Source organism: Scyliorhinus torazame, chromosome 5, assembly GCF_047496885.1.
Source record: "Scyliorhinus torazame isolate Kashiwa2021f chromosome 5, sScyTor2.1, whole genome shotgun sequence".
Classification (NCBI taxonomy): domain Eukaryota; kingdom Metazoa; phylum Chordata; class Chondrichthyes; order Carcharhiniformes; family Scyliorhinidae; genus Scyliorhinus; species Scyliorhinus torazame.
Genome location: NC_092711.1, coordinates 86,505,740 through 86,627,635, shown reverse-complemented (window position 1 = coordinate 86,627,635; position 121,896 = coordinate 86,505,740). Strand labels below are relative to the sequence as shown.

At 46.6% G+C, this 121,896-nt stretch overlaps 3 protein-coding genes, 3 long non-coding RNA genes and 1 pseudogene across 8 annotated transcripts; 3 read left to right on the top strand and 4 right to left on the bottom strand.

The window, feature by feature from the left end:
- Positions 1-708: 708 nt before the first annotated feature.
- LOC140421356 (uncharacterized) lies at positions 709-55,506 on the top strand. Its single transcript, XM_072506024.1, has 4 exons — positions 709-813; positions 1,349-1,406; positions 8,487-9,802; positions 53,013-55,506. The coding sequence occupies exons 3-4, from the start codon at positions 9,071-9,073 to the stop codon at positions 53,823-53,825; spliced, it is 1,545 nt and encodes a 514-aa protein (XP_072362125.1). The 5' UTR covers positions 709-813; positions 1,349-1,406; positions 8,487-9,070; the 3' UTR covers positions 53,826-55,506.
- On the bottom strand, positions 28,061-31,128 carry LOC140418794 (uncharacterized). 2 transcript variants are annotated; one of them, XR_011945340.1, is made up of 3 exons: positions 31,009-31,128; positions 29,439-29,563; positions 28,061-29,048 (listed from the first exon to the last, which is right to left on the bottom strand). It is a non-coding gene; the product is annotated as an uncharacterized lncRNA (long non-coding RNA). The 2 variants fall into 2 exon arrangements; XR_011945339.1 differs by having other exon boundaries at positions 29,439-31,122.
- Positions 55,507-63,886: 8,380 nt separating the features above from the next.
- LOC140418775 (uncharacterized) lies at positions 63,887-70,158 on the top strand. Its single transcript, XM_072502393.1, has 2 exons — positions 63,887-63,939; positions 66,601-70,158. Exon 2 carries the CDS (start codon positions 66,701-66,703, stop codon positions 67,736-67,738), a length of 1,038 nt encoding a protein of 345 aa, XP_072358494.1. The 5' UTR covers positions 63,887-63,939; positions 66,601-66,700; the 3' UTR covers positions 67,739-70,158.
- Positions 70,159-72,917: 2,759 nt separating this feature from the next.
- On the bottom strand, positions 72,918-75,280 carry LOC140417766 (uncharacterized; annotated as a pseudogene).
- Positions 75,281-77,598: 2,318 nt separating this feature from the next.
- On the top strand, positions 77,599-81,205 carry LOC140418795 (uncharacterized). Its single transcript, XR_011945341.1, has 2 exons — positions 77,599-77,753; positions 80,877-81,205. It is a non-coding gene; the product is annotated as an uncharacterized lncRNA (long non-coding RNA).
- Positions 81,206-85,959: 4,754 nt separating this feature from the next.
- Positions 85,960-91,025, bottom strand: LOC140418784 (ER membrane protein complex subunit 4-like). 2 transcript variants are annotated; one of them, XM_072502404.1, is made up of 5 exons: positions 90,808-91,025; positions 90,146-90,236; positions 89,774-89,927; positions 88,258-88,418; positions 85,960-87,786 (listed from the first exon to the last, which is right to left on the bottom strand). In XM_072502404.1, exons 1-5 carry the CDS (start codon positions 90,939-90,941, stop codon positions 87,751-87,753), a joined length of 576 nt encoding a protein of 191 aa, XP_072358505.1. In that variant the 5' UTR covers positions 90,942-91,025; the 3' UTR covers positions 85,960-87,750. The 2 variants fall into 2 exon arrangements, with proteins under 2 accessions (XP_072358505.1, XP_072358504.1); XM_072502403.1 differs by lacking the exon at positions 90,808-91,025 and having other exon boundaries at positions 90,146-90,602.
- A 17,615-nt stretch (positions 91,026-108,640) lies between these two features.
- Positions 108,641-114,829, bottom strand: LOC140418798 (uncharacterized). Its single transcript, XR_011945343.1, has 2 exons — positions 114,796-114,829; positions 108,641-109,169 (listed from the first exon to the last, which is right to left on the bottom strand). It is a non-coding gene; the product is annotated as an uncharacterized lncRNA (long non-coding RNA).
- Between the last annotated feature and the right edge of the window lie 7,067 nt (positions 114,830-121,896).

The window sequence follows — 121,896 nt, the reverse complement described above, 5'->3', positions numbered from 1 at the left end:
TCGAATATCCTGTAAAAGGAGTTTACAAAAGTCATCACTGTCAGTGCAGGATAGAAATTCTGAACAGACAATTCTCGTTTCTCTGGAACAATTTTCCCTCTCTTGTTCCCCCAAAGCTGTAAATCCCCGTCCCACACACTCTCCCTCCTCCCTGGGCTGAAATCCAATCCCATCTCACCATTTCTTTCCTCCACTCCCAGTTTTCTCCCTCCCTCTCCTCTGCCTGGGTTCAGTTCTCCAGCTCCTGTCTGCAGACTGACAATAAAACCAATGGGTCTTATTGGGGGTTTGGGGCCTCCACTCACCTGCCTGAGTCCATCTTCATGTCCGCACTGCGCATGCTCCAGCTCACACTGGCTGGGGGGTGATTGACGGTGGCTGTTGACCAATAGGAGGAGAGCAATCCGGGTGTGGATTTTCACTGAATTTACCGGCCGCCATCTTGGGTAAGAGAGTCAGGTCTTTTGTTCTTGGAGCGGATCGCTTGGACGGCCATCTTTGTATGGGAAGAGGGAGTGGGCGGGGTTTCCTCCTCACTGGGAGGCTCCGGGGAAACCGGCGATCGCCGCCATCTTGGGAGTGGAAAGCGGGTCTTTTGTTCTTGGAGCAGAGCGCTGGGGCGGCCATCTTGGTTAGGGAAGAGGGCGTGGGCGGGACTTCCTGCCCGGTGACAACTCCCGGGTCACCCGGCGGCTGCCGCCATCTTGTGGCGGGGATTCTCTATCCGGGTCTTTAGTGAAGGACAATGAGCTGGAGATGAGGTTGAAAAGTGTTCAGAGGAAGGTCTGAAATCAGATTTACAGCCAGATATCTGTAAGACCCACAAAGTTCACATTCAGTATGTTTGGCAAATGAAATCACAATGCTGCAAACACTCAGTTCTGAAGAAGAATCAGATTGGTTTGGAAATGTTAACTCTCTTTCTCTCTCTTCACAGAAGCTGCCAAACCTGCTGAGGATTTCCACAACTTTCTGTTTTCACTTCACATTTCCAGCTTCCGCAGAGTTTTACTCAAATTATTATGTTTTTGAAATACTGTTACATAACCAGTTAAGAGTAAAGCAATTGTCACCATTTAAATGTCCAAATCAGTGATATTTATTTGTTTAACTGAGACTGGGCTGTTCAGGAGCAATGTCAGAAATCACTTCACAGAAAATATAGTGAAATCTGGAATTCTGTTCAGATTCTGTCAATAGAAACTATAAAAACTGATAGAAGTTTATGAGATGAGAGTATTAATGGTTATAGAATCAAGGGAGATGGATGGATTTAACAAACAGATAAGACATCTGCAAACTGGAGCTTAATGTCTGAGGTTGAACTGATTCTGGTTTTGTTTTGAAGGTGGTGTCGGTTTCCTGTCCTGTTGATTATCTCCACACCCGCTGGTAATTTTCCGGAGGTGAGATCATAATTTTTATTTGTGTCATGAGTAGGCTTACATTAACACTGCAGTGATTAACTGTGATTAACACATTGATTTCACTTGATTTTTATTCAGAATTTAATTTCTTATAACAAGGTTGGAGTTTATGAACACCATAATAACAATCTTTATTATTGTCACAAGTAGGCTTATATTAACACTGCAATGAAGTTACTGTGAAAATCCCCTAGTTGCCACACTCCGGCGCCTGTTTGGGTAAATTGGGGGAAAATTCAGAATGTCCAGTTCAACTTACAAATCACCTCACATCTTTCGGGACTTATGGGAGACCCACGCAGACACTGGGAGAACATGCAGACTCTGCACAGTGACCTAAGTGGGAATCAAACCCAGGTCCCTGGTGCTGTGAAGCAACAGGGCTAACAACTGTTACCGTGAAGGGGAAGAGGGTTCATGCAGTGACACAGCCCTGTCTGATCCCAGTCTTCGCTGAGATAGTGTCTGGGGTGTTTCCATTGATGAGGATCATGGATTGTGTGTCATCATTGTGCAGGCGGAGGATGGTGGCCAATTTCTGAGGACAGCCAAATTTGAAGAACATACTGAAAAAAACATCACTTTGATGGCGTAAAGCATTTTTGCGAGGTCAGAAAAGACAAAGAACTGCGATTGCTGCTGTTCCGTATATTTTTCTTGTGTTTGTCAAATAGTGTCGATCATGTCTTTGGTGCCTCGTGAAGGGAGATAACCTAACTGTGACTCTGGAAGGAGCTCTTTGGCCACGAAGAGGAGATCATTGAGGAGGATCCTGGCAATGATCTTCTCTGTGGCAGACAGCAGGGAGTCGCTTGTGCAGTTACCACAATCAGACTTGTCCCTCTTGAATATAGTCACAGTGTCACTGAGATCCCCGGCATGCATCCTTCTTCCCAGGTGAAGAATATGAGATTGTGTAGCTATGCCAGGAGTGTAACCCCGCCATGCTTCAGAATTTCAGCAGGAATTCATTCTGCCCCAGAGGCCGTGGTGTTTTTCAGCTGTTGAATGGCTTTTTCACTCCGCTCCAGATCGGGGTACCACGGGGACTGGGCCAGATCGGATACTGAGGAATGGACTTGAGGACGTTAAAGCCAAAGACAGAGTCTCGGTCGAGGGGTTCTTCAGAATGTTCCCTCCAGTGAGCACTGACTGACACTCTGTCCTTGATGAGTTCCCCTCCACACTTTGCTCTCAGTGGGGTGGGGCCATTGACTGCTTAGGTCATCAATTGTATTGGCAGTGCTGATGAAACCGTGCATGCCATTGCTTTCCATGAGCTGTTGGCTATCCCTCACTCTTTCTACCCTCAAACGGCTTCAGAAACTTGGAAAGCCTAGAGCAGGCACCTCAAAAGCACTGGAGCAGTACTACCAGCAGTGCCTTCACAAGATGCTCCATATTCAAGGGCAAGGAGGGCGTTCCAACAGAGGGGAGGGAAAGAGAAAACTGGGAGTGGGGGAAAGAAAGTCTGGGGCAGAGGTGAGTGTAGTGGCCATCACTAAGTAGAAGGTGCTGGGGAAGCTGAAAGGTCTGAAGATGGATACATCACCCAGACCGGATGGACTACACTCCAGGGTACCGAAGGAGATAACTGCGGAGGTTGTGGAGCCATTGGTGGTGATCTTTCAAGATTCACTGGAGTCAAGGGGCTCCCAGGGGACAGGGAAGTGACTAATGTAACACCCCAGTTTAAGAAAGGAAAGAGGTAGAAGATGGGAAATTATCAGCCGGTTAGTCTGACTTTGGTTGTTGATAAGATTTTAGAGTCCATTATTACGGAGTTCTTGGAAGTGCATTGTGAAATAGGACTGAGTCAGCACGGCTTCATCAAGGGGAGGTCATGTCTGACAAATCTGTTAGAATTCTTTGAGGAGGTAAAAAGGAAGTTAGGCAAAGGAGAGCCAGTGGATATGATCCATTTGGGTTTCCAGAAGGCCTTTGACAAGGTGCCGTACAACAGGCTGCTAAATAAGATAAGAGCCCATGGTGTTCGGGGCAAGGTACTGGAATGGTTAGAGGATTAGTTGACAGGCGGAGATAAAGGGGTCTATTTCAGGATGGCAGCCTGGTGACTATTGGTGTTCCACAGGGGTCAGTGTTGGGACCACAACTATTCAATACATTAACGATCTGGAAGAAGGTACAGAGGGCACTGTTGCTAAGCTTGCAGATGATAGAAAGATGTGTAGAGGGACAGGTAGTGTTGAGGAAGCGGGGAGGCTGCAGAAGGACTTGGACAGGTTAGGAGAGTGAGCAAAGATGTGGCAGATGTATTAGAATATGGAAAAGTGTGAGGTTATGCACTTTGGAAGGAATAATCGAGGCAAACTATTTTCTAAATGGGGAACGGCTTCTTGTTAGGTGAATTGGACATTCTGAATTCTCCCTCTGTGTCCCCGAACAGGCTCCGGAGTGTGGTGACGAGATTTTCACAGGAACTTCATTGCAGGGTTAATGTAAGCCTACTTGTTACACTAATAAAGATTATCATTATTATTATTAGCTAGTGTACTGTGTGCAGTTCTGGTCGCCACATTACAGGAAGGATGTGATTGCACTGGAGGGGGTGAAGAGGCGATTCACGAGGATGTTGCCTGGGATGGAACATTTAAGTTATGAAGCGAGGTTGGATAGTGTAGAAGCCAGGTATTTCGAATACAACTAGTATAGGTAAAAGATAGCTGTTTAAGCATAAATGTTGAGCCCCAGTTTTAAATACCTATTTATACAGCATAATTCACTTTTACTGAGGTCCGTTTTTCTGGCAAATACATATTTTCAAAGACAGTGTGACATTAAAACAGCACAGTTGCAAGATAATTTGACACTGCTTGTGCTAATTGTCAAGGACAGGGACTGAATACACAGCAACATTGTTCACAATGCAGATAACAGCTGGGTCAGAAAAGCTGATGTTGCACATTGAAGATGGACGGCTTGCCATCAAATCAAATGTGTTTGAGTCTAACCCAAACCAATTAGGATTATATTGGGGTGTAATTAGACGACTTAAGACAGATATGAAAGTGTATAACTAAAAAGTTTCTCCCCGCCACTTTAGGTTGTTTTTAGTTTTTAGGTTTTATTGTCTTTGAAAGTGTGTTGTGTGTTGTCTTTGGGAGTATTGTCTTTGGGGGTGTGTTGTGCTGTGTTGTCTTTGATTCTGTCAGTTTGTCTTTCTGTTAGTTTAGTCAGTTTTGTCCTTTATAGTCTCCATTTTTTATTGTCTTTGGGGGTTCTGTCAGTCTAACAGTCTGTGTCAGTGATGTTAGTCCACTTTTGAGTTTGAGTTTAGCTGAAGATTAGCTTTTGACGAATGTGATATAAAATAGTTACTTTAGAGATATTAGTTAATGTAATGTAGAAATAAGCCACTTTGATTCTGGCAAGTAGAGACAAAGGATTTTAGACCGCATGGAAAAAGCAGGAAGAGGTGTGTCTATGAGAGTGATGCTGAATTGATAGGGGCCGGAGAAAGGGATTGGAAGTGAGCCAATCAGAATAGATCAAACAAGTCAGGAGGGACATAGGATGACCTATGGGTGTCGAGTATGTGAAACTTGATGCCATTTGAATGTATCAGTACTGATCTCTTTGTCTGGGACGTTCACTTAGTTCCCCGGTTCTGCAGAGAGCAACATGTTATCTGTATCACTGTGGACTAGGTAGCTTGCAAGCTGAATAAAATAACTAATGTTATACCTGCAAATCCATCTCGACTTTTATTGAGGCCAGACTGACGGATAAAGAAATTTGGGATTCAACACTTTCTCTCTCTCTTCATGTTTCATTGCCAGACTTTGACCTTTTAAAAGTTACTTTCGAGCTGTCTGCCTAAGCAAAGAAAGATAATGTCTGTAATTCTCTGAAAGCTTCGAATTGTCTACGAATTGCCTTTTAAATGACTTTCAAATTGTAATCAAGCGACTACAAATAAAACAATTCTTTTTGGCACCTGAGAAGTTTTAACTGCAAATCTCTGCTGAGTTCCAATATTTGCAAAGTGCTACTGATAACCGAATAGCAGGGATGATATAAATTCCTTCAACTATACACAGTCGAATAATACAAGGAATCGAACAACTTAACACAGTCGACAAATAGTACAAATCTTACAACTTGTCGTATTGCGCCAGGACTTGATTCATCAACTAAGCTTCCCCCAAACTTGGCGTGGTTCGACAGGTTAAGATTCCTATAAATTAAAGATTCCTTCAGATAGGCGTGGGTTATTTTCATTGGAGCAGAGAAGACTGAAAGGCGACCAGATCGAGGTGGACAAGATTATGATGACCATGGACAGGGTGGGTAGGGAGCAGCTGTTCCCCTCAGTTGAAGGGTCAGTCACAAGTGGACACAAGTTCATGGTGAGGGGCAGGGGGTTTTGAGGAAAAACCTTTTCACCCAGAGGGTGGTGACAATCTGGAATGCACTGCCTGGGAGGGTGGTAGAGGCGGGTTGCCTCACATCCTTTAAAAAGTACCTGGATGAAGACTGGCACGTCATAACATTCAAGGCTATGGATCAACTGCTGGCAAATGGGGTTAGGTAGGTGGGTCAGGTGTTTTTCGTGTGTCAGTGTTGGATTTGGATTTTGTTTATTGTCACGTGTACCGAGATACAGTGAAAAGTATTTTTCTGCGAGCAGCTCAACAGATCATTAAGTACATGAAAAGAAAAGGGAATAAAAGAAAATACATAATAGGGCAACACAAGGTACACAATGTAACTACATAAACACCGGCATCGGGTGAAGCATACAGGGGTGTAGTTAATCAGGTCAGTCCACAAGAGGGTCATTTAGGAGTCTGGCAACAGCGGGGAAGAAGCTGCTTTTGAGTCTGTTCGTGCGTGTTCTCAGACCTTTGTATCTCCTGCCCGATGGAAGAAGTTGGAAGATTGAGTAAGCCGGGTGGCAGATTATGCTGCCCACTTTCCCCAGGCAGCGGGAGGTGTAGATGGAGTCAATGGATGGGAGGCAGCTTTGTGTGATGGACTGGGCTGTGTTCACGACTCTCTGAAGTTTCTTATGGTCTTGGGCCGAAAAGTTGCCATACCAGGCTGAAATGCAGCCAGATAGTTTCCTTAGTTTCTTGAGGAAATATAGGCGCTGCTGTGCTTTCTTGGTGGTAGCGTCGATGTGGGTGGACCAGGTGATTTTAGGAGATGTGTACCCCAAGGAATTTGAAACTGCTAACCATCTCCACCTCGGCCCCGTTGATACTGACAGGGGTGTGTACAGTACATTGCTTCCTGAAGTCAATTACCAGCTCTTTAGTTTTGCTGGCATTGAGGGATTGATAGTTGTCGCTGCACCACTCCACTAGGTTCTCAATCTCCCTCCTGGATTCTGACTCATGCAGACTTGATGGGCGAAAGGCCTCTTCACTGTTGCTGTTGATACAATGTTAGGTGGCATTGCAGACAGTCCAGACGATGGCATAAAATTGCACGGAGATATTGACAGACCAGGTGAATGGGCAAAATTGTGGCAGATGGAGTCCAATGTAATCAAGTGCGAGGTTATCCGTTTTGATCCAAAAAATAATAAAACAGAGGACTTTCTAAATGGAAAGAGATTGAGTACAGTGGATGTCAAAGGTGCACAGATCCTTAAAATGCCATGGATAAGTGCAGAAAATAATCAAAAAGGAACGCTAGCATTTATATCTAGAGGATTGGAGTATAAAGTCACAGAGGTTATGCTGCAGTTATACAAAACCCTGGTAAGACCCCACTTGGAGAACTGTGAGCCATTCTGAGCACCACACCTTCGGGAAGATGGCCTTGAGGGAGTGCAATATAGGTTTACTAAAACGATACGCCACGATACCTGGACTACAGGGGTTAGGTTACGATGAGAGATTATTGATTGATTTATTTTATTTATTGTCACATGTACCGGGGTACAGTGAAAAATATTGTTCTGTGTACAGTCCATAAAGATCATTCCAAATGTGAAAAAAAACATAGGACCTACATAAATGCACAGGCAAGGGGTGAGCATACAGAGTGCATTACTACTCAGTAGAGAAGATGTGTGAAGAGATCAGTTCAGTCCATAAGAGGATCATTCAGGAGTCTGGTAACAACGGGGAAGAAACTGTTGTTGACCCTGTCACCGTGTGTTCTCAGACTTTTCTCTGGTGGGAGAAGTTGGAAGAGAGAATAACCCGGATGGGAGGTGTCTTTGATTATACTGCCCGCTTTCCTTAGGCAGCGGGAGGTGTAGACAGAGTCAGTGGATGGGAGGCAGGTTCGTGTGATGGTCTGGGCTGTGTTCACGATTCTCTGTAGGTTCTTACAATCTTGGACCAAGCAGTTGCCATACCAGGCTGTGATGCAGCCAGATAGGATGCTTTCTATGGTGCATCTGTAAAAGTTGGTAAGAGTTAATTTGGACATGCTGAATTTCCTTAGTTTCCTGAGAAAGTATAGACACTGTTGTGCTTTCCTGATCGTAGAGTCGACGTGGGTGAACCAGGACAGATTTTTGGTGATGTGCACACCTAGGAATTTGAAGCTGTCAACCATCTCCACCTCGCACCATTGATGCAGACAGGGGTGTGTACGATACTTTGCTTCCTGAAGTCAATGATCAGCTCTTTAGTTTTGCTGACATTTAGGGAGAGATTGTTGTTGCTACGCCACTCCACTTGGTTCTCTATGTCCCTCCTGTAGATATTGAAGATGTCGAGGGATATGATGGATAGTGTGGGAAAACGGTGCTGTGGTAGATCAGCCAATGATCCCATTGAATAGTTCAGCAGGCTCGATGGGCCGAATGGCCAACTGCAGCTCATATTTGTTGTGGTCTCCTGGTCAGGAAGCTGTGAGCTTGGATTTGTCAATCAGCTTGAATCAGCACCTTCAGGAGAATAGGGAGGGTGAATATTAGATACAGCAGAGTGAGAATGGAGGGAGATTGTGTGGGATGGAGATTTACAGCTTTCGGGGAATAAGAGAGAGGAAAAATGTGACGTAGAAACTAGAATTGTCTGTTCTGAGTTTCTATCCTATACTGACAGTGATGAGTTTTGTAAATTGTTTTTACAGGATATTAGATGAGAAGGAATTACAGACAGAAATCTCAATAGTCAAGCTTCGATCTGATAGTCACTCCCTTCCCTGGAACCTCACTATCTCCCGCCTTTGAACCTAGAAGGAGAAATGTTTTCCCGAACTGTCAGCTAAAGATTTCAAACATCAGCGTGACAGGAAAAGCACCGAGACCCACACAACACACACCCGAGTGAGAGTGTTCCAGTGAACTGACCGTGGAAACATCAGCGTGATTGGAAAAGCACCGAGACCCACACAACACACACCCGAGTGAGAGTGTTCCAGTGAACTGACCGTGGAAACATCAGTGTGACTGGAAAAGGACCGAGACCCACACAACACACACCCGAGTGAGAGTTTTCCAGTAAACTGACCGTGGAAACATCAGTGTGACTGGAAAAGGACCGAGACCCACACAACACACACCCGAGTGAGAGTGTTCCAGTGAACTGACTGTGGAAAGAGCTTTAACTAGTTACACAGCCTGAAAAAACATCACACCATTCACAGCGAGGAGAGACCCTACCCGTATTCTGAACTGATTGTCGAACCTGGAGAGACAGGAGGAGACCCAAAACATGGAGAAACGGTGGAAATGTGGGGACTGTGGGAAGGGATTCAGAGTCCCATCGAAGCTGGAGATTCATCGACGCATTCACACTGGGGAGAGGCCGTTCACCTGCACTCAGTGTGAGAACGGATTTACTCGGTTATCCACCCTGCAGAGACACCAGCTAATTCACACTGGGGAGAGGCCATTCACCTGCTCTCAGTGTGGGGTGGGATTCAGTAATTTATCCAACCTGAGGTCACACCAGCGTGTTCACACTGGGGAGAGGCCATTCACCTGCTCTCAGTGTGGGGTGGGATTCAGTAATTTATCCAACCTGAAGAGACACCAGCGAGTTCACACTGGGGAGAGGCCATTCACCTGCTCTCAGTGTGGGAAAGGATTCATTGATTCATCCACCCTGCAGTCACATCAGCGAATTCACACTAGCGAGAAGCCATTCACCTGCTCCCAGTGTGGGAAGGGATTCACTCAGTTATCCACCCTGCGGAGACACCAGCGAGTTCACACTGGGGAGAGGCCATTCATCTGTTCTCAGTGTGGGAAAGGATTTCCTCATTTATCCAACCTGCAGCGACACCAGCGCGTTCACACTGGGGAGAGGCCATTCACCTGCTCTCAGTGTGGGAAAGGATTTACTCAGTTACCCAACCTGCAGAGACACCAGCGAGTTCACACTGGGGAGACGCCGTCCACCTCTCACTGTGAGACGGGATTGCATGTTTCATCGCATCTGCTGTGACACCAACAATTTCACAATCGATTCCAGAGGTTGGATTCTGCTGTTATTGTTTCTGCTCTACATCCAGGACTGCATTTTGTTCATTCTGACAGGTGGTCAGTGGGGATGGTCGGAGGGTTTCTTTCTGCTGGACTGGCCGGTCTCACCATTTTGCCTCCAGTGGGCAGATGCTCTTTGAGCCTTGTTGCTAATCCCTGGCTTCAAATTGCACAAGGATCACAGAGTGAAAGGGTGTTTGGAAGTTTGAAGATATTTATTTCCCACTTCACCTTGGAACAGCCCCACCCCCCACCCAAAACGTGCCACGTTGCCATGGAAATGGGTCCTGGTGGTTACATTTGTTTTGTTTAATTGATCTGGATATACCCAGCGATCCAGGTCACTGTCCGTGTGGAGTTTGTACATTCTCCCCGTGTCTGAGTGGGTCTCGCCCCCGAAACCCGGGGTAGGTGAATTGGCCACGGTAAATTGCTTCTTAATTGGAAAAAAAGAATTGGGTATTCTAAACTTAAAAAACAAAATCTCCGGGTGTTACTCACTTTTCTGGGTGTTACTGACACAAGAAAACTATCCGGGTTTGAAGGGCAAGTTGTCTGAGATGGACTGGGAAACTGATGGGAGACAGGGAATAGCAAATATTTGAGGAATTATTACATGTTTACCAGGGGGTCGGTTAGCTCAGTTGGCTGGACGGCTGGTTCGTGACACAGAACGAGGCTAACAGCGCGGTTCGACTCCCACACCGGTTGAGGTTAGCCATGAAGGCCCGGCCTTATCAGCATTACCCCCCGCCTGAGGTGTGGTGACCCTCAGGTTAAATCACCGCCAGTCAGCTCGCTCGCGCTCTCTCACTTTCTCTCTCAAAGGAGAAAAACAGCCTGTGGTCCTCTGGGTATTTTGTGATTTTTATTTCACAAAAATACACCAAATCTAGATTTTATTAAGGAACAAAATTCCAACAGGAAAAGTGATTCAAACATGGCAAACAAGAAAAGTAAAATGCTTGATTGATTTGATTTATTGTCGCATGTACGGAAGTACAGTGAAAAGTATTTTTCTGCGGCCGAGGGAACGTACACAGTACGTACATAGTAGGCACAAAGAATAATCGACAGAAAACATTGACAATTGGTACATCGATAAACAGTGATTGGTTACAGTGCGGAACAAGGGGCCAAACAAAGCAAATACATGAGCAAGAGCAGCATAGGACGTCGTGAACAGCGTTTTTGAAGGAAACAGATCAGACCGAGGGGGAGTTGTTGAGGAGTCTAAAAGCTGTGGGGAAGACGCTGTTCCTATGTCTGGATGTGTGGGTCTTCAGACGTCTGTACCTTCTGCCTGATGGAAGGGTCTGGAAGAAGGCAATGCCTGGGTGGGCGGGGTCTCTGATAATACTGTCTGCCTTCCTGAGGCAGCGGGAGGTGTATACAGAATCAATGTGGTGGTGGTAAGCGTGTGTGATTCGTTGGGCTGAGTTCACCACACTCTGCAGTTTCTTGCGATCTTGGACCGAGCAGTTGCCATACCAAGCTGTGATGCAGCTGGATAGGATGCTCTCTATCGCACATCTGTAGAAGTTTGTGAGAGTCGATGCAGACATGCCAATTTTCTTTAGCTCCCGTAGGAAGTAGAGACATTGTTGGGCTTACTTGACTGTTGCATCAACGTGAGTGGATCAGGACAGACTGTTGATCACGGTGACCCCCAGGAACTTAAAGCTATCGACCATCTCCACTTCTGAGCCATTGATGCAACCGGGAGTGTGTGTCGTGCTACGCTTCCTGAAATCGATGATCAATCACTTGGAAATGGAAATATTCCATTAGATCAAAGGGGCTGGTTTAGCACACAGGGGTGGTTTAGCACAGTGGGCTAAGACGGCTGGCTTGTAATACAGAACAAGACCAGCAGCGCAGGTTCAATTCCCGTTCCAGCCTCCTCGAACAGGCGCCGGAATGTGGCGACTAGGGGCTTTTCACAGTAACTTCATTTGAAGACTATTTGTGACAAGTGATTATTATTATTAAGGATGGAACTCATAAAGTGGTCAAAATAGTAGCAATGAATGAATCAGTAGTTATAGTCAAGGATTGAGTTTTATTTGCTGTAAAATTGTAAAAGCTTAATTGCTGTGTGTGGGCAATGAGGATAAATGTACCGGCAAGCGAGACCTTCCAGCCCTGATTAGCCTCAACATTCGAAACTGTATGAATAAAGAATTGTGCAGAATCAGGTAAAGGGATAGTATGAAACAGTTTGATTGTATTCCTGTCAAAGTTAATGAGAGAAGGTGGTATCAGTAATTGGAGATCAAATTAAATTATACTGGTACCCAATTGACCAATGGTCATGTTACCACAGGCCCAACTCTGACATGAGGTAATGAAATGAAAATGAAAATCACTTATTGTCACAAGTAGGCTTCAATGAAGTTACTGTGAAAAGCCCCTAGTCGCCACATTCCGGCACCTGTTCGGGGAGGCTGGTATGAGAATTGAACCGTGCTGCTGGCCTGCTTGGTCTGCTTTAAAAGCCAGCGATTTAGCCCAGTGTGCTAAACCAGCCCCTGTTTGGCCACTTTGGGGATAAAGGTCGACGTTCCAAAGGACTTCCTTGCTGGCCAAGTACTGAAGACTCTCGAGGCCGAGTTCCAAGGAAATTACTGTCAAAGAAGGAGCCAGGGAGGGTTACGCTTCCACAGACTGATCACCTGCATGAAGTTGTAAACGTCAATGTCTTCAAGTCGTTCAGTAAACCTTTTTCTTTTAATAAACATTTTAAATTTACAATACAGAGAATTCTGCCTTTTCTTTAATTGGTTAAAAACGTGACTGGAACAGTGAAACAAAGTGAATTTATTCAATGGTATGTTGGGGGTGGCTGAGATCAATTAAGTTATAGATAAGAAGATCAGATAACATCAATCTTCGATTTTAAAACTTGCATTTCTGTAGCGCCTTTCACAATCACAGGACATCCCAAAGTGCTTTACAGCCAATCGTGTACTTTTGAAGGGTAGTAACTGGTGTGTTGTAGGAAAAACAGCAGCAAATGTATACACAGCAAGATCCCACAAATAGCAATGTGATAATGAGCAGATGATCTGATTTTAGTGATGTTGATTGAGGGATAAATATTTGCCAGGACACCGGGGATCACCCCCCCCCCCCGCAACTCCTCTTCACAATAGTGGACACGGGAACTTTTACAGGACCTGAGAGGGGCAGACAGGGTTTCAGTTGAACATCTTATTTGCAAGAAGGAACCTCCAACAGTGCAGCATTCCCTCAGTGCTGGCACAAGGAATATTGGATGTCATTTTTGTCCTCGGGGCTCCTGGACTGGGATTTAATCCCACAACCTTCTGATTCAGGGTGAGAGGGCTACCCACTGAGCCATGGTTGACACAATAGACAATACAAAGTTAGAAAGGGAAAGTTACCCTTTAAAACCCCCCAACTTTTGCCTAAATCTAATAATAAAGACCCCAGTCTAGATAACATGGATTTAACTACAACAAATGTGAGAGCATTGGTTTAGAGCCACAGTTTTCGACTGAGACTCGCGCACCTTTTTGTCTCTATTGCTCGTGTCAATGACAACCAGGCGACGGAGCTGAGGGCTGCATTTGGAGGAGAATAACAGGGCCTGCACCCCAGTTGGGAAACTGCCATGGGCATCGCACTAATAGAGAGACAGGAAGGTGCTGGAGGACTGAGTGGGAAATGGGCCTCCAACCGGTTACATCAGTCACTCAGAGCGAACGAGAAACACTTCTCTTACAATACATATACAGGGAAGAGGCTGCAATGAAATCTGTCCCTTTTAACCTGCATAAAGGCAGGAGGCTCAGATGCACACGCTGAAGGAGGAGTCTGTTTGGCCCATCATTCCTCCTGCTTTCTCTTTGAAAAGACAAATTCATCTAACTGCTCTGCTCTTCCCCACAGCCCTGCAAATTATTCCCTTTCAAGTATTTATGTTTGGAAAGATACCATTGAATCTGCTTTCAGGCAGATCAGAACAACTCGCTTCAAAATATTAAAATAAAATCTCCCTCATGGATAAGGCTGGCAGGGCTGAAAGGCAGAGGTAGGTAGATTTAATGTTGGAGATGGATCGGCAGTAATCCACGGCCCCTAAGGCAGAGTTTTTGGCAGAGAGAAAGATGTACAAATGATGTTTGAGTTTGAATCGACGGGGAATGCGGTGAGCCAGCTTTACAGTTTGCGAGGAGCATTTTATGAGTATGGGGATAAAGCCAGTTGATTATTGGCTCACCAATTGAGACGGCAGGCAGCCACACAGGGAACAGCTCAGGTTAAAGATGAGGGGGGGAGAGCTGGTTACTGCCCCGGATAAGATTAATGGAGCTTTTGAGGTTATTCATTGAGGGCTATACAAGTTTGAACCACTGGAGGATGGCTCGGAGACGGGACAATGTTTAGATGGATTGGACTTCCCAGTGGTAGATAGAGTGATGAGCAATGGGGTTGGAGGAAGTTATTGACTGTATTCGTTCCTAGCAATCGGGGAAAGCCCTGGGGCCAGATGGTTTTCCGGTGGAATTTTACAAACAGTTTGTGGCCTTGTTGGTGCTGTACTTACTGGGAATGTTCAATGACTCTCTGCTGAGGGGGATGCTGCCGGCCACACAGAAGTTGGGCCTGATTTCTCTCATCCCTGGTGAATCAATACTGATGTGAAAACACCAGCTAAGATTCTGGCAAAATGTTTGGAGGAGTGCACACCAGAAGTGATCTCTGAGGACCAGACAGGGTTTGTCAGGGGCCACAGTTATCGTCCAACATCAGGAGGCTTTTGAATGTGGTCATGTCGCCCCCTATGGAGCAGGTGCCGGAGGTAACCATCTCCATGGATGTGGAGAAGGCCGTTGACCGTGTGGAGGGCAGCTCTTCTTCGAGGTCTGGGTGATTTGGGTTTGGGCGTACTTTTATTTCCTGGGTGAAACTGCGATATAATTCCTATGGCTAGTGTCCGGACCAATGCTGTGAGCTCAGGATATTTCTGACTACACGGGTACGAGACAGGGATGCCTGCTGTCTCCACTATTGTTTGCGCGAGCGATTGAACGGTTGGCCATTGCGCTTGGATCGTCAGTGAAATGGAAAGGATTGAGAGGGGAGAGGGGGAGGAACATAGAGTGCCCCTTTATGCAGACGATTAGTTGTACGTTTCTGATCCTCTCTCAGGTATGGGAAATATAATGTAACTGTTGAAAAGAATTGGACATTAAACTGTGGGTAATAATAGATTCTGTGACCAATATTTAGTTAAACACGGATCTGAATAAGGAAACGTTGCAACCACATGTGAAGTTTAAATGTCTCGTTGTGTCAGGATGAACCAGCATTTGAGGAATATGAAATCTCTGGAGTGTTGGTCTCCAAGTGCCGTATTGAACACTGGAGAATGAGCTCGAATTGGGACAGAGATAAGCGTGAGTGAGCATCGTAAACTGCTATTGTATCGGGGTGTTCTGGGTCTGAGAGTTTTAACCCTGCAGTTAATTGTCAGGGATGCAGTACAATAAACTCTGAACAAATGTGTGTGTGAGAAGTATCTGAAGCACCAGGAACCAGCTGAAACAGCAGAGCTGAATGTCTCCCAGTGCAGCCACAGTACTGAACTTAATCCAGCTTCCAAGTCCACCTGAGAACCAACCTCCTGGCTATTCATCTACAAGAAGCTTCAGAGCCTCATGAGAATTATTTGTTTCTAAAAACCCTTCACTCCAACTAAATGATCAGCTGAACAAGAAGACAACAGGCCTGCAGCGATATAAAGATTAGTCTACATTCCATTTTCATCATTCCAGCTTCAACTTGATCTGTACCTAATTTCTGTGTATGTGCCAGTGAGTGTGAAAGAGACGAGAGACTGAGATGTTCAAACATCCAGGGAAATAGTGTGATAATAAATAACCTTTCTTTTAAAAATCACCAGTAAGCCTGCTGCTGAAATGTATTTTAAATAAAGAAAGATCACCCAGAGGGTAAGAAAATATCACACAAACATTCTGATAATGGACTGGAAAGGACCACGAATTGTAATCAAACGCTGTCTCACCCTCTTCAGGTAGCTATACAGAGGCTGCAGCCTCTCACACTGAATGTCTACGTAATCCAGAGACGCCTCCAGTCCACAAACATCAGCTTCAGCCCAGGCGTGGGTGAAACTTTTTAAAAACCAGTTGCAATGCATTTGTTTGACCGGCACTAGGACCCGGCTGGGATCAGAAACCTTCAGGCCCCGCCTACTAGCTGTGGTATCACCAAGACGCCAGCGCATGCGCTCTGCCTCCCCACGATGGCGGCTGTGAACCAGGGCCTGGTCCCGGGAGAGAGCTGACCGGCGGTGATGTGACCTGAGGATCACCGCACCTCAGGCAAGGGGCCAGGTTGGGAAGGCGGTGCCTTCAGGAATAACTGGGAAGGTGATGTTTGGGCAGTTGCTGCAGTCTGTGTAGTGAAGGTGCTGTCACAGTGGTGTGAGGTGAGGAAGTACAGGATTATCACCCAGCAATGATCAATTAAGGGGAATGTAAATCCAGCTCAGGCTGCTTTCAGATTGGAAAGGGAGCTAAGGTGTGTCCTCAGAGCTGGTGAGTGTTGTGGCTTTGGCAGTTTCTCTGTAAAGTCCTTCTCATTCCCTCCCTCCCTCTCCCACCTCTAACTTTAGAGTCAGAGAGTTTTACAGCACGGAAAGAGACCCTTCGGCCCATTCATAATAATCTTTATTATTGTCACAAGGAGGCTTACATAAACACTGCCAGTTATTGTGAAAATCCCGTAGTCGCCACACTCCGGCACCTGTTCGGGTACACAGAGGGAGAATTCAGAATGTCCAATTAACGTAACAAGCTCGTCTTTCGGGACTTGTGGGAGGAAACCGTCGCACCCGGAGGAAACCCAGGCAGACACGGGGAGAACGTGCAGACTCCGCACAGACAGTGACCTAAGCTGGGAATCGAACCCAGGTCCTTGCTGCTGTGAAGCAGCAGTGCTAACCACTGTGCTACCATGCCGCCCATAAGATTATTAGATTACTAGATCTGGATGAATTGTTTCCCAGGATGCTGTGGGAGGCGAGGGAGAGAATGCAGCGGCTCTGACCCAAAGTTTTAATTCCTCTCTGGCCACGAGGGGAATTGCCAGGGGATTCGAGAACAGCTAATGTGGTCCCACTGTTTAAAAAGGTTGTAGAGATAAGCCAGGGAACTGCAGACCAGTGAGTTTCACATCAGTGGTAGGGAAACTATTGGAGAAAATTCTGATGGACTCTATCTCCACTTGGAGAGGTTTGATTAGGATAGTCAGCATGACTTTGTCAGAGGGAGGTCATGCCTAACAAATTTGATTGAATTTTTTGAGCATGTGACCAGGTGTGCAGATGGGGGTAGTGCAGTTGATGTAGTTTACATGGATTTCAGCAAAGCCTTTGACAAGATCCCACATGAGAGACTTGAAATTGAGCAGGTGGATTCAAAATTGACTTAAATGTAGGAGACAGAGGGTGACGACTGCTTTAGTGACTGGAAGCCAGTGACCAGTGGCATCCCACAGGGATCTGTGCTGGGTCCCCTATTATTCAGCATTGATACAAACAACATGGACGGCTATGTGGGGGGTCGGATCAGTGCTTTGTGGTGACACAAAGATTGGCCGGGTGGTTAACAGTGAGGTCGAGTGTCTTGGGTTACAGGAAGATACTGACCGGTTGGTCAAATGGGCGGATAAGTGGCAAATGAAACTTAACCCTAAAAAGTGTGAGGTGACACATTTTGGAAGGGGTAATGTGACAACAAAGTATTCAATGAACAGCGTGACACTGGGATGTTCTGAGGAACAAAGGGACCTTGATTTGTTTGTCCAAAGATCTGTGAACGTGGAAGGGCAGGTTAATAGGGTGGTGAAAATGACATATGAGACATTACTGTGAGCAGTTCTGGTCACCACATTAGAGGAAGGATATGATTGAACTGGTGGTGCAGAGGAGATTCACCAGGATGTTGCCTGGGATGGAACATTTGAGTTATGAAGAGATGTTGGATAGAACAAACAAAGAACAAATAAATGTACAGCACAGGAACAGGCCCTTCTAACTTCCCACGCCTGTGCTGGCCATGCTGCCCATCTAACATAAAACCTTCCACTCTTCCGTGGTCCATATTACGTTATTCCCATCCTATTCATGTATTTATCAAGATGCCCCTTAAACGTCACTATTGTACCTGCTTCCACCACCACCTCCAGCAGTGAGTTCCAGGCACCCAGTACCCTCTGTGTCAAAAGGTTCCCCTTGCACATCTCCTCTAAACTTTGCCCCTCGCAGCTTAAACCTCTGCTTCCTAGCAATTGACTCTTCCACCCCTGGGAAAAAGCTTCTGACTATCCACTCTATGCCCCTCATAATTTTGTAGATATCTATCAGGTTGCCCCTCAACCTCTGTCGTTCCAGTGAGAACAAACCGAGTTTATCCAACCCCTCCTCATAGTTAATGCCCTCCATAATAGGCAACATCCTGGTAAACCTCTTCTGTACCCTCTCCAAAGCCTCCACATCCTTCTGGAAGTATGTGTGGCGACCAGAATTGAACACTATATTCCAAGTGTGGCCTAACTAAGGTTCTATGCAGCTGCTACATGACTTGCCAATTTTTAGACTCAATGACCCGGCCGATGAAGGCAAGCATGCCGTATGGCTTCTTGACTACCTTCTCCACCTGCGTTGTCACTTTCAATGACCTGTGGACCTGTACACCCAGATCTCTCTGCCTGTCAATACTCAAAAGGGTTCTGCCATTTGTTGTATATTTCCACCTGTATTAGACCTTCCAAAATGCATTACCTCACATTGTCTGGTTTAAACTCAATCTGCCATCTCTCCACCCAAGTCTCCAACCGATCTATATCCTGCTGTATCCTCTGACAGTCCTCATCGCTATCTGCAATTCCATCAACAATTGTGTGATCTGCAAACTTACTAATCAGACCGGTTCCATTTTGCTCCAAATAATTTATATATGCTACAAACAGCAAAGGTCCCAGCACTGATCCCTGCAAAACACCACAAATTACAACCATCCATTCAGAAAAGCACCCTTCCACTGCTACCCTCTGTCTTCTATGACCGAGCCAGTCCTGTATCCATCTTGCCATCTCTGATCCTGTACAACTTCACCTTCTCTCCCAGTCTGCCATGATGGACCTTGTCAAAGGCCTCACTGAAGTCCATGTAGACAACATCCACTGCCCGATCTTCATCAATCTTCTTCGTCACTTCCTCGAAAAACCCGATCAAGTTAGTGACACACGACCTCCCCTTCACAAACCATTCTGCCTCTCGCTAATACATCCACTTGCTTCCAAATGGGAGCAAATCCTGTCTCGAAGAATTCTCTCCAATAATTTCCCTACCACTGACGTAAGGCTCACTGGCTTGTAATTTTCTGGATTATCCTTTAGGCTTGGGTTGTTTCCATTGGAGCTGAGAAGATTGGGGGTGGGGGGAGGGAAATCTGATGGAGGTGTGCAAGATTATTAGGGCTGTACAAAATTATTAGGGGCTTGGACAGGGTGGATAGGGAGCAGCTGTTCCCCTCTGTTGAAGGTCAGTCAGAAGGGGAGATGAGCTCATGGTGAAGGGCAGAAGGTTTCGGGGGGTTCGGAGTTAAAAGCCTTTTTACCCAGAGGGTGGTGATGATTTGGAATGCACTGCCTGAGAGGATGGTAGAAGCGGGGTGCCTCACATTTTTAAAACAGTACCTGGATGAACACCTGGCACATCAAAACATTCAAGTTCGGTGGCATCGCAGACAGCCTAGATGATGGCATAGAATTGCAAGAAGATATTGACAGACTCGGTGAATGGGCAAATTTGTGGCAAATGGAATTCAATGTAAGCAAGTGTGAGGTTATACATTTTGGACCAAAAGCGAATGGAACAGAGCACTTTCTAAGTGGAAAGAGGTTTGGTACAGTGGATGTCGAAGAGACTGAGGGGTGAAGGTGCATAGATATGTTGTGGGAAAAATAACCCGCAGAAACTAGACTGTAGACTATTCAGTGAGAGAAATGCTTTATTAAATGACAGAGCTCTGGGAGAAGCCCTATACCCTCAGACAGGGAGTTGCCGACTTCTCCTCGATTGTGTTTGGGACTTAGCCTTTATACACATGAGTAAACAAAGTTGACAGTTGATCATGAGTCAGTTCGTTAGGCAGATGCATTAGTCATTTTGCAAGAAATCGAGGCCAACTTCTGCTAATTTACTTAGCAGATACTATGACAGACACTGCGTTGCAACATCAGGTACGGGCAGTTGCCTTTTTACTGAACATCTGCCTTCATCGCGGTTTGTGGTTGGAACTCTTTGTATGATAGCAGTTGAACAACGGAGAAGTATGATAATAACTTATAACTCAAAGGTCAGTTTGTTGTGCAAATGTCTTTTGCGTAAGTCAGCACATTTAATGTCTTTAAACAGAGTGCATTTTATATCAGGCGACATCCATTTTGTATTTTCTGAAGTCTGTTCGGAATTCTACCTCTTCAGATCCTTAAAATGCCACAAACAAGTGCAGAAATTAATAAAAAAGGCTAATGAAATGCTGGCATTTATATCTGGAGGATTGGAGATTGGACAAGTTATGCTGCAGTTGGACAAAACCCTGGGAAGACCCCACTTGGGGGCTGTAAACAGTTCTGGGCACAACACCGTTGGAAGGATATTTTGCACTTGGAGGGAATGCAACACAGGTTCAATCAAACAATACCCCACAATATCTGGATTACAGGGGTTAAATTACCAGGAGAGATGACACAAATTAGGCCTGTTTTCGCAAGAATTTAGAAGGTTAAATATCTCTTAAGATATTAACAGGGAAAGACAGGGTCGATGAAGATAAACTATTTCCACTGGTTGGAGATTCTAAAGCTGGGGATCATTGTCTAAAAATCAGGGCTGGACCGTTCAGGAGAGATGTTCGGAAGAACTTCACGCACAGGATGGGAGAGGTTTGGAACTCTCTCCCACAAACAGCAGGTGAAGCTGGATCAGTTGTTAACATAGATACATAGAAGATAGGAGGAGGCCTTTTGGTATTCGAGCCTGCTCCACCATTCATCACGATCATGGCTGATCATCCAACATAAGTTTAAATCTGAGGTAGAGTTTTGTTGAGCAAAGATATTCAGGGATATGGAGTTAGGTCACAGATCAGCCTGATCTCACTAAATGGCAGGACAGACTCGAGGGGCTGAATGGCCTACTCCTGTCCCTATGGGTATTCCTGTGATTCTGAAATTCCGACAACACCATGACAGGGAAAGAGTCCGGATTAGAACCTGAGTTAGTCCGAACTGCAAACCATCCCTCCAGATCCTTGCCCTTCATGGATTTAATGAAGGTCAAGGCAATAATTGGATTATTGAAAGACTTGACGGAGTTGTTGGATATCATTTTTCGGGAGCAGGATAAAGCCTGACGGAATTCACTCCCCACAGCCTTGAGCTGCCTTTGAACTTCATCGACGTCGCAACGCTTCGTTTGTGTTGCTGCCGAAAAGTCCCGAATCCTCACTCCCTCCTGGAGCCGGACGCCACCTCACCGTAACCGTCTCCAGGACCTTCTGCCGATCTTTCAAGTTGTGGAAGTGAATGACAACAGGCCTGGGATGAAAACTATCCCTCAGTCTCAGAGACAGGATATGATGCACCCTTTCTAATTTGGAACACTCAGGCTTCACATCCAGCTGAGAAAACGTGGCAGTCGGTCCCCGAAGAACCTAACGGGAGCCTTACCCTCCACACCTTCTGACAGGCTGACGACTCGAATGTTCTTTCTCCGACCCTCGATCCTCCAGGACCTCTGCCAGCCACTCGGCTGGTTTTCAACGGGTTGAATTCTTGCCTCCGTCGAGGAGGCATCTTGCTGAACGTTCAGGATTCTCTCCTCCGGATCATCGAGCCTCTTCATGGTGTTTTGCAACTGGGCCTCATGAGCTCACAGATATTGAGTCAGCACACTCAGCCTCTGGTCAGTAACACGGACAATGTCAGCAGTTATCATTTTCGCCGCCTGCCAGAGCCCCGGAGAGCGCGGAGTCGAGACACCTCCTGAGGATCAGGCCACCATGTTGAAAAGGTGGCTCCACCCCGCTGAATCCACCTGCGCTGTTTTATCACTGATTTCATCACTTTTTCCAGCATAATCCTACCAGACCAAACTCTGAAGTCTTCCAGGGACATGATGACAAATATGAATTCAAGGAATAGGGAGACGAGTGGCGGGCTCTCCGGATAATCGACAGATTATAGGTGAGTGGCACCAGAACCTGTGGAAAACCAGCTACTCCCGCACCTGTATCACATTCTCCCCCCCCCCAGATTGATAGGTTTCCAGACATTGAAGATGTTGGGGGATATGGGGATAGTGTGGGAAAATGATGCTGAGGTAGATCGGCCAATCATCCCATTGAATGGTTCAGGTTCGATGGGCCGAATGGCCGACTGCAGCTCATATTTGTTGTGATCTGGACAGGAAGCAGTGAGCTTGGATCTGTAAATCAACATGAATCAGCACCTTCAGGAGAATTAGGACGGTGAATATTAGATACAGCAGAGTGAGAATGGAGGGAGAGTGTGTGGGATGGAGATTTACAGCTTTCGGGGAATAAGAGAGGAAAACATGTTCCATCGGAACTAGAATTATCTGTTCTGAATTTCTAACCTGTACTGACAGTGATGAATTTTGTAAATTGTTTTTACAGGATATTAGACGAGGAGGAATTACAGACCGAAATCTCAAACGTCACGTCTCGATCTGACAGTCACTTCCTTCCTTGGAACCTGAATGTTATCGGGCTTTCAATTTAGAAGGAGAAATCTTTACCCAAACTGTCAGCTAAACATTTCAACCATCAGTCTGACTGGAAAAGCACCGAGACCCACACAACACACGCCCGAGTGAGAGTGTTCCAGTGAACTAACTGTGGAAAGAGCTTTAACCAGTTACTCAGCCTCAAAAACATAACGGCATTCAGAGCGGGGAGAGACCGTACCCTTGTTGTGGACAAGGCCCAGCCTGGAGAGACGTGGGAGACCCAAAACATGGAGAAACCGTGGGAATGTGGGGCCTGTGGGAAGGGATTTAGAGTCCCATCTCAGCTGGAGATTCATCGACGCAGTCACACCGGGGAGAGGCCATTCACCTGCTCAAAGTGTGGGAAGGGATTTACTCAGTTCTCCAGCCTGCAGGCACACCAGCGAGTTCACACTGGGGAGAAGCCACTCACCTGCTCTCGGTGTGGGAAAGGATTTACTCGGTTATCTACGCTGCAGACACACCAGCGAGTTCACACTGGGGAGAGATCATTCACCTGCTCCCAGTGTGGGAAGGGATTTACTCAGTTATCCAATCTGCAGAGACACCAGCGAGTTCACACTGAGGAGAGGCCATTTACCTGCTCTCAGTGTGGGAAAGGATTTACTCAATTATCTCACCTGCAGAGACACCAGCGAGTTCACACTGGGGAGAGGCCATTCACCTGCTCTCTGTGTGGGAAAGGATTTACTCGAGTATCCAACCTGCATTCACACCAGCGAGTTCACACTGGAGAGAGGCCGTTCACCTGCTCTCTGTGTGGGAAAGGATTTGCTGAAGTATCCACCCTGCGGAGACACCAGCGAGTTCACACTGGGGAGAGGCCATTCACCTGCTCTCAGTGTGGGAAGGGATTCACTCAGTTATCTCACCTGCGGACACACCAGCGAGGCCACACTGGGGAGACGCCGTCCACCTCTCAATGTGAGACGGGATTGCATGTTTCATCGGACCTGCTGTGACGCCAACAATTTCACAATCGATTACAGGGGTTGGATTCTGCTGTTATTGTTTCCGCTCTACACCCAGGACTGCATTTTGTTCATTCTGACAGGTGGTCAGTGGGGATGGTCATTTGTTTCTTTCTGCTGGACTGCCCGGTCTCACCACTTTGCCTCCAGTGGGCTGATGATCTTTGAGCCTTGTTGCTAATACCTGGCTTCAAATTGCACAAGGATCACAGAGTGAAAGGGTGTTTGGAAGTTTGAAGATATTTAGTTGCCATTTCTGTTTGGAACCCCGCAAAGCATGCCACGTTACCATGGAGATGGGCCCTGGTGGTTACATGGTTCTTTTGTTTAAGTTATCTGTACGTTCCTCACAGAAGAAAACTATCCGGGTACGAGGGGCAAGTTGTCTGAGGTGGACTGGGAAACTGATTGGTACAGGGAATACCTAATATTTAAGGAATTATTACATATTTATCAGAGGGTCGGTTAGCTCAGTTGGCTGGACGGCTGGTTTGTGATGCAGAGCAAAGCCAATAGTGAAGATTCAACTCCCGTTCTGGCTGAGTTTATTCATGAAGGCCCCGCCTTCTCAACCAGGCCCCTCGCCTGGTTGAGGACAGTGCGGAAGGATGTTTCGGAGCCATGAGGTCATGTTGCAGCTGTACAAAAGTATTGTGTGCAATTCTGGTCGCCGCATTATAGGAAGGATGTGGAAGCATTGGAAAGGGTGCAGAGGAGATTTACCAGAATGTTGCCTGGTATGGAGGGAAGATCTTATGAGTAAAGGCTGGGCACCAAACCTCAGGAAAGATATATTGGATTGGATTGGATAGGGTGGACAGCGAGAGCCTTTTTCCTCGGATGGTGATGTCTCGCACGAGGGGACATAGCTTTAAATTGAGGGGAGATAGATATAAGTCAGATGTCAGAGGTAGATTCTTTACTCAGAGAGTAGCAAGGGCGTGGAATGCCCTGCCTGCAACAGTTGTGGACTCGCCAACACTAAGGGCATTCAAATGGTCATTGGATAGACATATGGGCGATAAGGGAATAGTGTAGATGGGCTTTAGAGTGGTTTCACAGGTCGGCGCAACATCGAGGGCCGAAGAGCCTGTACTGCGCTGAAATGTTCTATGTTCTATGAGGTGTGCTGACCCTCAGGTTAAATCACCTCCAGTCGGCTCTCTCTCTGTCAAAGGGGAGAGCAGCCTATGGTCCTCTGGGATTTTGTGACTTTTATTTCACATATATACAACAAATATAGATTCCTTTAAGGAACAAAAATCCAACAGGAAAAGTGATGTAACCGTGGCTAACAAGAAAAGTTAAAGATTCCATGAGATCCATTAGAATTCAGCAAAGGAGGACCAAGAAACTGATGAGAGCAAACTGGCCAGAAACATAAAAACTGACTGGAAAAGCTTCTCCAGAAATGTGAAAAGGAAAAGATTAGCAAAGACCAATGTGGGTCCATTCCAGGCAGAGACAGGAGAGTTTATAATGGGGAGCAAGGAAATGGCAGATAAACTAAACAATGTGTGTCTGTCTTCACAGAGGAAGATGCAGAAATTGTCCCCAAAACACCAGAGAACCAAGGGACTGGCAGAGATTAGTATTGGTGAAAAAGTAGCACTGGAGAAATTAATGGGGTTGAAAGTGAATAAATCCCCAAAAGCTGATGATCCACATCCCAGAGAGTTGAACGAGGTGGCTGTAGAAATCTCTATTCCTCATTCTAAATTCTCCTGACTCTATCTGGAACGGACAAACCTTTTGTCTGAGCAAAATGTTTCCTTTTTACGTAGCCACAGAAGCTTTGACAGTCCATTTTTATGTATTTTGCCAGTTCACATTCTATTCTCCCTTTTTTCCCTCAGTGTCTTGGTCGAAGAACGGAAGTAAATCCTCGGGAATGAATGATCACTTTGGACAGGTCCTGAGACAATTAAGTTTCAACTTCCAGGACAGAGTAACTATAATCTTGGAGTGTGATTGTAGGTTATGTAAAAGGGCAAAGTTCTAATTTAAAGTTTAATGTGTAGGTTTCTGAGTTTAAGTAGCTTCTAGTTTGTTTGTTTGTTTGTTGTATTAAAAGTCACGTCATGTGATCCTTTAATTTGTTGACTGGGAATTTGATTTTTTCCAAGAAGTTGCTGACCTTTACGAAGATCCGAATCCACAGGTTTTGTATTCCTATTTGAGCCTCGGGCACCTTTCAGTCTCTATTGCTCGTGTCAATGACAGCCAGGTGATGGAGCTGAGGGCAGAATTTAGCTGAGAATAACGGGGCTTGTTCCCCAGGTGGGAAACTGCCATGGGCGTCGCTAATAGGGGCTGATTTAGCACCGGGCTAAAGAGCTGGCTTTTAAAGCAAACCAGGGCAGGCCAGCAGCACGGTTCAATTCCCGTACCAGCCTCCCCGAACAGGCGTCGGAATGTGGCGACTAGGGGCTTTTCACAGTAACTTCATTTGAAGCTACTGCTATTATGTGACAATAAACGATTTTCATTTCATTTTTCATAATAGAGACAGGAAGGTGCTGGAAGACTGACTGAGAACTGCACCTCCAACCAATCAGGGTTCAGGGGAGGGTGACCGGGGCTGACGGTGATGCGACCCCCAGGGTCCAGTGCCCCGTGTCCAAAGCAGGGAGTCACGAGAACAGGGTACAGAGAAGCCGAAGGGGAACCATTTGGGACCCAGAACATTGTGAACATCCTGTTACTCTGGTTGTCTTTGATCCTCAAGTAATTTTCTGTTTTTTTTTTTTAAACCATGTTTCTGTTTCATCAATAAACTTATAACAGGAAAATATTTGAATTTGTTGGACTTTTCCTGAATAAATTTATTCACTTTTGGGAAAGTGGGTGAGAGAGGTTGACAAGCTCTTTAACAGAAAGTGAGTCCCTCTAAGGTAATTGGCAAAGGAGCCAGAGGGGTAGAGGAGATTTGAATTTTCTTTGACAGTGTTTGAAAATGGAGTTCAGGAAGTCAATCGTGACTGACTAATTTATCAAGGTTCTCTGAGGAAGTAACAAGGGATGTCAATAAAGGGGAACCTGTAGATGTACTTTATCTGGATTTCCAGAAGGTATTTCCCAAGGTGCCACATCAAAGGTTATTACACAAAATAAAAGCAGCAAATGAGCTGGTGTGGGGATGGACACAGGTGACGTTGTGGAGATTCAAATATCTGGTATTAGTGATGGTGTGGATATGGGGTCAGAAACTCAACTTGGGGTCAAATCTTGGGGTCACGGTGGCACAGTGGGTTAGCACTGCGGCCTCACGGCGACGAGGTCCCAGGTTCGATCCCGGTTCTGGGTCACTGTCCGTGTGGAGTTTGCATATTCTCCCCGTGTTTGTGTGGGTTTAGGGTCTGGTTTAGCTCAGGACTAAATCGCTGGCTTTGAACGCAGACCAAGGCAGGCCAGCAGCACGGTTCAATTCCCGTACCAGCCTCCCCGAACAGACTAGGGGCTTTTCACAGTAACGTCATTCGAAGCTTACTTGTGACAATAAGCAATTTCATTTTTCATTTCAATCTGATATGGAGATTGTGCAGAGTGTGGTTCAGCCTCAGACAGTTCCCAGGGAGAGGGATGGACTCGGGAGTTAGGGAATGGAATTTCTAATGGTGACTGAAGACAACGGCTTTGGTCTTCCTGATTTTTAATTGGAGGAAAACCTTTCATCTAGTATTGGATGTGGGATAAGCAGTTTGATAATTTAGTCACAGTGGAGGAATGGAGAGGGATGGTGGTGAGGCAGAGCTGGGTGTTGTCAGTTTACATGTGAAAACTAACACGGTGCTTTTGGATGATGTCACCTAGTGGCAGCTTGTAGATGGGAAATAGGAGGGACTGAGGGTAGATCCTTGGGGGAAACCGAGTACAAGGACTGGAGAGGAAAGGGAGTTTGGAGATGGAGAAGTAGTTTGTAAAGATGGGAGGAACAAGTGTTTTTTTAGGATGGGTGATGACAGTGGATTCAATGCTGAGAGAGACAGTACCAGCAGAGAGTGAGAGCTGTTCACAATATCAGCTCACATGGAGAAGTTGGGATGTCAGCAGTTTATGGGAATTATCAATCGAGCAGAACGGGGGTCTCATGGACAAGGTGAATTCTGACGGGAGAGAAAATGGAGAAAGATGGAAGTTCAGAACTTGGACAAAAATGGGCTTTAGAGACAGTTTCGTCCGGTAGGTTAGTGGAGGAAAGCAGCAGAGGCAGCTGATCGGATTGTCTTAACCTTAGTGACAAAGAAGCTGTGAGAGCGCCTCACACTTGTTATTGGAGGTGAGGATGGAGGAGATGGGGAGAAGGAGACCTTCAAAAGGAACTAACTTGTGTTAGCGATATTAAAAAGATACAACACACTTTGTTTAACTCAAATTGATTTGACTTGATTTTTATTCAGAATTTAATTCCTTGTAACTGGATTAGAGTTTATGAACATCAGCAGGAACTGACCCCAATGAACATGTTCCAGTCCAGGATGTGATTAACAGCGAGCTCCAATCACTGAAGTTACTTGTGAACTTGCTGGTGCATCAGCAGGTTGGATAACTGAGTGAATCCCCTCCCACACTCAGAGCAGGTGAACGGTTTCTCTCCAGTGTGAACTCGCTAGTGTACAGTGAGGTCAGATGATCGCCTGAACGGCCTCTCATCAGTGTGAACACGGTGATGAGATATCAGTTCCCCAGAACTTTTATAACACTTCTCACAGTCTGGACATTTAAATGGTCTCTCCCCAGTGCGAACTCGCTGATGTACAGAGAGGTCAGATGATCGCCTGTACCCAGTCCCACAGTGAAAACACCTGAACGGCCTCCTCGGTGTGAACACGTTGATGGGACATCAGTTCCCAAGAACTCTTATAACACTTCTCACAGTCTGGACATTTAAATGGTCTCTCCCCAGTGTGAATTCGCTGGTGTCTCAGCAGATTGGAGGAATGAGCAAATCCTTTCCCACACTGCGAACAGGTGAATGGCCTCTCCCCAGCATGAATGTGTTGGTGTGTCTGCAAGTGGTATGTGTGTATGAATCCCTTCCCGCACTCGAAGCAGGTGAACGGTCTCTCCCCAGTGTGAATGCGCTGATGGATTTTCAACTTGGATGGATAATCAAATCCCTTCCCACAATCCCAGGTTTTTCCCCGGTGTGACTGCATTTATGTTTCGAAAGGCCAGATGATCGACTGAAGCCTTGTCCACACACAGAACACGTGTACGGTTTCTCCCCACTGTGAACGGTGCATCTTCTTTCCATCTTCAAACTCCCATGATGTTTATGTTACAAATGTTTTGGTGAGTGTAGATCTTGATGTGATGTTCAGTTTGAATTTCCTAACTGAAGTTCCTTCACTTCTAATACTCTGCGAAATTGATTCAAAACAGAAAATAGGGCGTGAGAGAGAACCCACCAAAACACAAAGACAGGTTGTGAAATTGAGCTGAATGAATCTGGACATTTGTGGGGCTGGCACTGGGAAAAGGTGACCACGAAAACTGCTGGGTTGTCATAAAAAACAACTGGTTCACCTCTTTGGGAGGAGAGAGGGAGAGTGTGTGTGAGAGAGGGGGTGTGTGTGAGAGAGGGGGAGTTGGGCGAGAAGGGGAGTATGTGAGGGTGCGAGCGAGAGAGGGTGCGGGAGAGAGTGACAGTGTGTGTGGGACGGAGAGCATTTGGGAGAGAGGCAGAGACAGAGAGAGGGTGTGTGTGTGTGTGTGAGAGAGAGTGTGTAAACACAGCGAATGGTAATGACCTGAAATGCAAACACTTGCGTTCAAAGGACGATAATGTTCACTTCCTGATGAATCAAGTGAAGCTGTCACATTGTGATGTAAGAGTTTGCTCAAGGTTCCTGTCTGTAAATTCTCTTCTAATACCCTGAAAATGAAATTTACAAAAGGTCAACCCTAAATGTCAATCCAAAAATGGAATTCAGAAAATAAATTTGTGGTTTGGGTTTGTCGTGCGTAAATTCTCCCTTTCTAACTTCCTGTAAAAGAAGTTTCCCAAATCCATCATTGTGTGGGACGGCACGGTGGCACAGCGATTAACACTGCTGCCTCACAGCACCAGGAACCTGGATTCAATTCCGGCCTTTTGGGTCACAGTCTGTGTGGGTCACTGTCTGCCCCTGTTTGTGTTGATTTCTTCGGGCTGCTCCAATTTCCTCCCACAGTCCAAAGGTAGATTGGCCGTGTTAAATTGCCCCTTATGTCCAAAGATATGTTTGTCAGGTGGGGTTACGGGAACAGGGCGGGGGCTTAGGTAGGGTGTTCTTTCAGAGGATCTGTGCAGACTTGATGGGCTGAATGGCCTCCTTATGCACTGTCGGGATTCTATGATTGTCAGTCTAGGATAGAAATTCCCAACATTCCCTTCTCCTGCTCCCTAGTCCAGTTCATGCTCCCCGCTAAACTTTAAAAAAAAACTTAGTGTACCCAATTATTTATTTTGTATTTATTTATTTCCAATTAAGGGGCAATTACTCGTACTGCGCGCAGCTTTAATCACAGCCCGGCCCCTCCCTTCATTCACTCCGATTGGTTGGAGGACCAGCTGCGCTTGGTCGGTCCTCCAGTCCCGCTACTCTTCTTATTGGTCCGGAGCCGCTGTCAATCACCTGGACATTGTGATAGTTCCAGATGGTGAGAGCCGCCACAGGCTCAGGCTGATTGTCCAATAATTTTTTTTAACTAACTAGAGTACCCAATTCACTTTTTCCAATTAAAGGACAATTTAGTGTGGTCAATCCACCAACCTTGCACATGAGGGTGAAACCCATGCAGACACAGGGATAATTTGCAAACTCCATACGGACAGTGACCCAGGGCCAAGATTCAAACCCAGGTCCTCAACGCGGTAGTCCCAGTGCTAACCACTGTACTGCCCTCTCCACGCTTATACTTTGCCCCTCGTCGTCATCAGCAGTCCCTCATTTGAGGATGACGTCTACTCAGGGTCTTGAGTTTTTGCCATGGGTGGACAGAACCACAGATGTTGAGACCATCAGGTATTGGGATCAGGAGAGGAGGATGTATTTCCCTTTCTTTCCATCAATCCACCGCCCCATCATTCAGACATTGGGACTCAAAGGGTGATAACAGTTTGATGGATAAGTTGGCTGCATTCTGAACAATGGGCAACAAGCTCCTCCCACTCATCGAAACGTTGCCCCCGACAAAGATGGCGACCACGCATGCGCCATGGTGCACACTCATTCCAATAAAGATGGCGGCCGTTAATCCGGGCCGAAAATGAGGGGCTGCAGCCCCGTTTAGTACAATCTGGATCCGGTAAACTCTTTTCAGAGTTTAATGACTCACACAATGTGCTTACGCAGCGTTTCCGACCTTCCCCGCGATTTCACGCACCCTACATATTGTTAACCGCCTCTTACAAATCATGGATGCAAAGAAGAAGCCGCTTCCCATCGCCATTACTGATACTGCGCATGCTTCAATATCAGCTGGTCCCGCCCCTCATTCACTCCGATTGGTTGGAGGACCAGCCCTCTCGGTCGGGCCTTCAGTCCTGCCCCTCCTCTTCCTATTGATCCGGAGCCGCTGTCAATCACCCGGGCATTGTGACAGTTCCAGATGGTGACAGCCGCCACAGGCTCAGGCTGACTCGCTGATTGTCCAATAATGTTTTTAAAAATAACTTTAGACTACGTGGCCAATCCCCCTACCCTGCACATCTTTGGGTTGTGGGGCAAAACCCACGCAAACACAGGGAGAATGTGCAAACTCCGCATGGACAGTGATCCAGAGCCAGGATGGGACTTGGGACCTCAGCACCGTGAGGCAGCAGTGCTAACCACTGTGCCACCGTGCTCCTTGATTCTCCAATAATAACAGTGAGAGTCTCAGTAACAATAATAGTGGAGATGGGGCCCAGAGGAGAACAGCAAAGGATTCACTCAATTTGAGAGCAACAAACACTGTCTGTTCCCATAATAAGTCAGGCTGCAGTTTGTGAGTGAAAACATCATTGGATCAAATGTAATGATGATACAGTAAGCATCTAGAGAACCAAAACTAAATTTGGTTTTCAAATAATAGTGAAGTAGTCATGGTTTGTTGACCACATAATGTAATCCGCTTCTGGTGTGTGTTACTCTGCCCCATTAGACAATAACCTTAAAAAAAAAAATTAGTATACCCAATTCATTTTTTTCCAAGGGAAATTTAGTGTGGCCAATCCACCTACTCTGCACATCTTCGGGTTGTGGGGGTGAGACACACACAGACTTGGGGAGAATTTACAAACTCCACACGGTCAGAGACCCAGGGCCAGGATCGAACCCGGGACCTTGGCACTGTGAGGCAGCAGTGCCATCGTAGCACAGTGGTTAGCACAGTTGCTTCACAGCTCCAGGGTCCCAGGTTCGATTCCCGTGTTGGGTCAATGTCTGTGCGGAGTCTGCACATTCTCCACATGGGTTTCCTCCGACAGCTCCAGTTTCCTCCCACATTCCTCAGCTGTGCCGGTTTGGTGGATTGGCCATGCAAAATTGCCCTTAGTGTCCAAAAAGTTTAGATGGTGTTACTGGGTTACTGGGATAGGGTGGAGGTGTGGGGTTAGATAGCGTGATCTTTCCATGGGCCTGTGCAGACTCGATGGGCCAAATGGCCTCCTCCTGCACTGTAAATTCTATGATTTATGATCGAGCGTTAAGCACTAGGCGGCCACCATGCCGCACCCTTTATTAGGCAATAACCTGCCTGTTATTCCAATTCTGGTGTATGTTACCACTGTAGGTCCTGGGCTGATTGGAGTCTGGTACAATAAACAGAGTCTGGTTCCAGTGCCTCTGAGGTCATTTGACCTGCATGTAAGCTGACATTAATGGAGACAAAAGGCCCAGTAAATATCCAATTGTAATAGGAGGACAAGGTGTAAGGAAGCAATGATATTTTGAGGTTTCTGTGTTGTGGTGAGTGTCACTGGGAGGTGTGTGATAAAATAGGAATGGAAACATGACAGAGACACGTGTGACTGACTCCACCTGACTGAGAGCTGTTATACCCAAGGGGACAGCAATGAGGACATGGGGAACTCCAGAGATTTCTGATATTCGAGGTACATCTGTTAGAGGAGCTGAAAATATTCAGTTCCTTCTCATAGTTCTCGAGTTACACAGTCACACAGGAAATGTATCCGACAGCTCATCAAAACCAAAGTTTTAATCTTCTCTTTGAGACACACTGTGATTGAAAAGGTCAAATGTTAAAACATCAGTTTGAGCAAAATTCAGAATGTCACAAAGGTGAGTGAACTGTCCAATTAACCCCACTCACCATAACTCTGCCAATTTACCGTCCACAAGAATTTATCCAATTCCCTTTGAAATTTACTGTTAAATCTGCTTCCTGCAGCGTGTCAGTGTGAATTCTAGATCACATCACATCACTGTGTAAAAACAATTCTCCTCAACACTTCCTTGGGTTCTGTTCTAAAATATCTTAAATCTCTGTGTCCTCTGGTTACAAACCCTCCTGCTCTTGGGAAACAGTTTCTCCCCATCGACACTATCACAAATCTTTCCTCATTTTAAACACCTCTATTAAATCTCCCCTTCACTTTCCCTGATCTCAGAGGGACAATCCCGGTTTCTCCTGCTCTGAGTCACAGGGACTCGAAACGTTAACTCTGCTTCTCTCAGTACCGATGCTGCCAGAATGGCCCAGTTTTTCCAACATTTTCTGTTTTTCCAACATTTTCTGTTTTTCTCCCTCTTTTTCCTTCTTCAATCTATCACAAACACTTCATGATTTTGAACACCTCAATTAAATAGGAATAGGAGTGAAATATAGATGGAAGGAGAAAGAAAGACTGATAGAAGAACTGAGAGATTTAAAAAAACAGAAAGGCGAGGTGGCAAGAGATAAAAGCTGAGAAATAGAGGAAACAAGTAACACAGAAAGAATGGTATAAAATATAAGGGAGCAGGTTATCCGTTCCCAGCTACAGAGAGCAGAGGGAACTCAGTGACTGATCCACAAACACAGCCGGTTCTGTCCGGGAATGGAGACTCTGAACGGAAATAACCGGCTCATTTGCAAATGTCACCACAATGTGATCTGTGTGACTCTGCCCTTACTCTGTGGGCAGATATAGGCCGCACTGACAGATGTTCTCACCAGTTTGTGGCCCTTGAATTTATTTTCTGCTCAGAAGTCAGATGTGCTGTTTGGAACCGGCAGCAGAGAAACAGGAAATTGTGTTTCCTGAGAATGAAAACAGAAGGCGTCAGTTTCACGTTATCACCGTGAACAGTCTTCCTGCCTGTGAGGGTGACCTCACTCTGACAGCATCAAGAACAACCACACAGATTGCTGCCGGTCTCAGCATTACATTCACCTCACTTCCCATTTTAAACATTAAAATATGAGGTTATTTAATTTTTTAACATGTTCTCTGAATTGGAAGATGGACTGAGGATTATCACTGGGAGAATTAAGGGGACATTATACAAAATTAAATTTCCCTCAAAGAGGGTTTTTAGAAAATAGGAGATTAAAAGTGAGTCAGGGCCAATCAGAGAGAGAGAAAGTGAGAGGTGGAGAGAAAAAGGATTGAGTCTCCAGAAATGAGATGTTCACTCAGAAAGCGGAGAGGTTCAGTGTGTTCGGTGCTTCTTCAGAGAGAGATAATGAGAGAGAGAAACGTTTAGTGAGTTTAGGCGCTCTGTGAAATAGAAAGGTTAAAGGAGTGAGTGTGTGAGAGAAAGATAGAGAATGGTTGGAGGTATGTGAAACGAGTGAGTGAGAGCGGAGAGACGTTAAGTGAGAATCTGAGAGAGAACAGAGATGTTCAGTGAATGAGAGACAGAAGAGCAGGTTCACACACCCGAGGATCACTGAGAGCGATCAGAATAAGGAGTCCACCCAGAAAACGGCCAATAGGAATCTTCAGCTGAACACATCACTCATTCTTAAAGGGACAGTCGGGGCTCTGACACTGTTCAGCTCCCAGTTAAAGGGGCAGACACATCAATAAAACTAGAAATTCTTGGACACAAGCTGCAGCTCCTTCTTTATCTGGGAATGAAACTATTGTCTAATTCTCCCTGCTGTTACCAGGTTCCTGTGATGCCCTCCTGCTGCTATTTTAATGCAAACTTCCAGCAATCTATTTTAAGTAGGTTTCAATTCAATGAATTCATTGTGACTGTCACACAAACACAATAAAATGTTTTAGACGGATTCCGATGCATTTTCAGCCTGGAAACTGAAACCAGCTTTATATTCAATCAGGAACATCACAGCTTTACACCAATCACTGATTTGACAGCACAGTAGCCTAAACAGCAGGCCTGATGGGATGCATCCCAGAGTGTTAAAAGAGATGGCTAGGGAAATTGTAAACGCACTAGTGATAATTTATCAAAATTCACTAGACTCTGGGGTCGGTCCCAGAGGATTGGAAAGTAGCAAACGTGACACCACTGTTTAAAAAAGGTGGTCGGCAGAAAGCGGGTAATTATAGGCCAGTAAGCTTAACTTCGGTTGTAGGGAATATGCTGGAATCTATCGTTAAGGAGGAAATAGCGGGGCACTTGGAGGGAAATTGTCCCATTGGGCAGACGCAGCATGGGTTCACAAAGGGTAGGTCGTGTCTGACTAATTTGGTAGAATTTTTTGAGGATGTTACCAGTGCAGTAGATAACGGGGAGCCAATGGATGTGGTATATCTGGATTTCCAGAAAGCTTTTGGCAAGGTGCCACACAAAAGGTTGCTGCATAAACTAAAGATGCATGGCATTGAGGGTAAAGTGGTAGCATGGGTAGAGGATTGGTTAACGAACAGAAGACAGAGAGTGGGGATAAATGGGTGTTTCTCTGGTTGGCAACCTGTAACTAGTGGGATCCCTCAAGGATCAGTGTTGGGCCCGCAGTTGTTCACAATTTACATAGACGATTTGGAGTTGGGGACCAAGTGCAATGTGTCAAAGTTTGCAGACGACACTAAGATGAGTAGGAATGCAAAAAGTGCAGAGGATACCGGAAGTCTGCAGAAGGATTTGGATAGGTTAGGTGAATGGGCTAGGGTCTGGCAGATGGAATTCAATGTTACCAAGTGTGAGGCTATCCATTTTGGGAGGAATAACAGCAGAATGGATTATTATTTAAATGATAAGATGTTAAAACATGCTGCTGTGCAGAGGGACCTGGGTGTGCTGGTGCACGAGTCGCAAAAGGTTGGTGTGCAGGTGCAACAGGTGATTAAGAAGGCTAATCGAGTTTTGTCTTTCGTTGCTAGAGGGATTGAGTTCAAGACTAGGGAGGTTATGCTGCAATTGTATAGGGTGTTGGTGAGGCCAGATCTGGAGTATTGTGTTCAGTTTTGGTCTCCTTACCTGAGAAAGGACATATTGGCACTGGAGGGAGTGCAGAGGAGATTCACTAGGTTGATCCCAGAATTGAGGGGATTAGATTATGACGAGAGGTTGAGTAGACTGGGATTGTACTCATTGGAGTTTAGAAGGATGCGGGGGGATCTTATTGAAACATATAAAATTATGAAGGGAAAGGGTTTACTAGGCGGTGGCAACCGTTCGTCGAATATCTTGCGGAAAGATAGATAGGGGAGAACAAAGAAGGCAGCAGCAGCAGCCCAGGACTTGGGGTGTGGGGGGTGGGGGTGGGGGGGGGGGTGGCCTGAGACAAGGCAGTTGCCAATTAGGGCTAGTTTTTATTTTTTGTTATTTAATATTTATTTATTTGTTGTTGTTTTCTTTTATTCTTGTTTAAATAAAAAAGGTCATTATTATCTGTATTGTTATAATGTTGTGTAAAGGATGCACAATGTACTGTGTTGGTTGACCAAAAATTTTCAATAAAATATTATTTAAAAAAAAAAATTATGAAGGGAATAGATAGGATAGATGCGGGCAGGTTGTTTCCACTTGTCGGGGAAAGCAGAACTAGGGGGCATAGCCTCAAAATAAGGGGAAGTAGATTTAGGACGGAGTGTAGGAGGAACTTCTTCACCCAAAGGGTTGTGAATCTCTGGAATTCCTTTCCCACTGAAGCAGTTGAGGCTCCTTCTTTAAACATTTTTATGAAAAAGATAGATGCCTTGCTAAAGAATAAAGGGATTCGGGGATATGGTGTACGGGCCCGAGAGTGGAGCTGAGTCCACAAAGATCAACCATGATCTCATTAAATGGTAGAGCAGGCTCGAGGGGCCAGATGGCCTACTCCTGTTCCTAGTTCTTATGTTCTTGTAATACGGATCAAGGCTAGCAGCGCGGGTTTAATTCCCGTACCGGCCTCCCTGAACAGGCACCGGAATGTGGTGACTAGGGGCTTTTCACAGTAACTTCATTGAAGCCTACATGTATAAGCAATTATTATTATTACATTTCCAGCATTCACCATTGTTCTTCCCGACTCTGAACACAGTTGTAAAGGAGACTTCTGTTCCGTGTCTAGGGGTTCTGAGATGTGGAAGAGAGTGGCTGGAACATATTTCTTACACACCTCAAGGTTAACCCACACGGAGACTTTGCTGACAGTGAAGAGAGATGAGAAAGACCAAAGTGCCATTTATCCCTCTCAGTGTGACCCTGAAGGACTGTGTCCAGGCTGAAGTGCTGTTCCTGCCGTGTGATCCTCCCCCAGATTGTCCTTTCTGAGCTCAAGACAGGTGATGTTCAACACTCAGATGGGAAAGACAAAAATCTGCACAATGTTTCAAACAAAGCAGATTTATTTCACATTTATTCAGAATAATAAACCTCATCAGTAGATTAAGGCAGTCAGAGTGAACATTATTCAGTCCTGGACATGATTAACAGCATCAATCAGGGTATAATCTAAACCTTGTAGTCGCTTGTGAACTCGCTGGTGTGTTAGCAGGTGGGATGAGTGAGTAAACCTCTTTCCTCAGACATTACAGTTGAATGGCTGCTCCCAGTGTGAACTCGATGATGTTCCAGAAGGTAAGATGAGAAAATTCCTTCCCACATATGGAGCAAGTGAACGGCCTCTCGCCACTGTGAACTCTCTGGTGTGTCAGCAGGTTGGATGACTGGCTGAATCCCTTCCCACACACAGAGCAGGTGAATGGCCTCTCCCCAGTGTGAACTCGCTGGTGATTAAATAGGTTGGATGAACGAGTGAATCCCTTCCCACATACTGAGCAAGTGAATGGCCTCTTCTCACTGTGAACCTGCTGATGTGTCAGAACGTGTGAATCCCTTCCCACATTCAGAGCAGGTGAATGGCCTCTCCCCAGTGTGAATTCTCTGGTGGTTCAGTAGGGCAGATGGACGGCTGAATCCTTTCCCACACACAGAGCAGGTGAATGGTCTCTCCCCAGTGTGAGCATATTGGTGTGTTAGTAAATCCTTTTTGTTTTTAAAGCTCTTCTCATAGTCAGGACAGTTAAAAGAGTTGTTAGCAGAGTGAACAAGTTGATGTGTCTGCAGGTGGGATGACTGAATGAATCCTTTCCCACACAGGGAGCAGGAGAATGGTCTCTCCCCAGTGTGAATACGTTGATGGGCCAACAGATCCTTTGTACATTTAAAACTCTTCTCACAGTCAGGACATGTAAATGGTCTCTTATCATTGTGAACAAGTTGATGAGTCATAATGTGGGATGACCGAGTGAATCCCTTCCCACAAACAGGGCAGGTGAATGGCCTCTCCTCAGTGTGAACTCGCTGGTGTGTCAGAAGGTTGAATGAATGGGTGAATTCCTTCCCACAAATGGAGCAGACAAACGGTTTCATCCCAGTGTGACTGCGACGATGAACTTCCAGTTGTGATGGGTACATAAGAACATAAGAACTAGGAGCAGGAGTAGGCCATCTGGCCCCTCGAGCCTGCTCCACCATTCAATGAGATCATGGCAGATCTTTAGTGGACTCAGCTCCACATTCTGGCCCGAACACCATAACCCTTAATCCCTTTATTCTTCAAAAAACTATCTATCTTTATCTTAAAAACATTTACTGAAGGAGCCTCTACTGCTTCACTGGGAAAGGAATTCCATAGATTCACAACCCTTTGGGTGAAGAAGTTCCTCCTAAACTCAGTCCTAAATCTACTTCCCTTTATTTTGAGGCTATGCACCCTAGTTCTGCTTTCACCCGCCAGTGGAAACAACCTGCCCGCATCTATCCTATCTATTCCCTTCATAATTTTATATGTTTCTATAAGATCCCCCCTCATCCTTCTAAATTCCAATGAGTACAGTCCCAGTCTACTCAAACTCTCCTCGTAAACCAACCCCTTCAGCTCTGGGATTAACCTAGTGAATCTCCTCTGCACACCCTCCAGTGCCAGTACATCCTTTCTCAAGTAAGGAGACCAAAACTGAACACAATACTCCAGGTGTGGCCTCACTAACACCTTATACAATTGCAGCATAACCTCCCTAGTCTTAAACTCCATCCCTCTAGCAATGAAGGACAAAATTCCATTTGCCTTCTTAATCACCTGTTGCACTTGTAAACCAACCTTTTGCGACTCATGCACTAGCACACCCAGGTCTCTGCACAGCAGCATGTTTTAATATTTTATCATTTAAATAATAATCCCTTTTGCTGTTATTCCTACCAAAATGGATAACCTCACATTTGTCAACATCGTATTCCATCTGCCAGACCCTATCCCATTCACTTAGCCTATCCAAATCCCTCTGCAGACTTCCCAGTATCCTCTGCACTTTTTGCTTTACCACTCATCTTCGTGTCGTCTGCAAACTTGGACACATTGCCCTTGGTCCCCAACTCCAAATCATCTATGTAAATTGTGAACAATTGTGGGCCCAACACTGATCCCTGAGCGGCACCACTCGCTACTGATTGCCAACCAGAGAAACACCCATTAATCCCCACTCTTTGCTTTCTATTAATTAACCAATCCTCTATCCATGCTACTACTTTTCCCTGAATGCCATGCATCTTTATCTTATGCAGCAACCTTTTGTGTGGCACCTTGTCAAAGACTTTCTGGAAATCCAGATATACCACATCCATTGGCTCCCCGTTATCTACCGCACTGCTAATGTCCTCAAAAAATTCCACTAAATTAGTTAGGCACGACCTGCCCTTTATGAACCCATGCTGCATCTGTCCAATGGGACAATTTCCATCCAGATGCCTCGCTATTTCTTCCTTGATGATAGATTCCAGCATCTTCCCTACTACCGAAGTTAAGTTCACTAGCCTATAATTACACGCTTTCTGCCTACCTCCTTTTTTAAACAGTGGTGTCACGTTTGCTAATTTCCAATCCGCCGGGACCACCCCAGAGTCTAGTGAATTTTGGTAAATTATCACTAGTGCATTTGGAATTTCCCTAGCCATCTCTTTTAGCACTCTGGGATGCATTCCATCAGGGCCAGGAGACTTGTCTACCTTTAGTCCCATTAGCTTGCCCATCTCTACCTCTGTGAAGACCGCCCAAAAAACCTGTTCAGTTATTCAGCCATTTCCTCATCCCCCATTATTAAATCTCCCTTCTCATCCTCTGAAGGACCAATATTTACCTTAGCCACTCTTTTTTGTTTTATATATTTGTAGAAACTTTTACTATCTGTTTTTATATTCTGAGCAAGTTTACTCTCATAATCTATCTTACTCTTCTTTATAGCTTTTTTAGTAGCTTTCTGTTGCCCCCTAAAGATTTCCGAGACCTCTAGTCTCCCACTAATCGTTGCTACTTTGTATGCTTTTTCCTTCAATTTGATACTCTCCCTTATTTCCTTAGATATCCACGGTCAATTTTCCCTCCTTCTACCGTCCTTCCTATTTGTTGGTATAAACCTTTGCTGAGCACTGTGAAAAATCGTAACTGAATCCCTTCCCACAGTCTGCACATTTCCACAATTTTTCCATGGTGAGGGGTCTTTATGTCTCTCCCGGTTGAAGCTTTGTCCACACACAAACAAGCGTTTAATTTCTCCCTGCAGTGAATGATATGATACTTTTTTTGAGGCGGTGTGACTGGTTAACACTCTCTCCACAGTCAGTGGACTGGAAAACTCTCATTGGGGGTGGGTCTCGGTGTTTTGCAGTCACACTGCTGAAACAGAACAAACACTTCTCCTTCCAAATTCAAAGAATGAAGATATTGAGCTCTTAATCAATTGAGTGACTGTCAGATTTCGATGTGATATTTGGTTTGAGTTTTCTGTCGGCCAATCCTCCACTTCCAATATCCTGTAAAAGGAGTTTACAAAAGCCATCGCTGTCAATCCAGGGTAGAAATTCTGAACTGACAATTCTAGTTTCTCTCTTTTGGTCCCCTAAAGCTGTAAATCCCCGTCCAACACACTCTCCCTGGGCTGAAATCCAAACCCATCTCACCATCTCTTTGCTTTTCTCCCTCCCTCTCCTCTGCCTGGGTTCAGTTCTCCAGCTCCTGTCTGCAGACTGACAATCAAACCAATGGGTCTTATTGGGGGGTTTGGGTTCTCCCCATTGTCCCCGCTCGCTGCGGATCTCATTCAGCCTGTGGGAGCCGCACTCACTCTCACTGCGGCTGCGCTCAGCCCGGAGCAGCACCGCGCATGCTCCACAGAGAGGCGACTTCCGGGGGCGGGACATTCGGACGCCTGCGCGTTGTGGCTCCTGTGATGGAGATAGGGCGTATTCATCCGCGCCCGGCATTCCTGGTAGGCTTATCCGCCATTATTCCGTTACGTTCCTAGGGGTGATAAATTGGTTCAGGCACGTTTGATACAGTTCGGTGTTTGTACCGAATGGGGCGGCCGCATCGGTGTTTTTCTCTCTGAACGGTCCCTGTTGACGACTGTCATCTGTTTCGGGGTCGATATGCCGCAGGGCGCCTGCGCGGCCGCCACCTGTCTCAGGTGCAGCAGGGCGCCTGCGCGGCCGCCTCTTTCTCAGGTACTGCAGGGCGCATGTGCGGCCGTCCTGGACCCGGAAGCCGGAAGAGAGAATCTTGTGAATTTCTCTCCTGGACTGAGAGTGAAAGTCCTTTGGAAACTCCTTCAGGAAGTGGAGGATTTGCCAACGGGAACTTCAAACCAAACATCACATCATCATCTGACAGACTTACTCGATTCATTACGACCTGAATATCATTGGGAGGTAAAATGGTTTGTCTGTTCTGTCCGTGGATAAAGATTTCAGATATCAGAGTGACTGGGAAACTTATAATGACCATTGCAGGTTAAATTTGAGACTAATTACACCGATCACATTGGAGAAGTTAAATAATTTGCTGTTGTACTCTTATGTATGCAGGTAAATTTTAAAATTACCGCATTAGCATACTTGGCAGCTAAACTGGGCAAATGCTGACCTTGTTAGTAGTGAGTTACTATCCCGGATTTTATTAAAGTTTGTTGTTCCTATTGCATTTCATTCAGCTCATCGTGGCTACAAAATAGGTAGTCAGCCTAATCTCAATTTCCAGATTGTGGTATGTAGCTTTTTAAATTACATCAATTCAAATGTCTATCTGAATACTTTATAAATGTTATGAGGGGTTCTGCCATCATTTCCGGCAGCATGTCACAGATCCTCACCACCCTCTAACCCTCCTAGTCCTTCCCTAAATCTCGGCCCCCTTTTATATGTATCCCTCAACCAAAGGGAATTGGACCTTCCTATCCAATCTATTTAGATCCCTCAGAAATTAAAAAATTTATAAATTTATATATTTTTCCAATTAAGGGGCAATTTAATTTGGCCAAGCCACCTACCCTGTACATAGTCATAGAATTTACAGTGCAGAAGGAGGCCATTCGGCCCATCGAGTCTGCACCGGCTCTTGGAAAGAGCACCCTACCCAAGGTCAACACCTCCACCCTATCCCCATAACCCAGTAACCCCACCCAACACTAAGGGCAATTTGACATGGCCAATCCACCTAACCTGCACATCTTTGGACTGTGGGAGGAAACCGGAGCACCCGGAGGAAACCCACGCACACACCGGGAGGATGTGCAGACTCCGCACAGACAGTGACCCAAGCCGGAATCGAACCTGGGACCCTGGAGCTGTGAAGCAATTGTGCTATCCACAATGCTACCGTGCTGCCCCAAATTTGGGTTGTGGGGGTGAAACCCACACAGACAATAGGAGAATGTGCAAACACCTTACAGACTGTGACCCGGGGCCAGGATCAAACCCGGGTCCCCAGCACACAGGCACAGAGTCACTGTGCCACCATGATCCCCCAGAATTTTATACATTTAGAATAATCTTTATTATTGTCACAAGTAGGCTTACATTATCACGGCAATTAAGTTACTGTGAAAATCCCCTAGTAGTAACACTCTGGCACCTATTCGGGTACGCAGAGGGAGAATTCAGAATGTCCAATTCACCTAACAAGCACGTCTTTTGGGACTTGTGGCAGGAAACCCATACAGACACTGGTGAACGTGCAGGCTCCGCACATAGTGTCCCAAGTGGGAATTGAATCCCGGGATCCTGGTGCTGTGAAGCATCAGTGCTAACCACTGTGCTACTGTGCCGCCCATAAAACAGTTCCGCTCCATGTTCTCCGATTAAAGAAGCTGAAGCGCGCAGAGTGGGTCTTGAACCCACGGCCCTGGGATTAAGACTCCCATGCTCTGCCGACTGAGCTAGCCAGGCTGCTTTTCATAATTTCATTGTGGTCTCTCTTCAGTCTTTTCTGTTCCAAAGAAAACAGCCCCAGTTTATCCAAACTTTCCTCAGAGCAAACATTGTCAATTTCTGGCTGATGTTCGTAAATCCCCTCTGTACTGCCTTCATTGGCCGGGGCATTGAGTATAGGAATTGGCAAATCATGTTGCAGCTGTATAGAACCTTATTTAGGCTACACTTGGAGTATAGTGTTCAATTCTGGTCGCCACACTACCAGAAGGAAGTGGAAGCTTTAGAGAGGGTGCAGAAGAGATTTACCAGGATGTTGCCTGGTGTGGAGAACATTAGCTATGAGGAGCGGTTGAATAAACTCGGTTTGTTCTCACTGGAATGATGGAGGTTGAGGGGAGACCTGATAGAGGTCTACAAAATTATGAGGGGCATAGACAGAGTGGATAGTCAGAGGCTTTTTCCCAGGGTAGAGGAGTCAATTACTAGGGGGCACAGGTTTAAGGTGCGAGGGGCAAGGTTTAGAGGAGATGTACGAGGCAAGTTTTTTATACACAGAGGGTATTGGGTGCCTGGAACTCGCTGCCGGAGGAGGTGGTGGAAGCAGGGATATTTAAGGGGCATCTTGACAAATACATGAATAGGATGGGAAGAGAGGGATACGGATCCAGGAAGTGTAGAAGATTTTAGTTTAGACGGACAGGCACAGGCTTGGCGGGCCGAAGGGCCTGTTCCTGTTCTGTACTTTTCTTTGTTCTACTCTCTCGAGTGCAATCTTCCTGTGTACAGGAATCTAGCTCTGGCCTAACTAGTCCTGTCCTGCCATTTATCATGTAATCCTTTGCCTTGTTTTCCCTCCAGCTTTCTTCCTCACTATCAAGTGTTTAACCATTTTTGTGTCACAGGTAAACATCTTATTCATGTTCCCACATTTACTCTCAAATCAATGATGTAAACCAGGAGTGAAGGGCCAGTACTGATTCCTTTGAAACCGGCACTGGAAACAGTCCTTTGATTTTCTCTATTCTTTATGGGATGTGAGTGTCACGGGCAAACCAGCTGGGTTGCCCATTCCTAATTGCCCTTAAACTGAGTGGCTTGCTAGGCAATTCAGAATTAACCACATTTCAGTGAGTTGGCCAGATCAGGTAATGCCAGTGCAGATTCGATGGGCCGAATGGTCTCCTTCTGCACTGTAGATTCTATGATTCATTCTGATCTTGGGTCACTCTCTATGTGGAGTTTGTACATTCTTTGTGTCTGCATAGATTTCCTCCGGATGCTCTGGTTTTCTCCCACAGTCCACAGATGTGCAGGTTACATGGATTGGCTGTGTTAAATTGTCACTGGGAGGAGTTGTGGGGATAGGGTGGGGAATTCGCTAAGGTTAGTTGCGCTTTCAGGGGGTTGCTACAGACTCACTGGGCCGAATGGCCTCCTTCTGCACTGAGGGGATTCCATGATTCTACATTGGATCCAATGATATGTTCACTCACACACTGCAGCCTGACTCTTATTATGGGAACAGACACTGTGTTTGTTACTCTCAAAGTGAGTGAATCCTTTGCTGTTTCTCCTCTGGGCCCCATCTCCACTATTATTGTCTGATTGTCCCACTGAGACTCTCACTGTTATTATTGGACAATCAGCGAATCAGCCTGAGCCTGTGGCCGCTCTCACGATCTGTAACCATCACAATGTCCGGGTGATTGACGGCAGCTCCCGACCAATAGGAAGAGGGGGGCGGGTCTGGAGGACCGACCGGGAGCGGCTGGTCCTCCAAACAATCGGAAAGATTGAGGGGCGGGGTCCGCTGTGATTGAAGCATGCGCAGTGTGGGTAATGACAAAGCAGAAGGGCGTCTTCTTGAGATCCGAAATTGGTAAGTGGCGTTTAACAACATGTAGGGAGCGAGAGATCGCGGCGGTGGGCGAAAACGTTGTATAAAGCTGTTGTAAGCCGCAAACCGCGGAAATATTGACGGGACCCAGTTTGTACCGAGCGGGGCTGCAGCTCCTCAAATTCGGCTCGGGGTAACGACCGCCATCTTTATTGGATGTGCATCAGGGCGCATGCGCGATTGTCATCTTTGTCGGGGCGATGTTTCAATGAGTGGGAGGAGCTTGTTCCCCATTGTTCAGAATGGAGACAACTTGTCCATCAAACTGGATTAGTCTTTGAGTCCCAATGTCTTATTGATGATGCAAAGCGGTGGTAGAGGTGGAAAGAAAAGGAAGCCAATCCTGCTCTCTGGATTTCACTCTCATTTCACTGTCTCCGTGTGTTTCCTCCGGGTGCTCCGGTTTCCTCCCACAGTCCAAAGATGTGCAGGTTAGGTGGAGTGGCCATGCTAAATTGCCCTTAATGTCAAAATGGTTTGGGTGGGGTTACTGGGTTGAGGGGATAGGTTGGGAAGTGTGTATTTAAATGGAGTGCTCTTTCCAAGGGCCGGTGCAGACTCGATGGGCCGAATGGCCTCCTTCTGCACTGTAAATTCTAAGATTCATTGGACCTTCTGTCCCATGTGTCCAAAGCTCTGCAGCTCTGTTCAGTCACATGAAGACCCAAGGCAGAAACTCCCAACCCTGAGTAGACAACACCCTCAAATCAAGGGACTGCTGAGGACAAGAGGGACAGTGTGCAGCGGGGGCGGGGGGGGGGGGGGGGGGGGGGTGAGCGGTCATCCTGGACCAGGAAGCAGGAGGGGAGAATGTTGTGAATTTCTATCCTGGTCTGACTGTGATTAATGTTGGAAACTCCTTTTACAGGGGATTAGTAGGGGAGGATTTACACACCGCAAACTCAAACCAGGAGAAATATTTATCTTTCCTGAATTTCATTTCTGGACTGACAGTGATGCCTTTGTAAACTTCTTTCAGAGGGGCTTAGAAAGGGGTTTGCAGACAGGAAACTCACAACCAATCCTTACATCAAATTCTGACAGCACCATTCGGACCTGGAGATTATCGACCTTTGTGTGTAAACATTGAGTTCAGATCATTACCACTCACTGTGTAAAACCTCCCCTGTAGATCTTGCTCCCAATCATAAATCTGTGTCCCATAATCCTTTTATAATCTGCTATTGAACAGCTTTTCTTTATCTTTTGTACAGGCCAAGAGTCCACCCAAGATGGCTGCCACACACGTACCCATACACTCAGAGTAAAACAAAAACAGTTCTTTAGTCATCAGGTAGCTAACCCGTCTCCCTCCCACCCCCTATATGTCTACATTGTGCTTCATAAAGAAAATCTCCCTTCACCCCAAACAGAAAAACAGATTTTATCAGAAAATATCAAAACTATATAGAGGAAATCACAACACCCATCCCATCGCATAGGAAACGTAGATCTTGTCCAATACAGATAACTGGACTCCAGTCCATGTTTTACGATGTTCTCCTCCTCCAGTGTCTCAAAATGGAAGTCCTATGCGAGCTGCAGCTTTGCGGGTATACCATCCCGAATCAAACTCCTATCTTACACAGAGCAGCCTGAAGCTTCCTCACCAGCCGGCTCCCACATCTTAGTGAATCCTCACTCGGATAACTGAGTGAATCCCTTCCCACACTTAGAACAGGTGAATGGTCTGTCGCCGGTGTGACTACGGTGATGAGTCCCCAGCTCACATGGGGATCTGAATCCCTTCCTACAGTCCCCACATTTCCATGGTTTCAGCAAGCTGCTGGTGTCCTTGTCCCTCTCCACGTTGACGATCAGTTTATGTCTTGTCCCCACAGAGAGCATGTGTACGGTCTCTCCCCGCTGTGAATGGTGTAATGTTTTTTCAGACTGTGTGACTGGTTAAAGCTCTTTCCACAGTCAGTTCACTGGAACACTCACTCGAGTCGTGTGTGTATCGGGTATTTTTGAGTCACACTGATCTTGAAAACCTTTTCCTACAGACAGAACAGACAAACATTTCTTCTTCCACATTCACAGGCCAATGATATTCAGGTCCTGATGAATGGAGTGACTCTGTTAAATCTTGATGTGAAGTTTGATTTGAGTTTCCATCTGTAAATCCTCCCCTTGTAATATCCTGTAAAAGGAGTTTACAAAAGTCATCACTAGGGGCAGTGGTTAACCGAGGACCCGGGTGTGATCCCGGCCCTGGCTCACTGTCCGTATGGAGTTTGCACATTCTCCCCATGTCTGCGCGGGTCTCACCCCCACAATCCAAAAAGATGTGCAAGGTAGGTGAATTGGCCATGCTAAAATTACTCTTTAATTGGGGTAATAAGAATTTTGTAATAATTTAAAATAAAAAATTACAGCCATCACTGTCAGTCCAGGATAGAAATTCTGAACAGACAATTCTAGTTTCTCTGGAACATTTTGCCACGTCCCACACACTCTCCCTCCTCCCTGGGCTGAAATCCAAACCCATCTCCCCATCTCTTTCCTCACTCGCAGTTTTCTCCCTCCCTCTCCTCTGCCTGGGTTCAGTTCTCCTGTCTGCAGACTGACAATAAAATCAATGGGTCTTATTGAGGATTTGGGGCCTCCAGCGGGTGTTAGTGAATCTTCCCCGCCCACCTGCCAGGGTTTCCTTCCTTGCCAGAGATCAGAGTCCTCATTGATGATTTGAGCCCAACCTGGAACCACGGTAAATCGCCCCTTAATTGGGAGAAAAAAAATTATGTGAAGGTTCACGGTTCCACAAAGTGTTTCCAACTCCCCACCCGTCTCCTTAACACAGGCATTGTCAAAGTCGGGGGCGCGACCCGCGGGTGGGTTGTGGGCAGGTGTCGTGAGGGCCGCGGAGCCATCCGTCACGGCGCTCCCAAACACGCAAATCCGTGTGCAACAGCCGCAGCAGCCAACTTTTAATAATTTATTTACACGCACAGTAAGATCTACTCACGCACAACAGTACTACCAACTAAACTATCTCTAATGCTAACGCCTATACTTAACTTCGGGTGCCCACTTAGTCAGAGGAACAATGGCTGTTGTTCGGATCTGAGGCTGTTGGGTTCGAAGGTATACAGGAGAACAGCTAAGGTCGTCCGTCTGATAGCGAGCGTTGACCTTGAACTGAGTTGCTTCTGGTGATGCTGGTGGAAGGGTCTCTCCGCTTCGAGAGCCAATTCAAAGAGAGCGATTCTCTCGTGGGGGTTCGGCGGGAGCGGTGCGCAAGTGATTTATGGGAGGTAAGTTTTTCCTTTAAAACACTTACCCTCACAGGAGCAGGCCTTTGGATTTCGGCGGGAGCGATGTGCAAGTGATTTCTGGGAGGTAAGTTTTTCCTTTAAAAACACTTACCTTCACAGGAGCAGGCCTTGGGATTTCGGCGGGAGCGGTGCGCAAGTGATTTCTGGGAGGTAAGTTTTCCTTTAAAAACACTTGCCTTCACAGGAGCAGGCCTTGGGACTTCGGCGGGAGCGGTGCGCAAGTGATTTCTGGGAGGTAAGTTTTTCCTTTAAAAACACTTACCTATGTTATCTATCTTGACTTCCAAAAGGCCTTTGATAAGGTGCCTCACGGGAGACTGCTGAGTAAAATAAGGGCCCTTGGTATTCGAGGCAAGGTACTAACATGGATTGACGATTGGCTGTCAGGCAGAAGGCAGAGAGTTGGGATAAAAGATTCTTTTTCGGAATGGCAACTGGTGACGAGTGGTGTCCCGCAGGGTTCAGTGTTGGGGCCACAGCTGTTCTCTTTATATATTAACGATCTAGATGACGGGACTGGGGGCATTCTGGCTAAGTTTGCCGATGATACAAAGATAGGTGGAGGGGCAGGTAGTATGGAGGAGGTGGGGAGGCTGCAGAAAGATTTAGACAGTTTAGGAGAGTGGGCTACATCCTAGAGTTCTAAAGCAGATAGCTGAAGAAATAGTGGAGGCGTTAGTTATGATCTTTCAAAAGTCACTGGAGTCAGGGAAAGTCTCAGAGGATTGGAAAATCGCTGTTGTAACCCCCCTATTCAAGAAGGGAACAAGGAAAAAGATGGAAAATGATAGGCCAATTAGCCTAACCTCGGTTGTTGGCAAGATTCTAGAATCCATTGTTAAGGATGAGATTTCTAAATTCTTGGAAGTGCAGGGTCAGATTAGGACAAGTCAGCATGGATTTAGTAAGGGGAGGTCGTGCCTGACAAACCTGTTCGAGTTCTTTGAAGAGATAACAAATAGGTTAGACCAAGGAGAGCCAATGGATGTTATCTATCTTGACTTCCAAAAGGTCTTTGATAAGGTGCCTCACGGGAGACTGCTGAGTAAAATAAGGGCCCTTGGTATTCGAGGCAAGGTACTAACATGGATTGACGATTGGCTGTCAGGCAGAAGGCAGAGAGTTGGGATAAAAGATTCTTTTTCGGAATGGCAACCGGTGACGAGTGGTGTCCCGCAGGGTTCAGTGTTGGGGCCACAGCTGTTCTCTTTATCTATTAACGATCTAGGTGACGGGACTGGGGGCATTCTGGCTACGTTTGCCGATGATACAACGATAGGTGGAGGGGCAGGTAGTATGGAGGAGGTGGGGAGGCTGCAGAAAGATTTAGACAGTTTAGGAGAGTGGTCCAAGAAATGGCTGATGAAATTCAACGTGGGCAAGTGCGAGGTCTTGCACTTTGGAAAAAAGAATAGAGTCATGGGCTATTTTCTAAAAGGTGACAAAATTCATAATGCTGAAGTACAAAGGGATTTGGGAGTCCTGGTCCAGGATTCTCTAAAGGTAAACTTGCAGGTTGAGACTGTAATTAAGAGAGCAAATGCAATGTTGTCTTTCATCTCAAGAGGCTTGGAATACAAAAGCAGGGATGTACTTCTGAAGCTTTATAAAGCATTGGTTAGGCCCCATTTAGAATACTGTGAGCAATTTTGGGCCCCACACCTCAGGAAGGACATACTGGCACTGGAGCGGGTCCAGCGGAGATTCACACGGATGATCCCAGGAATGGTAGGCCTAACATACAATGAACGTCTGAGGATCCTGGGATTATATTAATTGGAGTTTAGGAGGTTGAGGGGAGATCTAATAGAAACTTACAAGATAATGAATGGCTTCGATAGGGTGGATGTAGGGAAGTTGTTTCCATTAGCAGGGGAGACTAGGACCCGGGGGCACAGCCTTAGAATAAAAGGGAGTCACTTTAGAACAGAGATGAGGAGAAATTTCTTCAGCCAGAGAGTGGTGGGTCTGTGGAATTCATTGCCTTAAACTTAGTCCCAATTAATTGCGCCGCTTATCGATCACTGTTATCGATCTTGACAAATGAATTGGTGGGTGCCCTGATGGCTGGGCGTGTCTTAGGTGGCTGTTGGCCTTGCTTTGTTTATGCTTTTTGGTTGGGGAACTGGCACCAGGATGTCTGTAATAGTATCGGTTACCTGAGTGTCATTCCTTTGTTTCCCGGAGATGGGCCAACAATATGCTAATCGACCCATAGTTTCAATCCCGTCTGGGAGCTGTTTCCCAAATATGCATTCAGGCTCTGTGTCTACTTGTTTTCTAGTATTGTCCACAGTTCCCTATGTTCTTTGCGAGTGTCCATTTTGTATTCTGGAAGTGGCTACATGATGAAGTGGAAGTCTCTTTCTCCAAGAATGGCGAATGATCCAACGATGGTTTCACCGCAGCTGTAACTTCAACCAAGAATGTCAGCGTTTTTAATCTTGATTTTAAACATTCCAAGTGCCTGCAGGTTGTATTTGGAAGCTTTATCAATTAATTGATTGATTTTTAAGTGTCTTTTATTTTTTAATATTTAATTGTAATGTTTGGGCGAAATGTGATAACTCCAATTTCTAGAGGATGAAAACATTTTCAGTTTCTGCATTTTTTTCCTGTGAAACCTTATCAAATAACCCCCCCCCCCCCCCGCCCCAAACTTGTAAAAAAAAAAAGCCGTCTGTTGCCAGCGAATTTGCGCAATCAAAGATGCAGAAGATTTTTTTTTTAAATTCTATGTATTCTTCATGTCTGAAGGGAGGCAGAGAGTAGGTCACACCCCCTGAACATTGACATCACGGGCTTGACGCGATTGCGATTCCTCCCTTTTGTCAGCTGCAAACAAGGTAAGGGAAAATGGTGGGTCGCGAAGGTCGGCCGGGTTGGGTCCCGAAGGTTGGCCGGTTGATTAAAAATGGGTACCCGGAAAAAAAGTTTGAAAAACACTGCCTGAACAGGTTGACGCATTTATTTGACAAAAAGCATGGTGAAGCACTGCTGCCTCACAGGGCCAAGGACCCGGGTTCGATCCCGGCCCTGGGTCACTGTCCATGTGGAGTTTGCACATTCTCCCTGTGTCTGCGTGGATCTCAGCTCCACAACCCAAAGATGTGCAGGGTAGGTGGATTGGCCATGCTAAATTGCACCTTAATTGCAAAAAAAAATAATTGGTTACTCTAAATTTATTTCAAAAAAGGATTGTCTCTTTCCTAATGTTGACAATTAAAGGGGTGGGTTCCCCAGGAGATGGCTGACATTTCAGGGCAATGAAATTAATAATGGACAGAGATATGTCTAGTTTTGTTGCATGGTCCAGATTAGATATGTTATTTACAGTTTGTAATAAAGTAAATTTATTATTTCTCATCTTGTAATAAAGGACTGTGACTAGGTTATAGATTTCCAGTCATCTCTTCCCTCAGAGGGTTGTTAGTCTTTGGATTTCTCTTCCACAGGGACCAGTTGTATCTGGGGGTCATTGAATATATTCAAGCACAAGGTTGACAGATATTTTATTGACAATGGAGTTAAGGGTAATGGGGATCAGGTAGGAAAATAGAGAGAATGCTGATATGAGGAGGGATTTATTCACTCGAGGATGTGGTGAAGCTTTGGAATTCTCGACTCCAGAGGAATGTGGAGCCTCAGTCATCAGGTATGTTCAAGGCAAATATTGATTGGTTTCTAGATATTGAAGATGTCGAGGGATATGGGGATTGTGTGGGGAAAATGGTGTTGCGATCGATCGGCCAAGGATCTCATTGAATGGTTGAGCAGACTCGGTGGGCTGAATGGCTACTCTTGCTCCTATTCTAATCTCTGTGTCCTGGTCAGGGAGCAGTGAGCTGAGCTTGGATCTGTCAATCCACATGAATCAGCACCTTCAGGAGAATTGGGAGGGTGAATATTAGATACAGCAGAGTGAGAATGGAGGGAGAGTGTGTGAGATGGAGATTTAGAGCTTTTTGAGAACAAGAGAGTAAATAATGTTCGATTGAAATAGAATTGTCTTCTGAATTTCTATCCTGTACTAACTGATGACTTCTGTAAATTGTATTTAAAGGATATTGGAAGTGGAGGAATTATAGACAGAAATCTCAAACATCACGTCTCGATGTGACAAACTCACTCGATTCCTTCTGATCTGAATATCATCGGGCTCTGAATATCATCGGCGAGAAGGAGAAATGTTTGTCCGATCTGTCGGCTTCAAAAGATTTTAAACGTGCATGTAATTGGAAAAGCACCGAGACCCAAACAACACACCCGAGTGAGAGTGTTCCAGTGAAATGAAAATGAAAATCGCTTATTGTCACAAGTAGGCTTCAAATGAAGTTACTGTGAAAAGCCCTTAGTCGCCACATTCTGGCGCCTTTTCGGGGAGGCTGGTACGGGAATTGAACCGTGCTGCTGGCCTGCCTTCAAAACCAGCGATTTAGCCCTGTGCTAAACCAGACCCTAACTGACTGTGCAAAGAGCTTAAACCAGTTACGCAGCCTGAAAAAACATCACACCGTTCACAGTGAGGAGAGACAGTGCACATGTTCTGTGTGTAGACGAGGCTTCCACTGATTGTCCAATCTGGAGAGACACCAGGAGACCCAAAACATGGAGAAGCCGTGGAAATGTGGGGACTGTGGGAAGGGATTCGGAGCCCCATCTGTGCTGGAGATTCATCGCCGCAGTCACACTGGGGAGAGGCCATTCAGCTGCTCTCAGTGTGGGAAGGCATTCATTGATTCATCCACCCTGCGGAAACATCTGCGAGTTCACACTGGGGAGAGGCCATTCACCTGCTCTCAGTGTGGGAAGGGATTCATTCAGTTATCCACCCTGCGGACACACCAGCGAGTTCACACTGGCGATAGACCATTCACCTGCTCTCAGTGTGGGAAGGGATTTACTCAGTTATCCACCCTGCGGACACACCAGCGAGTTCACACTGCGGAGAGACCGTTCACCTGTTCTCAGTGTGGGAAGGGATTCATTGATTCATTCACCTTGCTGAGACACCAGCAGGTTCACACTGGGGAGAGGCCGTTCACCTGCTCTCAGTGTGGGAAGGGATTCACTCAGTTATCTACCCTGCAGAGACATCAGCGGGTTCACACTGGGGAGAGACCGTTCACCTGCTCTCAGTGTGGGAAGGGATTTAGTGATTCATCCACCTTGCTGAGACATCAGCGAATTCACACTGGGGATAGGCCATTCACCTGCTCTCAGTGTGGGAAGGGATTCACTCAGTCATCCAGTCTGCAGACACACCAACAAATTCACACTGGGGAGAGGCCATTCACCTGCTCTCAGTGTGGGAATGGATTCACACAGTCATCCAGTCTGCAGACACATCAGCGAGTTCGCACTGGGGAGAGGCCATTCACCTGCTCTTAGTGTGGGAAGGGATTACATAGAAACATCGAAAATAGGAGCAGGAAGAGATCGTTTGGCCCTTGGCACCTGCTCTGACATTCATTATGATCATGGCTTATCATCCAACTCCATAGCCTAATCCCGCTTTCCCCTCCATATCCTTTGATCCCCTTCGCCCTAAGTGCTGTATCTAACTGCTTCTTGAAAACATACAGTGTATTGGCCTCAACTATTTCCTCCAGTAACAAATTCCACAAGCTCACCACTCTCTGGTTGAAGAAATTTCTCCTGATCTCTGTCTAAATGGTCTGTCCTCAGACTGCGACCTCTCGTTCTGTGCACTCCCACCATCGGGAAAATTTATCCTGCATCTACCCTGCCAAGTCCTGTTGGAATATTATAGGTTTCTATGAGATCCCCCATTCTTCTGAACTCCAGCGAATACAATCCCAACTGATTCACTCTCTCATACGTCAGTCCCACCATCCCAGGAATCAGTCTGGTAAACCTTCGCTGCACTCCCTCTGGAGCAAGAACATAATTCCTCAGATAAGGAGACCAAAACTGCACACAATATTCCAGGTATGGTCTCGCCAAGATCCTGTATATTTGCAGCAAGATATTCCTGCTCCTGTACTCTAATCCGCTCGCGGTGAAGGCTAGCATAGCATTTACCTTCTTTACCGCCTGCTGTAGCTGCATGTGTACCTTCAGTGACTGGTGTACGAGGATATCCAGGTCTCGTTGCATAGTCCCCTCTCCTAATCTATGGCCGTTCAGATAATAGTCTGCCTTCTCATTTTGTTCCCTCATCTAAATAGTTAATATATCGGGTGGCACAGTGGTTAGCACTGCTGCCTCACGGCACTGAGGATCAGTGTTCAATTCTACCCCGGATCACTGTCTGTGTGGAGACAAGTTCTCCCTGTGTCTCCGTGGATCTCAACCCCATAACCCAAAGATGTGCAGGGTCGATGAATTGGCCACACTAAATTGCCCCTTAATTAGAAAAAAGGAATTGGGTACTTTAAATTTTTTAAAAATCATTAATATATCTTGTGAATATCTGGGGTCCGAGCACCGATCCCTGCGGTACCCCACTAGTCACTGCCTGCCAATTTGAAAAAGACCATTAATTCCTACTCTTTGTTTCCTGTCTGCCAACCAGTTTTTTAAAATCCATATCAACACACTGCGCCTAATTCCATGTGCTTTTATTTTACACACTAATCTCTCATGCGGGCCAAAAGCCATCTGAAAGTCCAAATATACCACATCCACTGGCTCCTCCTCGTTAACTCTACCAGTTACACCCTCGAAGAATTCCAGTAGATTTGTCAAGCATGATTTCCCCTTCATAAATCCATGCTGACTCTGTCCGATCCTGTCACTGCTTTCTATGTTTTGTGGGGCTGCACTGTTGCTTTACAGCGCCAGGGTCCAAGGTTCGATTCCTGGCTTGGGTCACTGTCTGTGCGGAGTCTGCATGTTCTCTCCGTGTGTGTGTGTGTGCGTTCCTCCGGCCCCTCTGGTTTCCTCCCAGAAATCTCAAAAGACGTGCTGTTATATGATTTGGACATTCTGAATTCTCCCTCTGTGAACCTGAACAGACGTCGGAGTGTGACGACTCAGGGCTTTTCACAGGAACTTCATTGCAGTGTTAATGTAAGCCTACTTGTGGCAATAAAGATTATTATTATAAGTGCTTTGCTACAAAATCTTTGACAATGGATTTGAGACTTTTCCCCACTACCGATGTCAGGCTTACTGGTCTATAATTCCCTGTTTTCTCTCTATTTTTTTAAATAGGGGAACTACATAAGGCACCCTCCAATCTGCAGGATTTGTTCCAGAGTGTATAAAGTCCTGGAAGGTGACCACCAATGCATCCACTATTTCGAGAGTGATGCACGATCAATGACCACTAAAACGAGGTTGTAGTCCAACTGAAGGCTTTAATAAGCTAGGTGTTTCCCCCAGCAGCACAGGTACAGAAAGAAGGCTGCTGGGCGGCACGGGCTCTTATACCTAGCCTTTCGGGGCGAAGCTACCATACTGCTTGACCAATAGGAAACATACAATATCTACCAATGGTGTTCCAGCATTACCAAGAACCGTAATACCTCTACACAGACTACCACATTCACCCCCTGTTAAAAAAGAGTCCGGCGGGGGTGGTGGCCTGATATTACAACATGGTAACGTGGTAGAAGTTATAGTTATTATGGAGGTACCGTAATACCTCCATACAGCGTTTTTGTCTTATTGTCGTAACTATTTACAGATTCACAATTAACTATATAAACTTTAAAATGAAGCAATCAGTCGATCGGGGGCCCTGGTTGTCCTCTGTGATCGTTGAAGCTCTGGTGCTGATGCCGGTGGAGGCTCGGGCGTCTGTGACTTTGGGAGCATAGCCTCGATCTCTGTGGCAGCTTCAACACCCTTAGACGGCGCTGGTGGGGAAACGGGTTGACCTGAGAAGGGAGCGTCTGCGGGGTGCGTCTGTGGGCGGGGGGGCTTGACAGGGCCGGCGGAAGGACCGATCCTCCTGGGACGGGGGCACCTGTGAGCGGGAGGGTGGGACTGGTGGCTGGGGTGTGCGTGGGGCTGCGGCGGGTGCCAGGCACAAAATGGCGGTGCCCATCCATCGCACGTGGCGTCCGCAGGACAAGATGGCGGCACCCGGGGGCCGCATGTGGCCCTGGAGGAGGAAGATGGTGGCGCTCGCTGGCCGCATGGGGACTGTGGAGAGGGTTGTGGTGGCGGTCCGCAATCGCCACCGGAGACTGCAGCGACCGTCCGGGCCTGGCATACCACCAGGAAGTGGCCCTTTTTACCGCATCCCTTGCAGGTGGATGCGCGGGCCGGACAGCGCTGCCAGGGGTGCATGGCCTGCCCGCAAAAGTAGCAGCGGGGCCCCCCGGGGTTGCCAGGCCGCCTTGCAGCACAAGCTTGTGGGGGGGTTGGGAAATGTCTCGGGGTCGGCCACGGTGGGTGGGGGGTTCCACGCTGCCCAGGGGGCTGCCACATGGTCGGGGACGTAAGCGCGGTCGATTCAGGAAGCCACATCCAGGGAGCCTGCAATGGCCTGTGCCTCATTGAGGTCTCGGGTGTCTTTCTCCAGCAATTGCTGGCGGATTTGGGAGGACAGCATACCTGCAACAAAAGCGTCCCGGATCAAAAGTTCTGTGTGGTCGCTCGCCGAAACTTGCGGGCAGCTGCAGGTTCTCCCCAACACCAGGAGCGCACTGTAGAATTCTTCCAGTGATTTCCCCAGGGATTTGTTGCCTCGTTGCTCGCAGATGTCGGGCGTAGACCTGGTTTACCCGGCGAATATAATGTCCTTTTAGCAGCTCCAATGCAGCATCAAAGTCGTCCGTGGCCTCGATGAGGGTGTAAATTTCTGGGCTCACCCTTGAGTGCAGGATTTGCAATTTCTGTTCTCCCGTGGGTGTGTTTTCGGCTGTTCCGAGATATCCGTTAAAACACGCCAGCCAGTGCTTGACGGTTGCTGCGGAGTTTGCCACGTGGGGGCTAAGTTGCAGACACTCCGGCTTGATTCGGAGCTCCATCCTTTTAAATCTACCTTATTAAAGTGATGCACGATCAATCACCACGAAAGCAAGGTTGGAGTCCAACTGAAGGCTTTAATAAGCTAGATGTTTCCCCCAGCAGCTCAGGTACAGAAAGAATGCTGCTGGGGCGGCACGGGCTCTTATACCCCGCCTTGCAGGGCAGAACTACCATACAGCTTGACCAATAAGAAACATACAATATCTACCAATGGTGTTCCAGCATTACCAGGTACCGTAATATCTCTACACAGACTACCACAGAGAGTCACTTCTTTAAGTACTTTGAGTTGCAGATTATCAGGCCCTGGGGATTTATCAGCCTTCAATCCCATCAATTTCCCCAACACCACTTCGCTACTAATATTGATCTCCTTCAGTTCCTCCCTCTCACTAAATCCTGCGTCCCCAACATTTCTGTGTCTGATTTGTGTCCACATTTCTGAAGACAGAACCAAAATATGTATTTATTTGCTCACCCATTTCTTTGTCCCCTATTATACATTCCCCTGTTTCTGACTAAGGAAGCTACGTTTGTCTTCACCAATCCTTTCCTCGTCATATACCTATAGAAACTTTAACAATCAGCCTAATTTCCTGTTTTGTGCCATTCCCAACATCACCACTGCAGTTTGGGGTCTGTATACGATGCCCACTTATTATTTTGCCCCTTGGTGTTTCTCAGCTCTACCCATACAGATTGCACATTGTCAGAGCTAATATCCTTCCTCACTATTGCATTAATTTCCTCTTTAACCAGCACTGCCACTCCACTGCCTTTTCCTTTTTGTCTCTCCTTCCTAAATACTGAATATATTCAGTTCCCATCCCTGGTCATCCTGCAGCCATGTCTCCATAATCCCCATTATCTCACACCCGTTCACATCTATTTGCACAATTCACTTGGTTATGCCATCTGCAGTCACACCAGGGAGTTCATACTGGGGAGAGGCCATTCACCTGCCCTCAATGTGCGAAGGGATTTAGTAATTCATCGCTCTTTCTGAGACACCAACAAGTTTGCAACTGATTACAGGGATTGGATTCTGCTGTTATTGTTTCTGTTCTCAATTACATCCAGGACTGCATTTTGTTCATTCTGTTGGTCAATGGGGATGGTCAGAGGATTTCTTTCTGCTGGACTGGCCAGTCTCACGACTTCGTCTCCAGTGGCCTGATTCTCTCTGAGCCTTCTTGCGAACATCTGGTTTCACATTTCACAAGGGTGAAAGAGTGAGGTTAGAAGATGTTTCATTACCATTTCTGTTTGGAAACCGCAAAAATCATGCCACATTGCCATGAAGATGGGCTATGGTGCTTACATGGTTCTTTTGTTTAATTTATCTCGGTGCTTTTCACAGAAGAAAACGGGCAAGTTGTCTGAGGTGCCCTGGGAAACAACATTAAATAGTATGGTGGGAGACGGGCAATCTCAGGCAATATTTAAGGAATTATTACAGATTGACACGGGGATCAGTTAGCTCAGTTGGCTGGTTTGTGCTGAGTGACACCAACAGCACAGGTTAAATTCCCATACTGGCTGAGGGTAGCCATGGATTGTGTCCGTATTTATGCTCCACATGATCCTCCACCCACCCCTCTATATCTCCCCCATCAGCATCTCCTATTCTTTCTCTCTCATGTATGTATCTAGCTTTACGTTCAGTGTATTCATGCTGTTCACTTCAACCACTCGCTGTGGTAGTGAGTTCCACATTCTCACCACTCGCTGGGTAAAGAGGTTTCTACTGAAATTCCTATTGGATTATTGAATTCCTTCATAATCTTAAAGATTTCCATCCGGGCACCCATCAGTCTTCTCTTTTCCAGAAAAAAGCAGCCCCAGCCTAACCTGAGTGTTAAATGCTCTCAGTTCTGTATATTATGAATCTTTGTTGCACCTTATCCAGTGCCTCTATTTCCTTTTTCTAAATGGAGATCACCAATGTTGAAAGTTCTCCCAGTGCAGTCTAACCCTGGACTTATCAATTCTACCCTTTAGAGTGGAAACCTATATATGGGCCCCACACTTTAGGAAATATGTCAAGTACTTAGAGAGGGTGTAGAGGACATTTACAAGAATCATAGATCATAGATTATCATAGAATTTATAATGCATAAGAAGGCCATTCGGCCCATCGAGTCTGCACCGGTCCCCGGAAAGAGCACCCCTCCCAAGGTCAACACCTCCACCCTATGCCCATAACCCAGTAACCCCACCCAACACTAAGGGCAATTTTGGACACTAAGGGCAATTTACCATGGCCAATCCACCTAACCTGCACATCTTTGGACTGGAATGGCACCAGAGATGAGGGACTCCAGTTAGTTGGAGACTGGAGCAGCTGAATTTCTCTCCTGAGATCACAGCATCTGGAGGGTGGGGGATGGGGCCATTCAGCCCTTTGGGACCATGTCAGCTCCCTGTGGAGGAAACCAGTCTGTCCATTGTCCCGTTCTATCCCCGAATCCCTGTACGTTTATTTCTCTCAGTGCCTTTCCAATTGAAATCCTTCCGTCATCTCTGCATCTCCTACCCTCATAGGCAGTAGGTTCCAGGTTGTTACCACTCCCTTTACATGTACACAAGGCTGCTAGAGCACAGAGGAGTCTATTTGGCCCATTTTCCCCGTGCCAGCTCTTTGTACAGCGACCCATTAATCCCAGAGTTTGACTGTTTTGTTTTCTTTTTCAGAATGTACCAAATTCCCTTTTGGAAGTTACAGTCCAATGAGATTCTGGCACCATTTATAGACCGTGCATTCCAAATCACAACAACTCGCTGTGTTTTACAACAAATAATTGTGCATATGGTGTGTCTGGAGTTTCACAGAGTATTCAAAATGGTGTCAACACTGTGGTTATTACACAAAATTAAGACTCTACCTTTATCAATTATTTTGGTGAGGACACAGAGTGTAATATGTCCGGGTGTAGGGACAGTGAGAACAAATGTACATTTCTATAAAACCTCACTCCCACTGGACCTCCTAAAGTGTTTTAAAGCCAATGGAGTACTTTTGAAATATATTCACTGTTGTAATGTAGGAAGCTATAAGTACGCATGTGTAGTCACGTTTAGTTTTTAAAATTGTGGGTGGCACGGTGGTGCAGTGGTTAACACTGCTGCCTACAGCACTGAGGACCCATGTTTGAAGCCTGGCCCTGGGTCACTGTCCGTGTTTGCATATTCTTCCTGTGTCTGCATGGGTTTCACCCCCACAACCCAAAGATGTGCAGGTTAGGTCGATTGACCACACTAAATTGCCCCTTCGTTTGAAAAAATAATAATTGGGTACTCTAAATTTTTTTGAAAATAGTTTTGAAATTGTTATTTTCAGAGTGTATTCACTATCATTAGTAACAAGGTCAAGGAAGCTCTTTTATACCTCGAACATGGGGCTTTATGCAGCCACTTCACCTCCTGTACCTTTCTATATTAACTATGTCGACTTCATAGAAAATATACAGACACACATACACACCAATATATTCTACAAACACACATACCAGGCACTCGTGGATACACCAACACCCAAGCAAACACATATGGGACATGTCCTGTCCTATCGGGCAAACTTAAGGGAAGCAGAGAGAGACTGGTGAAAATTGACATATAGGAAACAGTGAGGACAGGGAGAAACTGGGGAAAATAGAAATATAAGAATAATAGGGAGGATAGTAACAAATTCCAGGAGAACAGAATGAGACTGGGGGAATGGAAATATAGGAAACAGTGAGGCTGATCATAACAAATTTCAGGATGACACCGAGATAGACTGGGGAAAATTGAAATACAGGAATAGTGGGGAGGATAGTAACAAATTCCAGGAGAACAGAGAGAGACTGGGGAAATGGAAATATAGGAAACAGTGAGACTGATCACAACAAACTTCAGGAGGACAAAGAGAGAGACTGAGGGAAATGGCAGACACCTAGCAGATCAAATGTACAAACCATAATGCTGAAATCTTAACCAACTTGGGTACAATGTCTGAATAATCTGGATGGAGAGACACAACACAGATGGGAAACTGATTTAAACAGTACGGAGAATAAAATAAGAGAGAAATTACCAGCAAGAAATGCACGGAGAAAAAATTGAGATTGGCTGAATACAGGAGCAGTAAAACAAAACTGGAGACATGAAACATTTGTTATTAATATTGGTGGAATAAATCAGTCTGGGATCAATCAGTTGAAAGACATTTTACTAAAATATGTGTGTGATGTAATAAACATGAAATACACACACAATTCACGTTTATGTTGCATTCTGGCAGGTCAATTAACCATGAATCAGAGGACCAGTGGTTTCACAACTGTCAGTGTGTTATGGAATGCTATTTTGCAGTGCCATTGATTCATGTCGAGAAAAGCAGATCATTCCTGTTTTGACTGTGGGAATTACAGCTGTGTTTTGGGATTAAATTGGAGAGACGAGCATAAAAATGTCAGCAATCAACTATTTAAATATTGGGACAGTTAATGTTCCTGTGAAGGGTTATGGAATGTTGTCATTACTGTTAAGGTGCTATAAAGTGCAAGTCACTGACTGGGAATGAACGGACTTCCTCTCTGATCTGGGAACCCATGATACACTCATGTTGTTATATGGATCTTACGGTTGATTCCCTTAATTCGTATTCCTTTAATTTTCTCTTTATTATTTTGGACCATTGAGACATACATTTAACTCGAGCAGAGGAAGTAAGCAACTCAAAGTGTCAAAACTGTACACTGTGTTATCAAGTTTTCTATTTTGGACAGACAAATCCAGACTTTATGGCACCCTAGAGATATAAGGGGTTTGTTCCAATTGGTTGACTGGTGATCAATGGATTGGCTAGGGACAGTATTCCACCCGGCAACAGCTAGCGATTTGTTCTTATCAGGTGTAGTTTTTCAGAGAAAACCCAGGCGAAGCCACTGGACCCTCACGGTGGAAGCAGCTTTCTCACTCTGCTCTCCTGCGTACTGTCTGAAGGCATGAAACTTCTAGACCCTGGAAGAAGAAACTTTCTCTCTCTCAAATGCTGGTTGCCTGCTCGTTCTGTGAGTCTACTGTGAAAACCATTGCAAACTGAATGTAAAGGCAACATCCATCTTAAAGCCTAGAGTGAAGGAACTAACTGCAATACTTCCATCTGAAACAGACTCTTAACCTTTTATTGTCGGCATTAAGTTCACACTCTCTTTCCCCTCTGTGTTTGTTTGTCTGTCTATGTGTAGAGGGTGGGGTGAGTTCAGGGGAGATGGTTGAGAGTTATATATTAGATAGAATTTTTCTAAAAATAAATTTAGAGCACCCAATTATTTTTTTCCAATTAAGGGGCAATTTAGCATAGCCAATACACCTAACCTGCACATCTTTGGGTTGTGGGGGTGAAACCTACACAGACACGGGGAGAATGTACAAACTCCACATGGACAATGACCCAGGGCTGGGATTCGTACCCGGGTTCTCAGCGCCGTAGTCCCAGTCATTGGATAGTAGAATTAACCAGTTGCATGTGTTGCCTATTTAATTATAGTTACTGTTAATAATATAAGGTTAATAGTGTTTAAATTTACAAGGCCAGGTGACTGTAGTTATTGGCCATCTGAAGACATGGGGTATTTTAAGATAAAAGTTAAATTTCATTGTGTTGTGACTCCTTGTCAAGTGGGGCTGGAATTGACCACGCACTGGCCCAGGGTGTCATGACACTGCAGATTGACCACTCAGCAGCTCAATGTGGGAAGAGCTGCTCTCGGTCATATCATTTACTGACAGATAGCACAGTCACACTGGAGAGAGACCATTCAAATACTTTGTAAGCCAGGACATCTTGCTATTATTCCAGCGGAACATGCCCTAGTTTAAAGATTCAAAGGTTTCATGCATGATCAGCACATTCTTACTGGAGAGTGGCTGTTTAAATGTTCTCTGTGTTGGAATAGATTCACTTGTTGATCGAACCTGCTGAGATACCACGAAGTATGGTAGCACAGTGGTTAGCACCGTTGCTTAACAGCACCAGGGTCCCAGGTTTGATTTCCACTTGAGTCACTGTCTGGCAGAGTCTGCACGTTCTCCCCGTGTCTTTGTGGGTTTCCTAACACAAGTCCCGAAAGACATGGTGTTAGGTAATTTGGACGTTCTGAATTCTGCTTCAGTGTATTCGAACAGGCCCTTGGGATTTTCACAGTAACTGTATTGCAGTGTTAATCTAAGCCTACTTGTGGCAATAATAAAGATTATTATTATCCATTTGTGCCGAGCGGGATGGTTTTGTCTATTTATTTCCACTGTGTCTCACAATTTCAGACCAACTCCAAAAGAGAATTGGGTCGTGCTTTTGCGTTTCTGTATGGTCCTTCAGTCCCAGTCGACATCCAACAACAAATAAATCTTTTCAACCATGATCTTCAATGGCGGGCATTTTGCCCAGCATGCCACGCGGCAGAGACTCCCGGATATGGACAAGAGACCATCGCGCAGGTGCGGAACAGCCCAGTGTAAGGAACATGCGCAGTGGGGGTGATGGGGAGCAGCTTGTTTCTGGTCTCCACAGCGGGTAAGGTAACAGTGTGCCCGAGAGAGCAATGCGCGCTGTGGGTGGGCGGAAAGACTTGATAAACACTCAGTGAAGACCTCAAACCGCGAATAAGAAACTCTCAACCCTGCGGCGCGCTTCCCAGGGCCGCAGCATTTCCGGCAGGGGCCAGGCCAGTGTTAATGTTAAAGGAGCAGCAGGACGCATGCGCGCCGAACTCTGTCCTGTCAGCAGGAGGAGAGAATGTTGTTAATTTCTCTCCTTCACTGACAGGGATGAACAAAAGAACAAAGGAAAGTAGAGCACAGGAACAGGCCCTTCGGCCCTCCAAGCCCGTGCCGACCATGCTGCCCGACTAAACTACAATCTAAACTACAATGGATTCATCAGAATCTGGATATTATTGAGCTTTGAATTTTAGCATTAAAGTTCCAGGTCATTACCACTCACTGGGTGTAATTTATTCATCACATCCCCACCACCACCAAATCGTAAATCTGCCCTGAAATCATTGTATGATCGGATAATGGGGATGTTTCTTTATCTACCTTATCTAGACATATCATAAACTATCCAACCCTATCAGAAACTGGTACACCTCTATCAAATCTCCCCTCTGCCATTTGCTCCAAGGAGAACAACCCACTTATGGACTGACTTGATTGACACTACACCCCTGTATGCTTCACCCGATGGCAGTGTTTATGTAGTTACATTGTGTACATTGTGTTGCCCTGTTATGTATTTCTTTTCTTTTCATGGACTTAATGATCTGTTGAGCTGCTCGCAGAAAAATACTTTTCACTGTATCTCGGTACATGTGACAATAAACAAAATCCAAATCCAACCTAACATTGCAACTATAATCCCTCATCCCTGGAACCATTCTGGTAAATCTCCTTTGCACCCTTTCAAAGACCCTCACATCCTCCATACTGTGTGGTGATCACTGGTTTGCACCGACCCAGATGTTCTGTCTTCCTGTCTGTGATGTCATCACACACCCACAATTGCACAGTGACATCACTCCCACTCCCCGGGTGACTCCTCAATGGTGTCACTAACAAGACCAACAGCAAATATTGCCAAACCCCAGTTCGTGAGATTATAACGTTTGAGCTTCTTGAACCGCTGCAGTCTGTGTGGTGAAGGTGCTCCACCAATGATGTTAGATAAGGAGTTACAGGTTATTCACCCAGTGATGATGAAGGAACAGTGGTGATATATGTCCAAATCATTATGCGCTGATCTATTTATATTGAGCCTTTAAGGTAATGAAACATCCCTCGATATTTCACAGAAATGTTATCAAACAACATTGACACTGAGCCACGTAAGGAAGATATTAAGGCTGATGGCCAAAAGTTTGATCAAAGAGGTAGGTTTGAAGGAATATCCTAAAGGAGGAAAGTTGGATTGAGAGGCGGAAAGGTTTAGGGAGGAAATTCCACAATTTATGGCCTTGGGAAAATGAAGGTGCAGCCACAAATGGTGGCACAGTTAATATCAGAATGTTCAGGAATTAGAGGAAGTGCAGCTCTCCCAGAAGGTTGTGAGGCTGGAGGAGATTACAGCGGTCGGTCTGTGAGCATAGGGGTGATGGGTGAACAGGACTTGGTGTGAGTAAGCACACAGGCAGCAGAGTTTTGTGTGACCCCAGGATTACAGGGAGGATGAATCTGGGAGGCTGGCCGGGAGTGTGTAGGATAATAAGTTGAGAGGTAACAGGAATGGATCAGAGTTTCAGCAATAGATGAACTCGGATTAGGGTGCAGTTGGGTGAAGTTCCTGATGTGGAAATGGTGGTCTTGGTGATGATGGGGATTTGTGCTTGTACACTCATCTTGGGGTCAAATATTATTCTGAAGTTGTGAAGAGTTTGCGTCAACCTCACTCAGTTGCCAGGGAGAGGGTTGGAGTTGGTGTTCAGGGAGTGGAGTTTGTAGCGGGGACTGAAGACAATGACTTCATTTTCCCAGGATTTAAATGGAGGAAATTCCAGTTCCTCTTGTACTGGGTCAGACTAGTCAGGCTGCTGTGTGATTTTGAGGGGAACTTAAAGGTGATGGTGTTAACATACATCACAAAGGGGGACACATTGGCGTAGTGGTATTGTCACTGCACTTGTAATCCAGAGACCCAGGGTAATGCTCTGGGGAAATGGGTTTGAATCCCACCAGGGCAGATGGTGGAATTTGAATTCAATAAAAATATGGAATTTTAAAAGTCTAATGACGACCATGAAACTATTGTTGATTGTTGTAAAAACCCATCTGGTAAATGTCCTTGAAGGAAATCTGTCATCCTTATCCAGTCTGGCCTCCGTGTGGAAGCACCCACAGCAATGAGGTTGAGTCTTAAATGCCTCTGAATGGCTGAGCACTCAGCTCTTTCTTGGTGGTGGTAGAGCTTCAGAGTTTGGAGATTCTAAGTTCTGTTTGAGTTGAAGACATAAAGGACCGAGTCTTCTGTAGATCCAGACCAGGTGATAGGTTCTCTTCCCTGAAGGACATCAGTGAACCAGCTGGGTTTTTCTGACAATCCAGCAGTTTTCATGGTCACTTTTTCCCAGTGCCGGCCCCACAAATGACCAGATTCATTCAGCTCAATTTCACAACCTGCCTTTGTGTTTTTGTGGGTTCTCTCTCACTCCCTATTTTCTGTTTTAAATCAATTTCACAGGGTATGAGAAGGGGATTTGTTGGGAAACTCAATTCGAACATCGCATCAGGATCTGACAGTCACCCAATTTATTGTGACTTTATATCATCGAATTTCGAACATGGAAGGAAAAAGCATCGTTCACAGTGGGGAGAAACCGTACACGTGTTGTGTGTGTGGACGAGGATTCAGTCGATCATCTGGGCTGTCAAAACATAAATGCAGTCAGACCAGACATAAACCGTTGAAATGTGGGGACTGTGGGAATGGATTCAGATACCCGTCTGAGTTGGAAACCCATCAACGCAGTCACACTGGAGAGAGGCCGTTCACCTGCACTGTGCGTGGGAAGGGATTCATGAAGTCAAAGAGCCTGGTAAAACACCAGCAAATTCACACTGAAGTGAAACTGTTTAAGTGTCGAGACTGCGGGAAGTGCTTTAAAGGTTCCAGCGAACTTATGTCCCACCAACGTATTCACACTGACGAGAGACCGTTTAGGTGCTCTCACTGTGGGACTGGGTTCAAATGGTCATCTCAACGCACTGTACACCAACGCGTTCACACTGGGGAGAGACCTTTTAAATGCTCAGACTGTGAGAAGTGCTTCAAAAGTTCCTGGGAACTTATGCGACATCGGCGTGTTCACACTAACAAGACACCGTTCAGGTGCTCTCACTGTGGGACTGGGTTCAGATGGTCCTCTCAACTCACTGTACATCAGCGCGCCCACACTGGGGAGAGGCCATTCACCTGCTCTGAGTGTGGGAAGGGATTCACTCGGTCATCCCACCTGGTTATACACCAGAGAGTTCACACTGGGGAGAAACCATTCACCTGCTCCATGTGTGGGAAGGGATTCACTACCTTATCCAACCAGCTGATACACCAGCGCACTCACACTGGGGAGAAGCCATTCATCTGTACCAGTTGTGGGAAGGGATTCATTCAGTCATCTGCCCTGCTGATACACCAGCGCACTCACACAGCGTTGGTCCCGTTCACCTGCTCCAGGGGTGGGAAGAGAGTCACTACCTTATCCAGTCTGCTGACACACCAGCGAGTTCACACGGGGGAGAGGCCATTCACCTGCTTTGTGTGTAAGAAGAGATTCACTCACTCATCCGCCCTGCTGAGACACCAGCGACTTCACGAGTAACGGCAGTGATTGGACTTTGCTGTTAATCACATCCAGGACTGAACCATGTTCATTGGGGCCTGTTTCTGATGTTGTTAATAAACCCCAGCCCAGTTATAGTAGTTAATATTGTGAATCAAAGTAAAATAAGTCAACTTTCTATTTCACCCACATCATGTTGAATCTTTTTAATATCTCGAAGACAAGTTAGTTCCTTTTGAAATGTTCTCCCTCTCCTGTCTCCTCCATCCTCCCCTCCAATAAGTGTGAGACAATCCAATCAGCTGCCTCTGCTAGTTTCCTCACTACCACCAATCCACCCGGACAAATATCTCTCCGTGTCCATCTCCTCCAGCCAGCCTCCCCACACACAGTGAGTTCATGCTGCAGAGAGAGGGTTTAAATGCTCCTGTCACAGTCTTAGCTGTAAAAACCCACATTCACTGATGGTTCACCAGTGCAGTCACTCCGGTTCCACTCCATTCACCTGCTCTCAGTGCAGGAAGAGGTTCAAGCGATTGTCCATCCTGCAGCAACATCAGTGAGTTCACACCGGGGAGAGGTCATTCACCTGTTCCATGTGTGGGGAGGGGGAGGGATTCACTCAGTCATTCAACCTGTTAACACACCAGTGAGTTTGCACTGACTGAAGATATTCTAAATGTCTGGACTGTGGAAAGTGTTATAAAATACACTGACAAGAGACTGTTCAGAATCTCTCACAGTGGGACTGATTCAAGTGAACATGTGGACTCAGTGTCCGTCAGCGCACTCACACTGGGCAGAGACTGTACAGCTATTTCATATGTGGGAAGAGATTAGCTCAGTCATCCCACCTCAACACACATCCACTTGTCCACACTTTTCAAAGTTCAGAGTGTGAGGAGAGATTTAAAATCAATCGAATCTGCTGTCACACAAACACATTCACACGAGTAAGAGGCTGTTCACCAGCTGTGTGTGCGGCAAGATATTCACTTGGTCTTCTCACCCACTGACACACCAGTGAATTCACGGTGATTAAGGGCAGCACAGTAGCACAGTGGTTAGAACAATTGCTTCACAGCTCCAGGATCATCCACATAGATGATTTGGAGTTGGGGACGAAGTGCAATGTGGCAAAGTTTGCACTTGGTCTAGGTGAATGGGCTAGGGTCTGGCAGATGGAATTCAATGTTGCCAAGTGTGAGGCTATCCATTTTGGGAGGAATAACAGCAGAATGATTATTATTTAAACGGTAAGATGTTAAAACATGCTGCTGTGCAGAGGGACCTGGGTGTGCTGGTGCACGAGTCGCAAAAAGTTGGTGTGCAGGTGCAACAGGTGATTAAGAAGGCTAATCAAGTTTTGTCTTTCATTGCTAGAGGGATGGAGTTCAAGACTAGGGAGGTTATGCTGCAATTGTATAAGGTGTTGGTGAGGCCACATCTAGAGTATTGGGTTCAGTTTTGGTCTCCTTACCTGAGAAAGGACATTTTGGCACTGGAGGGAGTGCAGAGGAGATTCACTAGGTTGATCCCAGAGTTGAGGGGATTAGATTATGACGAGAGGTTGAGTAGACTGGGACTGTACTCATTGGAGTTTAGAAGGATACGGGGGATCTTATTGAAACATATAAAATTATGAAGGGAATAGATAGGATAGATGCGGGCAGGTTGTTTCCACTGGTCGGGGAAAGCAGAACTAGGGGGCATAGCCTCAAAATAAGGGGAAGTAGATTTAGGACCGAGTTTAGGAGGAACTTCTTCACCCAAAGGGTTGTGAATCTCTGGAATTCCTTGCCCAGTGAAGCAGTTGAGGCTCCTTCTTTAAACGTTTTTAAGAAAAAGATAAATACCTTTCTAAAGAATAAAGGGATTCGGGGATATGGTGTAGGGGCCGGAGAGTGGAGCTGAGTCCACAAAGATCAGCCATGATCTCATTGAATGGCGGAGCAGGCTCGTGGGGCCAGATGGCCTACTCCTGTTCCTAGTTCTTATGTTCTTACATGTCCCAGGTTCGATTCCGGCTTGGGTCACTGTCTGTGCAGAGTCTGCACATCCTCCCCGTGTGTGCGTGGGTTTCCTCCGGGTGCTCCGGTTTCCTCCCACAGTCCAAAGATGTGCAGGTTAGGTGGATTGGCCATGATAAATTGCCCTTAGTGTCCAAAATTGCCCTTAGTGTTAGGTGGGGTTACTAATTATGGGGATAGGGTGGAGGTGTGGACCTTGGGTAGGGTGCTCTTTCCAAGAGCCGGTGCAGACTCGATGGGCCGAATGGCCTCTTTCTGCACTGTAAATTCAATGATTACAGGGGTTGGGTTCTGCTGTTATTGCTGCTGTTAATCACATCCAGGACTGAACCATGTTCATTCTGACAGTTGGAGTTTGTTTCTGCTGAGAGTAACTGGAATGAAGTTTAATATTGTGGATTAATGTCAAATAAATCAGCTTTGTTTAAACCTGTTGTGTATTTTGTCTTTCCCACCTGAGTGTTTAACTTCACCTGTCTGGAGTTCAGAAAGGACAATCTGGGAGGATCACACGGCAGGAACAGAACTTCAGCCTGGACACAGTCCTTCAGGGTCACACAGAGAGGGACAAATGACACTTTGATCTTTGTCATCTCTCTTCACTGACAGCAAAGTCCCCGTGTGGGTTAATCCTGAGGTGTGTAAGAAATGTGTCCCAGCTGCTCTCTTCCATGGTTCAGCGCTCCTAGACGCGGCACAGAAGCTCCTTTATAATTTGTTCAGAGTCAGGAAGAACAATGGTGAATGCTGGAAATGTGCTGTCAAATCAGAGATTGGTGTAAAACTGGGATCTGCTCCTGACTGAAAGTGAAACAGCAGCTTTCAGCTTCCAGTCTGTAAATAGCACAAAGATATAAAATGTCTGAATCTGCCAATTTAAGGTAATAAAATCAAGTTTCACCTGGAACCTTTAACCATCTCTCATACTCAGTCGCTGTGATCTAATTAGTGTTTATTATTGGTCCAGAATAACCACTCTTTCACCTTCCATTGACTTCAAATGTACTGGAAACTGACAGTTGGAATCCGTCAATATTTGAAAGATATTTACAAATGATTTGAGAGTTTCTTACAGTTGGGATCTTTCTCTGTTCTGTCCATTCGAGGTGTTTGATAACAGACTTTCTCCTGTGAATATCCAGCTGGAGTTTTGGGCCCTGATGTGTTTCCTTGTTCATCTTGTTGACTCTAAACATTGAATCTTGTGGTTTCAGACACCAGAGAATCAAAACTCCCAACAACAGACTGTCCTTCACTGACAATCAGACCCACGCAGAATCTCTGGCTGTACTTCTTCAGAAGCTGCTTCTCAGTTTGTTTCAGCTCACCTTCCAAGCACAGTGGTTAGCACTGTTGCTTCACAGCTCCAGGATCCCAGGTTAGATTCCCGCTTGAGTCACTGTCTGTGCGGAGTCTGTACGTTCTCTGTGTCTGCATAGGTTTCCTCCAGGTGTTCCGGTTTCCTCCCACAAGTCCTGAAAGACATGCTGTTAGGTGAATTGGACATTCTGAATTCTCCCTCTGTGTACCTGAACAGGCGCCGGATTGTGGCGACTCGGTGATTTTCACAGTAACTTCATTGCAGTGTTAATGTAAGCTGACTTGTGACAGTAAAGATTATTCTAAAAACTAAAAGTCAACTAACTTCTTTTCTGCAAAATGGCTGCTACCTGAGATCCTCCCATTAATCACATCACCTTACCAAGCTGAAATCTAATTAACTCCACAGGGAACCTCCTTAATCCAAACAAAACTCCATTACCCAAGTTTTTTACAATGCCATAATTATATCTCTGACTCCCAAAAGCTTTCAAGCCTTAAAAACACTACCTTAAAATCAGTTCATAAAGGTCATCAGGGTGTAAATGTTGAGAGAGCAAATTATAGTATGATATATTCAATAAATACATGTGTAAGTAATAGGTGTTAAAATAACCAAAGAACTATGAAAACTAACTGGGGAACTTAAATTCTTTCAGTTCACAAACCAACGGTGGTTCTAAACAGTGACAGAAAGTGACTGCTTCTTTCCAGAATCTACAAGTTAAAGGTTAAACTTATTTCAAACACAAGGTTGAAGGTTTGAAACCTCACAGTTTTCTTCACACAACAGGGCCTCGAACCGAGGTATAACAGTTAATTATCAACAGGCGCCGGAATGTGGCGACTAGGGGCTTTTCACAGTAACTTCATTTGAAGCCTACTTGTGACAATATCATTTCATTTCATTTTCATTTCATTTCATTTCATTTCCAGCAATGTGGAGGCCGGCTCTTCCAGGATCTCTGTACCTCCTTTCTGGCAAAGTCTCAAACCTGCATGTATCAAAATATTTCATCCTGCTCCAGCCCATATCTTACTCCCAGCTCCTTCAATCCTGCAAACCGACCCACAAATCTTTCAGTGTCCTAATTCCTTTCTCCCCTCATCTCTGAAAATTTCCATCCCACCTCCCTGGCTCAAATCTATGGTTTCCCCCAAATCAGCATTTCCTTTGCTCCTACCCCCAACCCGAAATGTTGGTGAAACTGCCTACAAATTCGCAACAAACCTATTACTACCCGACTCCCAGGGCTGTCAGGAGCGGCGCTGTTGCTAGCGCCTTCAATCCCGACCCCCTACCCAAACTCTCTTCCATTCTGACCCACTGGGAGTCAACCAATGGCTGGGGAGTTAACAGTTCCAGACCTTAGCTCATCCAACCTTTATGGGATTTGCAGTAGTTGCTCTGTAATTAAACCGTTAAAGTGTAACTTTGTCCTGGCCTCGGGCCAGGGGATGTATTTCACTTCTCCACTTTGGCAGGAAGAATAGAAAAAACAATATTCTTGTTATTTTATGAGACAAAGTCCCATCTTCACCCTGAGATTACCCTCCATTGTCCTGTGTGTCGCTATCACTGTGCAAAGTGGGGTAGATTCAGAACACATCTCGCTAAAAACAGGGTATCCATGAGGTGCTGTGGGCCAGCAGCAGCCTGATATTCAATCACAGTCTGTAACCTCATAGGCTGAGGCTGGCATATCCCTCACTCTGCCATTACCATCAAGCCAAGGGACCAACCCTGGTTCAACATGGAGTGGAGGAGAACATGTCAGGAGCAGCAGCAGGTATTCCTAAAACAGAATCCATGATAAACAGCAGAAACAGCAGATCAGATCAAAGCTGCAGTCATAGAATCCCTACAGTATAGGACGCCATTCAGCCATCGGGTCTGCACTGAACCTCTGAAACAGCACCCCATCTCAGTCCAAACCCCATCCTGTCCCCTAGCCCCACCTAGGAGCAATTTACCTAACCAGCACATCTTTGGACTGTGGGAGGAAACTGGAGCACCCGGAGGAAACCCACGCACACACGGGGAGAATGTGCAAACTCCACACAGACAGCCGCCCAAGGTCAGAATCGAATCCTAGTGCCTGGCGCTGTGAGGCAGCAGTGCTAAATATGATGCCATTGTGCTGCCCGGCTACATTCAGTCGTGGATGGTGGTGAACAATTAAACAAATCAGAGGAGCAGGAGGTCCACAAACAACAACATCGTCAGTGATTGGGGAGACCAGCACATCAGTGCAAATGACTCTGTTTTGTGTTTAGTGATCCCTCGTATGTTACCGATAACTTCCCTGGATCCCAAGGCTAAGAGAGAGACTCTGGGAGCAATGGAGAGCTGGGACTAGTCCATGGAGTAACTCAAGGTTTCACAACTGAAATAATCTAGAGTTATAAAGGAGAAAAGTTCCCAAAATGCAGCAGTCTGTGACAGGACATTAATCAATCTCCTCTTATCCTGGAGAAATGAAGGCCTCGACTGTGTGTCTGAAACAATATTAGTTCATTTGACATTTATCCAGAGGATTAAACCCCAGCCCAGTTATAGGGATTATTATCAGAAATAAACTCCAACTGTCAGAATGAAGAAGGTTCAGTCCGGGATGAGATTAACAGCAGCAATAACTGCAGAATCCAACCCCTGCAGACACTTGTCAACTTGCTGCTGTGTCAGAAGATGGGCTGTCTGAGTGATTCCCTTCCCACACTGAGAGAAAGTGAACGGTCTCTCCTCGGTGTGGCTGCGTTGGTGTGTCAGTAAATCAGATGTACAAGTGAATCCATTCCCACATTCGGAGCAGGTGAATGTTTTATCCCCAGTGTGAACTTGCTGGTGTTTCAGCAAGTGGGATGACTGAGTGAATCCCTTCCCACACTTTGAGCAGGTAAATGGTTTCTCCCCGGTGTGAACTCACTGGTAAACCAGCAGGTGAAATGAGCGAGTGAAGCCCTTCCCACAGTCAAAGCAGGAGAATGGTCTCTCCCCAGTGTGAACCCGCTGGTGACTCAGTAAGTAGGCTGTACAAACGAATCCCTTCCCACATTCGGAGCAGATGAATGGTTTATCCACAGTGTGAGTGCGCTGGTGTGTCAGCAAGTTGGATGAGAGACTGAATCCCATCCCACACTTTGAGCAGATGAACGGTTTCTCTCCAGTGTGAATTCGCTGGTGCATCACCAGGTGGGATGAGCGAGTGAATCCCTTCCCACAGTCACAGCAGGTGAACAGCCTCTCCCCAGTGTGAACCCGCTGGTGTCTCAGCAGAACATTTGTGGATTTAAAGCTCTTCCCACATTCAAAGCATTGAAAAGGTTTCTTATCCGAGTGAACAAGTTGGTGTGATCGGAGGCTAGTTAAATAAATGAATCCTTTTCCACATAAGGAGCAGGTGAATGGCCTCTCCCCAGTGTGGACTCGCTGATGTTTCTGGAGGCTGGAAGACTGAGTGATTCCCTTCCAACACACAGAGCAGGTTAATGGTCTCTCCCCAGTGTGAGTACGTTCATGTTCAATGAGTGTCTGCGATCGTTTAAACAGGTTCCCACAGTGAGAGCAGCTGAACTGCCCCTCAGTGCGAACAACCTGCTGCTTGACCAGGTCCTCGGAGCTTTTAGAGTTCTTATCACAGTCTGACTGGTTAAACAGCCTCTCACCAATGTGAACTTGCTGGTGGGTCAGCAAGTGGGATGACTGAATGAATCGCTTCCCACAAACGGAGCAGGTGAATGGCCTCTCTCCAGTGTGACTGCGTTGATGCTTTTACAGCAGGGATGGGTATTTGAAACCCTTCCCACAGGCCCCACATTTCCACAGTTTTTCCATGGTGTTCATGTCCTTGTGTCTCTCCAGGTTGGATGATCAGTTGAATCTTCGTCCACACACAGAACACGTGTACGGTTTCTCTCCGCTGTGAATGGTGTGATGTTTTTTCAGGCTGGGTGACTGGTTAAAGCTCTTTTCGCAGTCAGTTCACTGGAACACTCTCACTCAGGTGTGTGGATCTCTGCTTTTCCAGTCACACTGATGTTTGAAATTGTTTCCCACTGACAGAACCAACAAACATTTCTCCTTCCACATTCAAAGACCGATGATATTCAGATCTTGATGAATTGAGTGACTCTGTCAGATCTTGATGTGATGTCTGGTTTGAGTTTCCCATCTGCAAATCAGTGTCCTCTTTTACCTTATAAAAGAGATTGACAGTGTCAGTATTACCATGACCGGGCGGGTGTAGGAAGGGTCGCGGAGCTGTCTGTCACGGCGCTCCCGATCGCGCAAATCTGCGCGCAACAGCCGCAGCAGCCGGCTGTTATTAACACCGGCTGCAAGCGGGCTTCAAAATACATGTTAAAAAAATGCGGCCGCATTGCGCATGCGTGCCAGATCATAAACTGTGCGCAAGTGCTCCGACGATCGGGCACGCATGCGCAGTGCGGCCTCTTTGTTTTTAAATGGTCGCAGCTTTTTGATTTACAAGTTTGGGGGGGGGGGGGTTATTCATTTATTTTATTTATTTAATTTTTTTTTTCATTTATTTTATTTAAAAAAATTTTTTTTTTTACAAGTTCGGGAGGGTTTTATTTGATAAAACTTTGCAGGAAAAAAATGAAGAACTTTGAACAGATGGAGACTCCATACTTTCCGACACCGGAAGGCTTCACCTTCATCCAACAGGTTCCATTAGAGGAGCGTGTCCGAGGGCCAAAGGGACCCAAAGCCATTTCCTCCATTTTTGTCAGCAGCAAACAAGGGAAGAGAAAATGGTGGGTGGCTCAGGTCAGCCGCCGTGGGTCTCGAAGGTTGGCCGGTTGGTAAAAATGGATCCCCGGGAAAAATAAATTTGAAGAACACTGATCTACACTTTATAATCAAGAAATTAGGAAAACAAGATCACAGCTTAGAAATAGCTGGGTTAGTCAGAAGTCAGTTGTGAGCGGCCAATAAAGCTATGATTAGGAAGTGGGCGATGGGGGGGAGGGGGGGGGGGTTGGTGTGGGAGCAGCTGGAGGCGGCAGCATGTAAAGGTACTAGTCTGGGAGCTTTGATAACAGCTCCTTCGCCGTTCTCAAAGACCCGTTACTCCACAAGTCCGGTGGTGGTGGCGACACTGCGGATTTGGGGACAATGGAGGAGGAAGGTGGAAGGAGTGTCGGTTTGGATCTCGATATTCAACAACCACAGGTTTGTCCCGGGTAGGATGGATGGTGGGTTCCAGAGCTGGCAGAGGGCAGGCATCAGAAGGATGGGAGATCTATTCATAGACGGAAGCTTTCCCAGTTTGAAGGCGCTCGAGGACAAATTTAATCTGCCGCCAGGAAACGCCTTTAAATATCTGCAACTATGAGCCTTCCTGAAAAAATAGGTAGTGGCCTTTCCGACGCTGCCGCCACTGAGGATACAGGACAGGGTGGTTTCCGGCACCTGGGTGGGGAAGGGGAAGGTGTCGGATATCTACCAGGAACTACAGGAGGCGGAGGAAACCCCGGTGGAGGAGCTCAAGGGCAAGTGGGAGGAGCTGGGTGAGGAGTTGGAAGCGGGTCTGTGGGCAGAGGTCCTGGGCAGGGTTAATTCCTCCTCATCATGTGCCAGGCTCAGTCTAATTCAATTTAAGGTGGTCCACTGGGCACACATGACGGCAGTGAGAATGAGCAAGGTTTTTGGGGTAGAAGACAGTTGTATGTGGTGCAAGGCAACCCTGCAAACCATGTCCACATGTTTTCGGCATGCCCGGAGCTTAGAGAGTTCTGGCAAGGGTTCGCGAGGGCAATGTCCAAGGTGTTTAACACACGGGTGGTGCCGAGTCCAGAGATAGCGATCTTTGGAGTGGCAGATGACCCGGGAGTTCAGGAGGCGAAAGTGGCCAACATCTTGGCCTTTGCCTCCCTAGTAGCCCAGAGACGGATTTTATTAATGTGGAGGGACTCGAAGTCCCCGAGTGTAGAGACTTGGGTTAATGACGTCTGGGTTTCTCAGCCTCGAGAAAATAAAGTTTGCCTTAAGAGGGTCTTCGCTAGGGTTCTCTCGGAGGTGGCAGCCATTCGTTGACTTCCTCGGGAAAAATTAAAATGTCAGCAGTAGCAGCAATCCGGAGGGGGGGGGGGGGTTGGGGGAGGGGTGAGTGCTTCATTGGGATGGTGTGGGAAGACTGGGTCGCGTGGGGTAATGTCTATTTAATTGTTACTCTATATTCTCCTTTTACACTATGTTAATATTCACTCTAGTTTGTTTAGTTATTATTGTTTCTATTGTTGTATTATGAAAAATTCTTCAAAACATTAATAAAAATACTTTTTTTAAAAAAGAGCGAGAGGTTTAAAAACCAGTTGCGAACGATGAGTTCACCCCGGCACTAGGACCCGGCTGGGAACAGAAACCTTGATGTTCCGCCCACGCTGTAGCGTCACCAAGACGCCAGCGCATGCGCTCTGCTCCACGCTGAACCAAGATGGCGGATGTGAACCAGGGCTTGGTCCCGGGAGAAAGACTCGGAGCAGCAAACGCGGGATCTGCAGGTTCGTATTCGAGGTTTGAAGCCTTCACCAGACATTTATAAATTTTACCCGTCTATCCGCCGACTGCATGGCTCCCTGTACGTTTCCACATCCTTACCAGCTGCTGATGATGTGGAGATACCGGCGTTGGATTGGGGTGAGCTCAGTAAGAAGTCTGACACCAGGTTAAAGTCCAACAGGTTTGTTTCAAATCACTTACTTTCGGAACGCTGCTCCTTCCTCAGGTGAATGAAGAGATATATATATATATATATATATATGGCAGCACGGTAGCATTGCGGATAGCACAATTGCTTCACTGCTCCAGGGTCCCAGGTTCGATTCCGGCTTGGGTCACTGTCTGCGGAGTCTGCACATCCCGTTTCTGCGTGGGTTTCCTCCGGGTGCTCCGGTTTCCTCCCACAGTCCCAAGTTGTGCAGGTTAGGTGGATTGGCCCTGATAAATTGCCCTTAGTGTCCAAAATTCCCCTTAGTGTTGGGTGGGGTTACTGGCTTACGGAGATAGAGTGGAGGTGTGTGTTTGGGTAGGGTGCTCTTTCCAAGAGCCGGTGCAGACTCGAAGGGCCGAATGGCCTCCTCCTGCACTGTAAATTCTATGATATAATTCTGGAACCTACCTCTTCATTCACCTGAGAAAGGAACCGTGCTCTGAAAGCTAGTGATTTGAATCAGACCTGTTGGACTTTGACCTTGTGCAAGACTTCTTACTGAGCTCACCCCAATCCAAGCATCTCCACATCATCTTTGTTCAGGACGCCGGAGGTGTGGGTGTTGTGAATTTCTCTACTGGACTGCTGTGATAGATTTTAGAAAGCCCTTTACTGGGGGTCAGAAGGGGAGGATTTAGATACAGCAAACTCAATCCAAGAGAAATGTTTGTCTCTTTTGCATTTAGTTTCTGGACTGACAGTGATGGTTTTTGTAAACCTCCATTTAGAGCGTATTAGAAGAGGATTTGCAGACACGAAACTTGAACCAAGTTTCACATCAAAATCTGGCCACATTATTTGATTACTCAGCACCTGAATGTAATCGCCCTTTTAGCATAATGATTGAGTTCCAAATCATTGACATTCACTGTGTAAATCTGCCATCCTTAGTTGGGTGATGTTATTGAGGTGGAAATAGTCAATAATGGTGATGATGTTGATATCTGGATGAAAGCTCAAGTTTAAGGTGAAATATTTAGTCTGGTTCGGACTCTGGCAGTTCAGAGGAGAAGGGGTGAAGATAGTGGCTGGCGGGAACTGTAGACAATATGAAAATGGAGGAAATTTCTGTTCATCCAGTATTGGATGTTGAACAAGTCAGGATGGTGTGTACGTTGGAGGAGAACTTGGTGGTGATGGTGTTCACAACCACCTGCTACCCTGGTCCTTCTAGGTGGAGGAAGATGGGAGTTTTTGGAAGTTCTATCAAACGTCTTGTTGAGTTGTAGATATATAAAATATCTCTACTTCATTCCTTGCCTTTCCTTTCCTGCTCCTCCCCTCTCCTCTTTTGCTCTCTTCTCCCAGCGAGACCAGATAATTGTGTAGGTCCAGACCAAGTGGCAGGTTCCCTTCCTTGAGGGACGACTTACCAGGGGTAAGCCATGGGGTACGGGCCTCTGGCTGAAAATAGATAAGTCCCCGGGACCTGATGGGATTTATCCTAGGATTCTCTGGGAGGCCAGGGAAGAGATTGCTGGACCATTGGCTTTGATTTTTATGTCATCATTGGCTACAGGAATAGTGCCAGAGGACTGGAGGATAGCAAATGTGGTCCCTTTGTTCAAAAAGGGGAGCAGAGACAACCCCGGCAACTATAGACCGGTGAGCCTCACGTCTGTAGTGGGTAAAGTCTTGGAGGGGATTATAAGAGACAAGATTTATAATCATCTAGATAGGAATAATATGATCAGGGATAGTCAGCATGGCTTTGTGAAGGGTAGGTCATGTCTCACAAACCTTATCGAGTTCTTTGAGAAGGTGACTGAACAGGTAGACGAGGGTAGAGCAGTTGATGTGTATATGGATTTCAGCAAAGCGTTTGATAAGGTTCCCCACGGTAGGCTATTGCAGAAAATATGGAGGCTGGGGATTGAGGGTGATTTAGAGATGTGGATCAGAAATTGGCTAGCTGAAAGAAGACAGAGGGTGGTGGTTGATGGGAAATGTTCAGAATGGAGTTCAGTCACAAGTGGAGTACCACAAGGATCTGTTCTGGGGCCGTTGCTGTTTGTCATTTTTATCAATGACCTAGAGGAAGGCGCAGAAGGGTGGGTGAGTAAATTTGCAGACGATACTAAAGTCGGTGGTGTTGTCGATAGTGTGGAAGGAAGTAGCAGGTTACAGAGGGATATAGATAAGCTGCAGAGCTGGGCTGAGAGGTGGCAAATGGAGTTTAATGTAGAGAAGTGTGAGGTGATTCACTTTGGAAGGAATAACAGGAATGTGGAATATTTGGCTAATGGAAAAGTTCTTGAAAGTGTGGATGAGCAGAGGGATCTAGGTGTCCATGTACATAGATCCCTGAAAGTTGCCACCCAGGTTGATAGGGTGGTGAAGAAGGCCTATGGAGTGTTGGCCTTTATTGGTAGAGGGATTGAGTTCCGGAGTCAGGAGGTCATGTTGCAGCTGTACAGAACTCTGGTACGGCCGCATTTGGAGTATTGCGTACAGTTCTGGTCACCGCATTATAGGAAGGACGTGGAGGCTTTGGAGCGGGTGCAGAGGAGATTTACCAGGATGTTGCCTGGTATGGAGGGAAAATCTTATGAGGAAAGGCTGATGGACTTGAGGTTGTTTTCGTTGGAGAGAAGAAGGTTAAGAGGAGACTTAATAGAGGCATACAAAATGATTAGGGGGTTGGATAGGGTGGACAGTGAGAGCCTTCTCCCGCGGATGGAAATGGCTGGCACGAGGGGACATAACTTTAAACTGAGGGGTAATAGATATAGGACAGAGGTCAGAGGTAGGTTCTTTACGCAAAGAGTAGTGAGGCCGTGGAATGCCCTACCTGCTACAGTAGTGAACTCGCCAACATTGAGGGCATTTAAAAGTTTATTGGATAAACATATGGATGATAATGGTATAGTGTAGGTTAGATGGCTTTTGTTTCGGTGCAACATCGTGGGCCGAAGGGCCTGTACTGCGCTGTATTGTTCTATGTTCTATATGAACCAGTTCATTCATGGTCACTTTTTCCAAGTGCCAGCCCCACAAATGTCCAGATTCATTCAGCTCAATTTCACAACCTACCGTTGTGTTTTTATTGCTTCTCTCTCACTCCATCTTTTCTGTTTTAAATCAATTTCACAGGATATTAGAAGGGGAGGATTTGCAGTCGGGAAACTGAAACCAGTTTATTGTAACCTGTATACTACCATATTTGAAACATGGAAGGAAAATGCGCCGTTCACACTGGGGAAAGACCGTTCACCTGCCCTGGGTGTGGGAAGGGATTCACACAGTCAGCCAACCTGCTGCTACACCAGCAACTTCACAAGTGACTGTGATTGAATTGTTCTGTTAATTGTATCCGGGAGTGAACCATATTCATTGGATCTGTTTCTGCTGGTGTTAATAAACTCCAGTTATAATGGTTAACATTTCACATAAAAGTCAAATAAACCTCCTTTTATGTTAAACACAGGGTGGTAATTTTTAAAATATCTCTAACAGATTAATTCCCTTTGAAGGGTTCCCCAGTCTCCTCCATCCTCACCTCCCCTCCAATAACAAGTGTGAGGAGCTGATGGAGCTTCTTTGTCACTGAGATTGAGACAATCAGATCAGCTGCCTCTGCTGCTTCCCTCCCTCCCACTAACCCACCAGACCAAACCATTTCTCTAAGTCTGAGCCCTGAACCTGCATCTTTCTCCACTTTCACTCCTACCTTCAATCTTCCTCAGAGCTCATCTTGTCAGAGATCTGCCTTCTGCTCCTTAGACTCCATTCGCACTAAACATCCTGACCATGTTAGCTTCTCCGTGTTAGCTGATATTGTTAACATTTCTCTCTCTCTGTCACTCTCACCTTTAAATCCACCATCATCACCTATCCTCTTAAAAAAGAAAAACTTTTCCTACTGTCGTTGCAAAGTACCGTCCATCTCGTATCACTTTCCTCTCCAAGTCCTTGTGCTCTGTGTCCCCCAAGCATCGGTCCTCGGCCCCTCCTATTTCTCATCTACACGCTGCCACAAGGTGACATTATCTCAAAGCACCGTGTTAGTACACTGACAACACCCAGCTCTACCTCACCCCCATCCCTCTCCATTGCTCCACTGTTACTAAATTATCAAACTGCTTCTCCCACATCCAGTACTGGATGAGCAGAAATTTCCTCCAATTAATAATTGGGAAGACCAAAGGCCATTGTGTTCGGTCACCAGTAGAAATTCCGTTCTCAGGGCAGCACGGTGGCAAAGTGGTTGGCATTGCTGCCTCACAACGCTGAGGTCCCAGGTTCGATCCCGGTTCTGGGTCACTGTCCGTGTGGAGTTTGCACATTCTCCCCATGTCTGCGTGGGTTTCACACCCACAACCCAAAGATGTGCATAGTAGATGTATTGGCCACGCTAAATTGCCCCTTAATTGGAAAAAATGAATTGGGTCCTCTAAATTTATTTTTTTTTTAAAAAGAAATTCCGTACTCTAACTCCCAAGTCCATCCCTCTCCCTGGGAACTGTCTTGAGGCTGAACCACACTCTGCACAATCATTGAATCTCTGCAGTGCAGAAGGAGGCCATTTGGCCCTTCAAGTCTACACTGACCCTTGAAAAGGGCACCCTACCTATGCCCACTGCCCCGCCCTATCCGCAAAACCATCTAACCTGCACATCTTTTGACCTAAGGGGTAATTTAGCATGGCCAATCCACCTAACCTGCACGTTTGTGGACTGTGGGAGGAAACCAGAGCACCAGGAGGAAGCCCATGCAGACACGGAAAGGATGTGTAAACTCCACACAGACAGTCACCCAAGGCTGGAATTGAACCCAGGTTCTGGTGCTATGAGGCAGCAGTGCTAACCACTGTGCCACCACGCTAGATGAGATTCTGACCACATATTCACACCATCACTCATACCAGATATTTCAAAATCCATAATGTCGCCTGTACCCACCCCAGCTCGGCTGCTGCTGAAACCCACATCCATTCCCCTATTAAAATTCCCGGTCAACCTCACATTCAGTCCACACTTCCCCCGACCAGAACGTGTCAGCGTCTACATCTCTACTGCCCGTGTGCTCTCTCACGTCAGGTCCTGCTCACTTACTCGCCCTGTGCTGGCTGGAAGACTCCACAACCAGCATCTGACGAGTGATCTGATTAATCAGGTTGTTTTGGTGGTGTTCAAGCAAAATGTTGCTCCCGCTGCACCAGGAGAACTCCGGTGTAAATAGTGTCTGCAGTTGCTGAACTCTCCTGAGGTGAGAATGGAGCTGCCAGGGCTGCAGTGAACCTTTAAGAACTGCTGTCTGGGTTCATTCCTCTGAATTCACTGACTCCCTGCTGAACCTTAGGAATAGAGTAGACCTGAACAACTTACCAAATACTCAACAAATTGCAAATGATTTCCCAGTAAGAACCAATTTGTACAGGGCGAAAAAGGTAAAAAAAAAAGGGAGCAAACACCTCCTTCACCGAATTCCCCCACTCACCAGACTCTCGGGGTTACACTCAGTTTGCCAAGGCTGCACTTGTATTTATAACCAACTCATTCTGCAGTAAAATAGTTAAACTTTGACTGTCTCTCATTTAAACGTTCCAGAGCAAAATCTCCAACTTAAGTCAGCTGTAAATGTGATAGAAAATACTGGTGTTCATTTTGCATCTTTTACAAGCTCACAACATCCCAAAGTGATTCAAATCAAGGATGTATTTGGAATGAGTCAGCATGGTGGTGCAGTGGTTAGTTCTGCTGCCTCACGGCACCGAGGTCCCAGGTTCAGTCCCGGCTCAGGGTCACTGTCAGTGTGGAGTTTGCACATTCTCCCCGTGTTTGTGTGGGTTTCGCCCCCACAACCCAAAGATATGCAGGGTAGGTGGATTGGCCACGCTAAATTTCCCTTAATTGGAAAAAATGAATTGGGTACTCTAAATTTTTTTTTTTTTTAAATATTTCAAAACATTTTTCAAAAAAGGATGTATTTGGAAGGAAGAATGAAGAGAGGCAAAGTAAACTAAACAGTACAATTTTAAACAGAATGCAGGTAGAGTGACCCGGGAGTGAATATAAACAAATATTTCAATGCAACAGGACAGGTCCATAAGACCATAAGACACATGAGCAGAATTAGGCCACTCGGCCCATCGAGTCTGCTCTGCCATTCAATCATGGCTAATATTTTGATATCCCCATTCTCCTGCAATCTCGCCATAACCCCTGATCCCCTAATTGATTAAAAACCTATCTATCTCTGTCTCAAAGACACTCAGTGATTTGGCCTCCACAACCTTCTGCAGCAAAGAGTTCCAGAGATTCACCACCCTCTGGCTGAAGAAATTCCTCATCTCCTGTGTTAAAGGATAGTCCCTTTCGTCTGAGATTGTGTTCTCTGGTTCTAGTTTTCCTACAAGTGGAAACATCCACTCTATCCAGGCCTCACAGTATCCCGTAAGTTTCAATAAGATACCCCCTCATCCTTCTAAACTCCAATGAGTACAGACCCAGAGTCCTCAATCGCTCCTCATACGACAAGCTGTTCATTCCAGGAATCACTCGTGAACCTCCTCTGGACCCTTTCCAAGCCCAGTTCATCCTTCCTTCGATACGGGGCCCAAAACTGCTCACAATACTCCAAATGGGGTCTGATCAGAGCCTTATATAGTCTCAGAAGTATATCCCTGCTCTTGTATTCTCACCCTCTCGACATGAATGCTAACATTGCATTTGCCTTCCTAACTGCCGACTGAACCTGCACATTCACCTTAAGAAAATCTTGAACAAAGACTCCCAAGACCCTTTATGCTTCTGATTTCCTAAGCACTGCTCCATTTAGTAAATAGTCTATGATTCCATTCCTCCTTCCAATGTGCATAACCTCACATTTTTCCACGTTGTATTCCATCTGCCACTTCTTTGCCCACTCTCCTAGCCTGTCCAAGTCCTTCTGCAGCCCACCTGCTTCCTCAATACTACCTGTCCCTCTGCAGATCTTTGTATCATCTGCAAACTTAGCAAAAGTGCCTTCAGATCATTCATGTATATTCTGAAAAGTTGTGGTCCCAGCACCGACCCCTGAGGGACACCACGAGTCACTGGCTGCCATACTGACCCTTTATCCCCACTCTCTGCCTTCTGCCAGTCAGCCAATCCTCTGTCCACGCCAGGATCTTACCCTTAACTTATTTAAAAGTAGGACGGCATGTGGCGCAGTGGATAGCACTGGGACTGTGGCGTGGAGGACCTGGATTTGAATCCAGGCCCTGGGTCACAGTCCGTGTGGAGTTTGCACATTTTCCCCATGTCTGCGTAGGTTTCACCCCCACAACCCAAATATGTGCAGGTTAGGTGGATTGGCCACACTAAATTGCCCCTCAATTGGAAAATAAAAATAATTGGGTACTCTAAATTGATTTTTAACAACTTATTTAATCGTCTCATATGCGGCACCTTGTTAAAGGCCTTCTGGTCGATCAACTTGGTCAAAACATCCTAATTGGGTCTTCGGTTTATTGGAGGAAGAGAGTGGAAAAACACGTTATACTGAATCTTTCTAAATCATTGGCTAATCCACAGCTTAGGAAAGATAGCAAGGAATTGGAGAGGGTACAGGGAAGCCTTGCTAGAATAGTATCAGTGATGAGAGGTTTCTGTTCTGTGAAGAGACCTGCAAAGCCGGGATTGTTCTCCCAGTATCAGAGAAGGTGAAGGAAAGAGAGACTGAAATATTTGAGGCGTTTTCATCAACATAGAGAGAAGTTGTTTCCATTGGCAGGGTGGTTGGTAACAACAGAAGACAGCTTTAAAATATTTGTCATAACAGCCAGGGTGGACATGAGTAGAGATGATTTTACTCAGTGAATTCTGGTGATCTGGAACACAAGAATATCTGGTGAAAGCAGCTCCAATGGTAAATGATTTTTACTGTATTGAAGGTGCAATAAATATCAAGTTCTTGTTGACTGTAGATAGGAATTCAGTGATCAGCCTGAAATTCATGGGTACCAGCACAACAGGGAAAGAGAGAGAGAGACAGAGAGCGTTCACCAGCTGAGTGTGGATCACTCAGTCATTCCATTTACTGAGACAGCAGCATGAAGTCTGGGACAGAGGAGGCGAGGCTGTTGCAGAGTTAAAAATGAAACCTATTAAGGAGCAGGAGAGCTTTGAGCTGGTGGAGTCTATGAAATCTGAGACTCGTTTTCCTTTGCTGTCATTTCACAGAGGCCCAGTTTTGCCAAGATTCTTTATTTCCACAGTTACAGGATCATTGAAAAGACATTGCAGCTTCTTTACAGCACAGCCAAACTCGCACTGACTGAATATTTCTCCACTCACCTCAAGGTTATCGATTCGCATCCAGCCTCCTCAGTCCACTCCTGTATCGGGCACAGTCTCAGAGTTGGGAGGGGTCAGGGGTGCGCCCTGACCATTAGGACCCCAGCAACAGTAGAGGAACAATTCAAACACAAACATTAAATGAAGTGAAAGCAGATTGTCGAGACCTGTCATAAACTCCTGGAGATGCTGCAGTCACTTCACACACCAGAGGAGGTTAATGGGGAAGCTCAGTGACAGTGCAGAGTACCAGAGTGGAACACATTCAGGTATAATGTCCAGATTGACAGAAACCCCTGGAGATGCTGCAGCCACTTCACACACCAGAGGAAGTTAACAGGGAGTGCTCAGAGACGGTGCAGAATATCAGAGTGGAACACATTCAGGTATAATGTCCAGATTGACAGAAACTCCTGGAGATGCGGCAGTCACTTCACGCACCAGAGGAGGTTAACAGGGAAGCTCAGTGACAGTGCAGAGTATCAGAGTGGAACACATTCAGGTACAATGCCCAGACTGACTTTGGAGCAAATCTTTTCTGGAACCTGGGAAGGGCAGTTGAAAGACCAGACAAACATCCATTGGCACACATGTACTCATACGTAGGCATCCTCGCACACACGCTTAGCCGCCCTCACACACACACGCAACATGCATAGGTGCACTCGCACGCACCACGCACACACACACCCACCCACAGGCACATAGACACGCACGTATGTGTGCCCGCTCACAGATACACAAGCACTAAATATTCAATAACGTGCCTCTTGTCAGTACTGTGGAACATAAAACCAGGGTCCCTGTCACATTGTGCCCCCTCAGGATGTACAAGATCCTGAGGCCAATTTGATGGAGAGAAGGAAGGCAGCACCTACCCAGACCACTCCTTTCCCAGCCTGGTGTCCGAGCGGCAGTATTATCCTTCACACAGCCTGACGTGGTATCTGGTGGTAATCGGAGTGTTTGTGGGATCTTGCTGTGCAGTCCCTGCCGAGTTTCCCACGTGAAAACAGTGAACGTGTTTCAAATACAAAAAGCTGCCGTGTTGATTGAAAGGTCTGGGCCAGTCTGAAAAGGCACAGGAGGAAGACGATCTCTTCCTTTTGACGGGTCACTCCTGCAGTGCAGCCCCTGCCGTTCTGTGGGAGGAGACGGCGACTGCCACATGCACAGTAAGATCCCACAAAGTGTTATGCAACACAGGGTCAGGAACCTAATTTCAGTGGGGGTTTGAGGGACACTGGAGAGAACTTCCCTCCCCATCCTGCTGTTGCTGTTTATATTTTACATTCGCTTGAGGGGGTGGACAGGGACAGATGGAGAGCAAGACCCACCGGGATCATCCGGGAATGACTGATTCAGGCGCCTCCCGTCCCATCGTCAGCCCCAACACATCCTTCATTCGTGGCTCAGCAAAGGGAGTTGAAGAATCAATGAATGAATACCCAGTGACAAAATGCACAGTCGTTGCTGCCAACATCTCCGGCCATTCCTGTGGTCATGTGTACACGGGCCAGCTGTCTGTCTCTTTGTGTGTGTGTTGGGTGGGGGGGGGCATGCGATGGGAGAGCAGGTTACCTGGAGCCTGCCTGGTCCGACGTTAACCAGGCGGAAGCAGATTCAGTCCAGTGTTATCACCCTATGGCGTTGTCTCTCCGAGCGATGGGAGGAGAGTGGGACCATCACAGGACCAGCCCCCCGCCCGTGTACTCCACTCTCTGTGAAAAGAGGGGAACGTCAGGAATAGGAGTGGGAATAGTTCCTGGCGAGCCTGCTCCACTATTCAGCAAGATCACGGCTGATCATTGACCTCAACTCCACTCTTCCCCACCCCTCAATTCCCAAGGATATCTCCACCTCAGCCTTGAACGCACTCAATGACAGAACATCCAGCATTCCCTGGGATAGAGAATGCCAAAGATTCACAAACCCTCTGGGTGAAGAAATTCTCCCTCATCTCAGTCCAAAATGGCCGCCCCTTATCGAGACTGGCCCCGTGTCCCTGACTCTCTGGGAATTAGCCTCTCCGCATCAACCTTATGGAGTCTCCTCAGAATTTCACACCTTTCAATCGGAGCATCTAAACTGCAGGGAATGTTGGGCCCATTGCTCAGGCTCCAGAGCACTGACCGGTCTCCTCCTCTTCCTATTTTCTTGGCTCCCCCTCACGTTCCGAGTTCAGATCTTACCTGGGGCGGCTGGAGGAATGCCAGCCAGTCGGAGGAGTGTGTGGGCAGCAGCCCCATCGCCTGGCACTTGTAGACGGCTAGGGCCAACCCCAGCAGGTTGCCGATGAAGTAGAGCAGACGCTGCAGCCAGTGCTGAGTCGAATTCCCCAGGACCTTAAAGACTGGGAGTGAGAATAAAAAAACAGAAAGATCAGGAACAGGGGAGAGACTGTGAAATGTTCATAGAGAATTGGGGGATCCTTGTACTCAAATCACAAACAGACAGCATGGAGATACAGCAAGAAATTAGGAAGGCAGATGTTCCGTTAGCCTTCACCGAGGGATGGCGCCAGGGACCGGGGTTTGATTACAGCTTTGGGTGACTGTCCGTGCTGAGCCTGCACATTCACCCTGTGTCAGCCTGAGTTTCCTCCGGGTTCTCTGGTTTCCTCCCACAGTCCAAAGATGTACAGGTTAGGTGGATTGGCCATGATAAATTGCCCCTTAAGTGTCCAAAGGTAAGGTGGGGGTACAGGGACAGGGAGGGAATTGGGTCTCTGTATAGTGGCCTTTCAAATGGTTGGTGCAGACTCGATGGGCCAAATTGCCTCTTTCTGCACTGTAGGGTTTCTATGATTCACTGGTTTCTATGATACATCAGTGCGTGTATATCTATGAGTGAGGAAATCTTTCTGCAATTGTACAGAGTTTTGGTCAAACACAGGAGGAATAACTTATGCAGTTTGGGTCTCCTTATCTACAGAATTGCCAAGGAGAGAGGGTAACAAAGACTCACCAGATTGGTTCCTGGGATGACAGGATTGTCCAACGAGGAGAGATTGGGAAGAATGGGCCTTTACTCTCTTGGGTTTACGAGACTGAGAGTTGATCTGATTGAAACAGATATAATTGTAAAGAGGGTTTGACAGGGAGATGCGGAGACACGGTTTCCTCTGGCTGCAGAATCCGGAACACAGAGACATAGCCTCAGGGGGGCAGCTAGTTCGGACTGAGCTGAAGAGGAATTTCCTCACCCCATGAGTTGTCTCTAACCCAGAGAGTTGTGGATGTTCAATCACTGATTATATTCCAGGCTGAGATCAATGGATTGTTGGACACCAAGAGAAATCTCAGGGAGATATCTGTACACTGACTGGTGTCTTCAATTAACCCATCTCCCCCAGGGGGATATCTGTACAATGAAGGTAGAAACCTACTTTGCCACCCCTAATATGTTTTACTTTTGTTTTTATATATTTTATCAACCTTAGAACCAGTTGCTATAGTATTTTGAGCCATAGAAATAGAATAACCCCATGTCACTTGGCAGTTACTCATCAACAAACTAACTTCTTCTCCTGTAGCAGAGTAAGACCACTTCTTCAAGGCTGAGAAAGCTGGAGAGTAAAAGAGCTCCTCTTCCCTGTCCTTCCTGAACTCCCTTATTCACCCAGCTCTCAGCACTCTGTTCTAAGTCCCATTCAAATGATGCCATTTAAAAGCTGTTTCTCAGCTGCAGAATCAATACAATACTCACTTGGCGACATGGACATCAGTGCGTGTATAGGTCTCCAGGCCATCATGCAAACCATCATGATAGGGAAGATGGAGATGTTGTTGCCGGCCGTGTACATAATGAACAGATTCATGGGCAGCTGCTTCAATGGGCCAAAGGCGATGTCCCAGCAGAGCTGAAAACAGAAAGTGAGCAGGGCATCAGTAAAGGGAGCCAGGTTGGGGAAGGTCACGTACTGATCTTACACCCAGGGCTGGAAATAAGGATGACGGTTAACACCACAAAAGGTTCCTTTAGTACATGGGGTGCAGCGGTTCACCAACCCAGTTTACCACTGTTGACAAACCAAGCCTGGCCAGCTGGACAACGAGGACACATTCAAATCCAACTTACTTTCTCAACCAGGATCCGGTCTGTTTCTTGGACGCGGATGTCTGGAAGCTGTTTGTCGGAATATGCGACTGGGCTCATGAAGTCGCCCTGGCTCCTGTGAGATCACGGCTCCTGTGAGAAACAGAGAACACAAATTGGGTCACCTCAGCAAGCTCTTCAGGACCCTCTTAAAAGAGGGAGTCTCTCCATCAGGGATCCCACTGTGGTGGCAATACTGCCAGCATGAACTAAACCATGAGCAAGCCTAGGGCACACTGCATGCACCAAACTGCCATGGGATTGGACAGCCACAAAGTGCATTGGAGTCAACTGACAATCCGGGTGCCAATCCCCTTGTCCAGTCCTCCGTTAAAAGGCGATTGCACCGAGTCACCGGAGGCAATGAATTTTTGCTTGACAGTGAACGATGTTGAATGTCGAGAGAGACCCACTGCAGCACCCGGCCCCAGAAACGAGCAATCGTCCCTCCAGCCAACACTCAGGTGGGGGGCTGAAACAAAGATGGCGTCGCTGGGTCGTGACCCCGGGAAAAGAAGCCAAGTGGAGTCGGAGTGGTTTCTGGGAGATTTGAGAAGCTGCTTTCTGCCAAGGGGCGGAAAGTTTTAGGTTGATGCCCACATCCCCGGGTCAGTGTGCGGTGCCCTCCATGCGAGAGAGCAGGCTGGCCCGGCCTGCGCCTCCTACTCGAGCCCCTGGCTCCAGCGCGGCCTCTGCACCTACGGCTGCCGCTCGGGTTGAGCTCGAGGGTCCACTTCTGCCAGCGCGCGCGGTTGGCGAGCGCCGCCCCCGCAGCCATGGCAACGCCGGCGACCGTTAACCGTCCCTCCTCAAATCTGATCCGGGGAATAATCCGCGCGCTTCCGTCAACAAACCACACCCGCTGCAATGCGCATGCGCTGCTGTCCGGACGTCCTCGGCGAAATGCAGACATCGCTGACGTTTCCCCCATCTTTGTTAGGGGCACGTCGAGCAACCAAATGTCAACGGTTTCTTCACAAGTGATGCGAGACTTGCTGAGTTTATCCATTCAGATTTCTAGCATCCACAATATTTTACTTCTATTCCCGGCCCATTTCTACCTCACATGTAACTGGGTATCATGAGTGAAGCTACCACCAGGCTCAGGGCTAACCCTTGCAGCCAAGTTGCAATGAAATATTGTGACTTCCTGCAGGTGCTGGAACTGATGGGAGGACAATTTGCACACATTGGTCAACAGCAATGTTGCTGTAAAGGTTGATTAGAATCACAATATCACTGATGTAACCAATTAATTGGAATGAAATAATGACAGCGATCTCATTGATCCGAGAGACAGTTTGATCTTTAATTGATTTGAAATAAATCATCTCAAAAACAGGTGTTGAATGTAGATGATGTCCTGTTTAATAATAATCTTTATTAATGTTACAAGTAGGCTTATATTAACACTGCGATGAATTTACTGTGAAAAGTCCCTAGTCACCACACCCTGGTGCCTGTTCAGGTACACTGAGGCAGAATTCCGAATGTCTAAATCACCTAGTAAGCATGTCTTTCGGAACTTGTGGGAGGAAACCGGAGCACCCGGAGGAAACCCACGGGGAGAACGTGCAGATTCCGCACAGACAGTGACCAAGCCTGGAATCGAACCCGGGGCCCTGGTGCTGTGAAGCAACAGTGCTAACCACTGTGCTACCGTGCTGCCCATATTTCATTCACTGTCATGAATTAGATTCAGCTTGGTGACAGGGTGGGTTCTGATTAACCTTCCACTGGGGACATAAAAAGGGTAAGATTTATTCTTGTTATCCTCTATCAGTGTTATATCAAATAGAGCAGAAAAATATACGGGCAGTGCATGAAATCTGACTTCTCTCTTCAGAGCTCATGTCCCACTGCAACAGTGTTTTTGTATGAGGTTCCCTCTGGTTCCTGTCACTGAGTCTCTCAGCCTGCAGTAATACACCGCGCTGTCAGACAGCTGCAGCTCACTGATCGTTCCTCACTTACCCCCACACATTTCAAACTGTCGATTGATGCAGAAAATTGAGTCCCCCACCCTCTGCAAATTTCTACTGAGCCTTGGGGAAGTGTCCAGGTGACTTTCCCTCTCCTTGATGCCCCACAATGTCAGCAGCTCAGACTCCAGCTCAATACCCCTGAGCCCAGGTTCTGCAAGTTGCAGACACTCCTCAGATATGATTGCCCAGGATTGTAACGTTCTCCAAAAACGCCCACATACTGCAATCCTAGCACATCACCTGTCCTGTGGAGAACATCAAACTCCAGCCTAGTTATAGGGGTTATTAACTTGAGCAGAAATAAACAAAGGACGTGATTAACAATAACATCCAATCCCTGGAGTCACACATGAACCCGCTGGTGTCTCAGCAGGTTGGATGATCGATTGAATCCCTTCCCACACTCGGGGCAGGTGAATGGTTTCTCCCCACTGTGAGTGCGTTGGTGTGTCTGGAGATTGGATGATTGAGTGAATTGTTTCCCACACACGGAGCAGGTGAATATCCTTTCCCCAGTATGAATTCGCTGGTGTTGAATAAGGTGAGATGATTGCCTAAATTTCTTCTCACAATGAGAGCAACTGAATGGTCTCTTGTCAGTGTGAACAAGCTGGTGTTTAATTAGATCTGGAGAGGTTTTAAAGCAATCCCCACAGTAAAAGCATTTAAAAGGTCTCTCGTCACTGTGAACTCTCTGGTGTGACCCCAGGCTGGATGACTTTGCGAATTCCTTCCCACACATGGAGCACCTGAACGGTCTCTCCCCAGTGTGACTGCGCCGATGGCTCTCCAGCTGGGATGGGTAACTGAATCCCTTCCCACAGTCCCCACATTTCCAAGGTTTCTCCATGGTGCCAGTGTCCTTGTGTCTCCAGGTTGGATGATCAGTTGCCCATCTTGATCGGACACAGAACATGTGAACGGTTTCTCCTCGCTGTAAATGGTGTGGTGTTTCTTCAGGCTGTGTATTTGGTTAAAGCTCTTTCCACATTCAGTTCACTGGTACTCTCTCACTCGGATGTGTGTTGTGTGGGTCTCGGGGCTTTTCCAGTCACACTGATGTTTCCACAGTCAGTTCACTGGAACACTCTCACTCGGCTGTGTGTGTGTCTCGGTGTTTTTCCAGTCACACTGATGTTTGAAATCTTTTCCCACAGGCAGAACAGACAAACATTTCTCCTTCGACATGCAAAGGCCAATGATATTCAAGTCCTGATGAATCGAATGACTCTGCCAGATCTTGACATGATGTTTGCTTTCCTCATCTGCAAATCCTCGTCTGCAAATCCTCACCTTCTCATGCTCTGTAAAAGGAGATTACCAAAGTCATCACTGTAAGTAGAGGACAGAAATGCAGAACAGATAATTCTCGTTTCTAGGGACCATTTTTTCCCTCTTATTCCACGACAGCTGCAGATCCCCGTCCCACACACTCTCCCTCCGCACTGGGCTGAAATACAGATAAAGTGTTGGATATATTTTCCTGCATCCCTTTAACAAATTTGTACAAATAGAGATAGAATCATGTTTGATAATTCACTTCATTCATGAATCCTGTTGAAACGTTTCACAATCAATCATCTGAATATGTGTTCCCAGCAAGTTAGAAAACTTTCTATTAGACTTCACTGGAAAACAATTAAATCTATGATCTCTTGTCACAACCACATAAATATAAATGTGGATTGAAATTCAGGAGAAAGGACTCTATTCCACAAATAAGATATAGAACAAATAGACTACAAGGCAGTGCAATGACCTACTTTATAAAGCTCACAGACAGTATGTAAATGATTGAGAATTTAATGAACTCATGCTGACAACATATGATCTGTGGATTTAATACAAAATGCAGATTGCAGAGAATCATTTCTATTCTGCTGGTTAAGGACTCCTGCTTTTTGTAACCTATTGTAATTATTTGTCTGATGAAATGATCATAATGTGCAATACTTTTATTATTTTATACTTTTATTTAATGGCTGTCTACAACTATGTGATGAATCCTAATTACTTATTATATTTGTAGCATCATCACAATTCTGAACCTGCCACACTTATGATTTTGAAGCAAACCAATGATCTATTGAACCAAACTAATTCTCTATGAATCTGGATCACCTTGATGGACCAGACGGAATAACCAACGTTAACCTTGTTCCAGAAGTGACTGTGTGGAGATTAAATGAGCAATTGTTAAGGTGGTTTCTCCAAGCCTCCCGGGCTTTTTTTTTCTCTCTATCTCTCTCTCTGTGTTTTCAAATCCTCCCCATCCAGCCGCCAGCTCCATCACTCCTTCGACCAGCTGTAGATGTGACAAATAAACACCTATCCATGGTCAAGACTGACACAGCGCATGCTCCAAATACTGGGCGACACGGCACCTGTACACTGGTCTCCTGTGGTGTAGATAGGGGACATTCACCACTGTGGGGAATGCTGGGTAAAAAAACCACCATTGTGATTCACAATTCACTTTCTTGTGATTATTTAGCGGTAATGCAGTAGAGAGTGACCATAAAATAAATCATTAAAGTGAGGAATTTGACATGTTGTAACCTACAAGGTTACAGATCAAGAGCTAGAAAGTGGGGGTGGTCTGATACAGAAAAGATGGGCCAACAGGCCTCCTTTAGTCCTATAAATGTAAATGTTCTGTTTCCATTGTCGAACATATTTAAGACTGAAATAGACTGAATTTTGGTCTCTCAGAGAATCAAGGGTTCTGGCGAACAGGCAGGAGGGAGGAATTGAGGCAAAGGGATCCCTTCCCACAGTCCCCACATTTCCACGGTTTCTTTGTATTGCGAATGAATTTATGTCTCTCCAGGTTGGATGATCAGTTGAAGCCTCGTCCCACACACAGAATATATGTACGGTTTCTCCCCACTGTGAATGGTGTGATGTTTGTTCAGGCTGTGTAACTGCTTAACGGTCTACCGGAACACTCTCACTTGGGTGTGTGTATGTCTCGGTGCTTTTCCAGTCACACTGATGTTTGAAATCATTTCCCGCAGACAAAACAGATAAATATTTCTCTTTTGACATTCAAAGCTTGATGATATTCAGCTCCGAGTGAAATCAAGTGATGATCAGATCTTAATGTGATGCTTGGTTTGAATTCCCCATCCACAAATCATCTCCTAATATCCTATAATCAGAGTTTACAAAAGTCATTGCTGTCCGTGCAGGAGAGAAATTTACAACAAACAATTCTAGTTTCTATGCAACATTCATTCTTTTCTTGTTTTCCCAAACGTGTTGCTCAATCATAATAAAATAAACCAAAATCAGAAACAAAGTCCCAACAAGAGCAAGCGAATCTTCCTGGCTAAACCAGAATGTTATTACCAATGTCTATGAGACACTCTGTACTCTGAGGAATCCACCGATTGTGGAAGGTGTCAACTGTTCTGGTGGACACCGCATGCTCCCTCCCCAGAGCTACCCAGACACAGGCAGGCAATTGGAAGAGAGGACAAAAGTCTCTTATGGGGCGGCAGTAAAGTGACATTATCCAAAGGTGGAGCAGGCTCAATGGACTGATTTTTTTTTTATTCGTTCATATTTATTGCCCATCCCTAATTGCCCTGGACGAGACAGTTAAGAGTCTACTATATTGCTGTGGGTCTGGAGTCACATGTCGGCCAGACTGAGTAAGGACGGCAGATTTCCTTCTCTCAAGGACATTAGTGAATTAGTTCAGTTTTTTTAAATGTATTTGTTCAAGGTTTTTCAATAATTTTACAGAACACTGCAAAAAGGAAAATAATACAAAGAAAACAGGGCAACATGCCAACAAAACAAAATGTTTTAACCCTCTAAACGGTAAACCCCCAACTCAAACCAAAATGGGGCATGCGCCCCTTACATAAAGGAAAATAAATCAGCCCCCCCCCCCCCATCAGTTGAGTTTTTAATGACAGTTGACAATGGTTTCATGGTCATCATTAGACTGTTAATTCCAGATGCTTATTGAATTCAAATTTCAACATCTGCAGTAGCAGGATTCGAACCTGGGTTTTACCCGAAGCATTACCCTGGATTTCTGGTTTAGTAGTCCAGTGACAATTCCACTATGCGGTACTGGTATAGTGGTAGTGCCGTAGTGGCTGCCTCCTGCTCCTATTTCTTATATTTAACCAGTGTAATCCCCGCCACCAAATGGGACCTGATCATCCAAATTCTATAAATTGCTGTTTTAACCAGGCCCAATAGCAAGTCCAGGAGAAGATCCTCTGACTTACCCAGTCTCTCCACACGGGGCAGCCAAAGATTAGGAGCACGGGGCTGAAGTGTAACAAAAACTTGAGAAGTAGCTTTTGCAGGTAACTAACTATCGGGACTGCAACCTCCCACACTGAATGTATACATGGCCCATGGAATTCTCTGGGCTGCAAGCAGCACCTGTCGTCTAATGCATTCCCGGACACTGGGACCTGGTTGGAAACAGAGGCGCTGAAGCCCCGCCCACCATGTTTGAATTCGACAAAACATGTGCGCATGCGCACTCTCTCCCCTGAAACAAGATGGCGGCCGTAAGCCTGGGTCTGTCTCCGGGGAAAAGAGCCGGAGCTGCAAATGTGGGACCCGCAGCTTCGGATACGGGGCCTGATGCCTTCACCAGGTGTTTAGAAACCCTCCCCGTCCACCCGCCGGCTCCATCGCCCCCTCCGCGTTTCCGCATCCTCACCGGTTTGGAGACCCGATAAACAATAGGCTTCCCATCGCTATCACTGCGCATGCTCCAATACAGGGCGGCCCTGCGCCTGCGCACTGCTCTCCTGTGCTCTGGACAGAGGACATTCACCACCGCGGGGTGTGTCGGGTAATGTCCCCGCCATGGTAGCTACCAACCAAGCAGGGAATTGTTAATTATTTCGCTATGATTTGGCGATTGCAGCGGAAATCAGCAATATTGCGAACCCAGGTAGTATGGTGGACAGTGGTGAGCATGGTAGCACTGCTGCCGCGCAGTGCCTGCGACCTGGGTTTGATTCCAGGACTTTGGTGACTTGTGGAGTTTGCACTTTCTCCCCGGGTCTGCATGGGTTTCCTCTGGGTGCTTTCGTTTCCTCTCACAATCCAAGGATGTACAGGTTAAGCGGGGATGGGGAGGTGGGCCTAGATAGGGTGCTCTTTCAGAGGACCGGTGCCGACTCAATGGACACCTTCTGCAGTGTAGGAATTCAAAATTAGGCATCAAAATTTTACGTTATTTACCCAGAGCTGTAAAGTGAAACATCGTCCACAATAGGTACAAAACGAGAGGATATGAATCTCTGTTTCTTCAACAAACACGGAAAGAAGGAAACAAATGTCCTTTAAGGACCCTTTAAGGGATATATGCCCTTCCCCTCCATTCTGTGAATCCTTTAAGGATGTTCTCTAAAGGTAAACTTGCAGGTTGAGTCCGTAATTAAGAAAGCAAATGCAATGTTGTCATTTATCTCAAGAGGCTTGGAATATAAAAGCAGGGATCTACTTCTGAAGCTTTATAAAGCATTAGTTAGGGGCCATTTAGAATACTGTGAGCAATTTTGGGCCTCACACCTCAGGAAGGACATACTGGCACTGGAGCGGGACCAGCGGAGATTCACACGGATGATCCCAGGAATGGTAGGCCTAACATACGATGAACGTCTGAGGATCCTGGGATTATATTCATTGGAGTTTAGGAGGTTCAGGGGAGATGTAATAGAAACTTACAAGATAATGAATGGCTTAGATAGGGTGGACATAGGGAAGTTGTTTCCATTAGCAGGGGAGACTAGGACCCGGGGGCACAGCCTTAGAATAAAAGGGAGTCACTTTAGAACAGAGATGAGGAGAAATTTCTTCAGCCAGAGTGGTGGGTCTGTGGAATTCATTGCGGTGGAGGCCGGGACGTTGAGTGTCTTTAAGACAGAAGTTGATAAATTCTTGATTTCTCGAGGAATTAAGGGCTATGGAGAGAGAGCGGGTAAATGGAGTTGAAATCAGCCATGATTGAATGGTGGAGTGGACTCGATGGGCCGAATGGCCTTACTTCCGCTCCTATGTCTTATGGACCCGGACCACTTACCGATCATTGTCAGAGTTCATGGTCTCAGAAGAAAAAATAATACGAGGGTGTGTAAGTTATTTTGGAAATATAGTTAAACAAACACAATACAATTCATAAACGAAGGTATTAAATTTAAAATAAAGAGTTGTTTTTCAATTTATGCATTCATTTTCCGAACACCTCTGGGGAGTGGGTATATTATTCTATTTTGTAGGATTATAATATATGCCCTTCCCCTCCATTCTGTGATATATGAATGGTGAATCATTCTATCCACATTGCTCCAAGCAGAAGGACACGGGCAGCATGATGGAACAGTGGTTAACACTTCGGCCTCACAGGAACCCAGGTTTGATTCTGGCTTTGGTGACTGTCTGTGTGCAGTTTTTACATCCTCCCCATGTCTGGGTGGGTTTTCTCCGGGTGCTCCAGTTTCCCCCAACAGTCCAAAGATGTGCAAGTTAGATGAATTGGTCCTACCTAAAATTGCCCCTTGGTGTCCAAAGTAGATTGAGAGAATGGACCAAGGTAGGGTGCTATTTCAGAGGGACGGTGCAGACTGAATTGACCGAATGGCCTCCTTTTGCACTGTAAGAATTCTGTGTCTATCATTTCTATGTCTATGACAGTAAGGTGCAGATGTGCAGTAGGAAGGAATCTGCTGGACATTGGCCTCTCTCCACCTTCCAAACATGTGGGGTTTTTCATTCTGCAAAACACCCAGCCAATTGTGAGGTTGCAGAATAATTATGTCTTTACTTTATAATTCTATAATCTATCTGTTCTATCACATTAGGGACACTCCCTTAACTTGGCCCTTTATTAATAATGTCACTGGGGCATGTGAAATGTGTAGAATTATTGGATCAATTGCTACCAGGAACTCTTGCGTGTTTAACTAACCAGTGAACCTCTAATGTCTGTTGTCACACACACGTAGATTGAGAGGAATGGACGCGTGTGAGAATTATCCATCCTGGCATTCTCAGTGTGAACAGGACGGGTTGTATTTGGAGACAGGGTGTCCCAGTTCTCCACCCCGGGATTCCCAGTGTGGGATGTGTTTGGAGACAGGACGTCCCACTTCCCCACCCCGGGGTTCCCAGTGTGAACAGGGCGGGATGTGTTTGGAGACTGGATGTGTTTGGAGAAAGGATGTTCCCAGTTCCCTACACTGGGATTCAGTGTGAACAGGGTGGGATGTGTTTGGAGACAGGATGTTCCAGTTCCCCACCCTGGGATTCTCAGTGTGAACAGGGTGGGATGTGTTTGGAGACAGGATGTCCCAGTTCCCCACCCTGGGATTCTCAGTGTGAACAGGGTGGGATGTGTTTGGAGACAGGATGTCCCAGTTCCCCACCCTGGGATTCTCAGTGTGAACAGGATGGGATGTGTTTGGAGACGGGATGTTCCAGTTCCCCACCCTGGGATTCTCAGTGTGAACAGGATGGGATGTGTTTGGAGACAGGATGTCCCAGTTCCCCACCCTGGGATTCTCAGTGTGAACAGGGTGGGATGTGTTTGGAGACAGGATGTCCCAGTTCCCCACCCTGGGATTCTCAGTGTGAACAGGATGGGATGTGTTTGGAGACGGGATGTTCCAGTTCTCCACCTTTAAAAGGACAAGGAGAGAACCAGCTCCATTGAATGGTGATGCTTTATGACATCATTCCATTCCCTGGTAAATGCCCTCACAGAATCCAGCTTATTAGTGCTGGGAGTGTTTGATGGGGCAGGGCAGAGGGAATTTTACCCTTATCAAAGCTGTGCATTACCTACTCTCTGGCACTGTTTGATGTGTCATGTAGTGGGAGTTTTCCTTTGTACCTAGCCTGGGCTGTACTTGTCCTGTGAGTTTGTGATGGGATGATTTAGAGAGAACTTTGTTCTGTACCTTAGAAAACGTAGAGGGAAACTTGCATTGTTCCTGACAAGTGACTTCCACTTCAGAAGAGGTGCATTAAATTTACTCAGAAGGCAGAGGTGAAATGAAATGAATGAAAATGAAATGAAAATCGTTTATTGTCACAAGTAGGCTTCAAATGAAGTTACTGTGAAAAGCTCCTGGTGGGCCACCTTCTTGAACCTCTTCAGTCCATGTGGTGTAGGTCTAGCCACAGCGCTGTTAGGAAGGATATTGATGCAGCAACAGCGAAGGAATGGCGATATGTTTCCAAGTCAGCTTGGCGTGGCTTGGAGGGGAACTTCCAGGAGGTGATGTTCCCATGTATCTGCTGCCCTTGCCCTTCTAGGTGAAGTGGTTGTGGGTGGGAAGAGATTCGCTCAGTAACTTATCTGCTTCATGGGTGAGAACTTTGCTGACAATGGATCCACTGCTTTTCCGAAATCCTGGACTTCATTTCAAATTGTAACAGATTGTTTCCCCCCTAACAGGTTCAATAAACATTGTGGTTTGAAGGAATTCTCTGTATCCAGACTCCATTAAACATGCTCAGAAAGTTGGAAACAATGGGCTGTTGATTTAATGTTTATTCGTTAACGTTTTGTTCTCACTGGAACGTTGGAGGTTGAGGGGGGGACCTGATAGAGGTCTCCAAAATTATGAGGGGCATAGACAAAGTGGATAGTCAGAGACTTTTTCCCAGGGCAGAGGGGTCAATTGCTAGGGGGCATAGGTTTAAGGTACGAGGGGCAAGGTTTAGAGGAGATGTACAAGGCAACTTTTTTTACACAGAGGGTAGTGGGTGCCTGGAACTCGCGGCGGGAGGAGGTGGTGGAAGCAGGGACAATGGTGACGTTTAAGGGGCATCTTGACAAATACATGAATATGATGGGAATAGAGGGATACGGACCCCGAAAGTGTAGAAGATTTTAGTTTAGAAGGGCAGCACGGTCGGCGCAGGCTTGGAGCGCCGAAGGGCCTGTTCCTGTGCTGTACTTTTCTTTGTTCTTTGTATTACATAAGTCACTGCATACTGAGACCATGAGGTCATTGGATACTCAAAGGAGGACACATTAGAAAGACCTGTGAGTGTAATCAGCACATTGTTCTAAGCTGGTTCCTCTGCTCAAAGCTAGACCAGGTCAGAAGCCTCAGGCTTTTATGTACTGAACCATTTTGGTTTTAGTAATGTCTTGCTAACCTGATAATAAATTCCAACACATACTCAGATCCTCTTGCAATGACGTCCAACATACCATTTGCCTTCCTGATCACTTGCTACACCTGCTTTTGGTGACTCATGAACAAGGACAACCAGATCCCTCTGGATATCGGCACTTCCCAATCTCTCACCATTTAAGAAATACTCTACATCACCGTTCCTCCAACCAAAGAGGATAACTTCAAATGCTTTCTATACTATCACCCATTTGCCATGTTCTTGCCCATTCATTAGCCTGTCTAAATCATCTTGAATCCTCCTTGCACTCTCCTCACAACGCACATTTTCACCTAGTTTTGAGTCATCAGCAAAAATGGAAATATTGCATTTGGTCCCCACATCCAAATCATTGATATAGATTGTGCATAGCTGGAGCCTGTGCCATTATACTCCCCTCACTCTTGTGTTTACTAACCTCCTCTGTGGGAGTTTATCAAAAGTCTTCTGAAGATCCAAATGCACCATATCCATTGGTTCCCCTTATCTATTCTGTAGCAATATTCTTAAAGAAAATCTCCGAGCACTGTTAGAAGGACAGGGGAGTTCTCACTGCTGTCTGACTAATAGTTTACTCTCAACCGGGTAGCACGGTAGCATTGTGGATAGCACAATTGCTTCACAGCTCCAGGGTCCCAGGTTCGATACCGGCTTGGGTCACTGTCTGTGCGGAGTCTGCACATCCTCCCCGTGTGTACGTGGGTTTCCTCCGGGTGCTCCGGTTTCCTCCCATAGTCCAAAGATGTGCAGGTTAGGTGGATTGGCCATGATAAATTGCCCTTAGTGTCCAAAATTGCCCTTTGTGTTGGGTGGGGTTACTTTGTTATGGGGATAAGGTGGAGGTGTTGACCTTGGTAGGGTGCTCTTTCCAAGAGCCGGTGCAGACTCGATGGGCCGAATAGCCTCCTTCTGCACTGTAAATTCTATGAACCAATCTCACTAAAAAATCTCTGGTCATTGTCACATTGCTGTTTTTGGAGGCTTACTGTACACAGAGACATCCAAAGTTGTGAAAGGCACTATATACTACAAAGGGACTATAATACCACGTGCGGCACGGTAGCACAGTGGTTAGCACTGTTGCTTCACAGCACCAGAGTCCCAGGTTCGATTCCCAGCTCAGGGCACTGTCAGTGCAGAGTTATCTCTGCGTCAGCGTTGTTTTCCTCTGGGATTTCCGGTTTTCTCCCACAAATCCAGAAAGACATGGGGCGCGATTCTCCACCACCACGACGAAGTGGCCGCGCCTTCGTGAATGCCGTCGAGGTTCACGACAGCGCGGAATGGCCCCGGTCCCGACCGATTCAGGCCCTGACAATGGGCCAGTATCGGGGCCGCGTCATCTACCCGCGCCAGGCCTTGTCGCCCGCGTAAAAGCGGCGCCGAATAGATGACGCGGCCGGCGCCGCGTAACGGACGTCATCTGCGCATGCGCAGGTTGGCCGGCGCCAACCCGCGCATGTGTGGTTGCTGTCCTGTCCAAATCCGTCCCGGAAGAAGATAGGGGACGGATCTTGCGGGGCCGCGGAAGGAAGGAGGTCCTCCTTCAGAGAGGACGGCCCGACGATCGGTGGGCACCGATCGCGGGCCACCCCACATTCAAGGTACCCCCCGGTGCAGGATCCCCCCTTGCCCCCCCCACAGGCCGCCCCCCCCCCAGCGTTCACGCACCGCCCACGACTGTAGCGACCAGGTGTGGATGGCGCCGGGGTGAACCCGCCGTTTTGGCCTGGCCGCTCGGCCCATCCGGGCCTCAGAATCGCGGGGGTGCCGGAGAATCGCCATTTTGGGTATCTCCGGCGATTCTCCGGCCTGTGGCCCGCGAAACTCGACCGGCCTGTTCCCGCCGCTTGGGAGAATCGTCGGAGGGCGTCGGACCGGCGTCCCCGGAAATTTCGGCGTCCCAGGCGATTCTCCCAACCGGCGTGGAAGTGGAGAATCGCGCCCATGCTGTTAGGTAATTTGGACATTCTGAATTCTCCCTCCGTGTACCCAAACAGGAATGTGGCAACTAGGGGATTTTCATAGCCACTTCATTGCAGTGTTAATGTAAGCCTACGTGTGACAATAAAGATTATTATTATTATAAATGCAAAGTCTTCCAACTGCAACCCGGTTACTGTGGCTATCAGCAACAGCATAAACACTCCCCTGTTTCATTGTGAACAAGCTTCACTCCTGAATCTGATTAACAGCAGCAATAACTGTAGCATTGAACATTGCAGTTACTTGTGAACTCGCTGGTGTCTCACAAGGTTGGATGATTGAATGAACCCCTTCCCACACACAGAGCAGGTGAATGGCCTCTCCCCAGTGTGAACCTGCTGGTGTCTCAGCAGGCTTGATAACTCAGCAAATTCCTTCCCACGCACAGAGCAGGGGTATGACCTCTCCCCAGTGTGAACTCGCTGGCGTCTCAGCAGGGCTGATGACTCTGTGAATCTCTTTTCACACACTGAGCAGGTGAATGGTCTCTCTCCAGTGTGGACTCGTTGATGTGTCAGCAAGTGGGATGACTGAGTGAATCGCTTTCCGCATTGGGAGCATTGAAGGGTTTCTTCCCAGTGTGAATCTGCTGGTGTCGCAACATATTTGAAAATCGACTGAATCCCTTGTCGTAATGTGGGCAGGTGAATGGCCATGTCATGGTGTGACTGTATCGATAAATATCCTGATCAGAGAGATAACAACTGAATCCCTTCTCGACACCCCCACCTTGTCCAGACAGACCTTCCCTTTTTCGGTCACACTTGTGCCTTCCCATATTGGTCGAATGGTTAAATCCAGGTCCACACGCTGAAGACATGTACTGACTGTCTGCGCTGTGAATGCTGCTCTCCCCTTCCATATGGCCAATGTTACTGAATCCTGATTAATTAAGTGACTCGGTTAGATTGATGTGGTGTCTGGGAGTCAGAGCTTCCTGTCTGCGAATCCACTCCTTGTTTAATAATTTATATCAGTATTCCTGCAAAGAAAAAAATTCAGAAATTCGGGGTGGATAGTTTTCTAACTTAACATTATTTTTGAAGCCACAAAACCGGTTCTCCCTGATCGGTGTTCAAATGAGGTCTCTCACAACACACTTTAAATTGCAACAGCAAAGGGACAGTGACCCTTTAAATATGGCGAGTACATGTCAGATCCACGCATGCTCAGTCGGTTCAAGTCAAACGGGCCGGCAAATCGCATGCGCGTTGGCCAATTCACCAACGGAAAGTGTAGGGATTCTATGGATTCTAGTGCCATCATGTTGATGAGAAATAGGAGGGGCCAAGGATAGATCCTTGGAGGACACGATGTTGGAGAGGAAAGGGAGGTTGGAGATGGGGTGGCTGTTTGCAAGGAGGTTGGGCGTCAAGGGTTGTTTTCTCAGGAAGGGCGAGGATGGTGTATTTAAAAGTGAGAGGGGCAAAACCAGAAGAGAGAGAGAACTGTTAACAATATCAGTTAATGTGAGGAAGTTGGATGGTCAGCGGTTTAGTGAGAATAGGGTCACGGGAGCAGAAGTCAGGTCTCATAAACAAGATGAGATCAAAGAGGACATGACAGGAGATCGGAGAGAAACCAGAGATAGATCCGCGTTCACACTCAGACGAGGGGGATTTTTAGTGATAGTTTGGCCCGGTGGAGCTAGTGGAAGGGAGGGAAGCAGCAGAGGCAGCTGATCAGATTGTCCACTCACTGTAATTACTTGTGAACTCGCTGACGTGTCAGCAGGCTGGATGACTGAGTGAATCCCTGACTGAATAAATCCCTTCCCACACCCAGCAAGTGAAAGGTCTCTCCCTAGTGTGAACCCGTTGGTGTTTCCGCATGTTTGTTGTCCTACTGAACCCACTGCCAGACACGGAGCAGGTGAAAGGCCTCTCCCTAGTGTGAGTGCACTGGTGTTCACTGAGTTGAGATGACTGCTTGAACCTAGTCCCACAGTGAGAGCACCTGAACGGTCGCTCATTGGTGTGAGCACATTGATGGAGTATCAGGGTCCGGGAACATTTAAAGCACTTCCCACAGTCTGGACATTTAAAAGGTCTCTCGTCCATGTGAACTTGCTGGTGCGTCTTCAAGTCGGATGACCGAGCGAAGCCTTTCCCACACTCTGAGCAGGTGAATGGTCTCTTCCCAGTGTAAACCCGCTGGTGTCTCAGCAGTTTGGATGACTGAGCGAATCCCTTCCCACACACGGAGCAGTTGAATGGTTTCTCCCCGATGTGCACTCGCTGGTGTTGCAGCAGGCTGGGTGATCGAGAGAATCTATTCCAACAATCAGAGCAAGTGAATGACTCTCCTCAGTGTATCTGGGATGATGAATTTCCAGTTGAACTGTGGATCTGAATCCCTCCTCACATTCCCAGGGTTTCTCCTCACTGTGTACGGAGCTTTTTCCTTCCATGGTCAAAATTCACCAATATTCAGGTTCCGATCAATTCTGATCCTGATGTGATGTTTGATCTGAGTTTCCTGACTGCAAATCCTCCCCTTCTAACTCTGAAATTAATTTAAAACAGAAAAAAGGATACGGAGCGAGATCCTACAGAAACACAAAGGCAGGTTGTGAAGCTGAGCTGAATGAATCTGGTAACTTGTGGGGCCGACACTGGGAAAAAGTGACCACGAAAACTGTTGAATCTTTTGTGAAAAGTGAATAGTTTGTTAATGTCCTTCAGGGAAGGAAACCTGCCACCTGGTCTGAGCCCACACAAGACTCAGGCCTTTGCAAGAACACAAGAAATGGGAGCAGAAGTAGACCATTCGGCCCATCGAACCTGTTCTGCCATTGAACACGATTGTGGCTGATCACAGTCTTCAATTCCACTTTCCCGTGAGCTCTCTGTGTCCTTTGACTTCCTGAGAGACCAAAAATCTCACCATCTCAGCCTTCAAAATATTCATTCATGAATCATCCACAACCCTCTAGTCTGGAGAATTTTATGTGAGAAACAGAGAGAGAAAGCCAAAAATAATGAGGGAAAGGGAGAGAGAGCGAGAACAGAGGGGGACGGGAACAGGTGGCAATGGAGAGGCATTTCCTCGACCGACAACTGCACCACAATTTGACAGAATCTCCTAAACCCTTAACCTCCACCACCTGGATGAAGCAGGACAGCAGATGTGTGTGAACATCACCACCTGCAAGTTCCCTTCCAAGACACACACTGTCCGATCTTGTCTGACATCCAGTGCTGGATGAACAGAACTTTCCTCCATTTAAATATTGAGAAGACTGTCCCCTCTACAAACTCCACTCCCTTGTCACCAATTCCATCCCTGTCAAATGGTGAGGCTGATGGAAACTGTTCACAATCCCTAGACGAGCTCTTGACCACAGATCAACACCATCACCAAGTTTGCTGATTTCCACCTCAGTAACACAGCTCGACTCCACCTTAGTCTCTGTTCATCTGCTGCAGAAACCATCATCCATTCTTCTGTTAGCTCTCAACCAAATTATTACAATACACTCCCAGCCAGACTCCAACATTAAACAATCCCCTCCATCCCATCCAAAACTCTACTACCCATCTGCTTACTCACACCAAGTCTTCTTTACCCATCCCCTGATCTACAAATGTTTCCTATTAAAAGGCACAAAAAGTAAAAATTTCTCATTCTTTTCCTCCATGGTAATGATCATCCTGATCTCTGTAATCTCCTCCACACACCCCTTTGAGATCTCTGCATTCATTTAATTCCAGCCTCTTCAACATTCCTGATTTTAATCTCTCCATCTGAGTTGCCAAGGCCTTAATCTTTGCTATCTACTCCTTAAAACTCTGACTCTCTAACTCACTTTCCTCTGTTAAGATTCTCCTTATAATCTCATATATCCTCATGTGGCTCAGTGTCAATTGTTACTTTGTAACGTTTGTCTGAAAGTTTTAAAAGTGTTATTCTGTTCAAAGCACAATATTTGTACCAATTATTGTCACTGCCCGAGACATATATCATCGCTCTGGCTCATAAATAAGAATTAATAACTCAGAGTGAAACAGTTTGATGGACATTACATCATGAAGAAACACTTCAAATAAATTGCCCCCAACAATGATGGCGACGGAGCCTGCCCTCTGCTGCTCCTGCCCCAATAAAGATGGCACGTGGCAATGCGCACTGCCGCTAGTGATCCAAAAGGGATGACGATTTCGCATGCGCACTTCTGCGAGTCACCCAATAAAGATGGTGGGTGCGCAGACGCACCACTGCCAGTGCCAAATAAAGATGGCGGCCGCATGGTCCTGTGTGGGAGAAAGCTGCAGTCCCAGCTCAGGTCCTCGGCTACCGGTAGGTTAGTTTTTCCGGATTTTCGGTTTATATAACATGGTCACGAAGCATGTCTAAGGACCCGCCTGATCCATCTCTCCCTCCGTCCCGCTATTCCCACCTTTACGGTTGAATTTCCACCTATACGGATTTTGCATCAGCTAAAGAACCTTCTCTGCTTCACAATTAATCACACTGCGCATGCTTCACAGCTGAGCCCCGCCTCATCGTTATTGCTGGTTGCTTGGAGGACCAGTCACTCAGGACCAGTCCTCCGGACCCGCCCGCTGTTCTCCTATTGGTCAGGTGCTGCCGTCAATCATTGCTCGGGCATTGTGAGGTGTCAGGCGAGAGGTCAGTATCGGGGGGCGGGGTTGACAAATTCTCCAGAGCCGAATTTGAAACAATTACCATTCTCCACTCTCACTATCCGCCGCTTCCGGCTTCTCTCCACAAACAACCTCACAGAGACCAAGGGGGGGGGGGGAGACACTGACCCAGTGACAATGTCACTGCATCAATCATCCGGAGAGACAGGAAAATGTTCTGGGGACATGGACTCCAATCCATTAAATTAATAAAATCTGGAATTTAAAGTTAGTGTCAGTGATGGTGACTGAGGCTCCACTGAGAAAATCTCCAATGTCACTGGATTAGGTCAAAAAGGAAGAAAGTAGGAAACTAGTTAGTTTAAAGCCTGTTGTTGGGAAACTGTTGGAATCCATTATTGAGGAAGTAGTAACTGGACATTGTGGAAAGTCAAACCGCAATCCATCAGAGTCGGTGTGGTTTTGCGATGGGTAAATCGTGTTTGACTCAATTGTTGAAGTTCTTGGAAGATGTAACAAGCCAAATGGATAATGGGGGTCCTGTAGGTATATTTGGATTTCCAGAATACATTTGATGAAGGTAAGATCCCAGTGGGTTGAGAGGTAATATATTAGCTTGGATAGAGGATTGGCTAACCAACAGACAGCAGAGAGTGGGGATTATATTATATTAAATTTATTGACACATGTACTGAGGTACAATGAAAAGAATTGTTTGGCGTACAGTTCCATACATTGGATTGGGTTTGTTTATTGTCACGTGTACCGAGGTACAGTTAAAAGTATTTTTTTGAGAGCAGCTCAACAGATCATTAAGTACATGAAAATAAACTAAACTAAAAGAAAATATATAATAGGGCAACACAGGGTACACAATGTAACTACATGGACACCGGCATCGGGTGAAGCTTACAGGGGTATGGTGTTAATCAGGTCAGTCCATAAGAAGCTTGTTTAGGAGTCTAGAAACAACGGGGAAGAAGCTGTTTTTGAGTCTGTTCGTGCATGTTCTCTGACTTTTGTATCTTCTGCCCGATGGAAGAAGTTGGAAGAGTGAGTAAGCCAGGTGGGCGGGATCTTTGATTATGCTGCCCGCTTTCCCCAGGCAGCGGGAGGTGCAGATGGAGTTGATGGATGGGAGGCAGGTTTGTGTGATGGACTGAGCTGTGTTCACAACTCTGATGTTTCTTGTGGTCTTGGGCCGAGCAGTTGCCATACCAGGCTGTGATGCAGCCAGATAGGATGCTTTCTATGGTACATCTGTAAAAGTTGGTGAGAGTTAATGTGGACATGCTGAATTTCCTTCGATTCCTGAGGAAGTATAGGTGTTGTGCTTTCCTGGTGGTAGGGCCGACGTGGGTGGACCAGGACAGATTTTTGGTGATGTGTACCTCGAGGAATTTGAAGCTCTAACCATCTCCACCTCAGCAGCATTGATGCTGACAGGGGTGTGTACGATACTTTACTTCCTGAGGTCAATGACCAGCTCTTTAGTTTTGCTGACATTGAGGGAGAGATTGCTGTTGTACCATCACTCCACTAGGTTCTCTATGTCCCTCCTGTAGATCATAGAATCATAGAAGTTACAGTGCAGAAGGAGGCCATTCGGCCCATCAAGTCTGCACCGGCTCTTGGAAATAGCACCCTACCTAAGCCCATACCTCCACCCCATCCCTACCCGTCCACCTGGGAATTGTCTGTTCTGAGTTTCTATCCTGTACTGACAGTGATGAATTTTGTAAATTGTTTTTACAGATGAGGAAGAATTTCAGATGAAATCTCAAAAGTTACGTCTCGATCTGACAGAGTCACGCGATTCCTTGGAACCTGAATATCATCGGCCTTTGAAACTAGGAGAAATGCTTGCCTGAACTGTCAGCTAAAGATTTCAACCATCAGTGTGACTGGAAAAGCACCGAGACCCACACAACACACACCCGAGTGTGAGAGTTCCAGTGAACTGACTGTGGAAAGAGCTTTAACCAGTTACACAGCCTGAAAAAACATCACACCATTCACAGTGGAAGAGACGCTATTATTCTGAACTGATTGTGGAACCTGGACAGGCAGGAGGGGACCCAAAACATGGAAAAACCGTGGAAATGTGGGGACTGTGGGAAGGGATTCGGAGCCCCATCGCACCTGGAGATTCATCGACGCAGTCACACTGGGGAGAAGCCGTTCACCTGCTTTCTGTGTGGGAAAGGATTCACACAGTTATCCACCCTGCGGAGACATCAGCGAGTTCACACTGGGGAGAGGCCGTTCACCTGCTCTCAGTGTGGGAAGGGATTCAGTCATTCATACACCCTGTGGACACATCAGCGAGTTCACACTGGGGAGAGGCCGTTCACCTGCTCTCAGTGTCGGAAGGGATTCAGTGATTCATCCACCCTGCGGAGACATCAGCGAGTTCACACTGGGGAGAGGCCATTCACCTGCTCTCAGTGTGGGAAGGCATTCAGTGATTCATCCACCCTGCAGACGCACCAGCAAGTTCACATTGGGGAGAGGCCATTCACCTCCACCCTGCGGACACACCAGCGAGTTCACAGTGGGGAGAGGCCATTTACCTGCTCTCACTGTGGGAAGGGCTTCACTCGGTTATCCATCCTGCGGACACACCAGCGAGTTCACAGTGGGGAGAGGCCATTCACCTGCTCTCAGTGTGGGAAGGGCTTCACTCGGTTGTCCATCCTGCAGACACACCAGCGAGTTCACACTGGGGAGAGACCATTCACCTGCTCTCAGTGTGGGAAGGGATTTATTCAATTGTCCACCCTACAGCGACACCAGCGAGTTCACACTGGGGAGAGGCCATTCACCTGCTCTCAATGTGGGAAGGGATTCACTCGGTTATCCATCCTGCGGACACACCAGCGAGTTCACACTGGGGAGAGGCCGTCCACCTCTCAATGTGAGACGGGATTGCATGTTTCATCGGACTTGCAGTGACACCAACAATTTCACAGTCGATTACAGGAGTTGGATTTTGCTGTTATTGTTTCTGCTCTACATCCAGGACTGCATTTTGTTCATTCTGACAGGTGGTCAGTGGGGATGGTCGGAGGGTTTCTTTCTGCTGGACTGACCGGTCTCATCATTTTGCCTCCAGTGGGCTGATGCTCTTTGAGCCTTGTTTCTAATACCTGGCTTCAAATTGCGCGGTGATCACAGAGTGAAAGGGTGTTTGGAAGTGTGAAGATATTTAGTTTCCATTTGGACCCCCCCCCCCAAAAGCATGGCAATTATTACATATTTATCAGGGGGTCGGTTAGCTCAGTTGGCAGGACGACTGGTTTGTGGTGCAGAGCAAAACCAACAGTGAGGATTCAACTCCCGTATAGGCTGAGTTTATTTATGAAGGCGCCGCTTTCTCAACCAGGCCCCTCGCCTGAGGTGTGCTGACCCTCAGGTTAAATCACCTCCAGTCAGCTCTCTCTCTGTCAAAGGTGAGAGCAGCCTATGGTCCTCTGGGATTTTTGCAACTTTATTTCACATATATACAACAAATATAGATTCCTTTAAGGAATAAAAATCCAACAGGAAAAGTGATGCAACCTTGGCTGACAAGAAAAGTTAAAGATCCCATTCGATCAATGGAAGAGGCTCAAAACCATGGTCAAAATAGTAGTAAACCTGAGGATTGGGAACTTGTTTTAGAATTCAGCAAAGGGGGACCAAGAAACAGATAAAGAGAAATCGAATATGAGAGCAAACTGGGGAGAAAAGCGACTGGAAAAGCTTCTCTAGGTATATGGAAAGGAAAAGATTGTCAAAGACAAATATGTGTCCATTCCAGGAAGAGACAGGAGAGTTCATAATAGGGAGGAAGGAAATGGTAGAGAAACTAAGCAATGCGTGTCTTCACGGAGAAGAAGCAAAAATTTCCCCAAAACACAAGCGAACCAAGGGATTCGTGAGCACGAGGAACAGTGAGAGATGAGAATTCGTGAAAAGTGGTACTGGAGAAATTAATGGGGTTGAAAGTGAATAAATCCCCAAAAGCTGATGATCTACATCCCAGAGTGTTGAACGAGGTGGCTGTAGAGATCTCTATTCCTCATTCTAAACTCTCCTGACTATCTGGAATGACAAACGTTTCCTTTTTACGTACCTATAGACACTTCTGCAGTCCATTTGTGTGTATTTTGCTCCTTCACATTCGTATTCTATTCTCCCTCGATTTCTCCCACCCTATGTTCTGTCTCCTTTGTAATAATAATAATAATCTTTATTGTCACAAGTAGGCTTTCATTAACATTGCAATTAAGATACTGTGAAAGGCCCCTAGTCACCACATTCCAGCGCCTGTTCCGGTACACAGACGGAGAATTCAGAATGTCCAAATCACCTAACAGCATAACTTGTGGGAGGAAACTCATGCAGACACGGAGAGAACGTGCAGACTCCACACACTGACCCAAACTGGAAATCGAACCCGTGACCCTGGAGCAGTGAAGCAACAGTGCTAACCACTGTGCTACCGTGCTGCCCACAATGTGCTTGTTAGGTGAATTGGACATACTGAATTGACCCTCTGGGTACCCAAACAGTATGGCGACTAGGAGATTTTCACAGTAACTTCATTGCAGTGTTAATGTCAGCCGACTTGTGACAATAAAGATTATCATTAGTATTATAAATGGGAAAAGTTTTATGTGTAGGTTAAAGTAGCTTCTATTTGCTTGTTGCATTAAAAGTCATAAAACTTGAAGTCCCGTTGTGTTATTCTTTAATTTGTTGACTGGGAACTCAATTTTTTTTTTCTCAAGAAGTTTCTGGCCTTTATGGAGGTTCCAATCCACAAATTCTGACTTCCCATTTGAGCCTCGGGCACCTTTCTGTTTCTATTGCTTCTGTCAATGACAGCCCGGTGATGGAGCTGGGGGCTGAATTTAGCTGAGAATAAAGGGGCCTGTTCACTAATAGAGACAGGAAGGTGCTGGAGACCTGACTGGGAAATGGATCTCCAACTAAGCAGGGGTGGAGGGTTACCGGGGGATGATGTTGCTGCGACCCCCAGGGTTCAGTGCCCCTGGGTCCAAAGCGGGGAGTCACAGGAACAGGGTACAGAGGAGCCGCAGGGAAAACATTTGGGACCAGAACATTGTGAACATCCTGTTACTCTGGTTGTCTGTGATCCTCAAGTCATTTTCTGTTAGTTTTTTAACCATGTTCTGTTTCGTCAATAAATGTTTAACCAGAAAGTATTTTAATTTGCAGGACTTTTCCTGATTAAATATGTTCACTTTCGGGAAAGTGTGTGAGACGGGTTGACAAGCTCTTTAACAGAAAGTGAGTCCATCTAAGGTAAATGGCAAAGGAGCCAGAGGGGTAGAAGAGATTTGATTTTTCTTTTGACAGTGTTTGAAAATGAAAATGAGGCTCAGGGAATCAAACATGATGAACTATTTTTCAAGGATCTTTAGGAAGTAACAAGGGATGTCAATAAAGGAAAACCTGTAGATGTGCTTTATCTGGATTTCCTGAAGATATTTGCCATGGTTATTACACAAAATAAGAGCTCATGGTGTGGGGGCAAAATATCAGCATGGATAGAGAATTGGTTAGCTAACAGGAAGCAGCCAGTAGGAATAAATGGGTCATTTCTGGGTTGGTAAAATGTGACAAGCGGAATGTCACCTGACGGGATTGAATGTATGACTCATTCAGGTAGAGAAGTAATTTGTGAAGTGGATTTAAGGAATCTGCAAAGGACTACAAATAGAGGTGTAGGGTGGCATGTGGCACAGTGGTTAGCTCTAGGACTGCGGCTCTGACGACCTGGGTTTGAATCCCGGCCCTGGTCACTGTCCATGTGAAGTTTGCACAATCTTCCCATGTCTGCGTGGGTTTCAGCCCCACCACCCAAAGATGTGCAGGCTTGGGAGATTGGCCATGCTAAATTGCCTCTTAATTGGAAAAAAAATTGGATACTCTAAATTTATATATTTTTAAAAAGCAAAGGTGCTCACTGCACAGTCGCACAAGGCCAGAATCGCACACGGGTCCCTGGTGCTATGATGCAGCAGTGCTAACTGCTGTGCAACCATGTCACTCTTTTGACTGTCCCTTTACTGTTGCTGGGTCAAACTCCTGGAATTCCCTCACGAACCGCGGTTCAAGAAGGCAGCTCACCACCTTCTCAGGGACAATTTGGGATGGGCAATTAGTGTTGGCTTCGCCACATCCCATGAAATGATAAATAAATAAGAAAATTTCAGCTTGAAGATGGGCAGCACGGTAGCATGGTGGTTAGTACAATTGCTTCACAGCTCCAGGGTCCCAAGTTTGATTCCCCGCTGGGTCACTGTCTGTGCGGAGTCTGCACGTTCTCCCCGTGTCTGCGTGGGTTTCCTCCGGGTGCTCCAGTTTCCTCCCACAGTCCAAAGATGTGCAGGTTAGGTGGATTGGCCATGATAAATTGCCCTTAGTGTCCAAAATTGCCCTTAGTGCTGGGTGGGGTTACTGGGTTATGGGGATAGGGTGGAGGTGTGGACTTGGGTAGGGTGCTCTTTCGAAGAGCCGGTGCAGACTCGATGGGCCGAATGGCCTCCTTCTGCACTGTAAATTCTATGATTATAAATTCTAAAATGAATCTATGTTTCTGTCACTGGGCGGGGCTTGGAGCGCCCTCGGACTTCCTGACCCAATGATCGCGCACGCGCACTGCAGCATATCGCCCTCAGCAAGACGGCGGCCGCTAACTTGGGCCTGTTGTCAGAGAACCGCAACTGCAGCCCGTTGTTTGCAAGCGCGGATCATGAGCTTTCGGGGTTCTGGGCCTACACCGGGTGTTTATGAAGCCTCTCAACCAGCCGCCAGTACTATTGCTCCCCGCTCGCCTGCAGATTCTAATTCTGAACGGCGAAGAATTTCTCACCAACATCACTCCAGTATCGGCACTGCGCATGCTCTCGATCACCATACCAGGGAGTGATTGACAGCTGCTATGGTAAGAGGGGACGGGACTGGATAACCGAGCGGGAGCGGCTGGTCCTCCAACCAATCGGAGTGAATGAGGGGCGGGGCTGAGCCCGGATCTCCCTCATTGGCTGAAACTCTGCATCATTTTGAAAGCTGGTTTGTCTCAAACCCCAGGAGAAAACTGGACCTTTCTGTTTGTGGCTTTAAGCAGCCGAAACCCTGTGGGTGTGGAGCAAACATTTCAACATTTGTTACTGTAATGTGGCAACAAGTTGAAATAATCCGCAAAAAATTGAAGGGCTGATTTACTAGGCAGACAGGGAATGTCACCATGAGAATAAGGAGTATCTGGATTCAGTTGGTGGACAGGCAGAAGGGTTAGAACAACAGATACTATGAAGGAACAACTGAGGAATCTTTCTGACCAATTTAATATTAATAATCTTTATTGTTACAAGCAGGCTTACATTAACACTTCAGTGATGTTACTATGAAAAGCCCCTAGTCACCACATTCCGGCGCCTGTTCGGGTACACAGAGAGAATTCAGAATGTCCAAACCACCTAACAGCACGTCATTCAATTTGCAATCAGTTTGGAGATAATGCTGATATTTTTCATTCCAAAACACTTTGCCTTAAAAGAAGCCAAATCTTGAAAAGGCAATGTCTTTTGTTTAAATCATCACTGTGCTGTTCAGTGGAAATGATTAACCTCTCTGCTCTCAAGGGTGTTGGAACAAACATTGTCAAATGTTCACAACTGTGTTGACTTTACGTAACTTTATTTTCAGATATGAAATGAGTTAGCACAACGGCTTCACAGCGCCAGGGTCCCAGGTTCGATTCCCGGCTTGGGTCACTGGCTGTGCGGAGTTTGCATGTTTTCCCTGTGTCTGCGTGGTTTTTCTCCGGGTGCTCCAGTTTCCTCCCACAGTCCAAAGATCTGCATGGTTAGGTAGATTGGCTATGCTAAATTGCCCTTGGAGTACAAAAAAGATTAAGTGAGGATGGAGGTGTGGGGATAGGGCGGAAGTGTGGGGATGGGGCGGAGGTGTGGGTTTGGGTGCGGTGATCTTTCCAGGGGCCAGTGTGGACTCGATGGGCCAGGTGTACTCCTTCTGCACTGTAAATTCTATAAATTCTATGAAACACCATTTTAAACTTTGTATTCTCAATTCTTTTGGCAACTTTTTCAGCTTTGCCCAAATTTGTTTTGCCCCCCTCTTTCTTCAGGCCCATTTCTAACTGACTCAAATAAAACAAAAGAAAAATAAAAGTAAAACGATGAGCTTTCACAAGTAACCCAAAGCTTCAACCTTCCTAGACCAAAAAGGGTTAAAGAGGATGGACTTCCAAAAGCTTGTGAAATCCAATGCAGAACGTTAAGGCTCAAGTTTAACTTCAGAGAATCTGACTTTTCACTGCCTGTTACAATTGTACAAATAAATTGCAATTCATACTTAAAGATTTAGCTTCACTCAGTAATTATGATGTCACTTTTCTCAGCACAGACTCTTTAGATTAAATAGCAATTGTTCACTTTGGGTGGCACGGTAGCACAGTGGTTAGCACTATTCCTTCACAGCGCCATTGTCCCAGATTTGATTCCCGGCTTGGGTCACTGGCTGTACGGAGTCTGCACGTTCTATCCGTGTCTGCGTGGGTTTGATCCGGATGCTCCGGTTTCCTCCCACAGTCCAAAGATGTGCAGGTTAGGTGGATTGGCCATGACAAATTGCCCTCAAGTGTCCAAAAAAAGGTTAGGTGGGGTTACGAGGATAGGGTGGAGGTCTAGGGATGGGATGGGGGCATAGCCTCAGGTAGGGTGCTCTTTCCAAGGGCTGGTGCAGACTTGATGGGCCGTATGGCCTCCTTTTGCACTGCGAATTCCATGATTCAATGATTATTGGACAATCGCGAGTCAGCCTGAGCCTATGGCCACTCACCATCTGTAACCGTCACAATGGCATGTGATTGACGGCAGTCCTGACCAATAGAATGAGAGGGATGGGGCTGGAGGACCGACAGATAACGGCTGGTCCTCCAACCAATCGGAGTGAATAAAAGGCGGGACCCGCTCTGATTCAAGCATGCGCACTGTGGGTAATGGCGAAGGGGAAGGGCTATGTCTTCAGATGCGAAATCGGTAAGAGGCGTTTAACAATATGAAGGAAGCGGCAGATCGCGCGGGTGGGCGGAAACATTGTGTGAAGTTGTTGTAAGTAGTAAACCTCGGAAATGAGTTTCTGGGTCATAGTTTGTACCGAGCGGGACTGCAGCTCCTCCTGTTCAGCTCGGGTTAACGGCCGCCATCTTTATTGGATGTGCATCTCCTTTGTCCAGCGATGTTCAATGAGTGGGAGGAGCTTGTTCCCCATTGTTTAGAATGGAGACAACTTGTCCATCAAACTGCATTAGTCTTTCAGTCCCAATGTGTTATTGATGATGCAGAGATGGAAAGAAAAGGAAGCCAATGCTGGTCTCCAGATTTAACTGTCTTATTGGACATCCTGCCCCACGTGTCCAAAGCTCTGCGGCTCGGTTCAGTCACATGAAGACCCAGGGCAGAAACTGATGACAACGAGGGTCAGTGTGCAGCAGGGAGCATGAGCGGTCATCCTGGACCAGGGAGCAGCAGGACTGACTGCGATGGATTTTGGAAACTCCTTTCACAGGGGATTAGAGCATAAGACATAGGAGCAGAATTAGGCCACTTGGGATCTTTCTTGTGATTGTCCTCTGGACGCTTTCCAGGGCCAGCAAACCCTTCCTTAGATATGGGGCCCAAAACTGCTCACAATACTCCAAACGGGGTCTGACCAGAGCCTTCTACAGCTTCAGAAGTACATCCCTGGTCTTGTATTCTAACCCTTCTTGATAGGAATGCTAACATTGCATTTGTCTTCTGAACTGCCTAACCTGTACATCTTTGGACTGTGGGAGGAAACCGGAGTACTCGGAGGAAACCCACGCACTCACGGGGAGAACGTGCAGACTCTGCACAGACAGTGATCCAAGCCAGGAATTGAACCTAGGACACTGGAGCTGTGAAGCAATTGTGCTAACCACCATGCTACCGTGCTGCCCTGTGTGGTTTCAGCAGAGGTAGAGACAGGCTGCTCACATCCCTGCTCGCACTGCCCAGAGGCTTGTCACAGAATCATAGAATTTACAGTGCAGAAGGAGGCCATTCAGCCCATCGAGTCTGCACCGGCCCTTGGAAAGAGCACCCTACTCAATCCCCACACCTGCACCCTATCCCCATTATCCCCATAACCCAACCTAACCTTTTTGGACACTAAGGGCAATTTAGAATGGCCAATCCACCTGACCTGCACATCATTGGAGGGTCTCCACCCTCTGGGTTTCAGGGCTCCGGAGGGTCCTGGGAAAGACTGACCCATCTGTACCTGTGCGGAGCAGATTCAGCTGGAGACGGGGCGACGTGTTGGATACTGCCTGTGGGTTTGGGGACAATGGGTCTAAGGTGGGAGCCCTTTGCTGGAGATCAGTGACGTGTTGACAGTATCTGTCATCCTGTTCAAGGCAGCAGACATCTCCTGCATGGCCGAGGTCATGACCTACACTGACCCATTTCAGAGCCGTGCTTGAAGCTCCATGGAGGCAGCCACTCTCTCCATGACAGACAGTCTCTGGAACCTCCTCCAGCCCTACAACCCTCCACGCTCCCTCACTCCTCCAATTAGGGGAGAAGGTGGCATCGTGGTAATGTCACTGGATTAGTGATCCAGAGGCCCAGGCTAATGCTCTGGAGACACGGATTCAAATCCCAAATCCAATGAATAAACCTGGAACTCTAAAGTTAGTCTCAGCGGCCGTGACAACTATCATCGATTGTTGGAAAAACCCATCTGGTTCACTCATGCCCTTTAGGGAGGGAAATCTGCCATCCTTACCTGGTCTAGCCTCCATGTGACTCCAGACCCACAGCAATGTGATTGACTCGAGTGCCGAGCAGGCCACTCAGTTGAAGGGCAATTAGGGATGGGTAACAAATCCCGGCCTTTGCAGTGACGTCCACATCCCATAAAACAATCAAAGAAAAAATCCTCACCCCCTTCAGCTCCTCGACTTGCTTCACTCCACCATTGGCAGAGGCGCCTTCACCTACCGAGGTCCTAAGGGCTGGAAACCCCTCACTAAACCTGTCTCCTTACCTTTTCCACCCAGCTTCTGACCCTCTGTGAAGGGTCTCCGACATTTTAAGCTGTTGATGGGTAAATGCCAGTTGTTGTTGTCACTGCCTCATATTGGAAAACTCAGGAATGTCACAAAAACACTCGGAAACTTCAGATGGAAGATTCGCAGCTGGAAACTTCACCTTCAGACAGCTTTACACCAATCTCTGATTGGACAGCACATTTTGTAAAAACATTCACCATCTAATAATGTTCATAAATGTTTAGTGAGGGGTTTCCAGCCCTCAGGACCTCGGTAGGTGAAAGTGCCTCTGCCAATGGTGGAGTGAAGCAAGTCGAGGAGCTGAAGGGGGTGAGGATTTTTTCTTTGATTGTTTTATGGGATGTGGACGTCACTGCAAAGGCCGGGATTTGTTACCCATCCCTAATTGCCCTTCAACTGAGTTGCCTGCTCGGCACTAGAGTCAACCACATTGCTGTGGGTCTGGAGTCACATGTAGGCCAGACCAGGTAAGGCGGCAGATTTCCCTCCCTAAAGGGCATGAGTGAACCAGATGGGTTTTCCCAACAATCGATGATAATTGTCACGGCCGCTGAGACCAACTTTAGAATTTAGATTTTCTGCTTATTTCTAATACGATAAGGGGGCAGCACGGTAGCATTGTGGATAGCACAATTGCTTCACAGCTCCAGGGTCCCAGGTTCGATTCCGGCTTGGGTCACTGTCTGTGCGGAGTCTGCACATCCTCCCCGTGTCTGCGTGGGTTTCCTCCGGCTGCTCCGGTTTCCTCCACAGTCCAAAGATGTGCAGGTTAGGTGGATTGGCCATGATAAATTGCCCTTAGTGTCCAAAATTGCCCTTAGTGTTGGGTGGGGTTACTGGGTTATGGGGATAGGGTGGAGGTGTTGACCTTGGGTAGGTTTCTCTTTCCAAGAGCCGGTGTAGACTCGATGGGCCAAATGGCCTCCTTCTGCACTGTAAATTCTATGATAAAATGTCAGAAATTCATTGACTGTGACTAGAATGAGCTCTCTCTGGCTCTCAGTAACAAAGCTTCCACAGCAGCTTGCTGGGTGACACACACAGCACAGGCCTGTTCTCTCTGTCACAAACCCTGGAACCAGATTTCTAAACTGGAGAAGGTTGGATCTGACGACCCGAATATAAACCAACTGTCAGAGTAAAGGTTAAAACGGTTCGACAGGAAAATCACTTTGGACAGGAAAGATTTTCAAAGTGATCGGTGCTGGATTCAGACTAACACCAAACACACTGACTGGATCCAGAGGAAGGAGAACACAAGAGACTCCAGCCCCGGAGATCAGCCCCATCAGTCCGAGTGTCTGATCCGGGATCAGTAAACCATTCCGAGGAGACTGTCACCTCCAGCCCCGGAGATCAGCTCCATCTGTCCGAGTGTCTGATCCGGGATCAGTAAACTATTCCGAGGAGAACGTCACCTCCAGCCCCGGAGATCAGCTCCATCTGTCCGAGTGTCTGATCCGGGATCAGTAAACTATTCCGAGGAGACTGTCACCTCCAGCCCCGGAGATCGGCTCCCTCTGTCCGAGTGTCTGATCCGGGATCAGTAAAGCATTCCGAGGAGACTGTCACCTCCAGCTCCATCTGTCCGAGTGTCTGATCCGGGATCAGTAAACCATTCCGAGGAGACTGTCACCTCCAGCCCCGGAGATCAGCTCCATCTGTCCGAGTGTCTGATCCGGGATCAGTAAACAATTCCAAGGAGACTGTCACCTCCAGCCCCGGAGATCAGCTCCATCTGTCCGAGTGTCTGATCTGGGATCAGTAAACCATTCCGAGGAGACTGTCACCTCCAGGCCGGGAGATCGGCTCCCTCTGTCCGAGTGTCTGATCCGGGATCAGTAAACCATTCCGAGGAGACTGTCACCTCCAGCTCCATCTGTCCGAGTGTCTGATCCGGGATCAGTAAACCATTCCGAGGAGACTGTCACCTCCGCCCCGCAGATCGGCTTCACCTGTCCGAGTGTCTGATCCGGGATCAGTAAACAATTCCAAGGAGACTGTCACCTCCAGCCCCGGAGATCAGCTTCATCTGTCCGAGTGTCTGATCCGGGATCAGTAAACTATTCCGAGGAGACTGTCACCTCCAGCCCCGGAGATCAGCTCCATCTGTCCCAGTGTCTGATCCGGGATCAGTAAACAATTCCGAGGAGACTGTCACCTCCAGCCCCGGAGATCAGCTCCATCTGTCCGAGTGTCTGATCCGGGATCAGTAAACCATTCCGAGGAGACTGTCACCTCCAGCTCCATCTGTCCGAGTGTCTGATCCGGGATCAGTAAACCATTCCGAGGAGACTGTCACCTCCGCCCCGCAGATCGGCTTCACCTGTCCGAGTGTCTGATCCGGGATCAGTAAACAATTCCAAGGAGACTGTCACCTCCAGCCCCGGAGATCAGCTCCATCTGTCCGAGAGTCTGATCCGGGATCAGTAAACTATTCCGAGGAGACTGTCACCTCCAGCCCCGGAGATCAGCTCCATCTGTCCGAGTGTCTGATCCGGGATCAGTAAACTATTCCGAGGAGATTGTCACCTCCAGCCCCGGAGATCAGCTCCATCTGTCCCAGTGTCTGATCCGGGATCAGTAAACAATTCCGAGGAGACTGTCACCTCCAGCCCCGGAGATCAGCTCCATCTGTCCCAGTGTCTGATCCGGGATCAGTAAACAATTCCGAGGAGACTGTCACCTCCAGCCCCGGAGATCAGCTCCATCTGTCCCAGTGTCTGATCCGGGATCAGTAAACCATTCCGAGGAGACCGACACCTCCAGCCCCGGAGATCAGCTCCATCTGTCCCAGTGTCTGATCCGGGATCAGTAAACCATTCTGAGGAGACTGTCACCTCCAGCCTCGGA

Excerpts from the sequence above, each read along its gene's own strand:
- LOC140421356 (XM_072506024.1), top strand. The coding sequence starts at position 9,071 with ATGGAGAAACGGTGGAAATGTGGGGACTGTGGGAAGGGATTCAGAGTC. Across the intron at positions 9,803-53,012 it reads ATGTTTCATCGCATCTGCTG|AATCTGGAGAGACACCAGGA; the intron begins TGACACCAACAA and ends CACTGATTGTCC.
- LOC140418775 (XM_072502393.1), top strand. The coding sequence starts at position 66,701 with ATGGAAGGAAAAAGCATCGTTCACAGTGGGGAGAAACCGTACACGTGT.
- LOC140418784 (XM_072502404.1), bottom strand. The coding sequence starts at position 90,941 with ATGGCTGCGGGGGCGGCGCTCGCCAACCGCGCGCGCTGGCAGAAGTGG. Across the intron at positions 88,419-89,773 it reads ACTGATGTCCATGTCGCCAA|TCTTTAAGGTCCTGGGGAAT; the intron begins GTGAGTATTGTA and ends TCTCACTCCCAG. Across the intron at positions 87,787-88,257 it reads CATTCCTCCAGCCGCCCCAG|AGAGTGGAGTACACGGGCGG; the intron begins GTAAGATCTGAA and ends CTCTTTTCACAG.